Source organism: Molothrus ater, chromosome 7 (assembly GCF_012460135.2).
Source record: "Molothrus ater isolate BHLD 08-10-18 breed brown headed cowbird chromosome 7, BPBGC_Mater_1.1, whole genome shotgun sequence".
NCBI lineage: Eukaryota > Metazoa > Chordata > Aves > Passeriformes > Icteridae > Molothrus > Molothrus ater.
The window spans coordinates 23,811,897-23,931,504 of NC_050484.2; the positions used below are offsets into that span (position 1 = coordinate 23,811,897).

At 46.9% G+C, this 119,608-nt stretch overlaps 1 protein-coding gene across 2 annotated transcripts; it reads left to right on the top strand.

Moving 5' to 3' along the window:
- Window positions 1–3,583: 3,583 nt before the first annotated feature.
- On the top strand, window positions 3,584–111,041 carry MARCHF4 (membrane associated ring-CH-type finger 4). 2 transcript variants are annotated; one of them, XM_054515397.1, is made up of 4 exons: window positions 3,584–5,567; window positions 74,953–75,114; window positions 83,991–84,183; window positions 102,590–111,041. In XM_054515397.1, the coding sequence occupies exons 1-4, from the start codon at window positions 5,106–5,108 to the stop codon at window positions 102,949–102,951; spliced, it is 1,179 nt and encodes a 392-aa protein (XP_054371372.1). In that variant the 5' UTR covers window positions 3,584–5,105; the 3' UTR covers window positions 102,952–111,041. The 2 variants fall into 2 exon arrangements, with proteins under 2 accessions (XP_054371372.1, XP_036242456.1); XM_036386563.2 differs by having other exon boundaries at window positions 74,953–75,108.
- Window positions 111,042–119,608: the final 8,567 nt, after the last annotated feature.

Genomic DNA, 119,608 nt, shown 5'->3' on the forward strand with positions numbered 1-119,608 from the left:
GGCTTCCTCAACTGAGTTATGGTAATTACATCACTTGAGATTTATTTAATATCTCTGTCCGGGAAAAAGAACTAGGAAGTCTGGCTGTGACAAGCAATCAGAGGGTACTCAGCTGATGAGCAGCTCCCCATCATTGAGAGAGCAGCAGGAACCTTCAATGTATTGGATTTAAGTAATGGTTTGCCAGAGGGATGGGGCCCATGCCACGGCAATCAAAGCTACTCTGCACCATTAAGGAGCTGTAAGTGGAGTAGGAGGCGCAGTGCAGCTATTGACCGAGTAGGTGGGCATGAAAATGGGTTTAGGTAACTGTTTCCTGAGAGATGGAAAACACAAAGGAATGTTTCTCTGGCAGCTTTCTGGCTCCCTGATCCTCTCTGTCCACATCAGCATTTATATTGTCTGTCTCTCACATGCTTGTGCACAATGGCCAGTGTGCTGAGTTCAAGCTGTTCAGCTGCAGTCCACATAATGTTTTCCTGCTTGTATTTGCCCTCTCCCTATCTCTGCCATTAAAAAAAAATCCCTGAACTAACAACATAAAAAAATAAAAATAAAAATTTGCTTATATGTTTTTATATCAAGCTGCCACACAGGCAGACCAAGTATTCATGAAGCTCTAGCCACTTTTTTTTATTGCTTCCTCCACCCCCTCTCTGCTGAGCCATGGCTTGTACAGAGAGGTGAAGAGGAGGCACATGAATAGCAATACTTTTTTTGTCCTTGTTGAGGGAGTAGCTAAGGGCAAATGGGCCCACACTGTGCTTTAGATAACCAGTGTGAGAGTGTCTGCTGTGAGACCAACCTGCAGCCTGACGCCTGAATCTTTCTATACAAACAGTCCTGCCAAGATTCCTGGACATCTCCCCAGTCTAATTTCCTAGTCAGTAGCTTGGATGTAAGCAATGAAGAGGAACCAGTTATCCATTCTTAGCTGATTGAGTCATGTGTTTTTTCTTCCTCTTTGGGTACCCAAGGAGGGCAGAGGTAGTGTCTGCCAGAGGTGATGCCTCCCATGGTTATCCTCCCACTGTTAACCTCTTGCCTGTTAGTGGGCTCAAGAGACAATGGATCAAAACTCCCCAAAACAGGTCCTTCTGCAAAAGAAGGTGCTGCCCATCATTTGCTGCACATTGCTTCCTGTGAAGCAAAATTAGGAAGGCTAAACTGGCCTCCTAACACATCCTGACTCTCACTGGAATCTCACCAAAGTGTCTTGGGCCAGCTCTTTCCAGTGCAAGCATTTTAAGCGAGACACCTTGATCCATACCAAAGGGCCTGAATGCAGCATCCAAGTGTGAAAACATTGGCAGCTGTCCCATTAACAAAACAGAAATAATACCCACTCACCTCTGGGAAGCATATGGAGCACTTCTGATTTATTATTTGTTTTATTTATTTTGTCACATTTATCAGCCATTCAAGTCTCTGGGCACACAGCCCACACATTAAAACCCGGAGTATAACACAAAGATCTCCTCTAGCCTGAGAATATCCTTTCTCTAAAACCAGGCCTGGGCAGGAGGGAAGGATGAAAGATGCTTTACACAAGAGAAGGATGACAACAATATATTTTTCTCCAGTTCTGTTGTTGATGGAACCATTCTGAAAATGTTGGTGACATCAAGACAAGAAGATGGGAGCATTAAAAAGCATGGGGGGTGGTGGTGGAAAGCCATCCTGGAGCATGGACACAGAGACTCAGCCTCTAGCCAGCCTGTCTCACACACAGGAAGTCTCTAAAATGCTCTTTCCATTATTATTTCTCTAATGACCCCGTTAGACAAGTATGAAATTCTGAGAAGCTTTAATTTGTTGTAGACAGCCACACTGGCAAATCTGCCCAGCTTTTCTGAGGAATGGCAGGCTGCATTGATGAATGTTTTAAAGCATCCCAATGTGTAATTTATTTCCTGGAAATTAATTGCATGTGCTGGTTTTATTTTCCGGTAGCAAATAATCAGTCTGCTCCTTTTTAATTAGGTAACAACATAGATTCCTCTACTAATCATGACACGATATTTTATGCACGTCATGTCTTTTTCTATGGGAAACAATTTCAAATCATTGTCTAGGGCCTAGCACAACTTTAAAGAGACATGAGATTATTTATCAGTGGTATTGCCTGGGTCACTGCCAATGAAGACCTTGTACACAAGACCAGCTAGAGTACCAGACTGGGCATTGGTGCAGGCAATGGCCTCCTCAAGGAAAAGTTTAGGGAAGAAACCAAATTAAATGAAATTTCAATGGCATTGTCATGATGTCAGACCCAGGTGCCAAGAGGTGTATCTCATCTTGCAGGTATGGTCCCTGAGCTGAGTTATTCCACTGACATTAGCCATATTGCATAGACTGTATCAATAATACTTTTGGTCCACATGAAACTCAGCACTTTTGTCAGCTGTTCCAGCTGGAATGCAAATACCAAGTTCCAGTTGAGACCTAAGCTCCCCCTAGCATTCAGAGGCTGCAGGGTCTTCATGGACACACTTACATAGCAGGATGGGGTGGGGAAAGCCACTTCTGCTGATGATTGCAGAGAAGAGATAATGGCCAACAGCAGCTGCTACTTAAAATTTTCAAACAGGCTGAGAGAGTAAAAACTATTGGCGCTTGACATCCATTCATTACTTGCAGCAAAACTCTAATTAAGCAATAGTGTTCCGTCATATTTACCCTCCACTGGGCTACAAGGAACCCATATTTCTACCGAAATACATGCTACTGAAACAAAACAAATCTATCAGCAAAAAACGCTGTTGGAGTAAAATGTAAGAATGATATCATAGCTATTAGACCGTGAAAACCTCTGCAACAAATTAATCTGCTAGGGAAAAGTTTGTTGGTGGGGTTTCGGCTTCCTGCTGGGAACATTTAAAACCCTCACCACTACCCGAGACACCGCCGCACCTGCGGCCTCTGCCTCCTGTCCCTGGAAGTTCCCGAGTGTTACAGGATCCGCAGCGGCCGGTGGGAGCTGGAAACCCGCCTGGAACACACCGGGGCGCCGAGGCTTTGCCGTCTTCCGGGTGCCCCTCGGCGGCGGGGCCGCATCCCGCAGGGCTGGGCTCGGCGGGGCCGGTGCGGGGCCGGTGCGGGGCTCGGCGGGGCCGGTGCGGGCTCGGCGGGGCCGGTGCGGGCTCGGCGGAGCGGGCGCGGGGCTCGGCGGGGCCGGTGCGGGGCTCGGCGGGCGGGCTGGGGCGCAGCGCCGGCGGAGCCTCCGCGCCCCGCCCCGCGCCGCCCCGCCCGGCGGAGCTGTCCGCGCCCCGTGGTGCTGAAGCCGCAGCGCCCGCCCAGCCCCTTCCCCGCCCCTCCTCCCTTCCTCCCCGGCGTGGGCTCTCGCAGGCAGCCGGCAGCTCGGGGCATCAAAGGTTGGGAAGGGCTCCATTCCTCGCTTTGATTCTCCCCCTCTCACCCCGCCTTTTTGCTTTTTCTTTCTCTCTCTTCTTTTTTTTTTTTTTTTTTTTTTTTTCCTCAAGCTGGGGGAGGAAGAAGAGCGCGGCCACGTCCCACCCCTCCCTTCCTGCAAATCCCCGCTCGCACTGCAAACAATCTGCCTTCCCCATTGCATCCAAGGGAGATAGCAACAGCAACATCATCACGGCAAGCCGGATGGGAGAGCGGAGAGGAGGCTGCTGCTGAGGGAGGAAGGCACACACGCACACACCAGCTCGATGTTGCCAAAGCGGTAGGAACCGCACGAAAAATAAGCCATGCTGCCCCATATGTCTGGCGCATTGTGCTCCATCCGAGCCTTTTAGGAGGAAGAAGAGAATTATTTGCTCCGATTTTTTTCCCTGCCAGCGAGAGTGCGACAGACTTGCGATGGTTGAATGTCAATGCCTGTGAGAGAGAGCAACAGTCAGAGCAGGAGGAGGACAGAAGGGGAGGAAAATGAAGGTGGGGACGGTGGAGGAGAGAAAGAAGGAGCCTCGTCCAATGCATCAAAAGGAGGTCCCTGCAATTGCTGATAGAGCCCCGACCGCCTCGCCATCCACAATGGTCTGTACAAGCTGCCAATGCGTTTGATGACGTTCCTATTTTGTGAAAGGAGGAAAGGAAACGTGACCATGTAAGATCCACGTTTCGCCGGTCAATTACATGCGAAGAATAGATCCGATTTCGACGTGGGTTTTTGGTCCAGGATGGTAACAGCTTAGGGAATAATACAGCCGCCTTCCCTCATCAATTTCGCCCTGATATTTTTTTTTTTTTGTGCGTGGTCCAGACAGCTGCTGGAATAGAGAAGGTCAGAATATATAAATATATATAAAATATATATGATATATATATTATATATATAAAAATATATTTGTCTCAGTACATCTGGGATTAAGCTCATTGAATGCTAATTATTTCTTTCCGGACTTTTAATATTTACAATGAAATCTTTTAAAGGCAACGGTAAAATCTGAAGCCACCTGGGAGCACAGTGTTGAAAACGTAGGGTGTTTTCCCACAAACAATGTGAAGGTCTTTTTTGTCAAAGAGGCAATTTTGATAATAACAACAGCTACCAATTTTGCATTTTGATAGCCAGACCAGCTGCTATTTTGTCTGGATGCACACCGGGAATCGTGTGATCGGGTTTTATTTTTTAATTGAAAAAAAATTATTATAAAATAGAAGAAAAAGGAAAATTACTTGAGATGCCAAATACTGTCGAGAGAACCATATTCTCTCTCCTCCCCACACCCACCGGAGACGTGGACCCTTCTTTTTTACAGGCTTAGGAGTTGTGAGAGCCGATCGGGGGCTTTCTCCCGAGACCGCCGCCTGCGCCCCTGGACCCTCGGGCGTGGGAGATTTATTTCCTCCTCCCGCTGATTTCTAAGCAAACTTGTGGAGGGGGAAAGGATCCCTCGGCAGCACAGAGTCGGTTTTTTTCCTGGTGTGGATTTTTTTTTCAATCGCCGTCCCCGCCGGGTCGCAGCGGGCTGCCGGGGACTCGGCCCCCTCGCCCTCCGGCTCTGCTTTTGTGCGCTCCCCGGCGGCCAGCGCAGCCCCCCCGGCACTGCGGCCGCCGCGGAGCCCCCCCGGCCGCGGGGCGCCCGGCTCCTGCCCTTTTCTTTCCCCCGTGCCCGCCTGCCAAGGAAAGGCACATGTTAATACCACCCGGCGCGGGCATTTTCTGCTACTGCTGCTGCGGGCTCCTCCGTCCGAGACAGATGTTGCGAAACCAAGGCCTCCTCAAGTGCCGCTGCCGCATGCTCTTCAATGACCTGAAGGTCTTCCTGCTGCGGAGACCCCCCGCGCCGCCGCCGCCCTCCCCGCCGCCGCCGCTCCCCATGCCCGGCGGCGCAGAGGCGGCGGCGGGGGCCGCACCGCCCGGGGGGCGCGGGCCCGGCTGGCGGGCGGGCGGCGGCGGCGGCGGCGGCGCGGGCAGCCCGGCCGCCGAGGAGTGGGGCAGCCCCGCCGGGGAGCCGCCCGCCTCCCTGCCCAGCAGCACCTCCTCGGATGACTTCGGCAAGGGCAAGGCCGAGGACCGCTACTCGCTGGGCAGCAGTGTCGACAGCGGCATCCGCACCCCGCTCTGCAGGATCTGCTTCCAGGGGCCCGAGCAGGTGAGCGACCGCGGGCGGTGGGCGCTGGGCTGGGCGCCGCGGCGGGCCCGGTGGCAGCGATGCTCCGGCCTGAGGGACCCAGGGCCTGCTGCTTGAGGGGCTGTCCCTGTTGCTCGGAACAGGAACCCACACCCAAAGGGGCTCTGCCTTCTGCCCAGGCCCCGGGCTCCAGATTTTGCACCTCGGTAGTGTTTCCCAGGGAGGTGTGGCGTGGAGGCGTGCTCCGTCCTCTTCTGCTTCCCGGCAGCCTTGCCCCGGGCACTCATGCCCAGCCTGAGAGCCGTACAAACGTGGCATGGCAGGAGGGACATGCTGGCACCTTCATAGAGCCGAGCACATCTCAGCAAGGGAGGCTGTTCGGTGCTTTGTGGGTACCCAGTTGCAATGATTCCAAAAGTGATGCAGAGGAGTTCAATGTACTCTTTGCTTTTAAAAATACAAAACACATGGCACAAGACAACCCCACTTCAGTGTTTCCCAGGGGATGGCTAATAGGAACTGTGCAGGTGCTCCACCGTTCCCATGCTCCCAGTTGCACTATCTGCAGGAGAAACACGGCTGGCTACGATTGTACCTGCTGAAAATGCAGCCCTGAGGTGCTCCGTGGTACAGACTGAGGGTAGGCCAGTGAAGTTTCCCTCCACCACACAGGAGAATGAAACAAATGCAACCATGCTAGAATATAAGATGCCACCCTGGAGCATTATGCTCCATATTTAATGACAATTAAAAGCATCTCATGGCTGGCAACTTCCTTACATAGATGCACCCAGCAACATTTGTACCTGACGTGACACAGCTTGCAGGTGCAAGGAAGGCTGCAGAGCTCCTCATGTGGGATCAAGCCCATATGTGCACATAACCATTATTACTCAGGATAATTCAATTACCTGTCATAATAGGGGATCCTTGTATGAAAAAGGGTTGCCAAGTTCAACTTGACTATTTCCATTTTGGGGACAGATTCTGGCATGTAAGGTGATACGTTGAAATCTGATGCAAAGTGGGTTTTACCCCAGGTGTTTTTGCCCCTTCATGGACCTGTGTGCTCTGCTAAGGCGAAAACCAGTGCTCATTTGAAAGTGGCCATGCTCTGGTACACGTCCTGCCTTTCCCAAAGTTCCCTACATCTGTAATGCAGTGATTGTGCCTTCCCTTATGTGGGTTTGAGGATGGTGGTGATGGGTGCTGGAAAGTGGGGAATGGATTTCCATTATCCCTTGGGAGAACCGGGGCCTGCCACCAACCAATCCCAATATCCACAGCCCTGCTGGATGTGTCATACCAAGGGTTCCATAGGTCCCAGCTCAGTGCTCAATGGACTGTAGCCTTCTCTAATGGTTTATGCAGCTGGCAGATAGCTGTGAAACACAGTTTTCACTACAGGCTTTCAGATGGGAGTGGAGGAAATAATTATTTTTTGGAGATACTGTACACCTTCTTCTCTTGCTTGTCTTGTCCCCATCTCTTCTAAAAGTTGGAAGCCATGCAATTCGCTTCCTGGGAATTTGCATTATTCCACATTTCTAGTACTCTTCCCTGGCTTGCCATTCTGCCTGTGTACACAAGACGTAGGCACCTCCGAGACTGGCTTACGTGTCAGAGCAAATAGAGCCTAAGCAGAATTAAAAGGTAGCTTGCTTCCTTGGAGAACATTAATGCTTGAAAATAATTGGATGCTAATTTTCACTCTGAAAACCAGTGTAGGTTGCATTGTAAAAGTGAGACTATTTGCTGACCATCTGCCAGCCTACCTGAGTGAGGAGCTGAGCAGATGTGACTGGCATCTCATAACACTTTCACCAGGATTTCTCTTTTTTGATTCTCACAGTTTCTGACCAATACAATACGATGTTTGCAGCTGTATTCTGCTACTCCGCCTTGAGCAGTACCTTATTCCACAAATAATTTTTTGTTCATTGGCATTGCTTGAGGAGTATTTGAAACCTTTGCCCCTGCAGCAGCTGGGAAGCACAAGTCATTATGGAGGCCCAAACTGTGGGGTTTCAAAGCACAGCCAGATCCTGACACAGCTTCCTGGAAGTACAGTTCAGAATAACTGAGCACTGAATTGGTGCAGCTGATGTCAAGACCTGCAGTTTGGTTTATTTGGTGCTTATGTCAATAAAACTCCAACAGGGCTAAATCCCAGATTCCTTGTTCCTTTTTTTTATGGTGTTTATTACTGGTTTAGCCTTTATTTCCCATTTTTTTTACAGCTCAACAGCTGACCAAGACTTCATATTTTGGACCCTCACAACTGTAAAAGTTATAGATGCACATTATTCTATACCACCCCTGCTAAGATCATGATAAAAATTTATCTGTTTGGAAACAAAATATAATTGCTACTTCTTTACTCTGCTGATTAATAACAATGACAGATCTAAACAGTATTTTATTTACCTGTCAAAACCATCTGAATTTGCTGCAGCTGTGGGCAAATTTGCAGGGCTGCATCACAGTAACAAGAACAAAAGCCTTCATTATAAATTGACTGTTAGGCGCTCTAAGCTTATTTACTCAGATAAAATGACAGCGAGTCTCCAAAAGATGTTTTAATCCTGTTTTGATATAAAAAAATCCTAACCAAAACAACAGCCAAAAAGGTTTCTTAGTAATCTGGCTTTGCAAGTAGGTTTTATTTAGTATCTAATGCAAAGTAAAATCGGTAGGGATTTTTGCTTTAAATTTATGATTGCCCAACATGCATAATATTTCAGGCTACTGAATTCTTATATTTTAAGCTCCTCATGTTGGTTTGTGGCTCTTATGGGTAAGCTGATTCTTCCATTTAAAAATGTCCTGAGGACTATAGGAAGGAGGGAGACTCATTATTGTGAAACTGTTCTGATCCTTGCATGTTAGTCAAGAAAAACCAGGGATGTGGGCAAGAAAAGAGTGGATCTGATGACCAGGGGATCACAGCATCTGGGCTCGTGTTTTGAGGGCATGAAGGGCAAACTCTGCTCTGGTCTGGCAGTTGAAAAAGGCAGCTGCTTTCATTGAAAATGAGAGATAAACATGGTTGAAGCTGACTGAACTCAGCTCTTGGCAATGGCATTTCCTTTCAGGGACTTGCTTGGCATTTTCAAAGGTTTCAATGACTGAATGTCCTGCACCATTGTGTCAGCAAATTCTGAGACCCTGGATTGAGCAGCAAAGCTCTGGGGAAAAAGTGAGGAAGAAAAATGCTGGAGTATTTTCTTCTGTTTTGGTTAATGCTTAGTGTTTGTAGAATTTTGTCTGCTTTCCTGGATCTCTGACAATGTTCTGCAAGAGAAAGAAACTAAGATGAGCTCCTCTCTAAAAAATGTTTTACAGTATTTGGTATGGTTCCAAGCTGAAAGCAAGTCATGGGGATTACCAGCAAAAGGCACGGGTGAAAAGTCCTTTAGCATCAGGGGATAAACTGTTAGCCCACGTCACAAGGAGCTAGCAGTGCTGTGGAGTTTAGGGTCTCAGAAGTGGTGCTTTCAGCTATACTGAAAATAAATAGAAAACCATTCTTAAATGAAACTGAGATAATTTGGAAAGCCATGTGTTTCAAGGCTTGCTTGTTATATTGTCAGTTAGAGCATGTGCACATCTTTTCTTACCTATCATTTTCAGTCTGCATTTCTCTTTCTCTGTTTGGGGGAAAGATGCTGGAAAGATGGAGATTTGAAAAGTCAGTAGTGGTAGATTTAGTTGGCTATGGAGGATCAGAGAGAGCAGATTGTGGACTCTTACCTACAGGCTGGTAGCTTGGACTTAGCTCAGTATTCAGTAGAAATGCTTGGATGAAGACTATTCTTCCCACCAAATTTCCTGCTAGACTTTTGGGATACCAGCCTTAATATGAGAACATGAAGACCTTCAAGAAAATTGGAAGGGAAGACAAAATGGATATTGAGACATGCATTTCCATGTGAGATGTGACTAGGCTGTGGAGCACCCTGCTGCAGGACAAAAAAGCTAAAGTTTAATGAATTATTATAAAGCCATGTGATTATTATGAATACCTAGAATCATCACAGTTAATGATAACACTTCTTAAAGTAAAATTCATCCTTCACATCTGAAGCCAGTCTAGAGATCAGGGTAAGACTGTCTAGGAGCAGGGCCCTGGGGCTGGTGTCTTGCCCCACAGCTCACCAGCCTCCTGTGCCTGACCAGTGAGATCCACTCCTGCAGGTGCGTGTCTGGATTTCATGCTCATGTAAGGTAATGTCTTCAGTGTGTAGGCACCTGCCATGTTCAGGACTTCTCTAGAATTAAAGTGACCTCAAATTATTCATCCTGGACTAACACACATTCTTGGGGCCCTGGCTAGGTTCAGGGCACGGTCAGTACCATTGAACAGCTGGTCATTAGCCTGTGTTACTTGAAATAGCTGGTGAGAATCTCAACTTCTTCCTGATACAGACATGAGCAAAAAGCATCATCAGCTCCCTGCATGGTAGGGTCTGCAGAGAAGGCATGAGCTAAGGTCAGGAGATACTGCTGGAATACAGACTGGTCTCTCAGCAGCACAGAGGAGTGGAGGGGGTGTCTGGGATACCTGATTTCTGATTTGCAATGTTGCAAGATTGAGGAAAATGAAGTACTAGAGTGAGACAAAAAGAGGCAGTCTGTGTCAGAATTCAGAGCACAAGTATGATAATGAATGAGTGGAAGAAGAAACAACTGTGCAACCAGTATCACAAGCGTGTCCAAAGCCCCGAAAACTTGCAAATATAGATGTTGGTGCTTCCTGGGGTCTGTCCAAACTGGCTAGACCATTAGGACATTGTTTTCAAATGTGTTGAATCACATGACAGTGCAGGCTTCCATCCATGACCTTTTCATAGGTGTGTTTCCACAGGATTCTTTTCTTTGCTGTTAGAAAGAGAATAATTCATTAGAAAACAGCCAGTCCTGCTAAAACTGAAGAATAAGAGATGCTCGAATGCAGCCATTTAGATTTCAATCTATATTTTGTAATTTATGGGAGAAAGAAAGAAAAAGAGGATGTTTTCTGTGACATTAAGTCCATCTTTCTGCCTTCCCATCTTTGAATCTTAACACCTCTCTAGCTACTTCTCCTCTTTCACCTGTCCCAGGATGAAATCCGTACTGTGCAGGCAGAACATTTTTGGCTTTGGCAAAAGCTTTGCTTGAGCCATCAACTGAATGGAGCCCAGGATGTCATCTATTTTAGATTTAGTTGCTTTTGCCACAGAGTTGATTGGCAAAGCTCCCATTAACTTCAACAGCAAAAGTGTAGGCATCCAGTAGCAAGGACCTGACCCCTGTATTTCAATAATGTTGTGTGCACAGCGGGGTTTCTATAAATAATAGTGAAAGCCACTAATCCATTGACTTTTAATTGCTCTGGAAGACAAGGTTTTCACCTTTTGTGCCTACTGAAACTCTGATGCCTGACCCATTTATTTCAGTGCCACTAGCTAGCCTGAGCAGCAGTTTTTCTTTTCTTTCACTTTTCCCTGTATAAAAGGCTTCATGAAGGAACTTGTCTATGTGTCACTGTTTCTTAAACATACATTTCAGACCATGATTAACAGTGGCTGATGTCAGTTAGTGACAGAACAAGCAATGCAAAAGCATGTAGCTCCATTGTTTGCATCTGTAGAGTCACTGTTATTTCCACAAAGGCAACACTTGCCTCTGGAAGGGCTCTGTTCATACAAAACTGAATCGCATTTAGATTGTCTTTTAAGCAAAAATTCATTCCCAGCAAGGGCCTCCTCTGTGGCAGCCTTTTGCTCACATTGGTGTTTTTGCATTCAAGGCTGGCCCAGTCTAGAAGTCAGAAATGGCTGTGCCAAAAATCTGTGATACTGTGTGTCCTATGTGCCTGCTGCACATCTCCATTCCTCCTAGGCCTGTAGTAAGATAATAAAATGTACTGTAATTGTTAGTGGTCCATGTTACAGGTTATGCTCATCAGCCCTCCTCTAAACCTAGTGGCTAATGACACATCTGGCTGAGAGCGGGGATCTGGAAGGCATTAAATTCCATGCTATGCTTCATGAAAACTAGCTGGGTGAAGAAGAGGAAAGCTAGAAATGTCCTGCTGAGGGAGAGATTATAGCATTATCTGTGCTAGACACTGTAGAGTCCATGGACGAGAGAGCTTCAGATGGAACAGCAGCTGTAATAGGAACATGTATCCCATTAGACAAAAACAGAATAACCCCATCATGATATGGTTTCCATGGGAAACCAGACTTACAGAATAGCTTGTTAACTTTTTATCTTTCTCCTTTTCCTTTGTTAATCAGAATTGCTTACCTAAAATGAATTGCTTGATGCTGAAGACTTTCTTATCTTCCCCCATCTTTTCACAACCTACCTTTTATCCTTTTCTGATTTACCACTGGTTACAGTAGAACAGATTACACTGTTGGCAGTGGAGAGTGATGAGTGATGACTTTCTTCTGGTGAAGAAAGTAACAGCAGGACCTGGAAACCTATGTAGATAATAAATGGAATGTCCCCATGCCCCTCTGTGAAAAGTGATGAGATAAGGCAAAATCATAGTGGGCAAACTGGTTCTAGTGACAAGGCCCCTATACTGAAATTCTCACACATCTTCTGTCATGTCATTTCTTGTTCTTTACACTCTTGGGTGGTTTTCTCTCACCTTGTCTTCCTTCTTTTTTTTCTTGGCCAAAGCCAATTGACACATCAGAGCTTGGTCTCACCCATCCTCTCCGTCTCTATCTGCACAGGTTCTCCTATGGCCTATGTACTATCAAATCCAAGCCTCCTTTCCGTGCAGCTTGGAACACAGGTGACATCGCTCCCAACAGTCACACAAGCTCAACTTGCTTCCCTGGATGGGGAGTGAGAGACGGTACAGAATGGGAGAATGATACCAAATAAAAAAAAGTGTTTACATATTATAATTTCCTACATCTAGTACCTTGTGTTTATTGTAGGAACCAGGCTGTGCTTGGGGAAAACTGTGTAAACCCCATGGAGGATGGGGTAGTTGTATCTTGAAGGGATCCTTGAGAAAGTTTTGTCTCCTCTGTAGAATAACTTTGCAGGGAATGTCCATGTTGGTTGAAGAACTGGACTGTCAGACATACTTTTTTCCATGGAGTAACAGACATATGCAAAACAACTTTGCAGAACATGAGAGAGAAAACAAACTTGATATTCAGCCAGTTTGGAGGTCAAGCACTGCTACGGCCTTTGTGGTTTCTTTGTCATGTTGCTCTTAGCAGAAGGTTACCAAGGTCTGCTTGATTGACAGTGTGTTCCTGTTTAATGTAAGGCCATGAGGTCACCTTTCCCATGCAGAAAGTATGTGCCATTAGCCCAGAGGTCAGTCAGTGCTAGAGGCACCTCTAAGGGTTGCAGTGCACTAAGCATTTGGAGGTGTTTGCCCTCACCGTTTGCAGACAGTCCTGTGGCCGCAGCCTCTGTCAAGTCGTTCCCTGGGATTGCCATTGTAACAGCTGGTACTGTGTAGGTTTAGCTTCTGTTTATTAATGTCTGCACTAATCATGCCCAAGCCTGGGGCAGTGCCCAGGTCTCAAGAGATCTACCCATCAAAAATCCTGATAGAGCCTTGTCTAACCAGTTCTTAAGGATGGGCATAGTTGGAGAACCCACCTTTGCTGTTGGTGCTCATTTCTTCTTGTCCTTTCCTTTTTTCCCCAAGAAGTATGTAACTGAAGGTATTTTCCAGTATTTGCATGTAAATACAGTGAAAATTCATCCTTTCAGGACTTTACAAGTTTAAGTGACAACTGAAGCCATAACACTGCTTCTTCTCTAGGCCAAACAATCCCAATTGTGCATTTCCTTTTATGATGTATTTTCTAGACTACTAATCATCCTTGGTGTTACACTTACCAAATGTTCCATATTTTGCTATAAAAGCACTGGCAACAATTATCCAGCTGAATCCTTGTCAGTGCCTAGCAGGCAGGAAGGTTTTGAATCCTGCTTAACAGGTAGCAGAAATCATCCATTCCAGTCTAATGTTCGCCCTCTTTATTTATTCATTTATTTAGGGAACAGCAGATGATTATTGATTGTTACTCAGCTCATGATCTCCATGTCCTTCAGAGCTGCTTCTTGGCCAGTCCTCCATGCTGGCTCTGTGCAGTTGGCATTACTGCACTGGTGAAGGAGCTGCATTTGGCCTTACTGAATTGCATCTATTTTTCCCCAGTAGCAGCTCCTTACAGGAGGCCTGCAGAGGCAGTAAGCATTAACTCTGTTGAATCTTCAGATCCTTAATGACGTGATCTCTTCTGCCTTGCCTCCTGAGGGGAGCTGGAATGAAAAGGCTGGAGGAGCAGTTGTGCTTTTCTTTAAGGATCCTGTGACTGCCATAGGTAAGACTTATGGCTGAGGCTGGTCCTGCCCACTTATGGCCATGTGGAGGAAGAGTGAATGGATCCTCATTCCTTCAGTTCAGGTGTCTGCTTCTGCCCCAATTAAAGCCACTCTCGGCAAGGCGGAATATGATTTTCCTGACAGTTTCAGGCTTCTAGCCAGTCGTGCTTGAAATATTGCCTGCACCACCCCTCCTGCTTCTTCAATCACTTTATGGATGGGGTGGCTCACATTTCCTCCTAGCACCTTCTTGTGCTAGGACTGTCACTTGGGGCATTAACCCTATGCCCAGTTTGAGCTTATGTTCTCTCATATCCCAGCTGTATACTCATGTTGTGTTCATTTGCTTTCTCTAAGATTGCACAGACATTTGTTCAGATCCTCATTTCTTGCCTTCATTACTGTGATCCCTCCCTCTCCAATTTCCCAGCACAGGCATTGTCCTGCTTTAGTGGAGTCAAAACCAAGAAGCTCACTTCTTTGACTGGTATCTTGATGAAATAAATGGTTTTCCAAGAACTTCCATGTGCATCTCCACACCCTTCAGTGTTCCCTGTCCTTACCCAGATAGATCCTGTGTAGTTTTTTACTCCAATTCTCAGTGTTTGGGAGAGCTAAAAAAAGCCCATGTGGAAGGATCTGTTGAAGACATAACGCACAGCATCAGCGTTGCAAGAATCCTGCTGGCGCTTCACCCACATCACATCAGCACCTACCCTGGCAATTTCCTGCAGGTGCTGAGCTAAAGCTCAATGGATGCTTTGCACTTGCTGCAAGTACAGGGCCATGCGCTAAGCCTGCCCCTCCAAACACCCCAGTGCTTTTAGTTTTATCAGTCTTCTTCTCTGTCTGATGTCTTGCATGACCTTGCACTGTCTGATGAATTAAGCACTTCCCTTTTCTTTTTCTCCTTGTTAAGCACACTAGGACCTGTCAGGGCTTAAGGTGCTGGAGAAGTACAAGAATATTATTATCCCATTCCAAGTGATATTAAAAGAACATTAAGACGGATCAGATGGGCATTCAAGAAAAGTAGGTAATAATAAAATACTGTATCAGAGAGAAATAGCAGTTAAGTAATTAAAGAGAGGGTTTACACAAGAGGCAAAAGGAGAGTTATGGGTGCTTCTGGCCTCCTGACCATTCTTTATTTTAGTACTATGATAATCTTTACAGGATGTCAATATGTCAAACATTGCACCAAGAAATGAAGCAAAGGCTTTTCTTGCCCTACAGAGTTCACATTTTAGGACATAAAACCCCAATATTTCCTTAACATTGAAAAGGCAGGCATTCTTACAAGATTTAAGGCCAGAGGGAGTTACTGGGTTAGTCTAGTCTGAACCTCTCTGTAATAGCAGTGAAAAAGTTCCCTCAATGAAATTCCTGCTTGAAGCTTAATAGCAGTGCAAGGACTGGAGAAGAAATATCCCTTCTTGATTTTCAGATCTCCAACAATGGGAAATTGTGGCAGTGCCCAAGGAGAAAATCTAGGGAAACAGAGAACTGAAACTGTCTTTGCATGTCAACTTTTGTCTTTTCTGTCACAGAAAGAACTGTGTACTGTGTGCATCCTTAGAAACCAGCTTCAAAAACCCTTGGGCTAGCTGGCAGAGAAGATTTTCCTCATGGAAGAAGTTCTGTGTTTGAAGACAGTTTTATTCCACATCAGATTAAAAGCAAGAAACTTTCAGCCTGGAAAAACACTCATGGGATTCAGCTAGTTAGGAAAAAAACAGTTCATAGCCTCCTCTGACATATGAGAGTAGAAGTGCTGTCACCTACATTTAACCCACATCTGGAGAATTTTCTTCATAGATGGGATAGCTACATCTTAGAAAAATGTTTTTCTAAGAAAAACATTTTTAGAGCCCCCAAAGCCTGAAGTGAGGACTCTTTCATAAAGTGCAGTTTGCTATACTGTCATGACCTGGCCCAGCTGGTCATGTTGGGTCATTGTTATTACCTTTCCCACTCCTTATGATTTATTTCTTGCCCTTTTTGCAGTCATGTGAAATCTGTGGGAGAGTTCTTGGCCTTCTCATCCAGCAGCTATTAGTGAGATTTCCTCTCTCATCTTTTTCTTCGTGATGCCAGACAGGAGCTTCATCTCTTTGAAGGTGTACTCAGGCATTCAGTGCAAATGTCAGATGATGGTGACAATTTTGAGTTATAACTTATGTCAAATAAATTCACACAGCCTCAAAATATTTTAGGATTTTAGGGAACCTCAAGAGATCATCTTGTTCAACTTCTACTCAAGCAGATCTGACCAAATCAGATCTCCAGATATCCAGAGCTGGATAATTCCAAGGACTGTTATTCCAGTCATGTCTCTGGATGCCAGATTTAATATTTACCACCCTTGTGGTAAAAATGTGTGTGTGGGGGGGTGTATTTCTGATTTATAATCATAATTTCTTGTGTTTCAAATCGTATTTGTTTCCTCTTGTAACCATACACCTTTGAGAAGAGTCTGGTTTTCTTGCTGTACCATGAGGTGGCTGAAGACAGCAATAAGATCTCCCCATAGCTTTTAAAGTGATTTTAGGAGGAGCTGTGCAAAAGAAAGGATTAAATGTCAGCTCTAACTCCCTTGTGTGGATTTGGACAAGGGCTGAGATTTGTGTAATGGTAGTCAGATAAATACCAAGAGAAAATACCTGCCCATCTATAGCTTGCAGAATGAGAACAAACATTGCTAATAATAGCAAAAGCTCAGTTCTGTGTCTTTGTCATAGCCAGGACACTTCTTGATCCAATAATCACTAAACCTCAAGGAGGTGATTCTATTTCAAATCTGAGTCTTACAGAAATACTGGTTGTAGAAAACCTTGATTGAACAAGAACGTTTTTTGTTTAAATTGAACAGAAGGGTGAGCAAAAAGAGATCTGTAACTAAGGTTTTCAACTTTACAGAAGCAGATTTTGAAAAATTAAGAATCTCTAAAAATATCCAATATAGCAGAAATTTATGATACGTTGTCTTATTACTACCAAAACAGCCATTAGTCTCTTTATAACAAACAAAAGCATTCTGTTACAATTGCTGCTTTCTGGAATCTTACAGTAATTCTCTCTTCTATAGGCCATTTTTGCTTTCTGCCTTCAATTTATTTGCCTTGGAAAGCTGTTTAAAATCTATCCCAAGATATGTTTTAATAGAAATGAAAAATATTCTCCTCTCTCTCTTACTTGCTTCCCTAAGCATCAGTACTTATCCATGTCAGTTCTGTTTATAAGTTCACAAGATACACTCAGTGACATTTAAACTTCTCTGCCACCTTTGATAAATAAAGGGCTGCAGGACTCTTAAGCTCTTATGAGTTGCCTGAAAATGTGTGGCCAAGTGGGGCATACTCCCCACTCTGGGTTTGTGATGCCATGGAGGGGAGCTGTCATAAGAGGCCCACTCCTACTAGACATCATAAAAAAGGCACCTTACTACCAGGTACAATTCAGGGAAAACATATACACTGTTTGGCTGCATTGCTCTGAGAACTTCTGATTCTGCTGTTGTCTTTGCTTTTAATTCTCTTTACAAAAAGGCAAGAAAAAGATCCATCTGCCAGCAGATGTGGAACTAGCAAGTTTGAAGTTAATACTGGAATATTTCAGAACACTGTACATTTAGGAAACACAGGGACCTGTATAGTAAAAGTTCTAGAGCCTTCTCCACTGACCCCAGTCCAGGATCTGTTATTTCAGTCAGCCTCTTTCAAGGGCACTTCACAACAGGGTGGTCTCACACAGCCAAATGGTGAGACTTGCCCTTCAGGCAGCACAAAAAGGGAGGATGTTGATCCAGCCCTACCTAGGACTGCTTGAAAACCTGAAGAAACACCTTTGGTAGATGGCTGATGACAGCAGCTCTTCCTCAAACCTGCAGGACTCTATGTGTCACTCCATCACTGCAGAAAACTCAGCAGAGTGGAGAGCCAGGTGATCAGGGGAAGGATTGTAGTTAAGTGATCATAACTGGCAGGGAGAATATCAGAAATAATTCTGTGCAACTTAATAAGAGGAAGAACTTTGATCAGAGGCATCCAAAGTGCATCTGTCAGTAGGAAAGCAAACTAAGCTGCAGGGACTCTTCAGAAGTTCTTACTGCAATAGTAAGCCAAAGGCGATGCAGAAGCTGCTACAGGCTTATAGATTTCCATGGATCAGTCCAATAAGCTCACATCAGAGATTATTTGCAAACACAAGGCATACAAATGTGTGTGTTTGTGTAACTGAGCTGCTCTGCCTATGTTTAGGAGGATCACAAATGTACGGGGTAAAAGTTGTGATCTCTGAAGGTGGCAGGGTTTCTACCATAGCATGGCTCTGCTTTCTGTTTGTGTTGGATCAAGTTATTTTTCTCTGTAATGGATGTGAGAAAGCCTCTGAGATTGGGTTTCTGTGATGAAACAGAAGATGGAGGTGAATGTTCTTGGGACAGATGAAAGCTGGAAAACACATGCTCTGCTTCTCTGATCAGCACAAGGTTCTGTTGCACTTGATGGAACCTCATTCATTCATTCATTCCTGCAATCCCACTGCCACCAAAAAAGCCTAATGGCATTCATCAGCTCCTTGCTTCTTTGCATCCCAGTTCTGCATTGCCCCATTTTGTGTGTTTCCTTCCATAGGATTTATAACTTCATCCCCCTCCAGGTGGCATCTCTCCAATAGGGCAATGTAACTCTGTCTTTTCTTACCAGATCATCTTTTGCCCCTAAGCACTTTGAGTGGAGCAGCAATACCAGTCCTCTTAGGCTACAGGGGAGATTTTCACCTTCTCTAACTACATTGTGAATGTTACCAGTTTTTCAGCATGCTCTGCATCTTGGCTTGATTAGCCTATTTGTTCTGTTGTATTGCAGAGACGAGGAGCAGTGCTTAGGCACAAGAGAGTATGTTCTCTCTGTATCGTGTAAAATAAGAGAAAATTTGCTCAGCTGGAAATGAAACAACGTTGAGTTCAAAACTCATTTTGACTGACAACTGTTTTGCATTTTTGTACAACCATCAGTGCAGGCCAAGGTCTCTACCCCTATGTAAATGCTCCTAAGGCCGTTAGCCATTTGTATGCCAGAGATACTGACAAGTCAAAAAGAGGCTGTACAAATCCATGGAGATAGGGAAAACCATCAGGATTTCCCTCCATATGGCATGCCCTATACGTGTTTGGAACAAATATGGAACAAAAGTCACCGCAAGTCCCATTTCTCAGACTGCGCTGTCCACCTGGCCAATACTGTTTGGTACCCTCTGACACAGCTTTGGCTGTCATGGGTGGGTTGCAGCATGAATAACAGCCCTTCCTGTGATTTATATCCTTTCAAGGGAGTGAGAAGGAGTTTTGCCAGATATCCATCGACCTATAAATGCATGTGGCATAACTGCTGGGACACAGCTGAACTCACGTGACTGTCTTTAATCTTGTTTCCTTTTAAATCACTGTGTCTACATTGCCTTGAGCTGTTTTTCTTCCCTCCTGAAATGTGCACAGCAGCATTGGCATCAGTATCTCCAGTGCACTGGCTCTGCTTCTGGACTGCACAGCCTTTGGGGCTCTCATGAGATGGTCAGAGGGCCATGGGGGATCAGGGTCCTGGGTTCCCATCAGCACATCCATGGGCTCTCTGTCTTCAGAAGTTCTGTGTGATTCCCAGGCAGCAGCCAGCCACAAGCATCGCTGCAGTGTATGAGTGTGTGCTGATCCCAGCACTCACTGCTGAGCAGGGACCAGCTGTACGTGTGTTTGTGGCAGGGTGGGAGAAGGCAGATGCCACGTGGCTGAGCCAAATTGGATTGAGGAGATTAAATGGTCATTTGTGGGTCACGTTTTCCTGCAGAGGGCAGATTGATGCCATGATGCACATCTGGGCTGTGGAGCAGATGTAGCAGTTTCAGCTTCTCTGAGGCACTTTCCTGGAGGACTCTGCTGAGCACACTACAGGGCTGGGAACACAGCACACCAACCAGGAGCTCTCCCAGCTGGGGAGAGCTGCTCTCTGCTGTTACTGGTACATTCACACCAGTAGTGAGAGATCTCCTCTTTTCCGTTCCTCCAGTAGTGTGTGCATGGCATGGCCAGTGCAGTGCGGTGATTTGCAGTGTATCACACCTGTACTGAATCACAATGGCTCACAGATCAGGCCTCCGTGTCTTGTGGTTTTTTTACATTCCACTTACCAGTGTTCTGTGTCCATCCACTGAAAAAGATCTTTCCATCTGACTGGTCAGCTGTAAGTTCACCAGGTCATGAAAGCAGGCTGACCTGGAAAGATCCAAGATATGAAGATGGTTCAGAACTTGATTTATGCTTGAATACTTTCTGACACTTGGGTGTCAGGGCTGTGACTGTGAAACAGTAGTGAGCCCTTGCTGGATAATGCAAGTGGTAAGGAAAACTTCCTGGCCATGTCAGAAGATCGCTAAGCAAATGGCATACTGTGATATGGAGGAAAACCACATGGCCTGCCTCCATGAGTGCTTGGAGAGGGCACCTCTGCTTTCTGCAGAGCCAGGTTTTGCCTTTCTGCCAAAGAAAAAGAAGTAGACTAAAAGGTGTGGGGAACTGAGCAGCTAACACAGTCCTCTCAAATGAGAGTTACCCCAGGAGGTCAGAATTAGCAAACCCCAGATTTTAGAGTCTGGGTGGCAGCTGGGTCACTGGATAACAGGTCCCAGCCCAGGTAGAGGGTCAGTCTCTGGCTCTGATAGGATACATTTAGAATATTTCCCCCACTGGGATGGCTTGGCTAGAGGAGGTTCCTCTTCCAGTTCAAGTGAATGAAAGTGGATGAGCAACAACCATGGATCTCAGCTTCTCGTCTGAGTTTTGTAAACAAACTGTGATTCTGGGCACATCACCAAGGTGGGACACAGCTCTGAATTGCAGACACCTCAATGTGAGTGTCACAATGTAGGTGTCTGCATGTGGACTGGGTGTTTAGGCAGTGAAAAATCAAGATCTTGAGTCATGCCCACGCCATGATTTCTTAGTGGAAAACATCTTGAGGTAGGTAATCGTGCCCCTAGCGAATGCAGGCGGTGGAGCTGGAGAGCCAGACACCTACATTTGCTCTGCTGACTCACTCCCAGGGCTCTGCTGTCAACATTGACTAGACCTCCATTGATTATACAGGAACCAGGGCAGCCAGTGCACACAGAGCTGCTGCGTCTACATAGAGTACACAGGACCCTTTCATGCCCCCGTAAAGCAGACTGGAAACCTTCACTTCTAGGAATGCTTTAAGGAATCCTTGCTCATCTACAAAACACTTCAACCTAGGTGCTCTGCAAATGCTGAGTGTTCATGTTATTATAAGTAAACAGGAATTCAGGAATGCATGCACAACACTGAAGAGAAGTAAACAGATGGGAGAAGTTGCCAAGTAAGGCCACGCTGAAGTGATGAGCAAAAATAAGTGTTGGAGACAGTCTGACATTTTTATAGCAAGACAGACACAGCCAGGATTTGAAGCATATAGCAATGAAATGAGGTCAAGAAGGTGAGCTGCCTTTTCTTGGCCAAGCTCTTCTCCTGTTGGGCAGTCCCTTCTGTGCTCAAGCAGCAAGTGCTCCTCACTGTTGGCCTGGCTAATCAGGATAATCATGGTGCAAAATGGCTCCAGTGGACAAGGCAGGAAAAGTGATACTGTTTGTGGTGAGTTGTTGTGTGGGAGAGATTTTAAATACAGCCTTGAAGTCACCGAGTGACACCAGCACTGGGCTGACTTGAACTGACAACTGCTAATTACTGAGAAAAAAATGACTCACTAAAAAACAGTAATTGTCTTACATCTAATAGATGACTTACAGTCAAATAGAATGCTACAGTCTTGGCATGGGGGACATGCATAATGTGACAGACAGCCTGCAGCCTCACATATCTTTTACAGAAATGAGGTTCAAAAGTTGCACAAGACGTGCTGTATTTTAATTAACCAAAGCCCAGAAAAGCTGCTCTGCAAACCTAGGCAGAAACTGCATGAGGACACCCTTCTCTTGGCAAAACACTGAAAATCCAGTCTGATTTTGCTAACAGCAAAAATCCTCTGGCTTCTGAAAAGTCACTATTTTCCATTTTACAGTATCCAACTGGAATTGCTGCTGGAAACTCCTGTGGGGAGGGGAGAGCATCAGCAGAAGAGGTCTTCACAGAGAAATAGTGAAAGGGAGCAATTCTTGGAAAATGATGCAGTGAACGTGTGACAGGCACTTCTGAAAATTCATGTGTCTGTCAGAATTGATGAAACTATTTCCTGTTGGTGTGATAAGAATGTATTAAATATTTGTCTGGGTTCACACAAGCATGGATTATAAGAAAAGCTCCTGTATATTAAGGGATTACATACTTTATTACAGTGTATGCTACCTAAGTAGTACTGGGAACAGTTCTCACATGTGTCTGTGCTACAGGGGAACAGTAAGCAAAAGGCAAATTGTTTATGGTGGTCCTAGGCATAATTTGTATGAACCATCATGGTTTTCCTGGTTTTGGAATCCAGAATGATCTTTTCACCTTCATAAAGTGGCCTAAGTCAGTCTGGAATCTGATGGTGCTGAGGCTGTCATCATTTGGATATAAGTGGCTCCACGACGCTTCTTGGGCATGGGAGCACAGGGGATGTGTCTCTGGTCCTCAGATCCCTTTTTATCCTCCAGCAGGTCGTTTCTAATCTCTGTTTTTGGAGGGATAGTTCAGCAGACCTTGGCTCTGAATTTCAAGATGCTGGGCCTGTTCAACAGACAGAGATGTCTGATGGGAAGCAAGGCACACAGCATCTCTGCAAACAGCACCATCAGTTCAATGCCATCTTTATTTTTTAAAGAAAAAGTTGGTTTGGTTGACCCTTGAGTCACTGTTCATTATTTTCCCACGTGCATGTCAATAATTCCTTGTTATTGGGTCATTTCTCTTTGTAAAGCACTTTAAGTACAGTTCAACACCAGTGTGGGACATGCAATTCCCTGAGATGGTGGTGGCTTCCTGTTCACTTCTCCTTCTCTTTTTCTCACTCTCTTGCAATCGCTTGAAAGTTCCCTTGAGCTCTTGCTTAGCTGGCTCACCCTTGACTCTAAATAGTAACAGCCTTAATCCAGGGGACTTCTCTAATCCTGGGGTCAGAGTGGGAAGCATGAGTGATTGCTCTGAGCAGCAAACCCATTTATGCAAAGTGTTTCACTTTCTGAGCAGCATCGTTCAGGAAGGATGAGATTAGGAGATATCACTGGCAAAGTGACTAAGAGATTTATCTTATTCATAGGCTTGGCTTGTACTTAAGGAATTTACATTATTGGGATTTTTTAAAAAATCTGAGCTGGCTGAATCTATCAGTCTTCCAGCTGTGTCACAGATATTGAAGGCTTGTTGTTTCCTTCCTGGTTCCTGCCTTGCAGCACCTACACATTGCTCCCACTGCTTTCTCTTGTTGCTCTTCTACACCTGTTTCCACTTGCCAGGAGTACCACAGCCTCCCCCAAGTCCCTAAGAGATTATCATAAGGCAACTCAGTGTCAAGACACTTTCCCAGGTATTCAGTCTGTTTTTTTATTTTAGCTTAATTAATTTCTTCATTATTTGTCTAGTTAATAGTGTTGGGAATGATTAAGAGAGTTGCATCTCCCTCTGACGCTGATATGTCTGAGTATTTATAATAAAGAAAAGTCAATGTCCTTGAAGCTTCTAAGTCAGTGATTCCCCTCTAGAGCAGGGGCTGGGACAGGTCATAGTATGGACACAGATATTTCTCTGCATCTGTCCTGAGAGAAAATTCTCAGGAGCTCAGCCCTCAGAGATCCCCTACCCCAGCTGAGACTGGCAATGCCAGCACAAGTGCCCCAGCTCACAACAGTGAGCAAAGGCCTGGAGTGCCTTTGCTCCACTACAATTGTGTATTCAGACAGACTGCTTGGGAAATTATATCAGCAAACCCCACACTCCTCTGCTAATGAAGACTTGACACCTTGCTGGGGGATGGATGTGGAGGGGGATGGTTGGCACAAAGGAGTTGCACTGGGTAAAGGCTGCATGAAAAAAGACATGCAGTGCTGGAAGGCAGAACATCCAGGGTTAGCACAGTCAGGCTGAAGTCAGTTCAGGAACTCTGTCTTCCCAACATGGTGTCTCCCTGCACAGCAATTCAGACAGGAGCAGCAGGGACATTCCCAAGGGATGGAAGGAGGCCTTACTGAAGTTGTAAGAGAAGTCAGTGTCACTGAAAGAAGGTAAAGTCTTATCTACAGACCTTTCCTGAGGATAAGGGTGACTGTCCAGTGTCTTGGTGATGTGTGTTCTTGAGTAAGCTGAGCCAGTCCAAGACCTTGCAGCTATAATGAGCAGTAGCCCCCCTCAGCTCTGCATTTCAACCCTTTCCAAGCACTAGCAGCAGTGACCGTGCAGCCAGGGACTTGATCTCAATTTTTTTTTTAAATTCTGTTTAGCTTTTTTTTTAATCAATTCCCCTATCTGACCACCTGGTCACCAACACAGCACTGCTAATGGGGCAGGGCAGCACACACAGGAAGAGCAGTGGGAAGGAGGAGATGGCAACACAGGCATAAACTGTGCCCAGAATTGCATCCCAATACCAAGAACTTAGCAACTCCCTTCTAGCAACAATGAAGTATAAGGCATTTGAAGATACTCTGCAGCAATTTAAAGGGGATTATTTTATATTCAGCCCAGAGATAAAGCAAACTTCAAGCTCAGCTCTACAAGAAAACAAGCTCCTTGCCTGGCCTGACATCTGAATATCTGTCCCAGGAGGGAGTCCCTTTTACCTCTGTAAAAGGAAAAAGAAAGCCAGTGACACTTTTAGGCATGGAGCCATGCCATTTTTGTTCTTACACACTTTGCAGTTTTTCCCAAGTGACACTGAAGTTGTTCCCAGCTCAGGGAGGAATTGTTTTCTGGCCATCCTGGGAAGAAGGGCTGTACGAGGTGGTTGCAAGCTGCAATTTCAGAGGTATCTTTCTTAGTACCCAAATACTCCCCCCGAGCACAAATGAGAGATTGACAATCTGGGCTAGTCAGTGGGGGATGCTAAAATGCCTAAAGGGACAGAAGCACATTATGTGTGAGGAGAGGTGGAGGGATTTGGAGTTGTTCAGTCTAGCAACAGGAAGATGAAAGGGGAGATCAGCTGCCTCCTTCTACTTGATGTCAGAGCATCAAGACCACAGAGGCAGAGGTGTACAGCAAAGAGCTAGAGGCAATGGCACAAGTTGCAGCAAGGGAGGTACTCATTGGATATACAGAAGTAAACTTTTGCACTGAGACAAGAACCCAGATGTATGGTAGAATCTCAGTCCTCTGACATCTTCAATATTCAGCAAAATGGAGTCTTGAGCAGCCTTGAAGCTAGCCCAGGTTTGAGCAGAAGGTTGGACAAAAGAAATCCAGGGACCTCCCAACCTAAATGCTGTGACCTTAAAAAAACAGGGGCTGAAGAGACTGAGAAGTGGCTGCAATGTCACTGGTCATAGGTTTTAGCCTTCTCGTTCTGGAGAATAGGTGTTACACGGAGAAGATTCTTAAGCACGCAGAGATGGGAGCCCACCCACTTGCCTGCCTTCAGACATGACTGTGCCTGCAGCCATCTCAGTGTGTCCCAACTTCTGTCTGACTGACCTTTGCCCAAATGAGCTGGCCCAGCACGAGAGCCTGTCCTAATGAGCACAGCAAAGCTATGGCCTTTTGCACTGGTGGCAGCAGTCAGTCCATGACTGATGTCCAGGAGGTGCCTGTGCTCCACACTCATGTTGTGGGGACTGGTACTGCCATCCTTCACTTTGAGATCAAATTAATATCTAACTAGTGAAAATTTGGGCTGGAAAAGACTGGATAGATGTGCTGTATATGCCCACCATCAGCCTTACCTGTACCTCTGGCATGACTCCTGCTCTATTCCCTAGATAAGTCCCAACCTCCCATATCATCAGTATGGTTTACTGTGGGTTACACCAGGTCCCTCCAGTGTAACATCAGACCCCTGCTCCCAAAATATCAACCTCTTTGCTTTCAGTACTATTCTCCATCCATCTTGCTGAGGCACCCCAGTAACAAATTCCCAGTGACTGTCAGCTCAGATTCCCACTTAGCAGCACCTCTCTTACACTCCCACTTCCCAGAGCCTTCCCAAGCTCAGTACTGCAAAGTACCACACTTGTGACCATCCTCACACAAGGCTCTTTCTCCTATGGCACATCCCCACTTTCCTCTTCCAGTAGCTCTTCCAGCCTAGCCCCCCAAAATGGTCCTTACAGGTGCTCTCCCTTTATCTTCACCTTCCTCCCTGGCAGGAGTGTGGGAGGAGAAGGCAGGCAAAACCTCTCCCTTAGAGTGGGCGTGCTTAATTTGGTGTTTGTTTTCAGTGCCGTCGGCTCATCACTGTTTAATGGATTTCATTTATGACGTTCAAAGAAAGAAAAAAAAAAGAGAAATATCTCTGCCTCACTACAGCACCTTATTTCAAGGGAAAATACCCTTCCTGTTTGCCTCTGGATGCTTGTTCCTGTCTGTGGGATTCAGCTATCAAAAGGCGTAAGTGTGGTCATCTGACACATGCATTGAAATGCTGCTCATTTTCTCCCTCAAGGAAGTAGCTGAAAGGTTTCAATATGGTGCTATTCTGCCAAGGGAGAAAGTGATGATAAAATGCAGCCTGCCCCAGAGGAGAAGCCAGACAAAGAGGGAGCTCTGGACAGGTAGATGGGCTCAGCTGGCCAGGTCTGGCTGCCCTGTGTCCCTGAGCATACCCAGCACCAGCAGGAAGGACTTTATTCCCTACCTGCTTTTGCTGGCGACTGACTCAGAGAGCCCCTGCACTGGGGATGGCCAGGACATCTTGACCAATTTCTAGCCAGCCCACAAGTCCAGGCTATTTGAGACCTGTTTGGTTTTGTGTCCACTAAGTCCTTTATTTAACCAAAATCAGGCCTCCAAAAATGTCAAATAAATGATTTATATTCCTTTAAATAGTTACTAATTTCCTCTTTAAAAATTTCTCTCCTGTTCTCCTTCAAGGAGTTAGAATTAGGTGCCACAACTGGACAGGGTAGGCTTTCCCAGTCTCTGCATGGGGCTTGGTACGACACTGCTGGTTTGCAGAGGAGCCATTTTCCTGACTGTGGCACTGGCTCTGACTCTTATTTAAGCTGCTGTGAAAGGAGAGGCATTAGGGAACAGCTATCAGGTCTCCAGAGAGCCAGACCCCGGCAGAAGTGTGAAACGTCACCGTGCCTGTGGGTGAGAAGGAAGAAAGTGTGTTAATGCTTTCGAGAAGCACCATCAGGCCACAGACTTTATTTCTCAGCCATCCATCTCACAGTCGTCTCAGCAAACCGCAAATAGTAACACCTCCCTCCATCCCTCCCTCCCGGGAGCTGGGAGGCAAAATTAACTATTGCAAAGCCCTCTTGGGCGCATGAAGCCGAGTCCAAAGGGTCTGTGAAAAAGCCTTTCCACAATGCAGATTCTCACTTGTGATGTACTTCAGGTTTTTCATGGGATTAAAAATAAAGCAAGACGAGCCTCCTCCCAGCGCTCGGAGCTGGGGATGTGTGCAGGGAGGATTTGGTCTCAATGCAGACGCTGCTTTCCCCAGCACGAGTGACTTGAAGGAGTGAGCCCAGCGTCGCATTGTGCTTTTAGCACAAAAGGATGGATTTTGAGGCTCAGTGCAAAGAAGTAGCGCTGCCTTTCCCTGCCACCCTGCTCCCACCTTCATTATGGCAGAGTGCGCTGCCAGGAGCAATTAAGCAGAACGAGTTTTGTTCTCCCAAAGAGCAAGAGCTCTCTCATGGAGCAGTGGCTTCTCACTGCTGTAACGTGGCTTAGCTCAGGAATGTGGCTTAGCTCAGGAATGTGCCGTGGCTTTGAAGGGGTGTTGCCAGGCTGGTTTTGTTACAAAGGGGCTGCATGAGAAGCCAGGGAATGGCATACAGGCTGGTTAAAGGAAGAAAGGATGGTGCCAGTAGGAAACCTCTCACCTGGCATTTGGAAGCCTGCAGCGTAAATGTCTGCTCTGCCGGTGTGTCCTCCAGCACGCCTCTGCCCACACACCAGCTCCTGCCTGGGGACGGGGGATACTGTGCTGTCCCTTTTCCCCAGGGAGACCATCAGGGTGAAGGCATTGGCAATTGTACACCCTCAGACTGTATGAAAGAAGGAGACACATGCCCAAGATAGCCACTGTTAACCTTAACCTTGCCTCATTTTATATATTTTTACAGCTGCTGCAGATGTCTCGGTGTCTCCCTGAAGGGATGTTAGGTACTTACAGCCCTTTCAGCTCAGACAGAGCTGCCTACCAGAGCTGATGGCTCTGGCCCTGGCTCCATGAGGCTCCCTCCTTGCAGGGAGGCTGGTTGAAGTCAGAATTCTCCCTGCTCTGAAAGGGACTTCACTCGAGTGCGGCTGGGCTTCGGCAGCTGGGTCAGGGCTGGCAGCTGCTCACCCAGATCTGATTGTAAAGTTGGGATGGAAATAAGACAGAGGATAAATAAGCAAGGATGTACTGGGAAGCCCTACAAGAGAAAATAAGGACATTATTATTGATTATTAAAGATAATAACAATAGTAGTTATCGACTTGATCTTGCAGCATCAACCAGCCGTGTTGTGCTATTGCAGGAGAAGGGAGAGGTGCAGAACCCCTGCACGCCAGTCACACAGCTCATTTGCTCTCACCCAACAGAGCCAGAGAGAGCACGTTTGTAAAATGTAGCCTGAATATCATAAGCTAAAGTGACCTGTAGGATTTTCACACTACAGTCAGCTGGGGAGCTGTTGGCAGCAGCAATCCAGAAGTATTTTTCCATGGCATCAGCCCAGAGGGTGGTGGAATTGCTGGGAAATGTGTTGAATTTGGGGAGCTTTGGAGCTGCTTGGAAGTATATTGCAGGAGATGGAGAGGAATTGGTGTCTGGATTTATGGTAGTGCTGGCTCCCATTCCCAGGCTCTGTAGCAAAATGGTCTCTCCATTTAAGCTATCCTTGGACTCACTGTAGCTCCCCGGGCTCAGAGCTGGCACAGCCACCTGTGGAAATGCTGCACGATGGGATGTATCCATCCCAGCCCAGCTCAGCTCAGCCTTAGTGCCAAGGCAGGAGATGCTCTGCATGGAGCTAAACACTAAACATATTTGCTGTCCTCCAGTTACCCCTCTACCTGGCCCCTTTGCAAGGCAAGTAGCTTTTAAATGGGGAAAGAACTATCAGGACACTGCTGCTGCTGCATCCCAAGTGAGACAATGCAGAGCTCAGGTGACCCTAACCCACGGTGCTGTGGGATGGATGCAGCCCTGACTCAGGTAAGAGGCTTATGTTATGGAGGGCATGTGACACTCTGTCCAAGAACATTTGCTTTGTCCTCTCTCACCTGCTAAATCTGATTTAGGGTGGCCTCATCTCTGAGGCCTCCAATTCCTTTAGTCTGTTTCCAATCACCCTCCTGGCCACCCTGCTAGAGTGCAGATGTATGTGTGTGTAGTGGGGTGTTAAGCCCTTTAGAGCATGAAATGTGATAGCTGTCCCTGCACGCAGTGAACTGGGGCTGCAAAGGGAGATGGAATTAATTGCACCAGCAGTAGCAGTTGATTGGCAGTCAGCATCGTGGCAGCAGGGAGGTAAGTCTGCAGAGGGGGAGCCTTATCAAAAAGCTGGAATCAGCTTAATCAGGAGGAGTTTTCTTCAGCTGGTAGCTGGACAGAAAAGACATCTCTTGGCATTAGTACCTGAAGGCATCCACCAGGTTGGAGGAGCACAGTGGAGGACCATGGCAGCCACTTGCATGTCGGCCCAGGCTCCCCATGGGTGTGGAGAAGGACTCACAGAACAGCAGTTGGGATGTGCTGCCTGAGAAACCTGGTTTGATGGGATCATAAGAAAGCAGCCACAGACAAATCCCTGAGATGTGGGCTCTAAGTGAGGGCTTGGGACTGAAATGAAATACCAGATTTAAAAGTGAATTTTGGAGCTAGCAATTTTCAGAGGTTGCTGTCCCTGGCAACTCAGTCAGAGGATAAGGGACATTTAGCTGCTCATCCTGCGTGGGATTCAGCCTGGCATTTCTGCTCCCCAAGCACAGAGCTACCACAAACCTGCTGTGCCATAGCAGGGTGAAGCACAGTGCTAGTCAAAGTTGGTTTTACTGTGTTGTAGGCAACACTGACAGCTAATCTCCAATCTGTAGCTCATCTTCGTAGCCTCAAACCCACTTTGTACAATTCAGAGTCTCCACTAGGGCCAGATCCTCAGTGACTCCAGCTTGGTGTCTTTCCCTCCTTGGTGCCATGGAGAGGTTTTATTGCAAGCATCAGAGATGTGAGCACCCAGGCTGATCAGTGCAAGGCTGAAAGTCACCATAATGACAAATTACCCCATGGCTCTGCCTTTTGTTGCAGGGCTATTGCTACCATGTCCGTGACACAGAGATGAATCATTCTGCCCAGCGGTAGCGCACAGCCTCCCCCGGAATGGCTGCTGGTTACTCATGCACAGCAGGAATACGTGCTGCCTTACTCTTCCAGGAGGGTCATCTCCAGCTGCCTCTACAAAATGCCAGAAGGGGGTGTTTGGCCCATGCTGTGGCTGAGTGGGGCTGGTACCCTAGATGGGCAAAAAGAGGGGCAGCACAGTGTCCCTGGCCTACTGTGGGGAGCACAGTTGTGCAGAGTCTTTTCTTAGCATCATGAAGAAACAGAATTTCCACCTTGCCATAGAGTCATTTGAGCTGATCGCAGTAGGAAGCAGGGCTGGGTAGCAGGGCCCTGTGCTCAGCTTGTAGCTGATTCCCTGCCTGAAATGGGAAAATGAACTAGGGCTTGTCTGCACCAGAGAATTTCCCCCCTGCACTAATCTGGTCTGGCAGAGGAGGCAGAGTGAGGTGCCAAAATGTTTTTTTTTTCCCTTTTCCTTTTCATCCTCTTTTTAAATAGCAGTTCAGCTGATGGGCAAAACACAGTCTAGAGTAGCATTACAGGCAGCAGAAAATTAGTTCAGCTTTTACCCTCATTAGCTGATTGCCAGTAATTAACATTTTGTCATTAACTACAGATGTTATGGCCTGGAAGAGAAGTTTGGGTGTCTTCATGTTAGCTCTCAGAAATGCACTGATTATCTACATTTAATTGACTGCCTGTGCCTCAGTTTCCTTATCTCCTACAGGGAAAAAAGGTCACCCCTATCCTCTGCTTTACATCCCAGCCTATAAGGGCTGTCAAAGGAAGATGTGCTGCCTTCAGAGATAGTTCTTTTTATGAAGTTCAGCTTCAAGAAATGCAATTTTTCACTCTTTCTAGCTTGCCATCTCTTCCCTTTAATAAGCCTCACTATCCAATAGATCATAATTTTCTTGGCATTGACCTTTCATTGTGTCCAGGAGCTTTATGCCATCTGTTATTTTCAAATAAGCATGGATGCCCACAAGTTCATTCATGCCTGTTCTTTGACAGCACCTGGTTACAGTAAGGTATCTTATAGAACCGGAGCTGGAAACCAGGAGGAACAGCTCTGAGGCCCAGCTCCTGATCTGAAAAAGCAGGCAGAGCCCAGCACCTGGATCTCAAACCCGTTGACAACTGGGGATGGATAGCACTCACTCATGGGATGCCTCTTTGACAAGCTCCTCTGTGTCCCTACATTTCAGAACAAATCCTTTCATAGCATTTGGTTTCTCATTAAAATAAATGCATTTCTGTAGCAACATCTTCAGAAGCAATAGCCCCACAGTAGCAAATTCATGTGTGCAGCCTGGCATTTCAGAGGAACAATGTAATGAGAAATAAAGCCAGCTGGAGTTTAATCAGGAGAACCAAAAGAAGCTCTCTCCTCTTCCCACTGCTTGTGCCTGGGGCATTGAGCAGGGCCCAGCACTGACCTGGTTGTGGTTCTCCTTCCCTCCTGTTCCCACTGCAGCTGGGAAACATTAAAGGCAGCAGCACTCTGTGCAAAAATGTCTTTCCAGGAGACTGCTTTAAGTGTCATTGAGTGAACAGGGAGAGGTAGGAAAAACTGGAAAGTCATGCACAATACCCTGCCAGTTTCCCTTTGAGAGTCATTGCTGTTTATGTCCCCAGCATCCCCCTCCTGTTCCTCCTGCTGTGCTGGGAGCCTCAGCGCTCTCTGCTTCTCAGCCCTTCCTCCTCCTCTGCCTACATAGCCATCTACACCTTCTGATGCTCTTTCTGTGAGCAGGAGGAAGCAGAGTGGGGATTGACGAGGGAGTTCAAAGGCCCTGGGGATCAAGCGGTGACGCTTTCTTGCTGCCGCAGTGACTCCGAGTCTCTGTCTGCTGGTTTCACACACGGGGTTGTACACCAGTGCCTCTCCCAGACACTGCTGCGGTCTCTGCAGGTTGAGACAAAGGCTCTGGTTGTATCTGGAGTCAGTGGCAGTCTTTAACAGAAGGGAACATAGCTGTTCAGCAGAGCTAAAGGCAGCTGGGTGATTTCTGGCTCACACACCAGGCCCAGTGCTCAGCTGCTCTCTGCATGGGCAGGGAGTTTGCCTGTGCCAGCAAAATGCACATTGATGCGGCCTCACACACCGACCTCTCCCACGCAGCAGCATTGGCTGTAAATGCATTCCCATCACTGGATTTACATCCCAGCAGTGCCCTGGCCGTGCTATTGCTGTTAATAGGTGTCAGCATCAGCACCAGCAGATTTGATAGCCCCCAGGCAGAGCTCATCTGAAGGATAGGGACATTGCAGTATCAAGGCTGGCGTTGCTCCAGCACAGGATGGGAATATTGGTGAGGGAGTCCATGGACAGGCTGTCACACTGAGGGGAGGCAGCAGCAGAAGTGGGCTTTATGCAGCAATGTCCAGCACTTCCATTTGCTTGCTCTCACTCCTGTTTATTTTCCTCTCCTCCTCTATGGGTGTCACCTGCAGAGTCTTTGGCACTGCTTTTCTGTTTGGCATGCCCCATCTTTGCACAGATGAAATGCAAGTGTGGCTGACAACTGCTGGAGCAGCACTGGGAAAGCATGACAGCACAGAGCACACCATCCCAGGAGCAGCCAAGACAAGTGAATTACTGGGCATCTGGATAAATCCAATGGGGAGTCCAAGGATTGGCCTCAAGCAGGGACAGTATGTGGCCAGAAGCTGTGTCACAGTCATTAGGAAGGAGCAGGACCCCCGAGGCTGCCCAAGCTGTGCAGAGCATGTTTTCACACAGCAGGAGCTGTGTGTCTCAGAGCACTCTGTGCTCTTGGCATCCCACTCAGGCTCGGGGCATGGGACAGTCACATCTTATCTAGTGCCAGAGCAGGGACCCTCTTGGCATGACTTTTAAGTCCCAGTGGCTCTATTAGCTATTGCTCAGCTCTCCAGCTCTGCCCTGAGAGTGTTGTCCTGCTGGAGGTGCTTTGGACAAGGCAGGAATCCCCAGTCCTGGGTTTCCCTCTGCTCTTGGCAGACAGGCTTTCCTCATGTAGTAGAACCACCAAACACCTACTGGTTCCCTGTGGAGGGAAAATTCTGAGGCCAGTTTTGGTGAAGTCTCTGCCTTCTCTGCTCCTCAGCACATCACCCAGTCACACCATGTGACAGAGCTGCTTTGCAGGCAGAGAGGGAACTACAGAGAAGTCTGGAAAATGTAGTTTTCCTGCTTGTTAGATGTCTTCAGGATGGAAGGATCCTCCATCCACAGCCATGGCAAACACTGTCTCCCATGCTGGCAGCTCTGTGGTTTCCAGGAGTAAAGATCTGGAATCTTCAGGGAGGTCTTGAAGAAAAGGTGGATCAACGCTGATGAAGACTGCTTTCCTCTGTGCCTTGCACTCAAAGTCTCTGGTGCCTAACCATGTGAACTACAGCAATTTCCAGGATACTAAGGCACTTCTGACTCTGTCTTTGCATCCTCTCCATTTTGTGTGGGTACTCCAGAGTCAAATAAGGAATTCAGCTCGGTGCATTGATTTTCCTACACTGACAGTTTGTAATAAGGTTTCTCTCTTCTATGCATTCCCTTATTTTCAAGGCACACAAGCAATTTTATCTTAGAATCCTCTTATCCTTGCCAAGTTTGGCTGAAAGTTGCCAACAACTAAAAAAATATTTACTGGGGGCTTTACACAGGCCTGTGTATTACCAACTATGCAGTCTTGCAAGCATCATTCCCATTACAAACCATGCTGAAAAGGGGAAGAGCAAAACCTGGTGTGACTGGTCATGATGGGAGAAGATGCAACACTATAGAGATGGCAGTGATGGCAGAAGTGAGGTAGCTCTGACTGCAGGAGAGAGGAAAGAAATACACTCAGCAGTGCTGCTGAAGCAATTGGATATATTTGACGTGTGCTGGGATGATCCAAAACACTGCAGTTCTGGACAAAGGTTGATACTTCAGGTGTGGCTGAGCATTGTTTTGAATGCCTCCATGCTACATGCTTGTGTATTTCACAGAGTTTGAGCTAGAGAACTGGACAGACTGTTGGGGGTCCCTGGGAAGACTGGGTCAGGTTCAAACTGGTGTGTGCATTTCTGCCAGCGTTAGGGCACAAGCACATTGTGCCCCAGGGAGGGGCTTCAGGGCAGGACTGCCAAAGTGTCTCAGAGGGTTTGGATGAGAAGGTCTCTGACAAGGCCTCAGTGTGCCACTGAGAACGGAAAAGCCCATGGGATAGGTCGTCACCATGACTGCAGTAGCTAGGAGAGAAAGTCCTTGATTTTCTTGACAGTGCCCATGTGGCCCTTTGGTCACCAGGTGGAGGCCAGTAAGACCTTTTAGCATGTGGAACTTTTTCTGTTATTCAGAGTGTAGCAGCTTGGCCAGCTGTGGTCATGGGTGGCTTAGAACACCTGGAAATGGAAGTGGGAGAGGAGGACTGTGTGCAAGTGATCAAGAGCCTGATTAACATTCTCCCATGGAGAATGTGTGTAACTGCTCAGTGCAAAACTGTGTAAATTCCAGTGGCTGGAATTGACAGCTGTTAAACAGACATGCAGAAAGCTTTTAGAAACAAAGGTAAATTCATGGATTTCTTTAAGCAGTTCTATTATAAAACAGCGCTCCTGGTTTCTCTGTGGTGTGAAATTCTGTCAGGCTTCCCTCATTTCAGACCCAGTGACACTTACAATTTCAAACATAACTAGATTTTGTTTAAGACTTCAGGAGTTGGGGGAGCTAGTGCATCTCTCTGTAAGTTCTTTAATAGCTAATTGCTTTCGCTCCTTCAAAAAAATGCACTTTATTTCTAGACTGTATCTGTTCACCTTCATCTTGCATCTACTGGATCTCATTCTGCCTGTCTACAGGATTAAAAAGCCCTCCACTGTTAAAAAGCTTCTCCCAGTGGTAGTACTTAACAGATTACAGTCACGTCACGTCTTCACCTTCTCTTCATTAAGCTAAGAAGATTAAGCTTCTCTCTCTACTCACTAGAGAGACAGGTTTTCCCAAACACAGACTCACAGTTCTGCTTTTCACCTCTGAAATTGTAGGAGGTTTGTGCAGAGTCAGGGTATGCTCCAGATGGTTCAGATGACCAGACTAACCTCAAGACATGAGGATAAGGTGTAGGCTGTGTTTGAGAGGCTGAACTCACTCTGAGGTGCTGATTTCCCAGACTCTGGTCCATGGAGATGAAGCACAGTACTCTATAGTCTTGGAGAGCTCTCCTCTCCACCCTATCTTCTTCCAGGATGTATTTACAGGAATTGGAGGTGAAAGAACATTTCTCAACTATCTCAACTTAGAGCAGCTCCTCTCTGCATCTGGCAGTCCTTGGGTTAATCTTGCACTTAGAAGTTTACTGATTTGCAGAAATTTCTCATTTACTTCTTGTGTGCACTTTGTTAAGGATAGGCCCATATGTCCTGTCTGCTCATCTAGTATGAAGAGGATTGACACAAACGAATGGTGCCATCCACAGCCTGATCATATTTGGCATTCTTGAATTTGGCAGAGGCTGTGGAGCTAGCTTAAAAAAGAAGAAAAAACTGTAAGATGCTGTCAAGATGCTTTCCTAAATGGTTTATTAGAAAGTACGCTGTAAGAATCTGCTCAGCATTTTTGTGATTTGATCAAGAATACCCAGGAGGGATGAGTGAAGCAATCTGGAAGGAATAAGAATTGATCCAAAGCCTGAAACTTACTGAAGTTTTTAAGTTTGAGCAGCTTCACGTAACTGTTCCCATTGGTGTTTTCATGATCTCTTACCTTGCTAACACTGGGACCTGTGTTCCACATAACAGAACTGCTCTAAAGCCAGGATATGTCGTGCCTGACCAGACTTGCCAAGTCTTGAAGAGGATTTCTGCCTCTGGATTTCTGGCCAAGCCACACTCCTCAATCACAGGTTTCTCCCTCAGTGTAAATGCACAGTTTCTCATCTTGGCAGTCTGAGGATATTCCGTCATTGCTGTCACCCAGGAGCAGTGGGTGGGATATGCCTCTGAGTTGGGGACTGAAGGATGTTCAATCCTGTGTCTTTGCATGATGTTTTGTCTTGTTGTCTGTGAAACATGAATTCCTTAGCAGCTGATTTGGCTTAATGTGCTCAGATTATTTTGCGTCAGTCCTCAAAGCGTTTCCTGTCCTCTTTTCTCTGGTTTGTGGAATAAAGAAAGGGATGTCCAGCTTTGCCAAGGACTGAAGAGTCCTCAAGACTCAGAAATCCTCAGTGGGACACAGAATGATTTAGTGTGCAACAAGACTAAGCAGAAAACAGCTCCAAGCTTTAGCGGGAGTAGGAAGAAAAGTAATCATTGGAAATTACCCCAGTGTCACCACAGTCTTCCTGCTGCTTGGGGCCCTTCCAGTCCAGACCCAATAGACTGCCCTGAGCAGTGTTACTGAGTTAAGGACCTCTGGTCCCCAGAGTGATGGAAAAGCTTGTGTTTATCTCAAGGAGCTTGCTTTCAGCCAGAATGGCTGTGACTTGTTCCCACTGGTGGGAATAAAAGTTCTCATGATGCTTTTGGAAAGGGCATCCAAACAAGTCCTGGTGAAAAGGCATCTAAACAAGTGCCTGGGCCACTCGCCAGGCTGGGGAAACCACTGCTTCTGTCATCTGCCTAGGTTTCAGAATTATGAAATTGTGGTAGGCCTGCCAATACCAGTGGCATTGATGGTAAATTACTACTTTTAGTGGCAGTCTAATGCCTCTCTGCTTTGGGCTCTAATCTGCCACATTTCCGGTTACCTATACGGACACCTCCTCTCCATGTGTCAAGTAGGTGAGTTGGGCATTGAGCAGTACATTTGATGCCTTTATGTGGCACCAGACTTTCCAGAGCAACAGGACTTCTCCAGAGGAAGAATCTGCTTTCCCAGGAAGGTGATAGCATGGTGGTTGGCAGATGAAGCTTAGCAGATAAGGGTACATATCAATTGTGAAATTGTGCAAGTAATGGGAACCCAGTTCCCTTTCTGTCCTGTGTAAGGTCTTAGGTCACAGATACACTCAGTTACAATGCTCAGACTAAAAATAATTAATCCTTATGAATGCTGAGAAGGAGTCTAAGGAGACTCCTGTCTTTTTGGTTACAAATCCTCCCTAAATGCATTCACCAGTCAATCAAACATGTAACTTAACACTGGCTACATTTCTTGGCAACTAAGGAGATTTTAGCTGGCTGGGCAGGGCGAGTGGATCAGAGTGCTGACCTTTTGAAGTCAGTGCCCCTGTGGTTGTTAAAATGTCCCCTCAGTGTCCCTCTGAACTTCCACAAAACACACATGGATAGGATGCTTAACCATTTGTACTTGAAGTCATGGGTGATAATTTCAAGCCTTGGGAATGCTAATCCCATCCAAGACTACGAAAGGAACTGTGTAACATTGAGGAAATCTCACATGCAAAGATTCTTTTCTATACAGCAATCATGGGTGGTCACTGTGTAGAATCATAAAAGGGTTTGGGTTGGAAAGGACCTTAAAGATTTCAGGTTTCCAACCTTATTGCCATGGTCACGGGGACCTACCATAGACCAGGCTGCTCAATGCCCCATCCAACCTGGCCTTAAACACTGCCAAAGATGGGGCATTCACAATTTCTCTGGGGAAAATATGCATCTACAGATTCACATTTCTTTTTGCACCTTAAAAACAAAGAACATGAGAAGGTTGGGCAACATAGTCTATAAAACTAAAGGATAAGAAAAAAGGAAAAAAAAACCTCAAAATTATGTGTAACTGAGGAAGACCTGCATTCTCTTGAGCTTTCTTAATTTCTGAGCATTTTCAGAGTGAGCTCCGGAACTGCAGTCCCCACACTGCTAGCAGAGCCCAAGCCATGGCTGCTGCGTAGTGGTTGTTGCTTATCAGGGGCAGGAAAAGCCTGAGGCAAGGACAGAGTGGCTTGGTGGGCCAATGCACTGCTGAAATCTGCTGATGACACTAGGTGCAGAGGCATCATCTGTGGAGAGGAAAATGGCAGAGGAGGATTTTTGGCATGGTCACAGGCATGGAGACCCATTGGACAAGAGGAAGACACCAGCCATGTGTTTAGCTTAAGAAGGCAAAGTCTGAAGGAAGGATGCTCTGCTAGGTGGGGTATGGGAGACCATAGCATGAAGGAGCAACGTCCACTAGCAGTCAGCATGGTTCTCAAAGGAGAAAAATTCAGAAACAGCCTCAAGGGGAATGACACAAAGAGAAAAACTACTTTTAAAAGCCTGGGTCTTTTACTTGGGATTGATGCTTGCCGTGGGATACAACTTGGTCTGTCCAAGTTAAAAGTCTCCCCCATAAAAACAGTCAGCTCAGAAAAGTGTTGTGTAAATCAACCACTCAGAATCTGTAACTCTGATATTCTTCACACACCCAAAACCTATTTGACAAAAATAATAAATTAGGTGGCTAAGGTAAGAAGAAGGTGGCATGAAACTTAACCTGGAAGAAGAGGACTTGAGATTCCAAGAGTAGGTATACAATTCTATATGTACAGTTTGTTAATCCCAGCTGGATTTGTTTGTTTTAGTCATTTGAGACTTATTCACTAGCAAACTAAAAATAACTTTGAACTTATGACTATTTCATCATCTCTGGTTTCTTCTCCCTGCTCAAAAATTTGAACTATTAATCAGACAGTTAATCTTTTAATCTACATCTAGTTGATTAAATGGGTCTTAATCAGTGTAAAGCCTCCTGTGAACTCAGAGTATCGAATTTGGGCAAGGTCTAGATCTCCACACACACTCTTCATCCCACCTAAGTAGCCAGGTCAGCTGTCAGGAGGCAGAGACAGGAGATTTGCTCTGGTCCAGCTCCTGCTCTCATAAGCTGCAAGCGCAGACATCCTGACCTTCTCTTGGCTTTGTCTTACCTCTCATGGCCTTGTGGCGAGATGAGAGAGAAAACGACAATCATTCAGGTCAGTATTTAAACTTCCACTCACTGTCCAACTGGTGGCTGTCCAACGTGGCTGTGTGAGGACAAATCCAGCAGGCAGCTGGGACTGGCTCTGGCTGTAGCTCATTACCTGTAGCCAGTGCAGGCTCCTCAGAGGCACTGACAGTCCCACTGTACCTGAGCCATCTGTCCCAGGCACCACAACCTCTCCAGCTCCAATATACCTAATGCTATCTCCTGGGAAAGGCTCTTCCCAGCAAGTGCAGCTGGGAATCAGGCTCCCCTCCTGAGCCTGACCAAGGGACAGCAAGCTTTCCAGCTGGTGCTCAAAGGACTTAGAGCAACTGTATTTTTCCACTGAGAAATCGTCAAGGTCCACTTTAAATGAATAGCTTCGGCTATCCTGAAATCTCATGAAAACATGAAAAGTAAAAGGTAAGACTGTCATTGGGGTGAGAGGTCTCTATGAAAAACTGTCCCCTGTTGCCCCATACTGTTTGTCAGACCTCTCCACCCAGAAATGTCTTCAGCCCCACAAATCAGGATCTGAAAAAGGTAGCAGGAGGGCAGCTGAGCGAGGAGGAGTCTGGCAATTCTTGCTGGTCCATCCCACAGTAACTTCTTTGCATTTCTCCTTCACTCAGAAGAGGCTGTTGGCCTTCATCAGTCCCAAAGCAAATTTTGTACACAATTATTCCTTCAGCCTTCACATGTGGTAGGACTCTTCGAATGCCCCTCCCTCACTATTCTTGTGTGACATCCTTTCTTCTGGTCATAGGAGACTGTGCTTGAGACTCCCAGCTCCTGCTGGGGCTCTCCAGCCTGCTCCTGCCCTGCTGGCACTGCCTTCCTGGGGAACAGCAGACCTCATGCACAAGCTGCTTTGTTCCACATCAAAAACCAGTTCCCAACCTGTTTTGCATGGCCCCAGAGCAGGTAGAAAATATCCCTCCAGTCTGAGTGAGCCCAGGAAAGGGCCTTTAGTTCTTCAGAGCCAAAAATATGGTGGGTTTGAACAAACCCTCCCTGAGTGACCTGCCCCAAGACCATGCTGTGAAGAAAAATAAATTAGCCAGCCAGTAATGCTGCCTGCGCAGACAGCATTAAATGACTCACTGGGCTTTTCTGCCAATTTGTTTGGGGTTTTAAAATGTTTTTTACTATTACTTAGCTTCCAAAAGTGTTTTTCATATCCTCTCATCTGCTTTTAATGGACTGCATTTAGTTTTCTTTTTTCTTTTTTTTTTTAACCCAATATTAAGGCTGTTGATTAGCTGTGTCAAAGTTTTTGGTATGTCTGGAGTTTCTTTTCCAAGTGTGTTAGGGAGAGCAGGCCATGAAGCAAAAATAGATGTCTTACATTTATTCACTGTGCTGGCCATGAAAACCATTCCTGTTTGAAATGAAGTCTTGTTATCTCAAACATGCCTCTTACGTCTGTGCTGGCAGCTGCCAGAGAAAATGCATTACTCTTCCAGCTTGTGCAGTGAGGTTGTGGCACTGTGTGTGGGAAGGGAGGAGTGGTTTTTTATGGAAGGACCCTTTACTCAAGTGCAGATGCCTTTCCATCACAAAATTTTTGCTTCTGGGATGAGGGACACCAGGAGAAAAGAAAATGGGGTTTGTTCCCCAGGAAAACACAGAGAAGTGCAATTGAGATGAATGGTGTGAGCATGTTGCATTTTTAGGTAGACTCTGCTGTCACTCAGCTCCAGCGAAGGCTAACGTGCTTTTCTGGTGGAGCAGAGGGCCTCCAAGAGGAGCAGCACAGCCTGCACTGCCCACCTACACAACAGCACATCAAGGTCTCAATCCCATCCTTTCCCAAAGTCTTCGCTGGCTGTGGAGATGGAGGCGTGTGTGGATGAGACGATGCCACTCAGAGCTGCTCTCCAAATTACGTCATGGGAGAAAAACAAGGAATACAGGCAGGCTGGAGGGAAGGGGGAGGCAGGCAGACTGGAAGGGTGAGTCCAGAGGCAGGCAGGGGAGAGGAGAATGGTAGGATCCTAGAAATAGAGGCAAAAAGACAGTTTGATGCTGTCATCAAGCCAGGAGGATCAGGGGAAGAGCATGGACATCCCAAGAACTGTGTGTGGCTGTGGTGGAACGTGTGGGTGTTATTTGCTATCTGACAGAGATTGCACAGCATCTTCATCATCCCTATCTAATATATTGATTGTGATTAATGCCATTACATGGCGTATCTGATTAATTAACAATGGCTTCCCACTGGCGGCTGCTCCTCACCCAGCAAGTGCGTCAGCTCTTACCCTGCAGATGCCAGCACTGGTGTTGCTGATCCCCACAGTGGGGTCCCCACTGCCCACCACCAGAGCACAGGGTACAAACAGGAGAGCTGGAGGGGAAGCACAAAAGCCACCGCCACCCCACTGGTGGCAAACCAAGCTTTGTCACAGGGATGTCCCCACGGGCTGTGCTCAGCTGGGGTGCAGGATGAGGAGCCATGCAGTGCATCCTCCCTGCCATTCCCACAGAAGTGTTTCATCGTGGTTAAGGAAGCAGCATCCAATCTTTATTGAGAGAAAATCAATGCTGGAAAATATCACAATATTTTGAGCAGGGGTGCAAGGGTGTGCATGAGTGTGAGCGGGTGTGCATGAGTGTGAGCGGGTGTGCAAAAGTGTGAATGAGTGTGTGTGAGTGTGCATGAGTGTGCCCGGGCGTGCATGAGTGTGAGCGGTTGTGCCTGAGTGTGAGCAGGTGTGCATGAGTGTGCCCGGGTGTGCAAGAGGGTGCCCGGTTGTGCAAGAGTGTGAGCAGGTGTGCACGGGTGTCCCCGGGTGTGCCTGAGTGTGAGCTGGTGTGCCTGAGTGTGCCCGGGTGTGCAAGAGTGTGCACGGGTGTGCCTGAGTGTGAGCAGGTGTGCATGGGTGTGCCCGGGTGTGCCTGAGTGTGAGCAGGTGTGCCAGGGTGTGCCCGGGTGTACATGAGTGTGCCCGGGTGTGCATGGGTGTGCCCGGGTGTGCCTGAGTGCGAGCAGGTGTGCATGGGTGTGCCCGGGTGTGCATGAGTGTGCCCGGGTGTGCCTGAGTGTGAGCAGGTGTGCATGGGTGTGCATGGATGTGCCCGGGTGTGCATGAGTGTGAGCAGGTGTGCATGGGTGTGCCCGGGTGTGCCCGGGTGTGCATGAGTGTGAGCAGGTGTGCATGAGTGTGCATGGGTGTGCCCGAGTGTGAGCTGGTGTGCCTGAGTGTGAGCAGGTGTGCATGAGTGTGCATGGGTGTGCCCGGGTGTGCCTGAGTGTGAGCAGGTGTGCATGGGTGTGCCCGGGTGTGCATGGGTGTGCCCGGGTGTGCCCGAGTGTGAGCAGGTGTGCATGGGTGTGCCCGGGTGTGCATGAGTGTGCCCGGGTGTGCCCGGGTGTCCCCGGGTGTGCATGAGTGTGAGCAGGTGTGCATGAGTGTGCATGGGTGTGCCCGGGTGTGCCTGAGTGTGAGCAGGTGTGCATGGGTGTGCCCGGGTGTGCCCGGGTGTGCATGAGTGTGCCCGGGTGTGCCCGGGTGTCCCCGGGTGTGCCCGGGTGTGCATGAGTGTGCCCGGGTGTGCATGAGTGTGAGCTGGTGTGCCTGAGTGTGAGCAGGTGTGCATGGGTGTGCATGAGTGTGAGCAGGTATGCATGAGTGTGCATGGGTGTGCCCGAGTGTGAGCAGGTGTGCCTGAGTGTGCATGGGTGTGCCCGGGTGTGCATGAGTGTGCCCGGGTGTGCAAGAGTGTGCACGGGTGTGCCTGAGTGTGAGCAGGTGTGCATGGGTGTGCATGGGTGTGCCTGGGTGTGCAAGCGTGTGAGCAGGTGTGCATGGGTGTGCCCGGGTGTGCATGAGTGTGCCCGGGTGTGCATGAGTGTGAGCACGTGTGCGTGGGTGTGCCCGGGTGTGCCTGAGTGTGAGCTGGTGTGCCTGAGTGTGAGCAGGTGTGCATGGGTGTGCCCGGGTGTGCAAGAGTGTGCACGGGTGTGCCTGAGTGTGAGCAGGTGTGCATGGGTGTGCCCGGGTGTGCATGAGTGTGAGCGGGTGTGCATGAGTGTGCCCGGGTGTGCAAGAGTGTGCAAGGGTGTGCCTGAGTGTGAGCAGGTGTGCATGGGTGTGCCCGGGTGTGCCCGGGTGTGCAAGAGTGTGAGCAGGTGTGCATGGGTGTGCCCAGGTGTGCATGAGTGTGCCCGGGTGTGCATGAGTGTGAGCACGTGTGCGTGGGTGTGCCCGGGTGTGCCTGAGTGTGCCCGGGTGTGCCTGAGTGTGAGCGGGTGTGCATGAGTGTGAGCAGGTATGCATGAGTGTGCATGGGTGTGCCCGAGTGTGAGCGGGTGTGCCTGAGTGTGCATGGGTGTGCCCGGGTGTGCATGAGTGTGCCCGGGTGTGCAAGAGTGTGCACGGGTGTGCCTGAGTGTGAGCTGGTGTGCCTGAGTGTGAGCAGGTGTGCATGGGTGTGCCCGGGTGTGCAAGAGTGTGCACGGGTGTGCCTGAGTGTGAGCAGGTGTGCATGGGTGTGCCCGGGTGTGCATGAGTGTGCCCGGGTGTGCATGAGTGTGCCCGGGTGTGCAAGAGTGTGCAAGGGTGTGCCTGAGTGTGAGCAGGTGTGCATGGGTGTGCCCGGGTGTGCCCGGGTGTGCAAGAGTGTGAGCAGGTGTGCATGGGTGTGCCCAGGTGTGCATGAGTGTGCCCGGGTGTGCATGAGTGTGAGCACGTGTGCGTGGGTGTGCCCGGGTGTGCCTGAGTGTGCCCGGGTGTGCCTGAGTGTGAGCGGGTGTGCATGAGTGTGCCCGGGTGTGCAAGAGTGTGCACGGGTGTGCCTGAGTGTGAGCAGGTGTGCATGGGTGTGCCCGGGTGTGCCTGAGTGTGCATGGGTGTGCCCGGGTGTGCCTGAGTGTGAGCAGGTGTGCATGAGTGTGCCCGGGTGTGCATGAGTGTGAGCACGTGTGCATGGGTGTGCCCGGGTGTGCCTGAGTGTGCCCGGGTGTGCAAGAGTGTGCCCGGGTGTGCATGAGTGTGCCCGGGTGTGCCTGAGTGTGAGCAGGTGTGCATGGGTGTGCCCGGGTGTGCATGAGTGTGAGCAGGTGTGCATGGGTGTGCCCGGGTGTGCATGAGTGTTCCCGGGTGTGCATGAGTGCGAGCACGTGTGCGTGGGTGTGCCCGGTGTGCCTGAGTGTGAGCTGGTGTGCCTGAGTGTGAGCAGGTGTGCATGGGTGTGCCCGGGTGTGCAAGAGTGTGCCCGGGTGTGCCTGAGTGTGAGCAGGTGTGCATGGGTGTGCCCGGGTGTGCATGAGTGTGAGCAGGTGTGCATGGGTGTGCCCGGGTGTGCCCGGGTGTGCATGAGTGTGCCCGGGTGTGCCCGGGTGTGCCCGGGTGTGCATGAGTGTGAGCAGGTGTGCACGGGTGTGCATGAGTGTGCCCGGGTGTGCAAGAGTGTGAGCAGGTGTGCCTGAGTGTGAGCGGGTGTGCATGTAAATAATAATAATAATAATAATAATAATAGTAAATAATTAACAAAGCTGCCAACCAGTGTCCACTGCTGATGCTGCATTTTCTTTCCAAATTCTTTTGCTCACTCCTATCATTTTCCCCATACTTGCAGAAATGCATTTTTATTAAATACTAGATTTTTAAGATTGTAGCTGAGGAAAAGCTTGCTGAACTCATGCTTGAGTTACCTATTTCTATCAGCTCTATCTTCAGTAAACACTTTGCAGCAGAGTCCAAATCATCTTGTATCAGAACAACAATGGTACTAAATGCTGTCTGAATTACACTTGTGTGCTCATGAGAGCCCTCTGAACTTTCCCTTCTGCTGGGGTTACACCAAAGAGTGAGGGAAGGACTGGGAATTGTGTTTCGGGCAGCCATGTGAGTCTCTGGTGGCATGGTTGTGTCCCTGAGCAGCTTCTGCCCAGCCCAGTGTGAGCTGTGCCCCCAGCCTGGGCTGATGTGCGTGGGGCTGCTCCTTCACAGGCACCAAATTCTTGTGTTTTTCCTTTGGTGGCACCAAACAATTGGGGTTTGGTGTGGGAATCCTTAAAATCAGAGGGTTTGGGAAAGCTGCAAAAGGCAGCCCTCAGAAACAGCAGAACTGTGATTAGAGCTAAGGAGCAGACATAAGATTTGTCAGCAGAAAGGTTCTGTGAGATGTAGAAAGTGAGGACAAATAGAACAATGGTCTGTGTGTTAACCCTTGGCTAGAATAACTCCCTAAACTGCAGAAAAGTATATCTAGCAAGATATTAGGGAGTTCTAAGCTTAATGGAGCTCTGTGCATTGTATCTTAAGGCTTACAAGCACGTATTTGAAATAAGCAAGCATTGTTTTAACCAAATGTACTTACAGTGTGCTTATAGTGGTTGGATAAATCTGCTGTCATGCTTTTGCTTTGTGTGATTGGTCAAAAAACTTTCAAAGTGAGTTGTAACATTGAGTTCTTCAGCTGCTGCTGGCATCTTCCCATAACCATGTAATGAGACTGATGCTGGAAAATAAACCCCCCACTGGTGGCAAACCAAGCTTTGTCACAGGGAGAGCAGGGTGGCGCGTGACAGCAGAAGTGATAGCAAAGGGGAGGATGTTCACCTGGTCAGATGGAGCAGGAGGCTTGGAGGAGTCAGAGTTGCCCATGTGCAGGGCCTCGCAGCCCCGGTTGCCATCTCTCCTTGTGACATTTCTCTCATGGATGGTTTTTGATAGCTGATAACCTGTTTCCATGACAACCAGCCACTGTTGTGACATCGGTCTTGAAACAAGCTCAGGCTGATGTTTTCAAAGTTCCTGCATGTCTCAAGCAGTCAGAGGGCTGCCTTTGTGCCCTCCCTTCATCGCTGGCAGGCCTCCGAGGCTGGGAGGAGGAGGGTAAAGTTTCCCTCTAATGAGGGCAGTGGGTGCCTGGCTACATTTTTATGCATTAGTGAACCAGAGAGAGATTAAAGGGTAGAGGCTCCATAAAGGATTAGCAGATTTGGTTATTCAACTATCTCTTTAAATTATTATCCCTAATTATAAGTATGATGAAAGTCCACTTGGTGAGGGATTAGAAAAGAGCCAGATGCAGCTCTTGGGGCTCTTGTGCTAGAGCCTGGCTCTGAGGAAGATCTCCGTGTTGTGCTTTTGTATGCTCCACTATGCTCTTTCTTGTCTGGCTGGAGAACAGCTCCCTTAAAGGGGAGCTGGGGCCCTGGTGCTCCCTTTTCTCCCCTCTGATCCCAGTGAGATGTCCCATGTGTAGGAGAAGCCAAAGGCAAGCAGGACCCCCATCTCCTTTTTGGCTCTTCACCATCTCCATTTGCTTTCATTTCTGACTGCACGTGGTTTCTTTGCCTTCCCACATCACAATGTGAGCAGAGTCTTACCATTGTTTCCAAAACCCTTTGGGGTCGTCACATATGCTGCAGACAGAAAAAGTATTTTAGTATTTTAAATCCACACAGTCTTTGCTGCACACAGATCTTTTGCTTCTGTGTCATTACTTTCACTTAAAGGGCTCCAAAGTGGTGTGCAAAAGCAAGGCTTGGGATCCTGCTGCTGGAACTCGTGGTGGGAGGGGAAGAAAGCCACTGCCACCAAAGGTGCAACAGCTTACATGGGGCCAAATTTTCAAAGTGGTCTGGAAAAGGCTGAGCTTTTTCACGGACAAAAGACACGGACTTCTTTCTAGGAAGAAAGCTGAAATTTGGGCAGGAAACAGAAACTAACCCACCTATGCCTGTGAAGTTCACACAGAGAGGTTCTAGGCTATTTTGGGTGTTATTTTGTGGGTGCTGAACCCCAGTTTTCCTGGCAAGCTAGCTTTCTTTCCTGGCAGCCTGCAGAGAGTCTGCTGTGATGTAGAGCTGAGCATCTGGGACCAGAAAAGGGTCTAAGATCAAGGGGTTGAACTAATTAAGCTCAAACATCCTCTTAGGGAGTGGGAGAAGCAGCTGGCATCCATGAGCCTGGGTCATGCCAGGGTCTTGGAAGTCCTAATCCCATGGGAAGAGCAGACCTTGCCAGCAGCTGTGAGAGGGACCTTACAGCCCCATGTGAACCATGTCTCAGGACAGCTCCTTGGGAGCCCCAAATCCAGCCACGGCAGTCTGGGTTCTCTTGTAACTGTGGTGTTGTGCTACAGATTTGATTGAATAATTTCTTTTTTGGGGGTGGGGGAGAGTAAATTGCTGGCAAGAATTCAAAACATGGCAATTAATAGGCTTAAAGTGTCATGTTTTACAAGACTGTGTGCACAACTTACAATAATGGGAATTGTAATTATAAGTTCTCCCAGCTGACAGGGAAGGCACAGCTTTGAGAGTTGGAGTGCCTTATCCAGCCCACCCCACAGCATCTCGTTGGGATGAGGAAGAAATGAGCTACAGAGCTTGGGAATAGCATTATTTTTAGGAACAGTTGCTACATAGGCTCCTAGAGGAAACCTAGGAGGTCCAGGTGGGGATCCACAATCAAAATGGACATCACTGTCACTGTAAGGGTCACAGGGCTTCAAGTTATGTGCTGGTAACCACCCTGGAAACCTGGGCTGGGATCCCTGCATTGAAACAGAAATACACTCCCTTTTGGACTAATATTCTGATGGCTGGAAAGGAACAGGACATCTCCAAAGTCCCTGCCCCTTAAGCTGAAGGGTTTTTCAACATGTTTCAGTAACAGCATTCAAAGTCACCCTCTTGCTGCTTTAAATGGTTCACAGCTTGCAGGGCCTTAAATGAGTTGTGTATTGTGAAGAATAAATTACATCACAGTGTGTGCAATTGGCTCCAGCCGAAACATGAGCCCTCCTTTTCCTGAGTCAGCAAGTTCTCCCAGCTAACTTTGAAGGCTATTAATGTTTAAATGTCATCTGCACAGAGGACCTGGGACCCTCTCTTTTGAATGCTGAGGTCAATCACTGCCTACAGAATGCCTACAGAGCAATAAGGATTTTAGTTATTCACACTCCCTCCTTTTCCAGGGAGATTATTGCTTTGTTCACAGGAATATGGTTAGGGGTCTTACAGGGCAATGCAAAGTATGCCAGAAAGATGCAGTGTGTGATGACTGGAGATCTGTAGTGGCTCCTGAGTTCTGGGTTTAGCTCTCAAGTTCACATTTAGTCCCCTGAACCATCTGCCCTTGCCCATGCATCAGTTTCCCCAGCAGTAAATTGGAGACAGTGGTCTTCCTATCTATGAATCCTGAAAAACAGCTCATAGGAGAGGGGTTATACTCTCGATGTGTTGCTAATAAATACTGCAATATGAATCATTTGGTAGCCTTACATATAATTATATACTCTCCTTAATTATTGAACAGCTGCTTTAATAAAACATGCAGCAAATAATTCAAAATCTATTCAAATAAAAAGATGTGCAAAAATTCTTCCTGTAAATATGTGCAAAAAATAATTTGCGTATTATTTAAAAATCAGAGCAGTCCTTTGCTCTATCTACAGAGAATAATTGAATAGAAAAATACTGAAGTCAGTAAACAGCAAATTAATAATTCACGTAGTATTTACAGTCACAGTACACTATATTTTCCACCAAGTGCATGTTGTCTTTTTGCCAGTCGACCAAAGAGATGCTGCAATCTAAGACATTGTGTCTGGGCACTTCTGTGAACTGTTTGGTGACAGGGGGATGCTGCTGTGAGTGAATGTCAAGTTCCAGCTGACACTGGGGTCTATGAAAACTTGCCAAGATGGAAAACCAACCCCTGTCTAGAGATCTGCAACATTTCAGCTCCAGATCCATTCAGTGACCTCATCTGCATGATCTGCATCCTGGTCCTGTTATCACACACTGAATCCAGTTTATGGCACACAAATAAATTGATTTTGTGTTATTTTTCTTGCTCCTAGCTCTGCAGTGGTCAGTTTGGGAGGTGATTGTCCTATGTTAACATTAATTCTTCTCTGGAAAATCTATTGAAAGGCCTCTACCAAAATCTGTGTGTTACTCAGGAAAAAATAAGATGTCATTCAGGGTTCTCTTTTTAAGAGGAAATGGAGGTAGAACACTGATTTTACCAGAGATCTCCTGTGGGATTTTGGTGAATCACTCAGAGCCAACCTGAACTGTCACTACAGTGTGCAAATTTGGGGGAAAAAAGAAAAATTTGGATGGCCTGCTTCCCTGAGCCCCCTGCTTGTTTCTGTGGGGAGCAGTGCTGGGGTGAGCACCTACAGTACTCACATACTGGGTGCTCAGGGCTTCACAGTGTTGAGTCAGCACTGCTGCAGGGTGGGGTCTGAAAGCAACTGCTCATTGCAGAAACATGGGATGATGTTTCTGGAGCAGCTTCATGGACCACCAGGTTGTGCTCCCAAAGGCAGCCCCATCCAGCAGTGCAGCATCTCCCCTTCATCCTTGTCCCAGCCTTGACAGGGAGAAGGTGTCCTCACACTTCACACACAGTGGTGCAGGAGGGGACATCCCAAGGGCAGTGATGGATCAACCTTCAGAGGCAGCTGGGACCAGGCTGGGGATATCACAGAGTCATAGAATAGATTGGATTGGAAGGAACCTTTAAAGGTCACCTAGTCCAAACCCCTGCAATGGGCAAGGGGAACATCAAGTTGTTCAGCCTCATCTAATCTGACCTTGAACATTTCCAGGGATGGAGCATCCACCACCTCTTTGGGCAACTTGTTCCAGTGTTTTACCACCTTCACCATAAAATCTTCTTCCTTATATCCAGTATAAATTGTGCCTTCTTTAGTTTAAAACCATTACCCTTTCTCCTGTCATAATAGGCCCTGCTAAAAAGTCTCAATTTTTCTTAAAGGCCTCCTTCAAGTACTGGAAGGCTGCAGTCTGGTCTTTCTGGAGCCTTCTTCAGGCTGAGCAACCCCAGCTTCATAGGAGTGGTGTTCCAGCCCTCTGATCATCCTCAGGGAACTCCTCTGGACTTGTTAAAGTACATCCATGTCCTTCCTGTGCAAGGGACCCCGGAGCTGGATGCAGTACTCCAGGTGGAATCTCATCTTCTTGCCCCTATCTGCATCTCCACAAGGGACTGAAGTCTGAGAGTGAGGCTAATCTAATGAGGGCAACCCTCCAGGGGAGGTTTTAGACCTGAATTCAGCAGCTTTTGGGTCACTTCAGTTCAGATCAGCTCCAATCTTGCACTTTTTCTAATGGCACTGCCCCGGGCACATCTCTAGAGTTCAGTGCATTTAAAAGTGCTAACTAAATCTTGGGGGAGAGGGCCTTTTCAGGGGCTCTTTGAAGAAGTTTTTCTAAGATCTAGATTTATATTGTGTCCCTTCACTTTCTTCAGATGTGAAGCTTCAGTGCTGCCTGACTTCTCTGGGAGTTTATCCCGTGTGGTCAGGTATTGCTTCCCTTCTAAGAAAAGAGAGCATTCACAGCATCCTAAGTGCTCAGGGGATTGGAATCAGAAAAAAATACTGCATTTTCCTTTCTAGCTCACAGATCTAAATCCTGCTCAGGGAATGCCCATGTAGGGTGGTCCTGTCAGGAGAAGAGCTGAACTTTGTTTCCAAGCCATTGTCCCAAATGATGTGATTTTGCAGGAGGAAGATGTCGAGACGTCCTCACAGCTATGTGTTAGTAGTGGTGGGTTGGAGTCAGGGAGTTTTGGTTACAGGGAAGGAAGGGGTAGGTGGTTCTTCAGCATGGGCCATGCTCAAGGAAAGGCCAGGAGCAAGGGAACTAGTCTTCAACCAGGAGTTTGGAGTGATAAAGCCAAAAGGATGGAGGTGTTGGCGCTGAGCAGGGAAGAAGGAGCCACAATGACACGACTCAGACATAGCCCTCAGGGTTGCATCTGGATCCTCTGAAGAGGGTGGGGAATTAGTCACTGGAGATCTGCGTCAGGGGTTATTTCTTCAATCAGGATCCTCCCATTTCCTCCCTCTTTCCTTCTGGGAGCCTCTGACTGACAGCTCCCCAGCAGGGATCCGTGCAGCATTGCCAGTCACTCATTACTGCCAGAGATGTTACGCGCTCACTGCAGCTGCGGATGGCACCGCAGAGGAGCAGGGGGTGTCTGAGGGACACCAGGTACCTTTTACTCCATCCATCATTTCCCTTCCTTGCTGGGGCTTGCATGACTTCATATCTGACAAAAACAGGGGTATTATCTCCAGCTCTGTGACCAGATTTTAATGAGGCAGTTCTTTTATTTCTGCTTTACATTTATTGAATGCCTGAATGCAGAGACGAGACACTGCATGAGGATTAAACCATTATCAAACCTGCCAGCAGTGGCAAACTGGAGCTACCTCTGTGTTTCCTGTCCAAAATCTCCTGCAGAGACTGACAGCCATCTTGCCCCAACCCACAGTCGTGACTTTCAGCAGGGGATGGTCAGGTGGTTTGGTTTGAAAGTTTCTCATGAAAACCAACCTCCTACCCTTGACAGTTAAGACTAGAAGACCACAGAGCATAACAGGCTGATTTCACAAATACTGTCTTGCCATCCCATCAGCTGAAGGGTCTGGATACAGGTTATGACTGGAGACTCCACTACAGGATCTTACATGGTGAGGGCTGGTGGGGCTGAGTGTAGAGCTGTGTTCAAGCATCCACTGATGCCATCAGGAACTGGCCTCAGACTTCCTCAGATGGAAGCAGGGAACATGGGTTATCCTCATGGTGCAGCATGGATGTGTCATGTCCATCCTGGCCAAAACAGCTATTTTGATTCATGTCTGTTCATGCATTTTTCTTTGACATTCACATTAGAGGAAACAGAGGCAAGGGAGAGGGTAGGATCCACGTGGCAGCACCTGCTATTTTCACTCCTCCATGCTGTCCCACGTTTTTAATTCCCATCATCACTTAACCACCTGCTCAGGTGAGGTCTTCGGTCATGGCCTTGCCTTGGTTTGAGGGCAGTGCCCAGAGGGAGAAACTGCAGGCTTTGTTTCTCCTGGCACCCCTGCAGTTGTGCACTCATGGGTACAGTCCTGATTTTGTCTCGTTCTTTAGTCACATACTGTCTGAAGTTAGGGCCTGACTGTTCTTGGAAGCCTTAGCTGTTCTACCACCCAGGTGGAACTTCCCCTTTTTTCAAGGGAGTGCTCTACTCCTCTGTAGTTTTATTTACATCTTTATATTTATGTAATTATCTCTACTCCTTTATATATATTTTTTTAGTGATAGACTCCATTGCTACCATGAGTAAGGACCCTTTTCTAGGTCTTTGTCATGTATTTATATATTTAGCACCTGCTTCATGCTAATGCTGCTGCTTTCTTTACACATGAAGACACTAAATGAAGAGCTGAAGTGACAAATAGGTTTTTCTCTTTTGTTCTCTAAAAATAATGACATGCATTGTTCACAGTAAAGATATATTTCAATCAACCAAAACAGAAGAGACTGTCTCCCCTCTACATATATATAATGCAGTTTCAACTACAATTTAAAAATAAGGAGTTATCCCTATAAAAGCTAATTCTATTAGTGTAAACGAGACATCAACTGATCAAAAACATGTTTGCATTTATAAAAAATTTAAATTCTAGTCAGTGTGATTGTGCAGCAAGAAGACTAAAAATACCACATCTCGGTTTTGTGAGGCATAATTTCTGCCTTGGAGATCAGAAATTTCCAGGTGTTCAAGGGAAGGTGAGCACACTGCACCCCAAATACCTTCAGAAACATCTAGAAACCAAGCACTGTTCGCATGGATCAATAACAAACATGGCCCAGCAAGGAAGTGTCAAGACTAGTTAGCATCCATTTGTTGTGGATGGTTAATGGTCCCCTCTTACCTGTCTTGACTTGTCCCTAAACCAGGAGCTCAGGGAGCCAAGCTCAGATGGGGAGTTTGCAGGGGAGCACTGCACATTAGATGTGATAAATCCCACACTCTGTCTCTCAGTCAAACTGTTTCTCTTGCTGTCACTGCTTCTCTCAATGTTCCTCTTCATTTCAGGTTTTAAAAAAGGCTGATGTTGCTGCTATCTATAGGTTATGCAAATGAGACATTTTTCCCCAAAAAATACACCACCTTCCTTCGGTGTGTTTCTAGAAAGCAGGAAGCTAAATAACTAGTTCACCTTGGCTCAGCAATTGAATGGTAGTGGAGACTTCAGGGTAGAAAGCTACAAAATCCAGCATCAAGAACAAGAAACAGTTGATTACTCATCACTTCTTCCAGTACAAGAGCCAAAGGGTGCCCAGGTGCCAGATCAAAAAGCAGCACAAGGAAGCGCAATGCATCAGCTTGGCAGCTCACTTCCTTGGGATGTTGCAGGAGAAAATAAAGAGAATAAAACACCTGAAAGAGGGATTAGGAGTTACTAAACACAGTGGTCCAGAAGCAGCTTCTTTCAATGAGCTCTGGTCTGACCCTGCTCTTATGAAGGCTGTGGCTGGAAAGCATTAACCCCAACCACTGCTGCAGCCCCAAGAGGAACACTAATTAAAACACTTGTCCAGAGCAGGACAAACAGTGCCCTGGAGTGATGGGAGGTGATTCAACAGATATTGGTGGCCTTAGAGGCAATATCTTCTTCTGTCAGCAAAGGGGCCCAGCTGGATCCTAGGAAATGGGAAGCTGATCTGCTCCCCAGCCTCAGGAAAACCATTTCCTTGGTATTGCTCCTGACTCAGCTCTGTCTCAGTAATATGATTGTCACCTCTGCAGGGCAGGCATAATCTTTTACTATCTATTGGTTCCATTCTTAGGAGAAATCAGCCCATCTCTAAGGCAATGTCTCTCATTGTGCTTGCCATTGAGACGCAAATGGGCAATAATTATGTCTATTCTGGAAAAAAAATAATCCATTCCACTGTGTATTTTACTCTGCATATTTGAAGCTGTTCCATTTACAGACGCCCTCCATGTGTCACTCCACTTACAGACTCTGATGCAGATGGTCCAATTATTTATTAATCTGGTTTTAAAATATCCTCAGCATGTTTCAGCAGGAGACACTTTCTTCAAGGTCCCAATTTCAGCACAGTCGAAAAGAGGTTTCCTGTTGAATTTGCTGGAGAGCAAGATTGAGTCTTCTTTTGTCCTTTCTGACCTTCCCTTTCATGTATACTAACATCTCTTAGACCTGGGAGAAGCAGTTACTCTTGTGGTGCATTTATATTTCTTAAATGTCTGAAATTGAAGGGATTATGGCTTAAATCTTTGCCCGCATCCCTAGAGTGCATTCATACTCTCACAAGCCATAGACACATGGATCAGAAAAAGCATAAAAATTTATGTGAATTAAGTGTTAAAGAGCTGAGTTGGTTTTTTTGTTTTGTTTTTATCCTTTCTGCCACATGTCCCAAAAGATTCAGAACATCTGGAATGTTGGCTGCAGGCCTGAATGAACTAGTTTTAGTGACAGCCCACTGGGTTTTTGCCCTCCCTCTTTACAGTTATGTGAAGCTGACCAGGTTATTAATCCAGTCCAGACATCAGAGCTGAATGAGGCATCACCATGACTCAGGGTTTTCCCTTGATGGGATATAGAAGATGTCTCACTGCAGAATAAGCCTTCAAATTGGCCACCAACCACATTCACGGGCTACACTGAAACCCAAAGGCCAAATTCACCAAGCCACGGGGGATTTGAAACATCAGCTGTGCCCTTCCTCTGCAAAAACAGCAGAAGAAAGGTGCTAGGAAATGCATTCACCACCTCATTGCTTTCCTAGCAGTATTATTTGAGTGCTGTTGCTCATGTGCTCAGGGAGGTGATACACCAGAGGGGTCCAGAAAGCACTTCAAGATCTCTGCCTGCACCTTCCCACTGGCTTCACAGGATGAGGTCTGAAAATGGCCATAGACTTCAAAAGGTGACAAGCAGAAAATAACACACTCCAGACTTCCCTCTTGTGCATCCTGTGAACCTGAGGTCATGGTATGACACTGCCATTGCCTCAGCCAGCCTGAGCACACCTGGGAGAAGGACTTCCTCGTCCTGAATGGCACTGAGGGTATTTTAAAGGGCTCTGCCTCCAGTTCAGTGCTCTGCCCCACATGCAGGAGCAGCTGGAGGCACAGAGGAACAGAGCAGCAGGTTTTCCCAGCACAGCTCCTTATTTGACTTTATATCCTGATCTGCCTCTCAAAGGTACCCATCATTCAAGTCACTTCATTGCAAGATTAAGCTCCCTTTTGTTCCGCCAAGTGAGTAAATTTAGAAACAGTTAATCAGTATATTTGTCTTACACCAATTAAATTATTATGCAGCAAACAAGGTTTCCCGGGAATAAAACTATTATTGTGGAAAATGAAAGGGGATGTTTGTTTAATTCCCTTCTGCAATGAATTGTTTGGACAATGCAACATTTGAACTGATGAGCAGGAAACACAGGAATTCTGCCCTTAAAGAGAAGTGGAAATCTCCCCAGCTCTCCCCCATCCCTGCTCTGTGGCTTACAGCACCACTGTCTGCCTTGGGCCTTGGAGGGAAACACAGACAAGAGGGACACTGAGGGCTCTGCTTTGCTGAAGGAAATCTTCAGCTCATCTGGGTTTTTGCTGCTGTGCTCCTTCATATTTTTCTTTCATATTTTTGGCTTTTTGTAGCTAGGGGTTCCCATCATTTAAAGACCCTTTGGCTTTAAGAGTAACTTGTGAGGCTTCCACCTCACACAGGCTGGTCTCACAAGGCTCCAGTGTATGCCTTCTGGTACAAATAATATTCCTGCACTTGCTGCTGTAAAGTCCTGCACACATCAAAAGCAGAAGGGTGATGGTTCCTTGTGTCTGATGTCTCTACCCCCAGAAAACAGAAGATAACTGAGCTCCTTGAGGAACTCTGGGATCAGTGATTTTGAGTGACCAGAGTGCGTCTGGGCTGAAAAAGACAAATGTGATCCTGAACACTGTGGAAAACAGGGTGTCCCTACTGTTCTCTGCAGTATTGATACCTGTGTCTGGCTGCAGGCAAGGCTGGGCCGGGGTAGCACAGGGAGCACACCATGCTTGGAGGGCTGTTTCAATCCAGCAACAGTGCAGAAACAGGCTGCACACAAACCCAAGGTGGCTTCCTGAGCAGGAGCTTGGGAGCCCAGGGAAAAATAAACTGCTGACCTGATTTGTCCCTGTAAATAAAGAGGAGACATGTAACTCTGGGTAGAGAGTTCAAGCTGTTCAAGCTTCCCAAAATTATTCTGCAACAGGAATATTTAATCTAGATAGAGCTTGAGTGAATTTAGGGTGAAACTCACAAGTTTCCAACTGACCAAGTAGGGAGCTATTGGAGGAACATTCCAGAAGGAGCTGGGTCATTAAACTGAACTGATATTACAATGAAGCAGAGCACGTTTGAGAGCAAATTTATGACATGCAATTACAGGAGGCTGGAGCTGGTGGCTGAAGTGATCTCTTCAATCTTACATCTTTCTTCTGAAAGCAGGCTCCAATTTCTGAGCACAAAAGCATTCACTCAGTTAGCAAGGGCAGATGTGGGGCTGGTGACCACCACCCAGCCTCTCCCCACAGCCCAGAGCTGCTTGCCATGGTCTGCTCTCCCTAAGGAGATGCTGTGCAAGGCAACAAAATCTCAGCACCAAAGCCTCCTTCCTCTGAAGTCAAATCCAACAGGGCTCTCTTTCTGGAAGAGCCTTCTGTGAATATATTTAAGCTTTTATTTCCCTGACTGCAAGGATGAAGATGTGTTATTCCTAATACCCACAGAAACAGTAGAAGCATCGTGGTTCACGACACATGGAGGCTGGAGCAGAGTCAGTGTGAGGGGAAAACCCTTCCCAGCCCAGAGCAACATCATCCCAGCTAAGGTGGACCCTTGCCACATTTTTGTTCACTTTCTCCCACTGCTTCTCTTAGAACTTTGCCAAATAATCACTGTCCCTCCTTGACCTTGCAGCTTTCATCAGGGCGCACACACAGCAGGTCCACCTGTGCTTCTCCAGCCTTTTTTTGCTGTTTCTAGCGTGGGTATTCCCCTGTGCAAAATCTCCTCTGGGTGTTGCAAATCTAAATGAGAACAAGCAATTCTGAAACCAGCCATGATCACTGAAAGCAGCCAGCTCCAAACTCACACACATGCGGGAACAGATAAACCTCAAATTAGTAGACAGCTTATCACTCATTTATCATCACTCAAAGCTTCCAGTTTGCTAATACACCTGGGTGATCTTTTTACAATTACTGTAGTATTGCAGAGGAGCATCCTTCAAAATAATTCCAGGTAGAGAGAGCTTGTCTGGCACACAGCTCTGAGTATCTCCCAAGTGAAATAAGTACTGTTTCCACCTAAATAGGATCTAATGAGCCATTCAGTAGAGTAGGGGGGGAGGGAAGTCTTTGCCCTGAGGAAAAGCATCCCAAAGAACTCAACAGCATCTCCAGTCTGCTGCTGGCAGTGCTTGTCTCTCAGAAAATACAAGCTACAATAGTTTTCCTAAAGTATAAGTGAAAACACAGAATTGCAAGAAGGAAATGAGCATTTTTAGGATATTGGTTTCATAATTGTTCCCAAGAGTCTCAGTCTTCAGTTGCACAGTACCTTATCCTGTCACAGTTTCAGAAATGATTGGTAAAGACATATTATGGTGGATGGATTATTGCTCCCTGCATTTGTAGGGAGCCCGAGACAGCAGGTCAGAGGTGAGTGATGCCTGATCACAGGTTCACAGCAACGCAAGGAGCAGTAACAGCACTCCCAACAACCACTTTGCAACTCACAGACCCACAGAATTACAGCAAAATTACAGAAATAAGTAAATGCCTGCCTGAAAGGCTGCTGGGTTGCAATGGCATGTTTCTGTGAGCCTGGGGATAGGGCAGGGAGGTGAAGGTGCAGTCCCATAGTCCACAGCAAGGTTTGCAGAGAGCTTTCATCAGCTGACGTGATAAAAAGTGAAAAATTGGCCTGACCCACAGGGGAAATAAAAATGAAACAAAACAAAACAAAACTATGTAAGCAGACCCATTATTCCAGTCCTTGAACATGAAAGAAACAGTGCTTTGTGGACAGAAAACTTATTTTTATCCCCAAGACCATATCAAACTCTTGAGGTTCAAGAAAGGAAAAACAAAAAATTAGAACTGGATCAGATCTCTGGTGAAAAACATTCCTTCCCCGTTGGCTGAGGGTCTGTATTCAGGTTCATGGTAGAGGAAACAAGTCTGGAGCATAGAACACATCAAGGGTGAGGTATGTGAGACATAACCTACAATGTTTACATCTACAGCAGTCTCATTGTCTAGTCCTGCACGGTGCAGAGCCTAAAGTCTTCTCTAGGGATTGGAGGACTGGGAGGGGCTTCTGCACCACAGATGATTAAAGATGAAGTGTGTTTAGCATCACGTTAAAAAGCTCATGTCAGCTCTCTACTCACATTCAGCCATTAATCTGCTCCTGAGAAATTCTGTACCTGGGAAACATCCAGAGTAAATAAAGGTGCATGCAGGAGGAATCCCAGCCAGCTCAGTTCAGAGCTCACACTTCCATTTCTACCTGGCTGCACTGAGGACAGATCAGTCCCCTAGGGGCTGCCTGGACTGGGGCAAGGGCAAATTCCTTGATGAGAGGTAGGTTTAAGTATTTTCTGGTCACCACAGGCTGACAGAAGGGTTTTTTTCTTTTTGTTGTTTCTTATTTTTTTTCTTCTACATGAAAATAGCTGTGTTTTAGTAATAAATCTAGATTGCATTTCATTATAAAACACTTCCAGTCCATGCCTAGGAATGAGTTCACAGAGCACATGCAGGCACTGCATGACCATAGGGACAAGGAGAGGAGACAGGAAAGGGGAGGCTGAGAAAAATCAGTGGTACCTGCTCCCCATGAGGCAGCAAGACCAGTGAGCTAAGTCCTCCTAGAAAGGAGGTGCAGCCTAACATTGTCACTGTCCCAGAGAAATGAATCCTGCATGGCTCAGAGTAAAGCCAAACAAACTCACTAAAGCCAAACAAAAGCCATAACATTGCTGGCTGAAAGGGAGCTCAGCCTCCTTCCATCCTGCTTCTAGGGACAGCCTCCATTCTGTAGCTCTCTATCTTCTCTGGCCCCACTAAAGATTTTAGGCTGGTTTTCAGCAGAGGTTGTTATGGACAGAGCCACCCAAATAGCAGCAGCAGCAGCCCCAGAGAGCCAGCAAAATCTTCCCAAGCTTCCTGTGTGACCCATAGCAAACCCATACCCAGACAGCTCCCTGCTTTAATAGAGACTTAAGCTCCTCACAGCTGCTCTGAGAAGCTGTTTGGCTATGGAGAGTCCCCTCCTGGGCACCCTGGGACTGCTCTTGGCCACTAGCCCAAGAGGACACCCCACTGCCTTATCCAAACCCTAAACCAGCCTCACTTTCCACTCTTCAAAGGTGTGCCCAGGATACTCAGGTGTGTTTGATAATGCCCTCAGGACTGTGGAAATGAGCCCAATGGGCTTTCTCCTGGGTCAGACCTGGTGAGGTGGAAGGCTGCAGCAGCTGCAGGTGGGCTGTGAAGATGCTGTGTGTCCTTGCAGGAGAGTTCTGAGCTGGGGAAGCCCTGGGGTCTCCTTGGACTGTATTTTTGGAAGTTAGGTGTCTGGAAATATTTTCTCCTTTAGACATGATGCTTTTAGGGTTATATTAATAGTTAAAGAATGTAGTAGGGCTGTTTCTCTAGGGCACTTTAGGATCCTCCCTCTGCTGCCTGGTGGGAACTGGGAACCTTTTCTATGTGTGACAATCTCCATAACTGACTACCAATGTGTAAAAAGCCTGACTACACCCACACCAATGATGAATTATGGCATTTCCCTTGTAGGCCCTCACTCCCTGTGTCTGTCCCAAGGTATTGTCCCATCATCTTTCACAGCTGTAATGTATGATATTCCTCCTGAGACAACATTGCAGGTGGACATGACAGGATAAGCAGCTGTCTGTTGCCATCTCCTCCTGACAGTCTGGAATGAAAAAGAAGAAATTCATGCCTGTAGAGAGGTGATGTAAAGTGCAGACAGGGAGGAAAGGGAAGGTGATGGCAGAGCGAGGCAGGTTTGAGTGACTGCCTGTGCATATCTGAGTTTGCTTTGTAGTTAATGCCAGGAATACACTGGGTTTGCTTCTGGAAAACAGTGTGCACAAGGATCTGTGCAAAGCTGGGGACAGTTCAAAGCCTGGGCCAGCCCTGCTCTGAAGGGTTTGTGCCCTGGGACGATGAGCAGATAATCAACCCTGAGATCCCTCTGCCCAACATCCTCAGGCCCGAAGCAGAGAAGCAAAGCATCACCCAGGCTAAGGCAGGGCTGATCTGCCGGCAGTGTTGAGGTAGCGTGGCTTTAGCACGTTCACCTAGCAGTGCTTTGTCCCTGCCCCGTGGGGAAAAGCAAATAATCCATCTCGGCAGGCTCCCTCCCGCCCGGCTCTCTGTGCCCAGCCAGCCGCGATGGGCAGCCCCTGTTCCCTGCTCCAGCCCCCGTTCCCTGCTCCAGCCCCCGTTCCCTGCTCCAGCCCCCGTTCCCTGCTCCAGCCCCTGTTCCCTGCTCCAGCCCCTGTTCGCCGCTCCAGCCCCTGTTCCCTGCTCCAGCCCGTTCCCTGCTTCAGCCCCTGTTCCCTGCTCCAGCCCCTGTTCCCTGCTCCAGCCCCTGTTCGCCGCTCCAGCCCCTGTTCGCTGCTCCAGCCCCTGTTCGCCGCTCCAGCCCCTGTTCGCCGCTCCAGCCCCTGTTCCCTGCTCCAGCCCCTGTTTGCCGCTCCAGCCCCTGTTCCCTGCTCCAGCCCCTGTTCCCTGCTCCAGCCCCCTGTTCCCTGCTCCAGCCCCCGTTCCCTGCTCCAGCCCCTGTTTGCCGCTCCAGCCCCTGTTCTCTGCTCTCAGCGCAGCTCCCGCGGCTCCGCTTCCTCTGCGCTTTCACACCTCTCTCCCTTCCATCCCATTACACCCAGGTGACTGTTTCCCCTCCGCCTCCCCTCTTCTGTGCTCCAACCCCAGCCTTGTCATGTCCAAGTTACCTGCAGGCTGAGCGAATAAAACCATTCCTGTGGGGGCAAACATGCCCATATTTTTGGCTCACCTTGGGGAAAATCTCATTCAGCTTATGTCCCTGTTTCCTTGAAACCTCTTCAGGTAAGGAGGGAGGCAAGCTCCCCTCTGTAACCATTGACAAGTCTAATAGCTGCTGGCTAGGATTATTACTTTTTTCCTATTAAGCAATGAATTTAACCAGAAAACGAACCGGTCAGGAGGGACTTGGACACCCTGCTTTCAGTTTGTAATACAGCCAGCCTTAAAACACGTGGCAGTACAGCAGAGCACGTTTCAAGACCTGCCCCCTGTGTGCTTGTGTTCCTCAGCACTGTTACCAGGCAGACTTTCATCTCCGTTATCTCCAAAGAAATAAAGAGAAGGAATTAAATTAAAAATTCAAAACCCGTTGCTCTCCTCCCAGCAGCAGGAGGGCAAAATAGCTGGAGGAGATGCTGAGCAGTGAAGGCCAGGATGCAGGTCCCACCCAGAAATCTTGTTCAGCTTCCATGGCAGCTGCCACAGCCCAGGAATGTGACCAAGCACGAGGAAGGGGTCTGGAGGACACGGGGTGTTCTCACCCTCCAGACCCTGGGGCTGTCAGAACTCTTCCAGCTTCCTGGGATGATTGCTGTAGCCTTGCCAGGAGGCACCACTGCTTTCATTTCATACTCACTTCCCCTCAAAAGGAAAACCTTGAAATGTATTTACTACCTGTGGAAATGTGTGGATACCAGAGATGAAGGCAGACATGGCTTGGGCAAGAGCTTTGGATGCAGGTGTTGTATCTCTGCCAGGGCCCCTCGACCCTGCTCTGCCATCCCTGCAGTGAGGGACCACTGAGCACTGGCCCTTCACAGATTTGCATGGTAGCTGGAGGTACTCATTTTGGATACAAAAAATCATCTGCAACTGCCCATTCATTTCACCCAGGATGCAGAAGGTAGGCTGAGAATTTGTATGTAAACATAGTGAAGAGGAGAAGCCCCTCTACCAGGAGGTTGTGACGTAGTTAGGTAATTTCTTTTTCCTTAAAGTTTCAGTTTGCTATCAGAGAACAATGGCAGGGCCCCTGAAAAACAGCTTCCACATAGTCACCTCTGCAGGTGAACAGGGCTGCTGCAGGGATGGGACCTGCCTCCAGAGCAGAACTGGCTGCCCCAGTGCTTTAGGCTGGACATGCTCCGACTGCCAGAGCAACAGACACACCAGTGAAGATCAATGTCCATGCAGACAGGTGGCCAGCCATGCTTAACTTTCTCTTCAACAGCCTTGTTTTTTCAAGATCTTTACACACTGTGGACACATGTAGATAAATGAAGAGCAAGGATCACAACATGGAGCCTTCCCCAAACCCAGCAGCAGGACATCAGCAGAGCTGTGGGAGGGAGAGCTTTTGCCAGGGCCCACTCTGTACCTTCCCCACACAGCTCCCATCACACTGCAGCCCATGAGGAGCTTCTGTGGCTGCTGCAGGTGTTTCCCATTCCTGGAGCATTGCCCTGGAGGGTGATAGCTGGGTAATGAGTTTCTTTAGTCTTGCTTGAATGCTCTTGGCTCTGCAGACACAACTTCTCAGTGTTTGACATCAAAGAGCAGATGAGTAGCTGATTACACAATACCCTGCCCTGAGCAGTTAGTGGGACTTCCTCCAGGAAATACACATGTGTGGATAGTGATCATTTCTGTGCTTATCTCTCTACCAGCCCCAGTTCTGCAAAGGCAAGAAAAAAACCCACTAGGATCTTTCAAAAACCTCTTAAAATCACAACAAAGCCCAGGAGTGTTGTACTAAAAGAACTCAGCTCTTGGGACTTGCAGCCCTGTCCCCTTTGTACTAATGACATCCAGGGCAAAGCAATGAGAGCAGCTTCCCTCTTTCCTCTTCTCTCTCCAGTGCCCTTCTTCCATCCCAGCTGCTTGCATGAACAGAAGTGAAGGAGTGATGAGTCTTGCCAGAGTACAGCAGGTCACTGTCAGGGAAGTGGGCTGGGCATTTTCATGTTGTTCCTGGCTTGGTGCACCAGAAAGTGGAGTAGAGCAGCTGGGTGGATGTAAAGGACAACTCCATCCTAAAAGCTGAGTGCAGGTTAGATGGATACAATCAAATCTCCAGCACTGGAACTCAGGAACAGGTATTTGAGCCTTCCTGTGTGGAAACACAACTTGCTGAAAGAACTGCAAGTTGTTACAGAGGAGATGTGTTGTTTCAGAGAAAGGCAGCCTAACCTGTAGCTAAAGAAGGCCACAGCCCAGTCTGACTGGACATAGTTCACTGAGCTAGACTAATCCAGCTGTGGTAGGAGGAATCTTGCTTGGCACAAACAGGTTCTGTATCTCAAACAGCAAATCCCATGGGGAAAGGGCAGGAGAACCAATTTGACAAAGCACAATAAAGACCAATAACAGAGAGACAATAATTCATATTTCAATAGGGCATCTTTCATGCTGAGGGATACAAATGATTTGGCCACTGTCTGAAGTTCAGCCACCTCTGGAGCGGAGCATAGCTGTGCATGGCATCTGACATTGCCTCAGTGTTGATGTTTTTGTTAGTATGTAAATTGCCAATCAGTACATCTTCAAAAGGCTATCGCAGAGTCAGATGATAAATCAGCCCTATGTAATGCTTAGTATCTCTGCACTGATAGTGCTGAAACTTCAAAGCCCTGGCACTGTTTATATATGCACATCTGTGTGTGTGTATTTCACTTTTACACACACCAGTAAACCTGGTCTTCAACTTGTGCTAAAGATTGATAAAAAATAAGAAAATGGCCTCTATAGCCCACTTGACTAATGTTACATCTGTTCTTATATTTATTTCTACTTTCTCTCCTCTCTGTTTCATATTCTGCCTGTGAAAGGAAAGCTGGATTTCCCAAGCTGAAGTAGGAAAACACAAGAAGGCTTTCCAGGATATGTATGCAGGCAAAGACTGAAACACATGGATTTATGCAGCTTGGTATACCGGAGGCCTTTTGCCAGGGCAGCACTGAAAAAATCATAATTAGTGTTGTGCAGCTTCCCCTGGGACAGTGCCCCCAGTGCCACTGGTACCTCTGGCTCTATCCTATTGGGCTGCTCTTGACTGGAAAGTTGTCACACTAGGCAAAAGGATTTGGGGATTAAGCTGCCTTTTCCCATGGTGTATTTTTGCTGCACTTCAGCTAAGTGGGCCTGTGGGTTTATGAGCTCTGGAGCAGGCTCCTGCTGTGGCAGGGAGGAAGGTTCTGATAGTCAGCAAGAGCATGCTCCCCTGCCTCCTAATCCCAGCCTTTTCCCAGGGGACTTCACCTACTTTCCCAGGATGCCTTGAAAATAGAAAGCAAATGAAAGGGCAGTGTGACCACTCTTGCCATGGCCAAATGGTGTGAGGCCCCCTGCTTTTATCCTCTCCCTTACCCCATTCCTTACTCAGGCTGCTCTGTGCTGTCACTCTTCCATCCAACTCACTGCCCCCTGAGCTGCCAGCCCTGCAGACACCCCCCACCACAGCCCCATGAGTACTTCCCTGGATCCCACTGGAGAGGTGCTGCTGGCAGTTCTGCCTGGTGGGATCCTGAGTGGTATCCATCATCATGGCACAAGTGCATCCTGCAGGCAGCTGCTCTGCTGCTGCTGGCAGACACCCGCAGAAGAAACCCTTTATATTTATGGCTGGTTTTCAGCTCACTGCCAGTAAAGGCAGTTTAGCTTCACTCTGGAGCTGCATCATTTAGAAAGGAGGTGCTTCTGCCTCCAGTGCACGTTTGTGCCAGCGAGCATTTTGACTTTCTGCCAAACACTCAAGTGACCTTATGGCAGGACTGGAAGGCAAGGCTCTGGAGCTCCACCGCCCTGCTGACCCTGTGGGCCTCTATTCTCCCTTTGGCTGCATCCTTCATGTATTTTTGTTCAGCATCTCTGCTTGCAGGGTTGACTGAGACATTAAAAAGAAATGCCTTCATCACTAAGATGATAAGGAACTTGATCTCACATAAATTGGGATGTTCTGAGAACCATTTTAATTTCTGCTAATCAGCAGATGAAAAATAAATTACTTCAGATGTCATGTCCTATTGCACGAGTCTTGAAACGTTTGGAAAAGCCATAACAGAGTTACCCAGTAATTGAAGGGCTCTACATGAGTGAACTTTGTAATTGCATATTCTTCTCCTTGAGTCTGGGAGGCTGAAAGGAAAAGCGATCAGGCCACGTCTTAATGAACCTGCTCAGTCCCGCAGTGCTAGTGAAGCCAAAAGTAAACAAACCACGCTCATTATTTTATATCACAGCTCCCCTGCTGCTGCAGCAGCCACGTGTGTGTGGTCTCCCACCTCACTTTTGCTTTCAGCCCCCTACCAGGCTGTCCTCAGCCTTCACCCCAGATGCCCCCAAGGCCAGCAGCCCACATTTGAGCTCTACCTCACACCACAGGAGACACAAACAGCTTTGGAGACAGACATAGCTTTGAAAGGTTTCCATCTCTGAGCTGCCAGTCTTGACCATCCCAAATGGAGCAGGAAAAGCTCCTGCATAACCATTCCCATCCAGACCTGTTGGGACAGTCCCTCCTGTCATGTCCCCATCTCCACTCCCAGCTGGGAAACACTGCTTTCGAGTAGTGGAGATTTGCTCTGTGCTTCTGTTTGTACCTTTTTATTGGCTTCCACTTATTGAATGTGCACATGGCCCCCTCAGTTCCTCACTGTGCTGCCCTCAGTCCTGTCTGGGGGTCACTTGAGGGTATTATGGCAAATGACAACCCTCAAATCCTGGCTGCCATCATCTGCTCCCCTCCACTGATGAGCTGCTGGTACCAGGGTGAAGCAGCTCCTAAGCAGTTGCTGCACTTCTGGAAGGAGCATCTCACTGCTATATGACTGCCAATAGCACCTGGCTGTTTTCTCATTCCTGAAGAACCCAGGAATATTAGGCAAATATTACAGAGTAAAGATTTTCTTAGGTCTAATGTTTCAGCTTTCTCTGAGGAAAAAAAACCAAAACCAAAAAGCCTATTGGTCTGTTTGTTTCACTGTCTTTAAAAGTGGCGTTTGTGTCTGGAGAGTCAAGCAGCATCCATTTCTGTAGATTTTCCTCAGCAGCTGATGGCATAATGTTTCCTGAAATGGCCATTAGCTGAATATCTTTATGAACAGCTTCCTAGGAAAGTAGCTGCAAAGTTCAATTTGCTGAATTATGAGCACATCTCAGATAAGAATTGCATTGTACAGTACTTGCATTCTGAAAGCATTAACTTCATGCTTTGAACTTAGAGATAGTAAGGAATAATTGCTATCTTTTTTATCTATGGAAAAAATAAGTATATTTAGAAAGATTTTATTTGGATAAGGCTTTCTCTAGTGAAAAAGCCATTTGTACCTCCCCCCCCCCAAAAAAAAGAGAAAACTTCTATAGATGATTGTAGATTTATTACAAGAAGCCATAACTTAAGGGTACTTGATTTGTGCTGAAGAGTTGTTTGACTTCATGGTGTTGCATCAGGTTTATCCCAGCATCGCATCCTAGGGAGCAAAATTGAGTTCCCTCTTGTATCTCACACAGAATAAATCCAAGTATTGTCTGAAATACTTTAATTAAGAAGAGCCAGAGTGAAACAACAGTGGATTTCTTTTTCAGAAGTAACTACCTCATGAAAGGGTTGGGGTCTGTGCTAAATCTCCAGAAGCTTAAAGCCCTCAGTACCTTGGGTGAAAGCCCAGGAGCTACAGGTCATGACATTTCTTCTCTGGGATGCCTGAAATGGCTCCACTCAGTATTCAGGATGAGTCTGGAGCTGAACTCAGTGCAACACCCAAGTGCTCAGGGGTGTTCAGGTACCTTGCTTTCACATGTGCAGCATTGTGACTTCCATGCACTAAAGCTCTTCACTTAATCGGTGCTATTATCACACCTGATGAGGCATAGCAGGAGATATTTGAGACACTTGCCTTTTGATTCCTTGCAACCAAGCAACATTTAGTAAGAATTACTTAAATCAGCTAGTCAAAAACATGTTCAGTGACATTAGGATGAAGTGGGCTGTAGAACACATAAGTCAAGTAATTTTGCTTGTGAAAATCCTTCTGTAGAGAGAAAAGCAAATAAATACCATATTCTGTAACCTCTCTGCTCCTTGGGCTATTAATAATTAATTCCTGATTCCTTATTCTGTATTTCAGGTAAAGTTCAACTTTGTTCTAGTGGAATAATTTTTCAGGATCAGTTTCAGCTACTTTGTCATGGGTTTGCTGGTGGCAACAACAACATGGCAGGAGTGCTTGCTGGTCCCTGTGTTTGCTGAGGAGCTGATTTGCACTGAGGACTGCCTTGTTCTGATTTGCTCTCATTTGCTTATTTGCTCTGAGGAAAACGGATGGGTCAAGATTCCTGTTCAGAGGAATCTCCTCCGAGAAGGGCCTGTCTTGGCAAGACCTGCACACACAGATGGAGTTCAGCATCTTTCCTCTCAGTTAAGAGGACCTTTAGGGACTGTCCTTCCCTCTCATTTGCCCTGCAGTGGTGGACTCAGGTGAGAACCAATCCCCAGCATCCCTTTTCATGCTGTCTCCCTTCCCTGGCCAAGTGGGACTTAAATTGAATGGCTCTCTGCCCTTCACCTTTCACTGGCCTGAAACCAGGTGTTAAAGTACTCCATAGCTCATTGCACATAAAATGCCCTGTGATTCTCTGTTTCCCACAAAAATGCATTTTTTCTGCTGCTTTGAAGGAAATTGGTGTTAAGCCATGAGACACCCAGACCTTCCCAAACCAACTCCCTTTGGTCTTTACCGGTGGTGGCAAAGAAGCACCCAGAGATGTAGTAGCAGGCTGTGGGGAAACACATGACCAAGTTGCTGTCAGATAAATACTGAAACAGCCCTAGCCTAGATTAAGTCCTTTTTTTCCTTTTTTATAGTGAAAAGGGGTTGGGTCATGTCCAAATATTTTATATTAAACTCTGCAACTTGCCTGTTTTCTCTTCTGTTACCAAGGCAAATGCGCCCCAGCTCCCTGACAGATCACATTAGGCTCAGTGGAGCTGTGTTCAGTCACCTAGCTCTGGAAATCAGTGAAGGAGCGAGGGCAGAGCCACCACTCCAGACTGCTCCCAGGATGAGTCACCACAGCAAAGGCTCCTGGCTGAGTGAGCCACAGCCGCCTCTCCAATGCGCTGGGCTTTCTGCACCCAGGACTTCTCAAGCCTCTTCCTTCTTCTTTCTTTTCTTAATGAGATTTTATTCCTTGTCTTCATTTCTCTCTCCCACCTCTTGCCCTGCAGAATTCTTTAAGGTTTTAGCAATTAAGGGAGGAAGAGAAGGCATCCTCTTTCCTGCTCCTTGGCAGAGCTGAGAGATGATCTGAGTGCAGAGGAAACCCATCCCTGCTCCTGCCTGGCTGAGTGTGTGGCACCATTGCTTACCCTGTGGGAAGGTGGAGTACAGAGGTTGCCCTCAGGCCTCTCTGATGTGGCACCCATCCCTGTTAATAGACAGTGGGGATCCCCTGGGGGCACAGGGACAGTGCCATGAGAGGTCTTGCTTTGGAACATCCTGCTCAGAGGTGGCAAAGTAGGAGCAGAGCAATTTGGTAAAGAGGGCAGCCAGTGCAGCTCAGGGCGCTCTTGGGACTTTCCTGTTCTCTGCTGAACAGCCTTGAGAAGGGACCTCAGGTGCCTCTGTCAGATGCCTCTCCCCCACATCCCTGCACTGTTGTTGGGCATGGGGATTTGACCCACTGTCTGCCTGCAGCACAGCTGAGACTCTTGAGTCATCTGCTTCAACCAAAAAAAGCATGTTTTGACTTAAAACATGGGCAAGCTTTGTTCCTACCCTGATGAGCAGCCAGATGAGGTGATGGTCCCTCAGTTCTGCATTGACAGAAGAGTCCCCAGGGAGAATGGTAATGCTCAGAAAATGGAAAGTCTTCCTTCCCACTTCTCCATCCCACTCCCAAATTCTGAGCTGACACCTCTGTCATTGTCTGTCAGCAGTGGTGACAAGCACAAAACACTGCAGACAGGAAAGAGCAGAGAAAACTTAAAATTTCCCTTGTCCATGGTGAAGCCAGAGGCTGTGGGCATCAGCTGCTCAGCTGGGAAGTCATGCCTCTTGTGACAGTGGTGGGATGAGTTTTCCAGCAGAAGGAAGATGCAAAGCAGGTCCCACCCCTGCCCTCCTTGTAGCTGTGGCTGCAGCCTTTCGTGTTTTCATCAGAGAGGTGCAGACAAAGCCTGAGCAGCGTGGCAGCCCCAGCACTCTCACAGGTGCCACAGCAGCAGCCTCTGTGGGTGGAAAGGCAATTTGTGTTGTTTTTGGAGCATTGGAGCTCTGCAGACACGATGGCTTTTCAGACAAGACTCACTGGAACAAATGTGGGGTTTTGGCTCAGGACCTTGTGAGAAACATCCCTTTCCCAACCAGTGCCCACATTCCCAGACATCACCAAAATACTCCTGGTGGTCCCAGAGGAGTGTGTGATGGTTTTGCTGGGTGCACTAAAACTGAGATCCCTGTCTGCTCATACCCAGCCTGTAGGCAGAGATGCCTGAAGCACACAGAACAGCTAATGCCCATTGAAAACCATGAAAAAGCAGAGCTGTGCCCCCACCACACCCATCTCAGAGCCCCCTGCCTGACATGCCCAGCTGTGGCTGCTCATTCATACTGCCAAGAAGTTGAGGAGCCCGCACCTCTGCCCACACCTCTGCCACAGCTGAGCCCTGCAGAGACATGATCCTGACCCAGGGAGCTGCCAGGCCAAGAGCACACACCAGAGGCTTCAGCCAGGCAGTCACAGACTTAATAAAATCAGAACTAGGAAACAGAAACAATTGTTCAGAGTTGGATTTTTCTCCTTTATAAGGCTGCATTTTCTCTTCCTGTTGGGATGGGGGTACTCACAGCACCCCAGGGCACAGAGATCTTGCGTGCTATGGGCAGTGCTGTCTCTGCGTGGCACAGGATATCAGGTTTTGCAGGGGAGCTGTGGGATGATCCAAGTCTGGTCACAGAGATGGCAGTCTGGATTATTTCCTTTTGTAATCACTTGCATAGATTCTCCTATAGGCTCTCCAGATTTTAGGGAGGTATCCAGTGGGGGTATTCCCCAGCTGGGTCAAGAAAAGTCTCTCAGCAGATTTCTGTCAAGATGGAGATTGGGATCAGCACCCAGCTCTGCTGAGGTGCCTGGGGAAATGCCATCTCACCATACATAACCATGTCCTGTCTGTCCTGGCACCACAGGAGACCTAGCTCCACTTCTCTCTGGGTCCACACTGTGTCAATTTGCCCCAGTGCTGGAGAATTTCATGCAATATAACACATATGTGTACACACACATACACATAGATACCTGTTCCATGTCCCTTGTTGCCTGTTGCTGGCTGGCACAGGGCTTGCATGCATGGGGAAGCATTTGAGATGCTGGTAACAACATGTTTAGTTCAAAAGGATGGAAGGGCAACTCTTCTAAGTGTGTGAAGACAGAGTGGTCATTAGTACATGTTTATTGAAGTTTACCAGCTGTGTAACAATGGACTTCTCTTTGCCATTTTACTTAATTTGTCTGTAATTATGTTCCTAATATAGAAATAATTTGGCATTTATTTGCTGTAATAAAACTTCCCATTGCATTTAAACTCAATGGGAAGATTTAAGTATGTTTAGGAGACACAGCTGAAGACCTGAAATTAAATGACCCTGGCTTCGTTTTGCAAACAAGACAAACTCAGATAAATGCTAGCAGTCAGATGCATGCGTGCAGATCTGTGAGCAGCAGCAGCAGCTGCATGTACACTCCCAGAGAGAGATGGCAGCCCTTGTGATGGGACAAGTCCTCCAGAGTCTCCTCATTGACCTGCTCTGGCCCAGGGCACTGCTCCTCTGACTGATGCTTTTGCTACTTTGCCTGCCTGAGCTGGAAAAATGCACAGGTAAAGGAAAAACTGCAGGTCTTAAGATCAACATCAGCTGTCTTGATTTTCTGTACAGCTTGCACTGGCTTTCAAAATGTTTGCTTTAATGGTTGTGATAGTAGGATGTTGGTAACATGGCTCTTTCCAGCTGAGCTGGTGCTCAGGAGCAGCCCAGGCACCAGACATCGGTGAGCACAGCTGGGCCAGCCCAGGAGACCAACCACATCCTGGCCCAGTGACACCATCATCCCCAGCCCTGCCCTGTTTAAAGGAGACTGGGTGGGCAAATTTGCTGTACTTAATTTGCAGTTAAAAGAACAGGCCTGGGAAACACATCCCATGTCTGCCTGCTGGTGGGTGAGCAGCTGCAGCTGCGGATGGGCTCCCAGCACTGATAAAGGACAGATAAAAGCCAGGCAGAACTCTGCCAGCACCACTCAACAGGGCTGACGCTGCTCCTGACGTGGTTATTTTCTCCCTGGATATACCGAGCACCACAAGCACGCACTGGCAATAATTTTTTTTCCCATCCTTTCTCAGCACTCCTGCCAGTAGGCTTTAAATAGAAGGGGCCAGATAATCATTAACCACTTTGACATATTGCACGGGACAGATTGGGAGTTCAGACAGAAAGGACAGAGCTGGAGCAGACCTGCACTACTGGTGCATCTCCAGCAGTATTGTCCTCCTCAGGGTAAAGCCAGTTCAGCCTGGCCTTGCCCTTGCTGCTCCTTGAGACAAGCTCCCATCATATTGAGAGATAGGGAAGAATATTATATATATAATTGATCAGTAAATTACTCTTTCCAGAAGTAGGGAAGAGCATTTCATGCATATGTTTGAAATGGTTGGGGCTGAGCCAGAGCACCTTTCCCTTTTTGTTAACTCTGTTTTTTCCTAATTTAGACTTGGATAACAGCAAAAAAAAAAGAGAAAAAGAAAAAGAAGGCAGGTGCCCTGAGTCCAAAGCACACTTCAGTGTTTCAGAAGAACAAGATGGTAGTGAGCAAACTGAGGAGGAAGCTTGCAGCTGGGAAGCATTTCTCCACTAGTTACTGACAAAGGAAAAATGCTGCTTAGACTCATCCCAGTGATGGGATATAACTCTACAATGGGAAGTTGCAAAAATAAATGTTGTGAAATAGGGAAATAAAAAAAACCTTTGAAACCCTTCAAAGGGTTTTTGGAGAGCAGTCCCCAAAGGGATTTGGTGGGAATTGTTTGAGCACTGGAGAATATGTTGTGCAGACCCGTCTTCTACATACCTGCAAAAATGGATGTTAGGGATTTAATTTCCATCTCTAATTGTTGTGATTTTTGTCTCACTTTGTGATTATTTTTGTGTTCCTGTAACTTTTAGCAGCAGAGGACTCTGTATAGAAAAACCTTCCTGTGTATCACAGCCAATGGTCTGTTCCTGAGCTCTCTGTACAGCCAGCAATGAGACTCCTTCTCCTTTGCTGTACAAAGGATTTATTCCTTTAATATGCCCCTGGTGTTTGTTTTTCTGCTGGTACAGGAGTGCATGTGCATGTGTGTGCATGTGGCAGTGTTTTACAAATGCCTGCTGTGGATAGAATTGGGCTTCACAGTATGCAAAAATAGCTGTGTGCCACATACAAGGATGTAATATTTCAGACGGCTGGAGAAAATGTGATAAATTGAGTTTTTGCTAGATTTGCTAAAATCAAGTTACTGGGGGATTCATCTCCACAGCTGAATCCTGAGGTTGTAGGAGCTGGCAGGACTGTGTGTTTGAGCATCACAGTTAGGGAGGGAGACTGGGTCCCCATGGTGCTGTCGGACATCTGTGAACATCTCTTGGCTCTGAAGAGAGAAGCTCAGATATCAGAGACTCATTTATTACAGAGTCCCAGAAGCCAACGTGAGTCCAGGCTGTAGCTGCAGCTTTTCCCCTCTGCCTTTGCCTGGAGGTTGTTGCTCTTAGTTCCTGCTCCATCCTGCTCCATTCCTGATGCCTCATCATTGATGCCTCCAGCTGCTCGTTAGACAAAGCCCAGGTCCTGCACTCACCATTTTGAGCCCTGTAAGAGACCCTGCTGTGCAGTGAGGTGGAAAGGCAGGGATGCTGCAGATCTGGGAGGTTTCTGCATGACCTCCTTACTGCTGGAGCCTCATTTGTGTGCTGAGGGACAAAACTGTTGACAAAATAAGGCACCAGGGACTGACATGAGAAGGGCAGACCAGAGGCACAGAGCAGTGGTCCTTGTACCAGGCTGGCTCTTGGTGTGGAAGAGGTTTGGTGAGTGGGGAAGCAGAGGAGTTGTGCCAAGTTCTGGTCCCTCCCCTTTTGCATCCTGTCTGGCAGTACCTGCTCTTCTGGGCTCCTAATCACTCTGGTGATGTCCCACCCCAGTCTAAGCCAAGGGCACAAACATGCACAGCCAAACCTGAGCCCCCTCAAATTGGACCTCACGTGGGGAGTTTGAGTGCCAGACGTCAGTGCTCATTCCCACGTGCACCTTTCTCCCATATAATCCTTCCCTGCTTCCCTTCTTCTGGTTTGTCATGTCACCCCTTGCCAGGTGAAAAAGGTTCATGGAGCCTACAACTCTCCTTGCTCCCCCTCTCCCTTTGTATCCCCTCCAATATATAATGAAAACCAGTAACAAGTATAGCCAAGGATGGGTTTGTAACATAAACAGTTGTTTACAGTTTTGCTAAAATTTCATCAAAGATGACATTTTTAGGTGATCTAGCTGAAACAAATGAAACTATCAACATGTTTGCATTAGGTTTTGTAAAAAGAAGTATCACTCTTGCCCAGTGTGGTCCTCAGTTCCTTAGGTTCCGAGACCTGATGTAGTGACCTAGAAGCTGAGACAGTTTCCCACCAGGGTTAGCAAGAGCAGGATCTGGTTCATAACCTGAGGCAGTTACCATATCCAGCAGTGTCCAGTGCCAGGCTCCGTTATCCTGGTGCTCCAGCAGGCTAGTGATGAGGCTGATCTGGGCTGTAAGAGCAAATATCTTCTCCCCAGTGCTGAAAGTATGATTCAACCTTCACTATCCCATAGATATTCTGCCTTTAAAAGCTTTTTAATCTTGGAGCACAGCTAAAGAGACAACTGGAATCTATAATATGGCTTTTAAACACTAAACAGTGAGGAGTAAAATGTAATGGCTCTCTCCTAACCTAAATAAGCAATTACAAACAACTGTAAAGGGCTTCTGAGCTTGTGTGCACAGAGGATTTTAGTCTCGTGGTGAACAGGATGATAGCAGACGATAGATCAGAATAATATGGGGTGCTCATGGATACCCTGTTAAAAGCTGCACCAGAAACAAGGGGACGAGCCAGGAAGTTCAGTGTTTCGGCCACCACTCTAACTGTCTGAGTCACAGGGCAGAACACAATTTGTTCTCCATCTTGCTTGCTTCTAGGGTGCAAATAGCCAGCCCTGTAGTTCATCAGTATGACTGGCTGGGATGTTGGATGGTGTGGGAGAGAAATTTGAGAACATTTTCCTTGCCTGGGCTTGATGAAGCTCCCTGGGTCTGAGTAGGACATCAGCCTGCAGCAGAGGCTGTCTCAGAACTTATCACCACCACCAACCTCACTTTCTAAAATAGGTAGCAGAGACAAAAACCTGAGCAATGAACTGGTGGTGTCTGGTTGCCAACAGAGCTGGTTGGGGTCAGTGTGGGTCCTCTGGAGTGGTAAGAGTTGTGCTTATCCAGCTTTTCCTTCAGTGGTGACAAGGCATGTAAGAACCCAGTATTTGAGACCATTACATCCCTGACATCTCATTCACATCAGCCAAGCATTATTAGAGGAAAAAAGGGATGGAAGCAGCATGATTGCCTGAGCCAAACCAGGTAAAAAAGGAAGAAAGCTCAAATGGTGGATAAGGGAGCTTCTGCCATGCCTGCCACGTGTGCTGTGCCGTGCTGTGGAAGGAGGGGAGCCTTGCTGATGCTGTCTGTCTGTCTGTCTGTCTGTCTGTTTCAGGGGGAGTTGCTGAGCCCGTGTCGATGCGATGGATCTGTGAAGTGCACGCACCAGCCATGTCTGATCAAATGGATTAGCGAGAGAGGCTGCTGGAGCTGTGAGCTGTGTTACTACAAGTATCACGTCATTGCCATAAGCACAAAGAACCCTCTGCAGGTAAAGGTACTAGAGACATTTCAAAGTCTATTTATTCTTGTTTCAATTTTTGTTTCTGGGAGCAAGTGGATTTTACCTGTGTGGGTTTTCCTTCCCTGTGCACAGGGATTCCTATGTCTGAGGCACTTAGAAAGGATCGCCAAGGGCTGGTCCAAAGAGGCCCCATGTTCTGCTCAGTGGTTCTGGGAGCATCCCTTGGGAGTCTGCTCTTTCTCTCCTTGGCAATTCCTGTATTCACTTGCCTCCTGTTGAAAATTCCACAATAGTGCTTTAACACCTCACAGCCATTCAAATGTGTTCATCCATAGGAGATCCCAGGTGTGCCTGCCTCCAGGGCCAGGCAAGGACTGTGCCATTGTGGGATTTACTGCAACAGAACACACAGTCTGTGACTGAGCAGTCGAGACTCCATGTGTTTATAGTTGTGCCATTAATCCTGATCTCCTCCTGCTGAGACTCCGCTGTGTTGGCGTGAGGGATGGTGGAGGCAGATGGAGGGTTCTTAGCGCTCTCCTCTCTGATCTCACCCCCTTTTTCACTCCACTGCTCTCACACAATCATGGCACGGCACGGGAGGTGTTGACTCTGATGCTCTGGTCTCTTCAAGCCTGATTCTTGATGGACTTTTGCAGATGTGCACACAACAGGTAAAGCACATCTTGATGTGTCTGTGAAAGTCATCCAGGGACTCACGTTCTTATCTGAAAAGCATTGTAGTGAATAAGTCACAGTACAGACTGGTGATTTTAAATCAGGATTCAGAATGGGGAAATCTGTGTGACTATTAAAAATGGGATAAATTATCCTTAATAGCTATTGATTTATTGTGGGGGCAATGCCTGAAGATGCATTAATTACTGCATGCCTTTGCTGAGCATCATTAGTGCCTCGGCCATAAGGAAGCACATTACATCCAGGCACTTCTTCTTAATCAGCATCATCTGGACTGGAGGGGCATTACAGTGGTTTAGAGACCAGGGTCACGTCTGTAGGGATTTTGGTCTGTCCAGTGCCTGGCCCTCTGTGGGTCACTCTCTCCCAGGAGGCAAGGGCAGTGCTGGTGATGGTGCCCAGTTGTACAGGGGAGTGGAGGAATGCAAACTCTTGCTCTCTCCTTCAGACTGCGATCTCTGTGTGTTTTTTTCTAGGGCCTGAGGTCACTTACCACATTGAGGAAACAGGGACAACCTATTAGGACTCCAGACTTAAATGAAGTACTGAAATTAGGGGGACATCATGGGGAAACTTTGCTGAGGGGAAGGAAAAAACTTCCTGCTCTCTGAGAGTCCCTAGAGCTTCTGATTCAATTTTCCATGAGCCATGGGCTGGACACATCAGTAGTTTCATCCCAAGCCTCAGACCCAGAATGTTTTAATTTCTTGGCTCTAGTAACTCAGAGCAGATTGAAACACAGGAGGGGAGATGTGGACAAAGCAGCTTTTGTTTATTTCTGGAAAGCTGCTCCATGAGTGCCCTAATGCTTCCTGCATCTCAGATTGGGGATGCAATGCTGAGCAGCACTGAAGGTTTGTGAGTACAAATTTGTGAGCCTTTGTGTCCCCAGAACCACCTTTAATGAATGACTTCAAAACACTCTGCACTTTCAGGTGGCTCAGGGCAATGGGTCAGTGACTTTCTTCCTGTTCCTCACTCAACTAAAATTTGTTGGATCTGCTCACAGACAAGCTTCCACCTCACATACACAACTTTCAGAGCCTATGCAAAGCTTCTCTCACTCTGGGAGAGTGGCCTGATCTGATGGCCTTTGCCATGAACACTGGGTGGCAGAAACAGCTGAGTTAGAGAGCTCAGCTCCAGGAGCAAGGGTCCCAAAGGACTGTGCAGATCTGGGGCTTGGAGCCTTCACATTGCTGGCTTAGACTTCACAGCACTTCTCACAGAAGCACTGGGAAATTTGGAGGATGGGAAGAAGCAACTGGAGTGAAAAACCACTTGGCCTGGAATAAATGCAGTGTGTAGAGCTACAGCTGTGTGCCTGGGTGCCCTGTCTGGTGCCAGCACAAAGGCACTGCTGGGAAGCAGATGCTACCCTGGCGTTAATATGCAAAATCCTGTGGGAAGTGGTGATACACCAGGCCAGCACTTCCTACCAGTACGCAGGGCCCCCTGGAACCCCTTACTGTGAATGCCTCATTTCTCAGTGGCTCTCACCATCTGGTAAGATACTGGGAAAAGGAGGCAGAGAAGACGCAGGAGTTACTATGCCCCAACACTGTATCCCATAACAAGTGACAGCATGTGCAGGTGGGCGGAGCATCATTTCTGCTTGGTCTGCACCCCATGTGTGGATAGCACGGGCCAATTGAACATACAAGTATATCTCAAAGTCCCTGACCTTTCTTCTCAGGGTCTGCTGGAACTTGGGCCCAGCTTGATTCTTACAAGAAATCTTTGAATTTCTCAAGCACAGTTTTCAAAGGGGAAATGCTGTAGGAAGTCAAGGTCATTTGTTTTTTCCAGACCAGCCACAATACAGGCAAGGACCACACAAGCCTCATGTCATTGTCCAATATAACCTATTTGGGTGATGCTCTGAGCATGGCTAGATTCTAACCAAGATCATGGCCTACCTCTCTCCTGTGCCCTGTATCTGATAGACTGCTAGAAGCCAGATCCAGGCAGCTGGCAGACCCTTGGCTCCCTGAAGCATGTCCAATTGGTCTGAGCAGAGCAGCACATCCAACACCCACATGTTCCCTGGGACCTGCATGTTTCTCTGCCCATTTTGACATCTGCTGCACATTTTTTGGAGTGCTTAGAAGCACAGCATGGGCCAAATGTGTCTAGAGACTCATGGTGTGGGCAGAGAAGTTACAGCCGGGTTCATGCATAATTAACACAGGCTCCTTCCAGCCTCCAGGCTATTACAATGCTTCATACTAGAGAGGGACCTTTAGTCTTCTGTTCTGGCAGAATTAATCTCTGTAAATTAACTCACCCCACTCCCAACTCCCTGGATTGCAGGCATTTAAGAGCAAAGGTCTTCAAGCAGCAATAGTGCTAACCTGCTGAGACTGGGGAATAAAGTTGTTGGGCAACATAGCAGGTGTCCTGCCAAGCAGCAGTCAGGCAGTGAATGAGCAAAAATCTTCCATCAGCTGTGAACAACCAAGAAATCCAGAGCTTTTTTCCATCCATCCATCCATCCATCCATCCATCCATCCATCCATCCATCCATCCATCCATCCATCCATCCATCCATCCATCCATTCATCCATCCATCCATCCATCCATCCATCCATCCATCCATCCATCCATCCATCCATCCATCCATCCATCCATCCATCCATCCATCCACCAATCCATTCTGCTCTCCAGTTTGCCAGTCACCAAGACAGGAGTCACGGGCTTGGAGGCTTTAAATGCTTCCCGCCACTGTAATACTTCTGTTAAGCCCATGATTTTTAAAAGACCCTGAAGGCACAGGGGTTTAGAAGCACGTGATCATACTGCCTGCACCCTGGTGCTGATACATAGTGGAGTAGGTATCTGCCTTGATGGGCCTCTGAAGTGTACTTAATCTATACACCTCCTTTATAGTCAGTCCTGAACCACATCCACTCTGATGCTCTCATTTTAGCAAAGAGAAAATCTGTTTGAACCAACCTTCCCAACAACTGTCTGCAGTCTTGATGAGTTCAGCTCTGATTTACAGTTTTTATCTCCGACTCTTCCTGCATTGCAGGCTGTTTCTGCTCCAAAGATCCCCAGTTATCCAGTGCTGGGGTTGGGATCTGCTCTCTGTTCTCCTCTGGCTCCATTTTATCCATGGTGATGATCTGTTAGGAGCTGATGGCCTCTTCATCAGAACACTCACAACTGCAAGAACAGCTGATCTCACAGGGTGTTTGAGCTTTAGCCTGAGATGCTGAGCTAAAAAGCTTGAGGCGAGTTTACTGATGTGTCCTGGTTGTCCCAGCCTGCTGAATCAGTTTTATTGAGCATGAACTTTGCTGGTCCCTGCTGAGCTTCAGCTGCAGCCTGCAAGCAATGGGTGTAGTCACTGCAAGAGAGACTTCAGGGCCTGTGTGTTACAACAGGATTTTTCCAGGATGCTGGTGCTGTAGTCTGAGTCTTACCAGTTGCTGTGGCACATGGAGGAGGGGGTTTTCATCGCTGCACGTTTCCATTACATGGCCCTACTGGGCCCTCCCTCCTCCTTGCTGCATTTCTAGTATCTGAATAAACCACAGCATCTGTAAGTGTACAGCAGAGAAGCTATGCCAAAGCAGTAGCTTAATTTTGCTTGGCAAATTTATAAAAAAAAAACATCCTCCAGAAGTTAATTGATGGCCAGGGTCTTGGGACAGCAGTAAGGGGAGAACCACACCTAAGCTGCAAATGATCCTCTCCCACCTTCTAGGAAAAACCTCTCTTGCTTGTGACCCTGGGTCTGAGAATTAAATTGCTGACTAGCACAGCTCAGGATGTTAATGATGTGTATTAAGGGGACATGTCAGATACAGCAATAAAAATAAACTGAACTGCCTGAGGCAGGCATGGAGGAGCTCTCAGGGGAGTGCAGGAAGGCTCTTCCAGCAAATGAGACTTCTTTGCAAGCTGCTGCAGTAAGACATAGACATCTTCTGCAGGCAGTATCTGCCTTGGATATGCTTGTGCTGCTGCTTGGGAACCTTTGTAGACTGCAAGTGCCAAAGACAGGGAAATACAGATCAGGCATTAAATAGTATAGTAATGGCATTATTAATCTGTGTTATATGAGCAGGTTTTCACTTACAAACCTCTAAGCAGAAGCACTGAAGCAAACAGGGAAACAGGTTTGTGTCGAATACAACTTGCAGGTTATGAAACAGTGCAGGAGAACAAGTGACATACTCAAAGGCAGCAGTACCAGCTTGGACCCTGACTAAAGTCATCACAAATGTCAGACCTGAGCTCCTAAGAAGCTCTTTCTGAGGTATCTGGGTTGCAGAGCTTTGTGATTTGGGCAAAATGGGGAAACCTGGGGAAACTGGTCTGAGAGAGAGTGGTCTGCACCTGCAGACATGGGTGGTGTGCCAAAGCACTTGGCCCAGGGGGGTGGTAGCCAAGGACACACAGCTCCAGACAGTTTCTCTAGAATGGTTTGGAGGGTTGGAGCACTTTTCCAGTGTGGCTGGCAGACCATCACAGAGAACAGCTTGGACATGTTCTGAAGCCATTGTGAGTCTGAAGCTCACAAAACTAATCCTGTTATCCTGCAGGAGCCTTTAAAGCTTTTTGGTACCACCAAGTCCTTAGTTCTGCCCTGTTCAGCACTGGCAGAGCTTTCTACCTGCCTAAAGGTCATGTCCCTGACGACAGCCTGGGTGAGCTGAGTTGTTAAAGGTGCACTTATTTAAGTGCAGCTCACTGGCTACCAGGAGCTCGAGTCATTATCAGCTGGGGGAAGAAGGGCTCAGCTTTAAGTCTCTCCCCACAAGTGGGATTGCTTGACCTACTGTGATCTTGCTAGATCTTGAACATTTGAGTGGAGATTTGGAGGGAGGGGGCTGTGTCTGCTGCTAGGCATTCAGACAAAGAGCTTTGGGGGTTTCAGATGTGCCAATAGAGGGACTTCAGAGTTGCTGAGCAGCTCTACTGGTGACCCAAGGATGATAGGGTCATCTGCCAAGTCCCTGGTCTGCTGGCCATAATGAGGATGGAGAGGGCTTGGGAAAAGGGGTGATTTTCTAAGGGCTGTTACGAAATCTGAAAGACACGGTGCTGTGATTGAGGTGAGCTCCTAAGGCTACCAGCGCAGGGACGCATCAAGCCCAGCTCCTGCAGCTGAAATTCATCAGTACATTCCACCTCTGAACAGCTCTTGGACCTTTCTGTCTGAGCACTCATGGGGGTAAGAGGCTCTATCTTCTATCTCATGCTAACATCTTCTATCTCATACACTAAGATGTGTAGCAAAATAGAATTAAAAGATGAAAAATAATAACTCTAGTTATTAGTGGCTCAAGCTAGACCTGGGACACTAAACTGCAGTTCTCAGGGTTGCCAGAGAAGAAATACAACATTTATTACTTCTTTTTTTTTTTTTTTTACTGGAAATTATTAAATTCTTCTGCATGCTGGCTGTTTTCCCCAATGTTCAGCTTTGACCCATTTACCTCCTTGCCAGAGAGTAATCACACCCCAGTGCCACCTTCTGAACAGAGTCAGGACTGCTGCTGTGTGTGTCACTGTCACTTAGTGCCAGATGCAGGGGGAGAGCCTCCTACCCCCTGGCACAGCTGACAGACTCCAGGCTCTTCATTATCACCACAGTCAACTTCCCAGCAGCCACTGCCAGCTGAGCAGTGTCAGGCACTGTCCTTGCCAGTGTTTCAGCCTCCCTGTTCCCAGCCAAGGGGAGCAGGGTCTGAGGTTTTGCACTCAGGTGTAACTCTTCTGTTCTCTGAGCCCCATCCCCTTTGACAGTGTATTTAGTGCTACACCTAAGCCTCCCTTTCTCTGCAAAGCCATGCTGTTGGTTGTACATGGCTTCTAGTTGTAGAAAACAGTTCCTTTGCTGCTAATTGCTACCTTGGAAGGACCTGTTGCTAGCAGAGGCCTTGCAGTATGCCAGGCAGATGGTGAGGAGCCAGTCCATTACCTCCTCAAGAGAGAGAAATGATGCAGAATGATTTGGCTGGCACAGGCACATGCGGGTCAGTGTGCAGGGCCCGCAGTGAAGCCTTCGCACGCAGCCCCAGGCTGTGCTCTCAGCACTCTCATTCCCTCCGAGTCAGCCACAGCCAGTGGAATGGGAGATGAGGTCTGGGGAAAACTGCAGGGGCAAAAATGCAACCCCATGCACACAGCCAAGCTCCCTCCCCTTCATTGGCTTATGGTGCTGTTGAGAACAAAGCTGGAGAGCTGGTGGGAGGATGGCAGAGCTGCTTATCCCACCCTCAGAAGCCAGATTTGTGATGAGTGCTGGGTGGGCTTTGCTCCGCTTGATGTCAGGAGAGGAGTTGCACCATTGCACCTCTCCTGTGGACTCCAGCACCCCTGCAGCATTGGGACTTCCAGGCTGCTCACTGTGTGACCTTCTCAGTGGCACAGAGGGGCCAGGTGGATTTGGTGGAGGCATGGAGCAGGTCAGGCTGTGGCAGAATGGAAATGGGCTGGTGAAATGTTTACTAAGTGTCCCCAGTGCTAAGTGTTTTTGCCTTTGGCTGGGGCAGATAGGAGGAAGGGGACTGGAATAGCTGAGCCCAGGGAAGAGACTGGGTTTAGCTGAGCCCAGTCCTGCTTCAGGGGAGAACAAGCTCTTTCTCTAGGTACAGCAGCTCAGTGGCCATTTCTGGGGCCAACTACCAAATAAGCTGGTACTGCCCACCTCACTGGTGCTGCACATCTATGGTAGACAATTTTAGAGCTGTCTGCCCATGCAGGATGTAAGCCAAGGAGCAAGGCTGGCAGAGGCAGAGGAATCTCCTTCAGCTGCCACCCACAGACCTCAGCCTCTGGCTGAAGCTCTCGTTTGTCCCTCTCCAAAAGCAGCCCTTTTCAGGGAAGTGCATTCAGTTCAGGGGTTTGGTCATTGGCCTGGTAGCAGTGCCATGTGTGCCTGTACCAGCACAAGTCACTTCTTGTGCTTCTCACCCTTCAGTCAGGGTTCAAAAGTCCTTGCAAAAAACATTGCTAACTCCTGGCTGGCCTGAGCATTAAAGAGGTATCCCGTACTTGAACTCCCTTCTTGCACTGCAGAAGGATGGAACAAGGCTTGATGGGTGATCCCGCTGTCCTAGGATGTGTTTGACCAACATGCAGGGCACTGAGATCTCACCAGACTGTCACTTCACAGGGGGACTGAATTTGGGCTGAATCTAGGCTAAAGATTTTCAACTCCTCTGAATCCTCTGTACCTGCAGGAGGTTGAAGTCCATCCTTGTTTATCCTCCTGCCAGTCCCACTGTGATTTCAAGGGCATGTATCTCACAGCTAGAGGTGGCCTATATACTTCAATGCCAGGAGAGACTGTCTCTCCTCAGCCTGTTTACACATGTGATTTTTGATTTGCAGAAGATGCTATGGACCATGTCCCCAAGTCTTGTTAAAGACTCCAATTTCTGCTCTTGGTTTTATAGGACAGTTTTCTCAGCAGTGTAAATCTGAGTGGGGAGGTTTTATGCTGGATGACAGAGAGGAGTCTGGGTTTAGGATATTTATAACGTAGCTTATACAAAGCTCTTTGACAAAGTGAATGGATTTGGAGGAGTTATTTCTATTTTTTTCTTTTTCTGAGGAAGAAGCATTGACGTTTACCTTGGAACACAGCCTGAATATGTCATCATCTAAAGGCAGGGTGTCCTGACCACAACTTGTGTTGTTTGTAGCATGTTCTGTGGGATGTGCATTGCCACTGTGAGATTCTACCTAGGGCTGTGATCATGTCAGATCTCACAAAGTGGCACAGAGCCAGCTCATATGAGTCCTTCAAAAGAAAGCTTGGTTCTCTGAGATACTTACTCTTTTGGTACTGGAATGCCCTGGATGAGGATGTTGCCTGGCTTCTATTTGAGGGAGCAACTGAGCTTTATGGTTTGTGATGGCCATCACAGATCTACTGTCATTTTTGGTGTCTTGCCTTCATCCATCCTGCCTCACTCAGGTCACTGTGCTTTCCTGGTTAGAAGCAGGACACCTTTCAATTGCCTCTTTGGCAGTGTTGTCAAGAAACCCAAGGCAATGCACTATTGAACAACTGCCACGCTCCATCTCAGATGTGGATGGGGTAAAAGCACCTATGCCCAGAGGTGCTCTTTGAGATCTCCAAAGCCACCACAATGGTGTAAAACAGTGATGTGCTCCAAGTAACTAACTCTTCTCTTTTGTCCTCCCTCCCTCCCTCCCTGCCTTCCTCTTGTGCCCTCCCTGTACAGTGGCAGGCCATCTCTCTGACGGTCATTGAGAAGGTTCAGATAGCAGCAGCCATCCTGGGTTCCCTCTTCCTCATCGCCAGTATCTCGTGGCTCATCTGGTCGACCTTCAGTCCTTCAGCCAAGTGGCAGCGCCAGGACCTGCTCTTCCAGATCTGCTATGGAATGTACGGCTTCATGGACATTGTCTGTATAGGTGGGTGACCGTACCTCACACCGCGGCCACAGCTCACTCACCCCTGGAGAGCAGTGGGACATGGCCTGGAGAGCCAGCCCATACAGTTTGGCTTGGATTGAGTCCCACAGCTTTTCCTCCTCTTTGCTTTTTTGGCCCATTTTTTCACTGTTCTCTCAGCTCGTCTGGGCAGCGCCAGAGTGTTTCCTTGGCTGGGGTGGCAGAGGGACCCGCAAAAACGCCAGAGAGAAGCAGATGTCTCTTCAGAGCAAGAAGTGGGTGGGGAAGTCTGGGGGAGGCTGGGGAGTGTAAGGCTTTAGAGAAACTCCTTTCCTCCTGGAATAGCTAATTTAGGGACTGCCTGACACTGGGCATGGCAGGGTCTCTCCACACGCAGCTCCTTGGCTCTCCAGCCCAGTCTCTCTGCCAGGCAGGAGTGGCTTCCCCTTCTTTGGCCCACCTTGGAGCTGCAAGTCCAAACCAGGTCACAGGCCAGCCTGGGGTCCTTGTCAGGTTGCTGGTACAGAGCAGCTCTTTGAGGATGCAGCTGCCTCACTCACACTGCACAAGCCTGCAGAGTACAGCAGCTGCTGTCACCCTGACCCCAGTAGAGTCTCCCTGGGACCAGTGCAGGTCTGCAGGATGGAGGGACATAGCTGCCAATACCTGCAGCAGTTCCTGAAACACTCTGGTGAGCACCAGCCACCTCCAAATGCCCCTGAGCAGTGTCCACCCAAGCACAGGCCACAAGATAACTTGTCAGTTCAAGTGACCCTGACAGGAAGCAAAAAGAGAGCCAAAGATCTCTTCATGTCTGGGTCCTGGCATCACTGTTATGAAGTTAGAAGAAGCCCTCCCAAGCTCAGTGGGAAAAGGCAGTCTTCTTGACTTGGTAGGTATGTGTATGTGTGGATAGAGCCATTCCAGAGGATAGAACAGCCCCCATTCCAGCCCTCAGGAGAAGCAGGACAGAGCTGCAACTGGTGGAATTTGGGTGCAGAAGTAAAACAGACCCAGTGGCAGGGACAGAATTCTGGACTGCACAGCCTGGTGTCCAGGTTCAAATGCTCTTGGCCTCAGCAGCCTTCCAGCACAGGACTTGGGCCTGCCAAGACCAATTCCTCCCACTGTTGCCACCACTGTGCTAGCATGAGATGTGAGCTAGCATGAGATGTGAGCAGAAGATCATCCTGCTCCTTCATGTGATGCTGGTTGGAGCTACCACATTTCCCCAGGAAGAAAGCGTGTTAAAGAGAGATGGGCAGCACCCATGCGTTGGCACAATAGGCACAATAGGCTATGTTCTCTTGCTGGAGAAATTGAAAGTGGAAAAAAAATTTTCCCTATGCATGTGTCCTGTGCACATATGTTGCTTTGTTGGCAGGGGACAGAAGTGGAGAGCTCTGAGCTGGGCAGACATCAGTAACATGATTAACTGGCTTTGATTAAGCTTCAAGAACTGAGGGGAACTGATTAGCTCATCTGTTAATAGGAGGCAAATCTTCCCACATAGCAGAGAACAAACCATGCCAACCTTGAACTGAAGGGGAACTGGGCAGACAGATCAGATTTTAGGTTCTTTTGTTTGTTTGTTTTTGTTGATTTTTTTCCTAAGGATTTGGCCTCTATTTCTCTTTTCCACCTTCTCTGAGGGAAAAATAAGTTTATTTGCATCACCATAAAGCATAATGCCCTAAGCTGGGAGCTTACATCCCATTCCCAGGAACATTTCAGAGTCGTGACTTGGGGCATCCCCTTGTCTCATGTTCCTCCCTGCACAGCTGGCAGTCCTGGGGTGCCAGGCATGCTGGCTTTCCCACAAACTCAAAAGGCAGTGGGAAGCATTACAGATGCAGTGAGTTAACATGTCTGTACGTGGGTTCTCTTGCCCAGAGCTGCTCCACTTGGGCTGTGTGCAGCACGTCTGCCTGTGCTGCCAGGCAGCCCACCCATGCTCGTCAGGGAGAGGGTGGGCACGTGAGCTCTGTCTCCATTCCTGTAGAAAAGCTCATATGTGATGCTGCCAGCCCTCTGCCCCTGCCACCCTGCAGTGTAAAACTTGATTGTATAGTGCATTTTTGCTCTTTGAAATCCCAGCTGTGGATGCTGCTGCTGCTGCTCCCAGCTCAGCAGTGGAGAGAAAATAAACTCTGAGCAGTACTAGCTGAGAGTGTGTGTTCACTTTCCTCCCCTCCTCCTCCTCTTCTGCCCAGTTCAAACTCAGTGACAAATGAGATCTCCAGGAGTCACAGCTCCCTGGCTGTTGATGTGGTCGTCCCTCTTTTCTGAGTGACTTCTCCTCAGCCCTGCAGATTTCAGGGCATGCACTAGCACTGGCCAAAAGGCTGCTCTGTCCCACTGAGGGGCAAGGCCAGGTCAGGCCAGGGGAAGGGACTGATCACAGGGAATTCTTTCCTATGAACACAAGCTCAGAGTGTTGGGGTTGTTCTGCCTGGAGAAGAGGAGGGTCTGGGGATACAGCTTTCCAGTATGTCAAGGAGCCTACAAGAGAGCTGGAGAGGGACTTAGGGCAAGGGCATGTAGTGATGGAACATGGGTCATGGCTTCAGTTTGAAAGAGAGTAGGGTTAGATATTAGCAAGAAATACTTTACTGTGAGGGTGGTGATGCACTGGAGCAGGTTGCCCAGAGGAGTTGTGGGTGTCCAATCCCTGGAAGTGTTCAAGGCCACACTGGATGGGGCTCTGAGCAACCTGGAGTAATAGAAAGTGTCCTTGCCCAAGGCAGCTTGGAACAAGATGATCTTTAAGGTCCCTTCCAACCCAACCCATTCTATGAACGCTGCAACTGAGGTGAATTCCTCATTCATTATAACTTTGTGATGGATGCAGCAGTGTCTCCCTAGAAGGCTTGCAGTGAGTTCCTCACTGTGGAGAGGGAGAGCTTTTCTCCCTCTCTTTATCCTTCTTCCAAACCTTACTGCCTCATGCAGGGTCTTTTGACAAATAGTCAAAGGCAGCTCTGGAGATGGAAAGTTCTGCTTCTGACTGCCAGCATGGCCCCAAGCCTCTTGTTATTCATCCCTGGGTTTTAGTTCAACTTCTGCAAGTTTAGGATAAAACCTCTCATTGATAATTACAGTGGCAATGGATCTTGAAATACTGGAGTGTTGTCTGTGCAATTCAGTGTCTCCTCCTCTGCAGTAGAGCCTTTTTCCTCTTTTGTTACCTAGCCTGTGGGTGGGTAGGAAAGATTTAGGAGCTAAGAAATGCTCAGTCATGGGGAAAGGGCAGGACATTAGGTGCACTCAGTTCTACCACAGTTGTTTTTTTTCCAGCTAATGTAAGATGCTGTCTGTACATTTTTTTGTAACAGGCTGGGCAGCCTTAGCTAGCAGAATGTGACACCATAGGTCCTACAGTAATTGCATCAATTCCAGTTGTTTCTTCTTCCAGCTTGACCCCCAAGTTTTTCTTTCGCTATCAGAGGAGCAGAGGTTTGAAAGACCTCTCTTACTGAAGAGCAGGTGTGCTGAAATAGAGCTCCTCTGTAGTTCCTGCCAGTTTGCACTTCTGTTATACTTGGGTGTCTCACATCCATTGGGTAGCCAGTGATTCTTGTCCTGGAGGCAGGTTTATACACCCTGTCACTGGAGATGCTCAGCAGGACACTTCCTCTGGCACTGTGGAGTCTCAAAGCTGGAGAGTCACCAACTCTGCAGAGGTGTGAATAAAATCAGACAGGCAGTCAGCAACTGCCCAGCTGTTTTGTGTGATCTCCTCTCTACCTGGTCAGTTAGGGATTTAGGTAGCAATTTGCCAAGATAGAGATATCTGTGGCAATTTGCATGGGTAATCCCATGGCAGCACTGATCTTTTCCAGTGTGGAGTCAAAGGTGAGGGCATGAGTGCTTCCTTGCACATACAGCTCCCTCAGCACAGATCATTTGGTTGTTGTTATCCTCATTTGTTCTGAAATGGTCAGATCATCTCCAAGCTGAACTCTCAAAATATGTCTGTTTACTCAGAGACCATTAATCCATGGAACAAAATCCAGGGGTCTGGATTTTACCCTCAGTCACTAAACCTTCAGTAATATACTAGTTTTCTGTGGACTTTTCTAGGTCTAGCATGCCCCACAAAAACAGTTGGGAGGGACAGGAACCATTATCTACCTCTTCACCCATGATGAAAACAAAAACCACAACCAAAGTAAAACCAGTTTGCTCCTCATGATCAGTGGGACAGGTGGTATGGCCCCAAGCACCAGAATCTCTGTCCTTCTGGGCAAGATGTGCAAAATGGGCTTTCAACACTGTTCTCCCTCTTGCTCTCAGACATCTAACAGGAGGGCAAGAAGCACTGGAAAAGATTGCTTGGGATTTGTGGGAATCTCCAGTACTGGATTTTATTTAAGAACCTCTTAGAAAACATATGTCAAGAACAGGTTGCAGAGAGATGATCCCAGTTTGTGAAGGAGGAACAAATTAAATGCTTCTTGATATCCAGCCAGCCTCGATGTCTTTGATTCTGATCTCTCTTTCATCTGTGCTATCTCTGGCCATGTCTGTAGGACAGATATGAGAGTTGGATTAAACTAGAAACTGGTGATGGTGCCAGCATAGGTACAGCTCTGCTATGGAGTCATCTACAACACAGACATCTGAGATCAGGAACCAGGAAGGGAATGAGAAGTGAGATGGGGACTGTTCATTTGATTAACTGCTCTCACCATGGTCCATGAGAGGTAAATCCAAGAGGTAAATCTCTTGCATAGCAAGATTAGCAAAAATGCGGTTATCGAAATGCACAGATAAATGGAATGAGCCTTCACAGGCCTCAGTTACTGAGCAGAGAGAGTAGCAGCTTAGAGCTGGCCTCTAAATCCTGAGAGATACCTGCCTGTTAATTAAATGACAGTCCTTGGAGAGGAAAGGAGGGGTTTGCCTCTCTCTCTGTCAAGGTGCAATTAGGGGAAGTCGACATTTGTAGAATAAGGTGTCATTTGGGGTCAGGAGGACAGGAAAGCATCTCCTGTTAAACAGGGAGGAACTCTGCCAGCTAATGAGAGCATGTCACAGAGTAGGCTCAGGCATCCCCAGATGGGCTCTGAGGGAGAAGCATGTCCCAGGAGGGCCATTAGCAGGCTGTGTGCACAGGGCTGTGGTGATATGGTTTGTGTGTGCTGGCCTGCTTGGGATCACACGGGGTATCCCTGAGGCTGGCATGCTGGGGAGTTATCCTCAGCAATGCAAAAGTAATCTGATCTGCCTCTCCTTGGATCACTGACTGATGGGCACTTCTGCTTTGTCTGTGCCCAAGTCCCTCCTCCCTGGCTTACCCTGCCTTGGTGCTGACAGCAGGGCACTTCTTCAAGCACTAAATCCTCGTGTTTTCTGAAGTTTTTCCCGCTCTTTCCCTGGCTGGCCCCTGATGGTATTTGCCTTCAAAATGGCACTGCACCTCAGCAGCACAGGATGGGCAGAGCAGGACCGTTCATCCAGCCAACGAGTCTTATTGGCACACCATGGCAATCCATTACAGATCAGGAAATGTCTGCCTGCTGTTTTTAATCCCAGCTGCCAGAAAGAATAATCAAAAGCATCCAGTATGTCTGACAGCATCTCAGCACAACCATAGGTAATAACATAAGAAATCAATAGCCAATTAAAACCGATCCACAGCATTTGATCTTTCTTAGTGCAGTGGGAACAGTAATTAATGGAGCTTCCTTGAAACAGTGACAATTCAAGCTTCCTGCCAAGACTAATGGGGTTTTGTTCTAAATGAGCTTTGCTTTCCAGAGGAAATGCTGGGCTGAGGTAGCCTTGGGGTGTTATCCAGCCAGGTCACTTGGGCCTTCAGCATTCAAAGGATTTAGGAGTCAAAGTCAAAACAAAATAAAAAGAAACTGAGAATTGAAGTGTCTTCAGGGTCTTGGTCTTCATCTGTATCAGTCCCATTCTCAAAAGGAAAGCAGATGTTTTCATTCAGGTCTACACAAGTCCCCCAGGGTACCAAGCTGGAAGAATTGCTACTGCAGTAGGGAATCAGTTTTGAGGAAGCACCAAACCCAAATGTTGGCTCAATGACACCCTAAAGGCAGAGCACAAGGCAGAGACGTTCAGCAAATGTCTTTGGAGGAGAGACCTGACAGCATCCCACACAGCAAATGTGTGTGGCTTTGGCATACCTGGAAGAGATCTGTGAGAATATACAGAAGTCTTCTGAGCCTTTCAGCTTGATGCACTGCTTGCCATGCTCTTCATGCACTTCTTATCCATTTTGCATGTAAACTGGAGCTATCAGGAGCTAATAGGAGTGGCCAGATCCAGGTCCTACCTTCAGAGCAGGCAGTTGGGTTAAAGCTAGGCAGCAAAGTCACCTTTTCTTCACCATGAACTCCGGTCGGACACATTCAGCCACAATGTGCGTGCTTTAAAAACCACTGAGCACATCATTGATCTATCAGCTGTACAGAGGCTGAGTAGACAGGAACAGTCCCCACAGGGCATGTTGTGGGGCTCTCGATCCAGCTGGGCAGGGTCCCTCCTGGGGAGCAATCATTGTGGGCCCTGTAGCTAGGCCAGCATCAGGAGAAGCGATGCTGCAAAGCTGATCTGGCCTCTGACTCCTTGGCTGTTATCCAGAAACAGTGGATGCTCGGCAAAATCGAGACTAGCCACCCTTCTGCCCCTGAAAGAAGGGACCTATTTTTATCCACTGTTGCATTGATTGTTCCATAAGAGAGCACAGGGGCAGCTGGCACGTGTGCATTACGTGCTCCAGCAGTGGGCAGGACTGCAGGGCTCCATGTGCCCACAGGACTCCAGCACAGCTCCAGTCGCTGCTGAGCAAAGAGACACAGCCTTGGACCTGGCTCTGAACGCTCTCCCTCTTTGCAGGGAAGGAACTTGGCTTCCAGCACAACCTGAGCAGCACCTAGGCTTTCACATGTGTTCGTTCAGCTCCACACTCCTTCCCCACATCCATCTCCAGCAGGGCCCCACTGTTGCAGCAGGGCTCCAGAGATGTATTTATCGTGAATAACCATATGGTGCTCTCTGCTCCAGTGGATCAGTGTGCTTGGCGTTTAATGAGGGCAACATAATTAACTTCTTTTGAGGGAGAAAAGAAATTATTTTACCTTATGAACTGCATCTTGTGTACAATCAGAATGGTGCCTTACTGTCACTAAAGTCCTTGACAAAATCACATGCCTGGTGTCCCTGGGTTAAGTTTCCGTACGTGGGCAGAGGCAGGAGCACTCACCTGCCTGTCACAACCTCTACACTGTGGCAGGAAATTCCCTTGTAGGCAGCTGGTAGGATCTCCCATGCCAGCTGCACAAATTGTGCTGTCTAGTAAGGGATGAAAAAAGTCCTCAGTTCTGTGCCAGGCTGTGTTTTTCCAACTGCCTTCTGTCCCATCACTCCTCCTACTACAGCCTGCATCCCACAGACACATTACTCCTGGAGGTGGAAGCTGTGGTCCATGGCAGGCTGTTGTGGCTGTAGAAAGAGAATTCAACTCCATGGTCACAGATGAGACCACGGTGGGGTCACCCCCCATGTATAGTGGATGAGGCTGCTTTCCCCAGCTCAGTGGGGAGCCAGAAGCAGAGGTAAGAAGAGATTAATATGAAGACACATGAATCAAGCTCTGGGATCACCTTGTAGAGACTGATTGATGGCTACCTACCAGCAGAGCCATCTTTCAACCCAGATACAACAGGCTGTAATGAAGAATATTGCAAACAAGCCTATGGGCTAAGTTGCTAAACTTAATTCTTCCTGAAAGCTACTCCCTGAAGCAGTGCTTTTGTTCCTGTACCAAGACCCATGAACGACAGCCACAGCCTGAGCCCCTCTGCCCCATGGCAGAGTTGATTCCACAATATCCATACTATGCCAGGTAGGACAATTCACTCTGCTCAGCCACAGCCACATGAAGAGCCTTTCTGTGTTCTGCAAGGCTCTCTAAACCTTTGCTGCAGGTTTAGCCACGGTCAGCTCCATTCACTGTTGTCATACCTGTGAGCTCAGCACTGGCAGATCCCATAGGCATAAGTAAACCCTTTCCTGCCCCTCAGCCTCTGTCAGCATTCACTCATCTGGATATTGTAGCCACAAAGGCCTTCAGCTCTGGTGGAAGACCCTTGTATGTGCAGAGAAGAAAGGAACATGTTTTGCCTTCCTAGAGATCCTAGCTAGTAACAGATCAGAAATAACAGACCCTGGTCCTTTTGGCTTCTACCACCCTTTGTTAATTTTGAATAGGGCCTCTGTGGGAGAGGTGAAGACCTTTGCAGGGGAGAAGGTGGGGTGAGACCTGTGGGGACATCATCAGGGAGCAGAGAGAGGCTGCAGCACCCAAGGTGAAAGGCTTTTGGAGATCTCACAGAAATCCTGGGTTTGCAATGAAAAATTTTTTTTTTTTGCCATGGCTGTGAAGGACAAAGCAGCACAGGACAGGCTGCACCATGGTGTGTCCCAGGAACCTGTTTATCCCAACAAAAGGCTGGGTAATTCCAGCATGATCACCTTCTGCCTCACATCCTTGGGATGCCTTCCTGCATGTTGGAGGGGAAAGATGCCCACATCTCACTCCAGTGAGGCAGTAGAGGCAATCACCATGCACATGCCAACGTGTGACATCACAGGCATCTCAGGTCCCTTAGTTTAGCCCATGTGCCCTAGGTTACCCTGGGGGATGGCAAGGGTGATCTGTACTCACCTTTGTGTCTCTCCTAATTAGTTTGTATTTCTCTTAGTGAAAAAGCACTGAGGTGACTGGAATAGTCTGGAGGATTTGGGCTCAGACAGGACCTGCATCCCTTGGAAAATGAAAAAATTGTGAAACTATTCTCATTTTTCCTTACAGAATTTCATTTGCTAATAAAAGCAGAGAGGGAGGCATTAGTTCTACTTTCAATAAGCAAATGTCATGTTTTGATCATTCTTGAACAAAGCATTTTGATTTAACATTTAGAGATGACTGCTCATGCTGAGTGTTTTAAATTCAGTGTCAGAATTTAGAATACAACATTTTTTAAAAATTCAATTCCAAATGAATTCCAAATGAAACATTTTAACCTGTCTGCAAATACACGTGTGTTCTTCCATTTTGGGGAACAATGTGACTTTTTCAGGTCTCCAAGCAGGTGTGAAGGCAGATTCCCAAATCCTGCACAGCACAGTGGTGTTGTCCTTCTAAAGGAGTGTCCCTGGAATGTCTGGGGATCAGCATGACTGCCCATGCAGTGCTTTGGTCAGAGTAGCATTAGCTATGGCATAGGAAGGTTCAGGATCCAGACCTGGAGGAATGGTTTCCATCCTGCAAACAGAATGAAGTGGAAGTCGCGTGCTTTTTCTCTCTTCATCACAAGTATTCAACTCCATGGACTTCTGTAGGGAATGTCTGGAAATCTGAAGGTGGAAAAGACCCATAAAATCACCTAGAGACCAGTGCTCTATTTAGCCTAGCTTGAAATGATTACTTACTCCCTTCTTTTAAAGACCTTGCAGTATCTGTCATGCACACAATGAATGTCTTTCACCTCTTGAACAAAGCCTTTTCAAGATGTGGGGTGTTGCTGTTATATCCATTTTAAATTCAGAGGGGAAAAAAAGGTTCCAAGAGAATCTGATCTACCCAGTCCTAGCTACAAAGCAAGGAGGGGAAACTTTGAGAGAGCAAGAGGGGATATGAGTACTGCCTCCAAGCCCTGTCCCTCCTGTTTTGGCACAGTTATGGATAGACACACAAGTGGGGAATGGTGCTGGAGAGGCATGATTCAGAAGCAAGGGGGTGTTCTCTTGGTGGAGCTCCCATCTCTATTTATTTAGTTGCTTTTTCCAAGAAGAGTCTCATTTATTGCTGCCTGCATAACTACAGACTTCCCTTTAATCCTCTGCTTTATAATGCCCTGTGAATTAAATACCGCAGGAGTACAAGGGCCCTTTAGGGCACAACATCCATTTTGCTCTATCTGTCCACAGCCAGCTGAGTTTATGGGAGTACTTCAGTTTATGCTTTTATCTACTGCCTGAGCAAGAATTTCTTTGGGTTTCATTTTACCTATTTTCACTGCTATTTCTTGTTTTCCTTTAGGGTAGTTTTTATCACTGTTTTGAGTCAAGGGGTAAAAGAATACTGGTCTGGGCAGTGCAGGAGGAGAAAGTTGTGGTTGGTAGTTTGTATGTTTACAGATGGAAGTACTGTGGCATCTCCAGGGCCATGGTGTGGCTGTGTGCAACTGCAGGGGTCAGCCCAGCTCCTCTGTCACATCTCTGCTGGACAGCTGGTGTTATTTTCCCATTGCAAACAAATCACGTGGAAGTGCTGAAGAAAATGAAATTTCTTTTCTATTGGACAGCTCTTCTCAGCTCCTTAATTTTGCCAGTGTTTCCTCATGTTGGGTCTTATCAGCTCAGCCCTACAGGGCCCTGCCCGTGTGTTGTGGAGAACATGGCTGAGCAGGCTGCCCTGGGATGGAGGCAGCACTTCACAGAGAAGATGCATTACTTTGCAGCCATAAAAGCTCCCCAAATGCTTCTGCAACACCCTGCCCCCAGCTCCCATGAGCCCCACAAGCCCCATGACAGGCAGTCCTACCTGTCAACTCAATTCATCCTGCTGGATGAAGCCTTCCTCCTCCTGCAGCTACAAATGCCATGTCTGTGAGATGGACAGCTCCCGCTTCCAGGAGGAACCTGTGGCATCCTGTGCCCACAGGAATCACTGCTGCATACTTGTGTCACATGAACTCAGGACATGCTGCAGTGTCACAGCCTAGAAATGGTTTCTTGCCATGTAGCTCAGCCTCATCCTGCAAAATCTAAGTGCTTCCTGGGGGAGGGATGCTGCCAGCTGCCACACCAGGCACTCCCAGCAGTAATGAAAGAGCTGCCTCTGTCCCCAGCCCCCCACACTGTGCCCCAGGATCACCCACCTGGTGGAGCAGCAGCTGTGGGGACTCCCTGAGGTGCCAGCACGCTGGATCCATGTCCCACCTCGCAGGGCTCCTGCTGACTCTGGCTGGGTGTTACTGGCTGCAGAGAGCTTGGGGCACAGCATGATGACCTGCCCAGGTGGGATCTGCTGCTCCCCTGGCTCTGCCAGGTGGGGTGGAGGAAGCAGGGAAGGAGAAGGGCTCTCACTGCACTTGGAGGGTGGTCCTGGCCCACCAGGGGCTGAGGAAGCTCTGAGGCACAGCTGCCTTTGAACAAGGAGAAATGAGCTGTAATAAACACAAGGTTTTCTGTTTAGTCAGCCCTGGAAGGTTATGGGCCAGCTTGTTTCAGCTTGTTAGTGACCCAAAATGGAAGAGTCCAAACCTTCATAAAAGACTGGGAACAGCTCCTCTGTGCACACTGGTGGGAGCTCTTCCCTGGCTGTGGAGGTACCAATCTCTGAGGGGCTCAATTTCAGTTTTGCTGGAGTCATGGCCCTGTGGCCAGGAGATCCAAGCATGGCATGACAGTGCTGGGAAAGCTGTGTGACAGTGAAACCTCACTACCATTAATACACTTTGCAGAAGAAGGAGTGTTTTGACTTCCCCAGGTCCATGGGATCCATGATGGCCATGTCCAGTGATAGCAGCACTCAAGGGAGTCCAGCCATGCAGACATCCCAGTCCTGCTGAGCCAAAACACAGTTTAGACTCATACATAATCAGTTCTTTAAACATTAAAAAAAAAGTGCATTGAGAATGATTGATAAGAAAGTGCCTGATTATAATCAGCTAATTATTTTTCCATATGTTAAGCATTCACTTGAGCTCTAATCATTATGAATATATTTTCAATTTATACTTTATCTCATTAAATGCTGGCAATTGCTAAGTTTGCACACCCTCCTAGTACAGTTCCAGCATTATTCAGAGCAGACCTTTGCTAAAAGTCTTGTGGACTAGAGAAATCCTGATCACTGATCCAGTGTCTTGCAGCTTCCAGAAATTTCTAAAAGACAGTACCATGTGTTCCAGGCTAACCAGTAGGAACTAATCCTGTATGCAGGGTAGACTGTTCAGCTCTGGGGGAAAAAATTATATTTTGGAGAGGGGAGATGATAGTTATGAAGGAATCTATACTTCGTATTCGATTTCCACAGAAAGCAAAGACTCCCTGAAAATTTGAATGTATCAGTAGTTTGTATGGGAAGCAACTGTTTAATGAAAGCATTCCAGAGCTGAAGAAAAGTAAGATGTGAGGATAATGGACTCCAGAAAAGCAGCAGCAGCAGCCCCAGGGGAGCAGAGCAGCAAGTGTCTCTTGGGAAGAGAATCTGAAGGATAAAAGAGCTGTGAACAGCTCACAGCTGCCAAAAGGGATGATACTAAAGGCACAGCAGCAAACTGTGCCTGTGCAGGGGGAAGCTCAGAAGCGTGGGAGAAGAGCACAGAGGCTGCATCAGGAACTCTTTGAGGACCCAAAATCAGAAGCTGCAATCACACAAAAGACAGAAAGAATAACCTTCAACTAATGAAAAGTCTCTAGAAATCACACAGGCATGGGGAGCTGTCAGACTTGAGCCCCAAGATAACCATCCAGAGATTCAGAAAGCAAAAATAACTGGGTCCATAAGCATAAGTGAATAAGAGCAAGGCAAGTCTAAGAGCTCAAATAGTATTTGATAACAAAGGGCCAAATAGTTAAATGTTGCCTTTGTTTCAGTCCTCAAAATTTAACTAAAATAATTTTAATGAGGAGAAAGGAGCCCAGGGCAGAATCAGAAAAGAACAGCCTCAAAAATATTCAAATGAGTTAGCTCTGTCCTTGTCAGCATGTCCTAATGAGCTTCAGAGACAGCTGCAGGAACAGTGGCTGACCCATGAAGATTTCATCATCAGGAACTTGAGGAGGATGCAGGAGGTGCCAGGCAGCTGGGGAAATGCAAGCAGAGTACCTAACTTTAAACATAATCTCTATCAGATAATGAAGGTAGGCACTGAGGAAATGAAGGGCAAATCAGCTTAACTGATTCATAGAAAGATACTGAATATTTCTTAGCCAACCAATTGGTGAGCACAGAAGTATAACCAGATGTAATTTGGAAGGGTAATTGCAAAGTGGCTAAGGAGGAAGCTGTTAGTTTAATATGCTGTGGCTTGGGCAATGCTCTTGGTGCTTTGCCTTTGGACTCTCCTCCCAGAGAAGCATGTTCTAGATTAAATAACTATAATGCAGGTGTACAGCCAATGGAGAAACTGCTTTCTCAGTAGTTGTCAGTGGTGTGCTGTAAACTGGAAACACATTTCAAGTAGAGAGTCTTTTGGACTCTGCTGTCCTCAATATTTTTATTAATGACTTAGAAAATTAAATAGTATCTGCTGTTATAAAATACACAGATGACACCAAGCTTGGAAAGGCTGCAAGCACTTTGGAGGATCAGATCAGCATTTGAAATTTGAAATTATCTTGGCAAACTGGAGGAATCAACAAGATGTAATTGAATAAAGAAGTGCAAAGCATTACCCTTAGGAATGAGAAGTCAGAATCCCAAACACAAGCTGGACCAGTCATACTGCTGAAGACAGTGACAGACCAGTTTATTTCACCAGGGAATCAAAAGGCAGGTGGGATGTTACAGTGCTGATACTGCACCTCTCTGCCCTGAGACTGCACCCTGCTGGGGAGTTCACCTGCAGAAAAAAGGGAGATGAAATGAAAAGATTCTGGAGATGATGAGCAGTATTGAGGAGAAGAAGGACATTACCTCATTCCCAGCCTGGTCAGTTCCGGGGTTCACAACTCTCCTCCAAATCAGCCCAAGTGCAGAGTCACATTGATGCCATGGCATTGTTTTCAAATACAAAACTACCTCTCCCTGCTCCTTGGTTCACCTTCTTCCCCATTTCCTGAAGAGCACAGGTTCACCCTCTTCCCCATTTCCTCTGCAGCCTTCAGTATGAGCCACAGGAGCACCTAAGAATGCCAGGCTGTTCAGAGAACTTGTCATATTCAGCTGGAACTGACCTGGGTACAATGGTGAGGGATGCCAGATACTATGTACCCCTTTCCAAGCCTGTATTTCCATGAACAGATCCTTCTGGCTCTCTTTTCCTGATTGATCATCGGCCACTTTCCTGTTCTTAGGTCAAGATAAAAGGTGACTAAGGATGGAGCAAATAAGATAAGATTAAGGCAAAAAGATTGGTGAGGGCTGAGCTGGTGGAGCTTTGGAAACAAAAGTGCAGAAATTTGAGATTGTCACAAAAGATTAAAGAATTCACAGAAAGGGAGGGAAGGGTTTGTGTATGCAACGATGTCAATAGAGAGAAAACCTTGCAAATAAAGTGTTATCTCCCAGAAAGCTTGGTTTACCTTGGCCTGAGTCACAACTGCTGTGGAGGCAAACATTAAGCTTTGATCACAGCTGCCATAATCTTCCCTTGACACTCAATAATGAAAGCAACAGAAACAGGCTGAAGCATGGCAGCTGTCTGGCTGAGATGAAATTGCATTTGAAAAGGAAAACAAAAAGGCAAAGTCCTGCTGAAGGTGGAAACAAGAGGTGACAGGACAGGGCCTTTTTGAGAAGGCAACTGGTTGGAATGGACTGTGATTTTTTTCTTGTGTAGATAATATCAGTGTCAGTGCAGGGGTGATGAGCCACCCACTGTCAGCAGAAGCCCTGTTTCGGTGGTTTTCCTTACTGGCAACAGGTGAAACAGTTCCTGCCTTAAAAATTTACCTGCTTCTTTCAAGAAAATGCATGGCAGGTGTTGGAATAAGAGGAAGGGTAATTAGAGGCTGAAAATTCTGGGGAAAACATCACTTAGTGGCAGAGGCTGACCATGTTCAGGAATTCACTGAATGTCATTTCTGGGAAACTGCTGCTCCAAAGTTACTTTAAATTGGAGGCTCACAACCCCCTGGGTTAATCTCACAGGATGGTGGTACAGCAGCTGTGATGGTACCGCTTCCCCATCCAGAGACACAAACACAATTTCCTTGTTACTCTGCCACTGTTCTCCCAGCAGCCCTTCTGGCCCTTGGGCTGAGGACTTTTCTCTTGATCAGTTTTCTTACAAGCCCACTGATGCAATGCATCTCTGTCTCATCTATTCCCAAGAGATTCCAGCTTTCAATAACTTTCAGATCAAGGAATTTAATCCAATGCTGGTCCAGCCAGGTCTCTACATGAGAAAATGGGAATGAGAGCAGCACATCATGAGTGCCCTCATTCCATGGGAGCTTCACTTCACCCAGCACAAACTAGGGATTTCATGAAGCAGGCAACAATCTGGACTAACAAGTGTACAGCTCACAGAAATTTTCCTTCTGAAGAGGATGGTTTTCACAGAGGATCCACTGAGAACAGATTTTGTGAAGCAGAAGAGGGCAAGATAAAATAGGGAGGAGTAGAAAAGGACTAGGACACTCCCAGAATCCATCTGAAACTCTGATATAGACATTTCTGTGTTGAGGACTGCACAAAGAGAGAAGGTCACACCAGCCTGTAATCTTACACACTCAGAGGATTTGGCTTATGGAATAACTGCTTCTAAGTGGACACCTCAAGTTGGAAACAGTCCTTCCTAAAGGACTTCCCACTGAATTCTGGCCTTTAAACTGAACATTTCACCCCTGTCAACAAGAATGATTTTTCAGGGGAGCGGTGTTCTTGTTAAGGGATGCACAGAGCTGAATGTAAGAATTCTGATCCTAATTTATCTGAGGCAGACAAGATTTGTTTCAGTGAGAGCATTAAGCATCCTGCAGCTTGATATTAACTAATGGACTCTTGCTTACTCTTGGCACTTCCTCTTGTGAATGAATCACTGTTACTTCCGCTTCCATGCCCACCCCTCCACTTGGTTCCTTCTTAATTTTACAGCTTCCTGAGCTTGACACTGGGAAATCGATAAGTAATTTAGAGCCCAGTAAATACAGATGAAAAGAGGTTATTTTGTACTTTTATAAATATTTGGAGACCAAAACTATCTAAGAAAACAGCTGCTCAATTGACTCAGCAACCCATCCATCAGCATCACACAGTTAATTGCATAAGATCATAAACATTTATAATTAGAAGGCAAACAAACAAGAATTTTATAAACAGCCCTCTTGAATCAGGCTGCACATTAAATATTTGTGATAAGGTAATTAAGAATAGATTTACAATCGTGGCTCGGTGTTTAATACTTTGTAGAATGGATTTGATTCTATGGAGAATGTTCTACAGCCAAAGAGAAAACATTTGATTTTGGCTCTTTTATCCCAGGCTTAAAGTGGTCTCTGAGAAACACTGATCAGAGTGGAATTTCATTCATTACTGATCAGACAGCTCATTTAAATGTATGTCTAATGTCCCTTGTCATGGGCTGATCCACTTCAGGCATGCTTCAAAGCTCTGTCTCCTTGGCTGGATCTGCAGGCTTTCCCTAAGTCCTGCTTTTTATGGTTGATACTTTGATCAGATCACGTCAGAATTCTCAACCATGTTTCAAAGCAGGAAGGAAAACCCACATTTGCTATTATGACATCACTGGGTTTGGTTATAAAAAGCCAGCAGCACTGCAGGGTTACAGCTGTGCAATCTCAGTGGCCTGTGGGAACCAGAGGGTAGAGCTCTCTCGTACTGTGGTGCCCTCCACCATTCCCTGTCCCAAAATAGTCAGATCTGCGTACAAGCTAGCCAATGGAATTAATTCTACAGCCAGTGAGCAGGCTCAGCACCCCATTTCAATGAATGTGAGTCCCCCTGAAGCTAATCTTGAATCAAGTCAGCAGGGCTCCTAAGTTATGCTTAGAACCAGGGAGGCTGGAAACTCAATCTGTACTGAAACGGTGATTTAAACTCTCTGACATCAGATGCTGATCCTAAGAAACCACGTGGCTGCATCCTGTGAGTGGGTAATGGGGAGATCAGCCCTGAGGGTAAGATGACCTTCAGGTATTTTAGGGTCTGATGTGGCACAGGTTGTCTCCAGTAATTACCTGTCATCAGAAGCTAGAAGTGTCTGGAAAAGGTAGGTGGTGGGTAAAGCTGTAGCATCTGATTAATCAGTAATAGCTGTAAACCACTTTATTCTGGGGTGTCCATCATCTCTCTACACGTTGTTGGTCAAGTCAGCCCCTTTGTTTAGGCATGGGTTTGATTCTTGTGAGTCTTGTTCATGTATTTTTATGGTTGCAACAGGAAGGCAAGAGAGCTACTCTTCTTAGAAGGGTTTTTGATAATCTTGATCCTGACCCAGAATGGTGAAGCCTTCATCATTAAGGACAATGAAGCCATCCATGTGCTAACTCACCCAGTCCTGCCTGCTGGTCTGGCTTCAGTTACATGGGACACAAAGGCACTTTCCTAAGAGACAGATGGCTGCAAAGCAGACTCCCCTCATTCCACATAAATCCCATTGTCTAGCAAAGCTTGTGAGGTATATTACGGTGTGCCAGCTAAGCCAGTCTACAGGAGATGTTGCAGCTTCCTTCAGCCTCAGTGGGGAAGACCTGTGTGGAAGCCACTGCTAGACCTAGTGCTTCCACAGGGTCTAGCCAGAGTCTGCAACTTCAGTAATAATAGCAGAGCTTAATATTCAAGTACTGTCATCATCCAAGCAGCTAAAATTATTTAATTCCTTCGTCTCATGCCAGGGTGGGGAGGATGATGGAGACAGCTGGGAAATGAGATAGCTGCTGGGCTGCTGAGGGGCCTGAGCTGCTCCTTCTCTTAGGAACACAGAGACCATTAGCAGTGCCATGTCCTACAGCACAGAGCCATCCCCAGACATCAGCCCTAAGCCTGCAGGTGGGCGGCAGGACACAGGCACTGCCTGCATGCTCTGCACACACTGGGAGCTCCTCTGCCCTTTCTGTCAAGCATGCTGAGCTCCCCCTTGAGAGGAGGCAACGATGCTGGATGAGGTACCTGCTCTGCAGATGAGCAAAACTTTGCCTTGGATAACAAACCACTTATGGGCACAGACAGAACCTCTTTTTCTGCTCAGTTGCTGCTTCTGGCCTCCACATGTGTGTCTGCTCTGCTGCTGTGTGTGTGGGGAGAGACATGGGCTGTGCACACACACGGCGCTGGTGCACAGCTGTCAGTGACACGTCAGCTGCAGCTACACCCCCTCCAAACACACGCCTGAGCCCAGTGAATCATGCCTATGCAGCATGCAAAATTAGCCCAGTGAGAGATAAACCTTGGGCATTTGTTGGTAAACAGATACTCTTTTGCTGTAAGAGCATAACTCACTGTGCTTCATTTACGATCCGTTTGTCGATGGCTGAGATAAAACCGTCATCCCTTTAATTCAGGCGAAAAAGGGATCCAGCAGAGGAGGAGCACCAGTGCTCTGCCTGTCGGTAATTAAAATACAGGATTTATCATTGAGAAAGCACTGGCTGGAGAGCTAAGCTTAGCCAGCTAACTGGGGGAAAATGCTGGGGAAGGTTTATGGTTCTTTCTAAAGTTTTGTTTGTGTTTTATGTCTATTTCTTTCCCCCTTCCCTCCAGGTCTAATAATACACGAAGGGCCCTCGGTTTACCGGATTTTTAAACGGTGGCAGGCGGTCAATCAGCAGTGGAAAGTGCTGAACTATGACAAAACAAAGGACATGGAGGAGCAAAAAACAGGGACCAGGACAAATCAGCGCCCCTCCTCCCAAACCACCCACTCGTCCTCCACTGGTGGTACAGCCACTAACTCCGCTCCAGCCGACAGCGGGGCACGGGCTGCCGGCCATGCCACAGGCACCCTCTCTGACCACCACTGTGCTTATACCATCCTGCATATACTCAGCCACCTGAGGCCTCACGAACAGAGGAGTCAGTCTAGTAGTAACAGAGAGCTCGTCATGAGGGTCACGACGGTCTGAGCAGAGGAATTCAGGAGGCCTTAACATGAAGCGGAGGAGACAAAGAACTCATAAAGCAGAGGAGCATGGTGTGCCTTTTTCTTTCTCTTTCCTTTTCTTTTTTCTTCTCTTCTTTTCTTTTTTCAGTAACTGCACAAGATATAAGAGGCGGCACCTGGCCAGCTAAGGAAAAAAGCAGGTGGAGGGAGAGCTGCACACTCATGCTAAAGAGGTTAATGTTTTCCAGCCTGTTTAAAAAAAAAAAAAAAAAGAAAAAAAAAGAAAAAAAAAACAACCCAAATCACAAAAAAACCAACAAAACAAGTGCAATACAGACTACAAACTGAGTAGGCAGAGTTCTGGGGAAGCAGAGGAACAGACGGTTGAGCATGTCTTACAAATCCTATTACCTGGAATAGGTAACGCTCTGTGCACAGCCCCCGTACACACACGCACGCGCACACAAACACACACAAAGTGTGAGACTTATAAAAACATGGAAGGGAACGAAATATTTGGAGTGGTTTTATTTTCCAGACTCCAATTAACCAGGGCTATGAGTTGTTTTGTTTCATGAGTCACTGGAGCCTTGTTTGATTTACCGTGGGGTACCTGAAGTGAAATGGCTGGGGATTTTTCAGTATTGATTTACAGAAGACAGATTGAATCATCTCACTAAGAAAATCTTAACAAAATCCAGGCATACCCAAATTTCACCAAGAAGCCTGTTTTTTTCATAATGTTCCTGACAAGGGGTTTGTGAGGGTAGAACTGGGAGGGGGGAGGGTGCTCCATAACCTTTATTTGACGTATAGGCATTTTTGGCAAATTTTGTACAAATGTTCCGCAGGTGTTTCAAGCACAAGTACTGGTGTGATTCATGCCTTCATAACCCCAAATCCAGCATCCAGACCTTGCCACCCACACACATCATTTTCCATGCAGACATTCCAGGTTAATTTCCTTCCATTTTACTCTAATCGCAAGAAGCTGACCCATCTTTGGTGGGTTTCTGCTCCCTTGCTGATTCAGACACTCATGCATTGGAGATGTACCTTTTTTTTTTTGGTGTCTGTATCTCTGCTGCTCAATTTGCAACAGTCTCACTCAGTCTTGTAGGCTGATCCTTTCACATCCAGTCTGTTAGTTTATTACAGAGTCTATTCCATTCAATCATCCAAAAGAGAGTTAGTCTGAAGAGGGAGCACAGTTGCTGACTGACTGTGTAGCACTTCTAATAAGTCTCCCTCTCTGGGATATATCCTCGAAGGTATCGGTTGCTCTTCAGGAACATTCTCTTTCAATGCACAATGGCTGAATCATTTGTGGATATTAAAGGGACACTGTCAAGTACTTTTTAAATAGTTTTTAGGGTTTGGGCTTTTTTTACTCTCCATTGTTTGTAATATTCTCTTACAAGCTTGAAAATAAAATTTCTTTCCCTACCAATTTTGTCCTTTTCCATTTGGGCATGTATGGTTCTCTCCACTCACCCCATTCCTTTCACCATCCCTGTCCTTCTCCTCCCTACCTTTCTTCTGTGACAGGAGGAAATCCATATTTCTGATTTCCTGCTGACTGTCTTCATTCTATGGAGGATATGTCCCAGCTCTATGGGGTTGAGTTATTTTGCAGCTGCCACAGAGGAAGCATAAGAGCAGGAACCCTAGAAATACGGAGATTAGCTGGGATTTTCAGGAGCAAAAGCTCAGCTATCACAAAACAATGACCCCATAGTGTTCAAGCCTGAACCCAGCTCTCTCCAAAATCAAGATAAAGTCTTCAGCCAAACTGCATCCATTTAGCAGCAGTGCCAAGCAACGTTGCATGATGGCTGAATGCAGCTGCCCTCCATCATCATACCAGCACCTCTCGCACCTTCTGTGGAGACAGGGCAAACGGGGGCTACCAGCTCCTCTGGCAGCCAGGCTGTCACAGGCCAAGTGTTTCTGGACTGGAGAAGGTGTCAAACTTCAGCCTCTGTGTTTGAGCATGGCAGCCATCCTGCAGCGTTGAGGATGGAGGTGAGCAGCTTAAGGCAAGGTCGTATTTTTCACCTCAATTACTTGACAGTGTCCCTTTAAATATCAGAATGCAACAGAACAGGTACTTACTTCTCTGGCAGAGAATGTGGGAGGTGGAACACCGTCCGAGAAAGCCAGCTTATTGAGGACCAGTGTCAAACAGCATGGTTTCTGAGGCCACTGTACCTTTGTCTGACCAGATTTACTATCTACCAAAGAGTACTTTTGGCAGAGGGGAGAAGAGAGATGGTGGTGGGCAGAGGGAGAGGGAAGGGGCAGTTCCAGTCATCTCTGAAAGTAGCTATCCCCCAGAAGGAAGGTGTTGCAATGAATGATCTCTGGAAGAACTGTTTCAGTAGAGAGAAACCTGGCCAAAGCAAGCAAACACAGCAGCCTCTCGCTCCTATGCCTGTTCTGGAAGCTGTCCACATTCCAAGAGATGAGTAATTATAGTGTTTTTGGGAAGGGGGAAGCATACACAGATGAAGGGACAGCTGTCACCCATGATGTCGTTTCCCGCCCTGCCCTCCACTCATTTAATATGGAGAAGTCAAATTCCTTTAATTTGGCTAACAGATAAAATGTTACGAGGTCAGAAGCACAACTTGCTGTGAAAGAGTGGTGTACTCTGAGCACACAGGACTCTGCATACTCTCACTCCAGCTCTGCCACTGACTCTGTAGCCTTGGGCTGTTTGGCTCAGTCCCCCCTCCACGCAAAGGGGGAATAACAATACGTACCTACCTCACAGGGGTGTTGTGAGAATCCACGTTGGTAAAGCCTGTTGAAGTGCTGAGTCTACCGCCGGTAGTGACGAGGTGTGTGGTGGGGGTGAGCAGCGCTGCCCTTTTGCTGGTTACAGTGTGAATCACAGCGGGAGCCCATCGGCCTTCTCCTCCCTGGAGACCCTCCTCGAGCGGAAGCGGAGGCTGTTGCCCGAGTGCCCTCTCCTCCATTGCATGACATTTTAAGCGGCTGTGAGGTGCAGGATAGTGACAGACATGAAGTCCTACTTGACCAGGGATTTGCTACAACGTTTTCTATATCTGTGGGGTTTGTTGGTTTGTTTTTTCCATATATTGTGCTTAGAAATAAACTTTCCACTTAGGGCTGGCGGTTTGGGGTCTATTCTGTTGCATGGCAATGTATACAAGTCTTATTGTCTGTCTTACTGTGCAAATGATCCCGCAGCCCAGTTTCAGAGATGGGCATGGTCTGAGCCTTTTCACAGCGGCATAAGACTCAAAAGCCTGTCTAGACTGTTTAATATTTAAACAACACTATGAACTTGTCAATTGTATGTGTTCTGTGCAATACGAAGCATGTCATTAGCTGGCTTGATGGGCAGAGGGGCTAAAGGAAGGTCAAAACTTGTTCAAAGAGCTTCAAACATGTGCCAGCATGGGAGCCGAATGGCTGCCACCAGCAAAGCAAACTCGGGGGAAGCCATTGGAAACTATTTTCAGAACAGTTTACTCCAGAACAAGGTACTTCTGAGTTTACGAACTTCTAGGCTGCCAGCCTGAGAGAACAAGTGCAAATTTAGTGTGGGGGTTGGGGTTTTGAATTCCCTTTTTGTTTCCTCCTCAAAGTTTTGATGGCAGAAATACTGAGGATCTCTTCCTTCCATAGCACAGTTCTCTCATCTCCCACAATCTCCTTGTGCTACTATGCAGGACTTTCAAAGGTGCAAATGGAGACAGTACGCTCCTGAGACATGAAAAATAAGTTGTGTATTAGGTGATTCTAGCAGATAGATGAGATGGGGCAGAGCTATGCTGCAGAGGCATCTCTTCTTCCCCATGTCTTTCTTCTAGTCTTGTCTGCTGGGTCCCTGAAGAGACGTTCCCTGTACTTTGTTACAAAGCTGTCAGATCACCTTCCACTGACAAACAAAGCTTGCAGAGTTTGGCAGCTGTTTCTCCCAACGGAGAAAATTCTGGGTCCTATCACTGTGGAGACCCCTCAGTTCTTGGGCTTTGTGGTCCTCCAGCATTGTTTGGGGGTGGTCAGTGTGGAGGACTGTGTTCAGCCATCATCAGAAATCGTGCGTGTATGGTCCTGCTCAATCTTGTGATTTCTGCCAGTCCCCTGATTTTCTGTCAGCTTGGACAGGTCTTTCTGGTAATGCTTTTCTGGTTATGCTCTTCAGAGGTGTTTTGCTCTGTGTCAGTTGCCAATGCTGTTCTTGCCTACTGAAACATCAGTGCTGGCCTCCAGCTTCACAGCTCTTCCATTCTTGCCATCCTGTCTCTTGGTAAATACTCACTGCCAAGTTCAAACCCTCTTCCTCTGTGCCTGCAAGGGGTCAAGCACATGCACTAACCCAAGGGTCACCAGAGAACACAGGGAATGTTAAGAGTCTATATCAGTAAGTCAAACTCTATAACCATCAGTCTTTGATATATATTTACTTTTCCAATCTCAGTGCCTGCTGTTAATTGGTTGGTACAAAAAAAAGACAAATGCTGGCAAAACCCATATACCCAGCTAACACTTGATTTCCAATTTAAAATGTAAAAAACTATGGGCTGTTTTTCAGAAAAAGCTGGTCTGTTCCCTGTTGTGGTTTCCCAAGCAAGTGGTGAAGAGGTTCTTGTTTTACCTTCCCATGATGGGATGGGCAACCCAAGGAAAGAGAAAGTCAGCAGCTTAGATTTGAGTCAAGAGAAGTGTCAGCTGTCCTGTTTTCACTCAGGGAGACAGGAAAATACTATTCACACCTACCAGATCCTTGGCTCTTCTCAAAGCCCTTGATATGGGAGCAGTAACTCTAGAGCCAATGGCTGCAGCTGGAGGACCATTCTGAAGAATTTCCAGTTCTGAAGACCATCCTCTGTCCACTTGTAGTGGTCAGTCATTCAAGCATCCTCTCTTTGTTTTCCTTAAGAAAAAGATTATTTGACTAAGCAAAGCACCAATGCTCTTCAGTGTAGGATGAGGCTGCACCATTAGCACTTCCAACCTGTGGTACATCCACCAGGATTCCTGTCCATCTTCTTGTGAGGATGCATGGTCAGAAGAGCTGCTCCTTCCCTGTTTTCTTTTATGTTGGTCAAGCACTTGGAGGAAAGCAGTCAGGAGTGCAATTGCTTTAGGGACTGCTGGCTGAGTACCCTGATCTCCCCTCCAGCATCATCTCCCCTGTGACTGCTCCTTCTCATTCCTGAGGCAACAGATGCCTCATCCCCTCTGCCATCCTTAGACTCTGGCCCTGAAGATCTCATGAGCAGACACAGAACTACATCCTTCACATTTCCAGACAGGTAAATTCACTCCATTGATAAACAATGACATTCAAATCCTGAGAGGACAAGCAAGTGTAGGAGCCTATTGCATTGACCTTCACCATTTCTTACATGCTGAAGGAAATATGGTGAAAACACCAATTGGTTTCCTCCATTTTGCAGCAATGGACCAGTGGCCCTAGGAATATTTCCCTCAATAATGCAAGTCTGACATGCAGCAGTTACTGCAGGCTGTCTTTGATCTCACATCTATCATGTCGGATAAAAGGAGAGCAGAATCTGACAGTTCTGTGCTGTTTACACAAACATCAAAAACTATCTTAGTTCATTATTCAAATTACCTCCAGGTCAGTGGGTGAATTTCTCCTTTGATTTTTTTTCTCTTTCAGAACTGGAATTGCAAGATAATAGATATGTAAACATATACATATATATTTATAAATGTTATCCTGAAAACATAAAGAAGAGATAAAAACCTAAATAAACCTACAACAATACTTGATTTTTGAATAGGTCTTGTCAGAAGCCAGGGAGTTGCTGTGTGGAAAATGTGACATAGGGTTTGACTTCAGGCAAAGAGAAGACAGAAGAGGGAAATACTTTTATGGCACTCTTGGCCTATCTTTAGTTCATGCTCATTATTGTATAGCATTTAATTAAGACAGAAATATGTGGAAAACAGACACTCAGCTCCAGCAGCAGGAAACAGACTAAAGACCCCTCAAAACTACCTGAGCCTCACACAAGCACAATGATGCAAAAGCACAAACAGCTGCCATCACAACTGCTTGAAAAGAGATGGATTTCTAAATGGGACAAGAACTCAGACAGAAATTCTTTTCGAAACCACATTTCCCATATTTCTTACTTAAAAAAGGAAAAAAAAAAAAGAGAGAAAATGAAAAAGGAGTGTTCTGATACCCGAGTCTTAAAGAAGTAAGTAACAGTAGAGAAGAGGTACTAAGAGAAGATGCTCCTTTCTTTGTTATATTATGCATCAAGATGTGCTTTGCCAAACAGAATTAGGATATCACATTCAGTTCCCTGATCATTCAAAGACAGTCTCAGTGACTGAGTCTGCTCAAAGAGACTTCCTAGAGTGTAGCCTTCACCAGAGTACCAGAGCTCCCACTGGATGGATGAGCTGGCATCAGGCTGTGTGCCTCCAGCTGCACTCTTCTGTGGCAGGATCACCACCTGTTAGCAAGTCACTGTTGGGCAGCTTTCATCAACTGATAGAGGTCATGATATTAATAATCACAAAAATTGCACATGCCCATCGGGCCCCTGCAAGGGACCTGTCTCATCCTTTCACAGCTCAAACTGATGAGAGCCACTCTACTCTTTGGTCTTCATCACAGGAGAGCTTTCCTTTAAAATCCAGCCTGCTACACTTCTCTGGGAGTTCTTCTATCACACTTTATAGAGATCCTTTTTCCTATAAGGATGAACAGACTTCTAACCAACCCACCCGATCTTACTTTCTAGCTAGAGAGACAAAAATTCTCTGACCAGCTGATCTCAGTACCTATGTTCTTATGAGATGATATTCTCCCTCCCCTTTCACTCACTACTCCATCATCTTCGCTTTCCTTTGGAAAGGGGTGATCCATTGCTACGAAATGGTAGCAATCTCCAAGATGGGAATCTGGACAGCCCTTCTACTCCTTGCTAACAGGCACACAAACCTTCCTCTCGCTCCTCTAGACTGCTGTGGCCAGCAGAACCCTTTTTCATGGAGTTTCACTTCTTGATCCAGAAGAGCAACTGCTTTGAAGCATCTCCTTCACTGCTATCAAGCTGTGGGATAATGGCATGGGGAATCTTTTGTTTCTTAGCCTCAGGGTAACTACAGTGGATGATGTACCTGAGCCAGAAACACAGTGAGGACAAAGCACTTGTATTTTGGATGGTGGTAAAACCCAGCTGAGGCTTGTTCTGATGACAGGAGAGCAAGAATCTTTGTCAGCTTCATACGGTAGCAAATCAAAATGGCCTTGTTCCCTCGTGTTTTTGGCTCATTTACATCAGCTCTCCATTACAAACAAACCCTTTTGTAGGCAATGCAGGCCAGGCCTGGAGAGGAAATCTTCCTCATTCCAGAAGCACAACCAGTCCGTAGCTATGCATCAATCCCTTCAGGACTTTTGCCCCTGAGAGGCTGAGTGCAAGAATGGAGGTAGCTAGCAGGGATGGCAAGAACACTTCCCTGGATCTTCGTCCCCAGGGGGCAAATTTTTCATCTCTACATGTGAGTCCCCTTTGAAGTCACTCCTAAGGCCTCCTTCACTACTACAGGGTCTGCCCAGGAGACTAAGCAGTGTCTCTGCATGGATCCCCCAGGTCTGCTGCTGGGATCCTCATTCAGGCCTGCCGGAAATCACATTGTTCTATGAGGGCTGAGATGAGTCAATGGTGTGTCCATGCAGAAATACTCTCTTTGAGACAGCTACAGAGATGTCTGTGGGGTTGGGAGGGAGGGGGTGGATTTGTCCAGGGCAGGAAGCACGGGGAAGGGAAGGCTGCAGTGTAAGGAAACATCAGCCACAAGGGAGGGGCTGACTAAGAGGAATGACCATGTCAACTGTGTTACTGTCCCGTCATTCTCCTGAACCCAGAATGGAAACTTCCAAGTGCTCTTCATGAGCTTACGTTTATTAGAAAACTATTCCTGGGTGTTCAAGATTGTTTTCTAATGAAAATATACATAATAAAAAAAGAAAATCAATGACTCTTGGTAATCTTTTCCTTTCCTCTCTTCGCTTGTAACACATTGTGGAATTCATCTCCTTTCTCATTTGTTTGCTACAATAAAAAGTTTCTTTCTGGTCACAATTCACACAGGGCCTCACACAGTAAACTTTATCTTCTCTTTACCCATCAGAGGCGAAGACTTCACAAAAGGAGATTTGAAGAAAGGGCCAGGGCTCAGCATGCCTAGCACAATGTGTTAGCATTTTGACTTATCAATTGTTTATGGCATTCAACAGCAAAAATTGTTTACCAAACATCACTGTAAGGTTCCTGTGTAGTGTCTTCCCTATGTTGAAGAGAGAAGCTTGAGGCAACCATGGTAAGTACATACAGCTATTTTCAGAGTACCCACCCTGATGTGCTGTGTCCTTCCCATGGACTGTACAGAACTGCTCTCAACAGAGAACATCTCCTGTTCAACCAGTGCTGGAGTCAACCTCTACTCCAATCTTCCACAGATTGCTGTGGAAACACCAAGACACAGGCAATGCTCAGAGCAAGCATGCACAGGGGAAGGGAGGGCAGTGGAAGCAATCACCACTGACATGGTTGGGTAAAGGGATGGTAAAGAGCTAGGCTAGATCCACAGCTCCTCTCCTGGGTGCACGTGGCAGCCAAGCTGTACCCCAGGACACCTTCTGAGGCTGCCCCTTGTTCCTGAGGTGCCAGCTGAATGCCTAGAGCATCACTTGTTAAGGTGATGTGCCCAGAAGCCCAGTGCCATCAGCCACACAGCCTTCCCATCTCAGGCGGAAAGCAGGGGCAGTGCTTCACCAGAAGATGGTCACAAGGAGCTCTGCAAACTTACTTATGCCAAAAGATCACTGAACTTGCCCATGCTTGCACATGTGAGGATACTGCTCTGTAGAGTTAGGCAGTCTGTTCCTCATCCATCCCCTGGAAGCAGGGAAATCCTTTTCTTCTCTCACTTTTTTTTTTTTTTTAATATAGGTCTATTCCAGTAATTCTGTTGAAATGCAGAGAGACAGAGAGGGAGAAAAGAACAAATAGAGAAAAAGGAAATAGGCAGGACAAGGAGGTGCCTGTAAAGAAACAGCTGTGCTAATCAGAAATGAGGGACAAAAAAGAAGAAGGACTCTGACAGTGGGAGCAGGGATAGGACTGATAGAGAGAAGGAAGATAAATGAAGAGGCTGGTGGCAGTTATTGATAACTGCAGTGATAACACCAATGGTTTGGAATAAAGAGGACAAGACAGGTCCTAGAGGATCCTCAGGGAAATGAGGAAGAAGCCATGAAACATGGACAAAATGGACTCCAAGGAGCCTCTCCAACCAGCCTTTCTATGAGTCCAGTACCAAAACTGGTTCTTTGACAGACTGCAGCCTGACAAACAAACTTCTTGCTAGATTACATCTCCCCTGATTAACAAAAACCTGCATCACCCAGGCTAGACAAACATAAATCACTGCACACATCATCTTACCTCAAACCCAATTATTCTTACTAGAATGTATTATTCCTAATTCAAGGTGGCCTCCAAGGGCTGGTTTTATTCGGTGCACACAGCTCCATTGCTAAAAGCCATCACGTGCCCTGCACCTGCTCAGACCAAAAGGAATTTCCTACACCAGCCAGCCATGGCTCTGCTGAACTGTGGCAGCTGTAACACACAGTGGTCTTTGCCACCTCAGTGGATTTCAAGAGAACAGGGATACTGAAACACTGGGTTGCTCTACAGAGATGTAAGGCAGTCTGTAAAACTGGGAGGTTTGAGTGATATTGCAGCCTGGATTCCCTCACACACAGAAAGGAGTGTTGCCAAAACATTGGGATCTGAGCTCAAGCTGCAAAATTCACAGCAGAATTGCAAAAATCACAGACTCAAGAGTAAAAAGCTTTAGAGGCAAGGTGGTGGCAGGAAGATGTTTTAACTCCTTGAAACATGGAAGTATTTTGGTTTAGGAATGGGAGGAAATTTCGAAACCTAAACTACAATGAATGTAGGTATAATCTGAATGGGAATATATTTACCTGAATCTTAAAGAGAAAATAATCTGGTTTAATCTGAGAATTTCAAGCATCAAGTCGGTGCCTCCCATCCAGAAGTTACTGGTCACTTCTAGAGGCAATGTAAGACTGTCCACTCAATGCCCAGAGGATGCCTATCTCTAAAGAAGATGGCAAACAACTGTCTGCAGTTACAGTGGTAAAATTCACAGTGTAATATAAGTCTATCAAATAGACAACAAGTTCATTCATTTTGAATGAGATCACCTAAGGGGCTGACATAAACCTGACTGAAATCTGCAAGATTTTTCCTCAGGCTTGAGTGGGTGCATAAGACCAGGGCTGTGCCCTTGGGGCATTTTGTTCTCCCAGCTCCTCAGTACTTTTCTGGTTTTGCAATCCTAAATGAAGAGCATAGGAGAGCAGTAAGTGGATCAGCTCTGTGAGGTCAACTGAGCCTGTGTTGCTGCAGGGTTTGCAAAAATTACTATTTAGCCATAGTTAAACCATAGTTAGGTACCTGCATCTGCAGGGGAAAAGAGCCTGTTCACAGGCAGGAATGGTAATCAGCTGAAATATTCTGAGTTCCTACCAAGGTCAGTTACATTTGTAAACAAGGCCTCCCATCCTCAAAAAGAGCCAAAAATAGCCCCATGCATCCAGACAAGACAGACACAGAGCTGCACACCTTACAGAGAATAATTAAAGTATTTCACTCAGTCTCATTTCAGGTTTAGCTGGGAGCAACAAGCACTGATTACTTAATGTAAACAGTGCTCTGTTTTTTTAATGCATTAAATAACAACAGACACCCATAAACTCACTTATTTTATATACTTTTTTTTAATGCCCAAGCCTTCTTTCTAATTTGTGGCTACTGTGAACTTTATTGCACCACTAAAGCCCTATCAAACTTCAGAGTGGTCTCAGGTCAGAGCGTAATGGATCATTTTCAAAGCTGTGACTGGTGTACAGGAAGGCAAAATCATTTCACTGAGTGCCACTTTCACATACCAGCCATGTCTTTTCCATTCAGATAAGGTTTCTTGCTGGTGAAGGGTGCCACATCTGGAGCTGTCTCTGCTCACAGCACATGGAGTGACCCTTGAAGCTCTCTGTGTTTTTAATCTCCAGTAAACCACCTCTGCCAGCTGAGCAATGCTTAAGGCCATCTATTTCCACCTGCCTTTGTACATATTTAATGTAGTCATCTACAGCTACAGCTCACCCAAATTTATACATCTAAAGGCCACTTGTCAAATTCTAAGCTTCCTTAGTAATCATCAGAGAAAAATAGGTGCCTCCTAGGAATTATTCATCTCAATTGTGTTCAGCACCAAACTGCCCACACAGTTGTCTTGCATGATTTGAGATGCTTGACTGGCCTCCATTGTCTCAATTTTAAATTGACACCTATCTGTAAAGTTAGGAAAAAAAGCACCCACCCCTCCTTTGCATGTCCCACATACCCAGCAGTTGCATCAGTCATTTTTCCCTGACTATTAATCAGAGGAAGCAAGTTTGGGTGCCCAGGCTGAACACAAGATGTGGTCCCCAAAGCAGTTGCTTCTTCACTTACTGAAAAAGTGTTGCTGTAGGTTCCTCTCCAGCAGCTGTGAGGTTTTCCTACTGTCCACAGTCAGTGTGAAACTTCAGCTACCAAACCTCTCAGCCGTGCAGTTAATTGTGCTTGGGGTCTACAGATCATTACATCTGTTGCTTGAAACCTGCCTCCTGTTCTCAACTTCAGTTCTGAATTTGCAAATAGCATAAATAAAATGCTGTTCAACTTTTAGGAAAAGTAAAAGAAACCAAACCAAAATGCTTTCTAGGCCAATTTAGCACCTCAAATTACTGTTACCTTTTGAAAATTCAGGTCTAAATTTCTAAACACTCAGAGGAAACCCAGGATTTTTCAAGAAGCAAATTCTTCAAGGCTGTGGATGAAGCCTGGCAAAAGTTGTTCTCTAAACAGCAAGGCAGCTAGTCCTGTGCCTGTCACCATTTGTGACTCTCATCATTACAGCACATCTTGTAACAGAAGCATCTTTCAGAGCTTTAGGGAATAGTTTGTTTTCTTGTTTAAAGCCTGTAAAAAAATCCTGAGAAAACAGAAAAGGAAAGGTAGAAAGAGGCTGAATACCAGACAAAATGGAGCAAGTAAAGCCACCACAGCCAACAAGCTGGCCTGATGGAAAGCACAGCCTCATGCTAAAGGACAGCCTCAGGATTATATATTGTGCCTGAAAATGTTTAATTAAGGCATTTGTCTGACAGCCAAAGCAAAGAAGAAGAGGCACAGGGAGGTGTTTTGAGGCTTTAAAATACTATTTGCAAGGTTGAAGGAGATCAGAGGCTCAACAAGGTAAAGCTGCTGGCGCTCATTAAATTTTGCAAAGTAACAAATCTGTGCAAGGGAATCACTCATGATCTCACACAAGGAACTGATGTTTTCAGGGAGAGCTCTGCACCCAGGAGTTATTCCTTGGACTGCCTTTCTCAGCTACCCAAACAGCAACGCTCCTCTCCATCACCTGACCTGCAGCCTGTCTCAGCCTCCCCTTCTGGAAAGCCAAAATGCTGTTCTCCTGCAGGGCAGGAGCAGATGTCACTGGCTTCCTATCCCCACCAACAAATGGGCCTTGGGAAGCACTGGTGGGATCAGCCCTGACCTGCATGTGCACATCAAAGGGTACCAGCAACCCTGCTCCTGGCCATGGACTTGACTGGAACACATCAGATTACACTAAAACTACAGCCCAGGAGGCACTGGAAACATCCACAGCACTCTGTGCTGTACACCCTCAGCACTCTGTTTCTGAACACGTGTAAAAAAAAACCCATTACTTCACCTCTCCAGAAAAAAAAAAATCCACTGCTTCCTTTGGCATCCGTCTCCACACTTCTTCCACACTTTTCTCTGCCCTGTGGTGGTAATTGCTGCTGTTACTGAGATGCACAAGATTATGCAACAGTCCAGCATTTTGATTTAATCAGCATGGGGAAAAAACCTGCTCCAAATTCTATTAATAACTACCAGCCAGCTCCCTCCTTCCCTCCCTCCCCAAATTCCCATGGAAGGAGGATCACAGACAGATCCCTGCAAGCACAAACTATCATCCTGACTGGATCAATAACATCCATGGTGCCAGGAATCTGCAATGAATTCTGGGTAATTAATCTGCCAGGGAAACACAACCTTAATTAAGAACAGCCAAGCTGTTCTTTTCCCAAACCTTGTGCTTAATAAAGTCACAGTATTGGTTTGGCTGAGGATTTTGGTCTAAATTTTAATGGGTTTTTTGTTCCTAACAAATGTTTTGAAAGCAACAGTGCAGGCAGCAGGAAAGTCTTCACACAACAGTCAGAGCTACAAACTCTACTTTGCCGTCTTGATGCCACATTAAAGGTGGATGATCTCATTATTTAAGATGCCTCAGGGCTGGAGAGAAGCACTGGCTTCAGCTGGGATGGACACTGCCCTGGAGAGGCTGCTTCCATCCCTAAGGGGCCACAGTTGAGATAAAGCTGTGACCTTCCTTCCACTTCTTGGGAAGAGCACCCTGGACAAAAGTTTTCTCAACAGGGCAAAATTTCATCTTTTTCACAACCCTCCAGGCAATCTGGGAAACACCATTTCCCCATTTCAGCCCTGTCAGGCTGCAGGCAGCAATTTGGGTATGGGCAGTTGTGCAGGTCACTCCAAAGCTCCTGAGCAGTTGCTGCCACAAGACAGCCAGAAATGCTGCCAGGCATCACATGATGATTTAGGAGGAGTACTGGTTATATTTCTGATACACAGAATTTAAGTTCTTTGTTCTGCTTCAAACTCTTCATTTCATGCATGATAAGTGTATCTATAGCAACACTTATCCAGTGTGCTCAGGACCTTTTTCTGGTGCCAGTGTCAATGGGTAAAGACTCAGCCAAGTCCAAACTCTTATTCCTCAGGGCAAAAAACAGTTTGGCCACATCCAAACTGTCCATTCCTCCTGACCCATGTCAACTCCTGAATTTTGCTGGGTACCCTCATGCTGACAGCTTGGGTCAAAAACAGGTCAAAATTTGTGTTAACAACTTACCAAGATGAGCCTGGGAGTGTTTCCTGGGCACCTGTTCATGACAAGGACATGTCTCAAACATTCAGAAAGACCCAAGAAACTCCTCCCAAAGTGGCACTGTATCCCAGCAAGGACTTGGTCAGCTGCAAACAAAACCCTCCTGAAGCAATTTGCACGGTCAGTTTTGAGGGCCTAAAAAGGTGTGCTCCAGAGATTTTCAAAAAGATCTCCAATTTTACCAGCCCTGCTCACTCATCTTTGCAGGCCAAACTCTACTCACCTGCCTGAAGCCAAGGGGGGCCTCCATATTTATTGGCAAAAAATCAGCATTTTCCCTCATGGTATCCTGGACAGAAGGTAATTATGGTAAGGACTGATGATTTAACTCCTACTATGGGAACAGCATCATGACAGCTAGATTAAAGATGTCCTTTATGAACTGTCACAGAGCAGGAGAACATGATAATGAACGAGTTAATTACACCAGCATTTGAGGCTGATACTACCCATCTGCCACTTTGATTAATTAAAACTCTGATGGACAACAATGAGGCCCTTCTCAGGTCTGAGAGCAATTAATTGCCAAAGTCCTCAATAAATCTAACAGCATCACTGAGTGAACTGGCAGAAGAGTCCACTGTGAACAGCCCCAGAGCAGAGGCAGCAGAGCATATCATGGAGTTTGAAGCATCCTCAACATGATACATTAATCTTTTGGTGTCGCTGGGAGCTGGGGCCAAGGAGTTTTAACTTTTTTAATCACCTTTTCTTACCTCTCAACATCAGAAGGGGCAGTCTCAGTAAAGGACAGGAACTGCTGAGGAAATTAAGGGCTTTGGCCCTTTTTGTCCTTTGTCCAGGTTCTGTAATGAATGGGCTGCATTTTTGCTCTTGAGTGTCTGTTTTCCTTGGACTAGTTGTAACCAGTCCTGACAAAGAGGGAATTTGGAAATGCAATGGGAAGCCAAACTCTTCCAATGCTTCCTGTGTTCAGCAATCAAAGAATGGCAGCAATCAGCAGCAGTTGCTCAGAAAGGGGTGGCAAACTGGGCACCTGTGGGCAGGTCAAGGGAAGACTCTGAGAAACCAGACACAAACCACATGTCCTGATTCCATCAGAGCAAAGACAGAGCATGACAGAGCCATAAAATATCCTGAGATTGAAAAGACCCACAAGGATCCTTGAGTCCAACAGGGTAAAGCTGATCAAAGCACTTTCTACTGTGAGAAATCCCAGACTCCAGAACCACTTTCCAAAGAAGGGAAAAGAGGAAAGCCCTAGTGCACAGCCATTTAAACCCAAAAAATGTTGTCATTGTACTGCAGAGGAAATGCCCACAGCCAAGGGGGAGGAATTAGTGCTTTTCACTTTTTGCCCTCTGTCTGCACAGAAGTTATACAAACTAAGAACAACTACAAGGCAATGGATTTTTGAGGGAACACCACAAAAGTTCACTTTCTTGTGCAACAAACAGAGCTAGAGGGTATCAGATCATCTTCAAAGCCAGTGCAGCTCACACACGTGGTTTGGAGACTTTGCAAAAGGTGCTGCTTTTTCAGAGAGATGGGGAGAAAAAGCCTTCCTTCCATTTTTATCCTACTTGTGCATTGTTAAGCAGTTGTTGCATTTCACCTCAAACAGTCACAATTGAGGAAATAAAGCTTCATAGTACATAATAACAATTATCAGCAGTGATTAGTTAATATGGCCATAATGAACAATCCCACTGCCTGCCTGTCAGTTGGAGGCATCAGTGCATTGGATGATGCCAGCTGCTCTCATTAAACACTGCCTTGCTCCTGAGGACAGGAGGACAGTTCTCTGCAGCACCAGCTCAGCTCAGCGTGATGCAGCTGCAACTTCCCAAAGCTTCTCAGGCTGGAACGGGACAAGAAACAGCAAGTTTAGACAAGCTGAAGTAAATACAGAGACCACTGCTTTATGATCACAGAAAGGTTTGAGTAGGAAGGGACCTTACAGATCATCTCGTTTCAACCTCCCTGCCTTCCAAGCCCCATCCAGCCTGGCTTTGAACATTTTCAGGGATGGGGCATCCACAACAGGCAACCTGTTCCAGTGACTCACCACCCCCTCATTAGAGGGAGGGTGATTATCCCCTGGGTGCATGGCTCTTGCTTATTGCTGGGTCCTTAGTCAGTAATTGAAAAGGAACCATGCATCAACGGGTAAGACACAATCCAGTTAGCAGATGATAACAAAACAGGTTTGCTCACAGGGCTCTTGCTTCAAATTCTAGTACCTGGTTCTTACAGAGTTTCAAAAAGCAAAGCAACTTCTAACATACAAATAAAGTAACAATGGGCTCCTTTTCCAGCTACAGAAAAAGAGGAAAACAGTCAAGGAAAGAAATAGATCTGAAATGGGGAAGGCACTTTCCAACAGATGCTATGGCCATTTGCAAATAGTAATAACTCTTTATCTCCATCTGAGCAAAGGAGGGTGAGGAACAGATGACACATACATACCTGTATTTCTCAGGAGAAGGATGGAAATTAGAACAGACCAGACATTTTAAGAATTGCAATTTTTGAAGACTAACAAAACACACAAGGAGCTGTTATTGCTCAGGTGAGCCCCAGGTGCCTCAAGGCATGTCTGC

Coding starts and splice junctions, on each gene's coding strand:
- MARCHF4 (XM_054515397.1), top strand. CDS start 5,106: ATGTTAATACCACCCGGCGCGGGCATTTTCTGCTACTGCTGCTGCGGG. Junction 5,568..74,952: donor GCTTCCAGGGGCCCGAGCAG/GTGAGCGACCGC, acceptor TGTCTGTTTCAG/GGGGAGTTGCTGAGCCCGTG. Junction 84,184..102,589: donor CATGGACATTGTCTGTATAG/GTGGGTGACCGT, acceptor CCTTCCCTCCAG/GTCTAATAATACACGAAGGG.